The 141,774-nt window shown below is 47.5% G+C and overlaps 1 pseudogene; it reads left to right on the forward strand.

The window, feature by feature from the left end:
• The first annotated feature begins 948 nt into the window (after positions 1–948).
• On the forward strand, positions 949–60,051 carry LOC147092587 (NACHT, LRR and PYD domains-containing protein 3-like; annotated as a pseudogene).
• The last annotated feature ends 81,723 nt before the right edge of the window (positions 60,052–141,774 follow it).

The raw sequence follows: 141,774 nt of genomic DNA on the forward strand, positions 1-141,774 counted from the left end.
GTCAGCCAGATTTAATTTGCCTTTTAAAAAACTCATTTTGGCTGTCACTAATTAACCCATGTTCTTCCAAGTAACAGTTCATTTTGATTCGGATTTTTACCCCTAGAACTTCCTCAACACCGATGTTAAGCTGACATGCCTGTAGTTATTTAGTTCATCACTCTCTCCTTTGTTGAATAGGAAGTAACGTTTGCAACTCTCCAGTCCTCTGGCACCTTTCCCATATTCAAGAATTGGAAGATTGTGGCAGAGTGGGTGACATTTCTACTTTTATCCCTGTCAACCGATTTAGTACATCGTCCTAATCGATTTATATCCTGTCCAATTTCTCTATCACCTCCTCCTTTACTGTACGATTGGCAGCATCCTCTTCTTTAGTGAATACGGAGGCAAAGTGTTCATTGAGTACCTCAGCCATGTCCTCTGCTTCTACAAGATGATTGCCTTTTTGGTCCTTAATCGGCCCCAACATTCCTTGGACTATTCTTTCACGCTTTATATGTTTATAAAAGGCGATAGTGTTCCCGCTAATCATTTCACATACATTCTCCTTGCCCCTCTGTTGCTGTTGTGTGTTTAATATACTAGTGGCAGCGTTAGTGAAGCAGCAAAGTGCTGAATTTTACAAAGTCTCAAACTGTTTATAACTTAACTGAATCGCTTTTACATTTCCACAGTGGGGAAAGGAAAGGACGCTGATTGATAGTTTCAATGGACGCACGTGCGCGGGAACACACACAAATAGAGTAAATGATTATAACACAGCAGTCAAATCTACCACTTGTATATCTATGGTGTTTTCTGAAATCCCAGAGCTAACAGCTGGTGTACTGATGGGGGTGGAGGGACTTGATACCATGGTTAACAAGGCAACGTTCTCCTCCTCATTTTAGTATTAACATCTAACCCTCCTATTAAAATATTTATTACAGAGCATCTGTCATCACCATGGCTGAAGGTCCAAACAGGGGAGAAGATCCAACATCTTCAAAAAGAATGATAATGGACACAGGTAGGTTCACAAAATACTTTAAAATACAATTTCTGTCCAGACAGAACCTGCAGCACACACAGGAAGAAGGAACAGGACAGGGACTGAGTACAAAGAGGGAAGTGTGTGACCATCTAGAGGGGCATTGCAGTCACAGGTGGAAGGAGCCTCTGAGCACTGGAACTGTCCAATAGATACCTGGTATTGGGGACTGTAAGGTGGATAGAGACAGTGACTCAGAGGAGAGTCTTCCTGAGCAACAGTGTGGCACCAGGGAGCAGGGCGCCACCCAGAGTGGGGTGAGTGTGAGGGGCAGGTGGGGCACAGGAATAGGAGAGCAATACTGGTGGCAGATTGTATAGTCGGCGGAATAAACAACCTCTTCTGCAGCCCTGAGCAGGTCCCGAATTGATTGTTGCCTCCCTGGTGCCGGAGGGAATAACATTCTGGAACGGGTGGGGCCATCTTTGGGAAGGAAAGGAGAGCAGAAAATAGCCATGGTCAGAACCAGTAACACGGATAGAAATACGTTTATAGAGGGGCTATTAACACTTAGCCACTAAACTAAGAAACCAGGCCTCAAGCTGCTGATCTCCGGATTGTTTTACACTGGGCTGCTTAAGGAGGGAAATAGGAGGCTGGTCAATGTGCGGCTGCAGGGCTGGGGCAGGAGGGAAGGGTTCACGTTCTTGGGGCACTAGAGTGAGTTCAGGGAGACGGGATGGGGCGGCTGTGATCTGAACCCACCAACAACAATGGTTTTACAGAAAAGGTGAATGGAGCAGTGGGAAGGGTATCAGCTGATATCACTGTAGGGTGGGAATTATCCGCATCTGAGAATAGAGAGCGGAATTAATAAAAATGTGGGAGCTGGAACAGAAGATTTACCAAAGAGTGAAAAGTTATTGGCTGGAAAAAGGAAGGAGGATTTGAAGTAGTGAGAGATAAAGTCACTTGTTTTTAAAAAAAGAAACGGGGACAAGTCAACATTCCCAATGTTGGAGCTGGTATTGATTGTGGTGTATGTGAGTGTACAAATCATTCCAAACATTCAGAAGCATGAGAAATGTGATCTACTATCCATAAGACAGGCCCTGGGTTTTCACAGGATTCAGAGGGAAATGTTGTGCGAAGAGCAAAATGTTTGTTGGCGGCAGTATTAATAATGCATTCCATGACAGGTGAAGAAGAACAACAAGAACAAACTTGCGTTTATATAGCACCTTTAAGGTAGTAAAACGTCTCGAGGTGCTTCACAGGAGCGTTATCAATCAAAATTTGACACTGAGTCACATAAGGAGATATTAGGACAGGTGAGCAAAGGCTTGCTCAAAGGAGTAAGGGTTAAGGAACGTCTGAAAGGAGGAGAGAGGTGGAGAGGTTTAGAACCGAGACCGGAGAAGCAGCGGACCTGCGCGGGAGCAGCCCGAGGCGGGAGAGCTTAAAGGCTTGAGAGTAAGCAGTCAGAGGCACCGATGCCCACAGCCCCGAGACCGGAGAAGCAGCGGACCTGCGCAGGAGCAGCCCGAGGCGGGAGAGCTTAAAGGCTTGAGAGGGAGCAATCAGAGGCATACCAATCCAGGTTCCAGGAGAGAGGTAAAAAGTAGTCCAAGTGTGACGTCAGCAGGTAGCAGGTAAGTGATTGGTTGGTGAGTATTTTCTCTCTTTTCAATAAAAGCTTGAATTCTGTGGATAAATTTCTAGGGTCTCTGTGGTGCAGTGGGGACAGTTGGGCCTAGAAATTGGGTATAGCCCCGCCAGCACGTTTGCGCCGAAAATTTTGCGCCCGCCGTGGAGCCAGTTGTGCCCGCCCCATATTCACTTTCAGCGCCCCAAAGCGGAACCGGGCACTGGTACAGGGTGTGTCCGCCCCGCTTTGGGCGCTGAAAGTGAATTTCAGTGCTCCCGGTCCCGCTGCGCCACCCGATGCGGTGCGACAGGCTGCTGTACTGCAGGCCTCCCCCTTCTCTTAAGGGGGAGGTGCCTGCAACGGCCGGAGCCCCGATTGCAAGTGCCGGCAAAAGAGCCCGGCACAACGGAGAGGTGCCGGGCTCCACGGAAACCAGCCGGCAATGCCACGGGGGGGGGGTGGAGGAGGCCGGGGAAGGAGGTGCGGGCAGGCGGCCGCCAAAAAAGCGGCCACCCCGCACTTCCACCTTAACTTGCGCCGCTAAGGCTGCAGTAAGGACCCGGTCTCCCGATGTTGTTAGCGCCCGCCACGGAAGAGGCGGCCGCTACTGAAGATGGGGATCGGCGTGGTTTCGGGCGGTACCGGGGCACTGCGCACACCGATGACGTCATCGGTGCCGGCGCAGCGCTACCGGCTAACGCCGATGTTAGGGCCCACCTAATTTCGGGCGCGATGCAACTTCCGGCGCACCCCACTCTTTCGCCCCAAATTGGGCGCAAACGCAACTGAATTTCTAGGCCTTGGTAAATAAAGCGCCCTAGAGTATACCTGTAACTGGGGTATTGAATAAATTTTTTAATTAATTAAAGGAGTAAATCATGGCAGGAGAGTTCAGACCCGTGTTCTGCTCCTCTTGCTCCATGTGGGAAGTCAGGGATGCTGCCAATGTCCCTGGCGACCATGTGTGCGGGAAATGCATCCAGCTGCAGCTACTTGTAGACCGCATTGCGGCGCTCGAGCTGCGGGTGGATGAATTTTGGAGCATGCGCGATGCTGAGAGGGTCGTGGATAGCACGTTTAGCGAGTTGTTCGTGCCTCAGGGTAGGGCTGCACAGGGGGTGACCATCAGGCGGAGCAACAGAGGCAGGCAGGAAGTGCAGGGAACCCCTGTGGACATCCCCCTTTCAAACAGGTATACCAAGTTGGATTCTGTTGAAGGGGATGACTCACCAGGGGAAGGCAGCAGCAGCCAGTTTCCTGGCACCAGGGATGCTTCTGCTGCTCAGGAAGGGAGGAAAAAGAGTAGGAGAGCAATAGTGGTAGGGGATTCTATCGTAAGGGGAACAGATAGGCGTTTCTGTGGCCGCAAACGTGACTCCAGGATGGTTTGTTGCCTCCCTGGGGCCAGGGTCATGGATGTCACTGAGCGGCTACAGGGCATTCTTAAGGGGGAGGGTGAACAGGCAGAGGTCGTGGTCCACATTGGGACCAACGACATAGGTAGGAAGGGGGATGAGGTCCTGCATCAAGAATTTAGGGAGCTAGGTAACAGATTAAAGGGCAGGACCTCAAAGGTTGTAATCTCTGGATTACTCCCAGTGCCACGTGCTAGTGAGTATAGGAATAGGAGGAGAGTGCAGATGAATGCGTGGCTAAAGTGTTGGTGTAGGAGGGAGGGATTTAGTTTCCTGGATCACTGGGCCTGCTTCTGGGAAAGGTGGGACTTGTGCAAGTTGGACGGGTTGCACCTGAACCAGAGCGGGACAAATATCCTTGCGGGGAGGTTTGCTAGCACTGTTGGGGGGGGTTTAAACTAACTTGGCAGGGGGATGGGATACAGAGGGGAGCTGAAATAGGGGGTGATGTGCTGCCAATTATAGAGAAAAAAACAAGTCAGCTTGGTAGACAGGGCAAATTTATAAGGGCAAGGCTGGATGGCATCTATTTTAATGCAAGGAGTCTTGCAAATAAGGTGGATGAACTGAAGGTGTTGATAAACACATGGGAGTATGATATTGTTGCTATCACGGAGACATGGTTGAGGGAGGGGCAAGACTGGCAGCTCAATATTCCGGGGTACAGAATCTTCAGGCGAGACAGAGGGGGAGGTAAAAAAGGAGAGGGTGTCGCAATATTAATTATGGAGTCAATTACTGCAGTAAGGAGGGATGATATATTAGCAGGTTCCTCTAATGAGGCCATATGGGTGGAGCTTAAAAACAAAAAGGGGGCAAGCACTTTGCTGGGAGTGTACTATAGGCCTCCAAACAATCAGGGGGAGATAGAGGAACAGATATAGAGTCATAGAGTCATAGAGTTTTACAGCACAGAAAGAGGCCCTTCGGCCCATCGTGTCTGCGCCGCCCATCCATCCCTGTCCAGTCTAATCCCATTTTCCAGCATTTGGTCCATAGCCTTGTATGCAATGGCATTTCAAGTGCTCATCCAAATGCTTCTTGAATGTTGTGAGGGTTCCTGCCTCCACCACCCTTTCAGGCATTGAGTTCCACATTCCAACCACCCTCTGGGTGAAAAAGTTCCTCCTCAAATCCCCTCTAAATCTCCTGCCCCTTACCCTGAATCTATGCCCCCTTGTTATTGACCCCCCCACTAAGGGGAAAAGTTCCTCTTTATCTACCCTATCTATGCCCCTCATTATTTTGTACACCTCAATCAGGTCCCCCCTCAGCCTTCTCTGCTCCAAGGAAAACAACTCCAGCCTGTCCAGCCTCTCTTCATAGCTGAGGCGCTCCATCCCAGGTAACAGCCTGGTGAATCTTCTCTGCACCCTCTCCAAAGCAATCACATCCTTCCTATAGTGAGGCGACCAGAACTGCACACAGTACTCCAGCTGTGGCCTCACCAGCGTTTTGTACAGCTCCATCATAACCTCCCTGCTCTTATATTCTATGCCTCGGCTAATGAAGGCAAGTGTCCCATATGCCTTTTTAACCACCTTATCTACCTGCTCCGCTGCCTTCAGGGATCTATGTACATGTACACCAAGGTCCCTCTGACCCTCTGTACTTCCTAGGGTCCTACCACTCATTGTGTATTCCCTTGCCTTATTTGTCCGTCCAAAATGCATCACCTCGCACTTTTCAGGGTTAAATTCCATTTGCCACTTTTCCGCCCATCTGACCAACCCGTTTATATCTTCCTGTAGCCAGAGGCTTTCCTCCTCGCAATTTACCACCCCACCAATTTTCGTGTCATCTGCGAACTTACTGATCATACCTTTTACATTTTCATCCAAATCATTTATGTAGATCACAAACAATAAGGGACCCAGCACCGATCCCTGAGGCACCCCACTGGACACAGGCTTCCAGTCACAAAAGCAACCTTCGACCATCACCCTCTGCCTCCTGCCACTCAGCCAGTTTAGGATCTAATGCGCCAAGGCACCCTGGATCCCATGGGCTCTTACCTTCTTGACCAGTCTCCTATGCGGGACTTTGTCAAAAGCTTTACTGAAGTCCATGTACACCGCATCCACAGCATTTCCCTCATCCACCCCACGAGTCATCCCCTCGAAAAATTCGATCAGATTTGTTAGACATGATTTACCCTTAACAAAGCCATGCTGACTATCCCCGATTAATCCTTGCCTCTCCAAGTGGAGATATGTAGGCAAATCTCAGAGAAATGTGCAAATAATAGGGTAATAATAATGGGGGATTTCAACTTCCCCAATATTAACTGGGATAGTCAAAGTGTGAAAGGCTCAGAGGGTGTAAAATTCTTAAAGTGCATCCAGGAGAGCTTTTTGAGCCAGCATGTAGAAAGTCCTACAAGAGAGGGGGCAGTACTGGACCTAATTCTAGGGAATGTGGCCGGCCAAGTGGAAAAAGTGCTAGTAGGTGAGCACTTTGGTGACAGTGACCATAATATGGTGAGATTTAAGGTGGTCATGGAAAAGGACCGGGATGGGCCGGAAATACAGGTTCTAAATTGGGGGAAGGCCGATTTTAATAGGATAAGGCAGGATCTGGCCAAAATGGACTGGGATCAGCTACTTGTAGGAAAATCCGCATCGGAGCAATGGGAGGCTTTCAGAAGGGAGATTGAGATCATACAATGGCAACATGTTCCCGTAAAGGTCAAGGGTGGTTCCAAAAACCACAGGGAACCTTGGATGTCAGGGGATATACGAGAATGGATTAGGAAAAAAGGAGGGCTTTTGGCAGATACAAAAGGCTAAAGACAGAGGAAGCCTTAGAGTACAAAAAGTACAGGGGGATACTTAAAAAAGAAATTAGAAGATCAAGGAGGGGCCAGGAAATAACACTGGCGAGCAAAGTAAAGGAAAATCCTAAGATGTTTTATAAGTATATTAAGGGTAAGAGGATAACTAGGGAAAAAATAGGGCCCATTAGGGACAAAAGTGGCAATGTGTGTGTGGAGCCGGAAGATGTAGGAGGGGTTCTAAATGAATTTTTTGCATCTGTTTTCACTATGGAGGAGGACGATGTAGACATAGAAATAGAGCGGGGGGACTTTGATATGCTCGAACATATTAACATCGAGAGGGAGGAGGTATTGGCGGTTTTAGCAGGCCTAAAAATGGATAAATCCCCAGGCCCGGATGAAATGTATCCCAGGCTGCTGTGTGAGGCAAAGGAAGAGATTGCGGGGGCTCTAACACATATATTCAGGACCTCTCTGGCCACAGGGGATGTGCCAGAGGACTGGAGAACCGCTAATGTAGTACCATTATTCAAGAAGGGAAGTAGGGAAAAACCGGGGAACTACAGGCCAGCGAGCCTAACATCAGTGGTAGGAAAATTATTGGAAAAAATTCTGAGGGACAAAATTAGTCTCCACTTGGAGAGACAAGGATTAATCAGGGATAGTCTGCATGGCTTTGTCAAGGGAAGATCATGTCTGACTAATTTGATTGAATTTTTTGAGGGGGTGACCAGGTGTGTGGATGAGGGTAACGCAGTGGATGTGGTATACATGGATTTCAGTAAGGCCTTCGATAAAGTCCCGCACAGCAGACTGGTCAAGAAGGTAAGAGTCCATGGAATCCAGGGTGCCTTGGCACATTGGATACAAAACTGGCTTAGTGGCAGAAGGCAGAGGGTGATGGTCGAAGGTTGTTTTTGTGACTGGAAGCCTGTGGCCAGTGGGGTGCCAGAGGGATCGGTGCTGGGTCCCTTGCTGTTTGTGGTCTACATTAATGACTTGGATATGAAAGTAAAAGGTATGATCAGTAAGTTTGCGGATGATACAAAAATTGGTAGGGTTGTAAATAGCGAGGAGGGTAGCCTCAGTCTGCAGGACGATATAGATGGGTTGGTCAGATGGGCGGAACAGTGGCAAATGGAATTTAACCCGGAAAAGTGCGAGGTGATGCACTTTGGAGGGACTAACAAGGCAAGGGAATACACAATGAATGGTAAGACCCTAGGCAAGACGGAGGTGCAGAGGGGTCTGGGTGTGCAAGTACACAGATCCCTGAAGGTGGTGGAACAGGTGGATAAGGTGGTAAAAAAGGCATATGGGATACTTGCCTTCATTAGCCGAGGCATAGAATATAAGAGCAAGGAGGTTATGATGGAGCTGTATAAAACACTGGTTAGGCCACAGCTGGAATACTGTGTGCAGTTCTGGTCGCCACACTACAGGAAGGATGTGATCGCTTTGGAGAGGGTGCAGAGGAGATTCATCAGGATGTTACCAGGGCTGGAGCGCTTCAGCTATGAAGAAAGACTGGGCAGATTGGGTTTGTTTTCCTTGGAGCAGAGGAGGCTGAGGGGGGACATGATTGAGGTGTACAAAATTATGAGGGTCATAGATAGGATGGATACTGAGGAGCTTTTTCCCTTAGTAGAAGGGTCAATAACTAGGGGGCATAGATTCAAGGTAAAGGGCGGGAGGTTTAGAGGGGATTTGAGAAAGAACTTTTTCACCCAGAGGGTGGTTGGAGTCTGGAACTCACTGCCTGAAAGGGTTGTGGAGGCAGGAACCCTCACAACTTTGAAGAAGCATTTGGATGAGCACTTGAAATGCCATAACATACAAGGCTAAGGACCAAATGCTGGAATATGGGATTAGATTACACAGGGCTTGATGGCCGGCACGGACACGATGGGCCGAAGGGCCTCTATCCATGCTGTATGACTCTATGACTCTATGACATATGGGTGTTCCAGGGAGCTATGCTAAGATGGAATCTATATGTATGCAGTTCTGCAATGGGAAGGGAAATATCACAATTCTCAGTGGGTTTTGCAGGCCAGCAAGCAGTGGAGGGCAGATAGAGGTGGGGCTGGGGAAACTAGATGTGGAGGATGCAATTTTGGGGAGATGCAAAATATTTCCTGAACTTTCTAAAAATGATGGTGGAAGAGAGAATGTTGATATACTAGAGGAGGATGTGGGTCCATAGTTGGAGATCACTGTAGAGGAGGATTTGGATCTGAGTAAAATAGCTGAGGTGAAGAAGTCATTGGGCTCAGAAATAATGCATCCCAAACTGTTAAAGGAAGCCAGAGAGGAGATAGGAGAGACTGACCACAGCATTTCAACCCACGTTTGATATCAAAAATATACAGGTGGACTGAAGGAGCCCAAGCCATGTTTCTGTTATAATGCGGAAAGAGGATCAACCTGGTAACCAGAGACCATTGTGTAGAATCTCCTCAAATCTGTTAATCCAGGTCGAATTAGTGTGCATTTAGTGATAAAGAGGATGATGAGGGGAGGCTGGAATGGATTATCTGGAGAAAAGTCGTATATGACAATTGTACGAACAATGACGGACAGGTAAATATCCTTTGGTCCATCCAGCCTTCCCCAGGCAATTGCGATACTTTGTTCTAGTTATCCCAAACAAAACCTTGTGACCTCCTGGGGTGGTTGAAAAAAACAGGTCCAATCACAGGCCAATTTGGGGGATTAAAATACGAGAAATTGCTTTCCGACCCATCTAGGCGATTTAAACTAGTCCAGCAGATCAATCTTGCACTGAATTCCCGGAAGTGTCTTCCCGTTGTAAGAGGTGATGTCCGCCCCAAACAGGCACAGGTCCAGCTCTAGCCTGAAGGAATTCAGCGAGTCAGCATCCACCACCAGAGAAGGTATCCTGTTCCAGAGGTCGACTGTTCTCTGGGAAAAGAATCACCTCCTGACATCTAAGTTAAATCTGGCCTTCTACAACTTAAAATTGTCGCTCCTGGCCCTCCCTAACCTATTTAATTGAAACAAATTGTCAACTGGAACACAATCGATTCCCTTCATCATCGTATAAACCTCAATCAGATCACCACCAAGACTTTGCTTCTTGTGGTAAACCACTGTTATTGTATCCTACTGTTATCGTTATTGCATATTGTTACCTCTGGTTGGCGCTGTGTACCAATGCATGCCTCAGCTGGCTCCGCCCACATGACCAGGTATAAAGGTGGGTGTTTCGGCAACCCACTTCCTTCTTGGAACCAGTTGGCCACGAGAGGCATGCTCTGTTCTTTAGTTAATAAAAACCTCTTCATTACTTTCCTAATTCATCGCCTTTTATGGAGTAATTGATAAGCGTATCAATTTTATTAACTAAAAGTAAAATGTCGACACCTGAACAGCAACAACAGCAAGCATTGCTGCGAGCCCTCAGACCAGCATGCCTGGACCTCGACCCTCAAGCAGCGGGTTCATCGACCAATTTCGAACACTGGCTGAGCTGCTTTGCATCCTTCCTAGAAGCCTCCGCCGTGACATCGGAGGAGAACAAAGTAAAAGTTTTGACCGCCCAGGTGAGCCCTCAAGTATATACACTCATCCGGGACGCTACGATGTACACTGCGGCCCTCGAACTACTAAAAGGGCAATATACGTGCCCAGTGAACACGATTTACGCCAGACACCTCTTGGGATCCCGCAGGCAGCAACTGGGGGAATCGGTAGAGGCATTTTTACGGGCGTTACAGACACTCTGCAGGGACTGCGACTGTAAGGAGGTAACGACTGCGGGGCACGCGGAGGGACTTACCTGTGATGCCTTCGTTAGGGGCCTCCAGTCCGACTACTCCCGGCAGAGACTGCTCGAAAGCAATGAGCTCGACCTGAAGTCGGCCGTAGCCCTTGCGCTCTCATTAGATGCGGCCCAACGAAACCTCGAAGCCTACTCACATAACGGCGCCGCGCCATGGCCATCGCGACCTTGGGACATGGGACCACTGCCCCCGGTACCAACTGCTGCAGCGATGTCCCGAAATCAACCGGGACCGCCGCCCCCGGAACCAACTGCAGCGATGCCCCGTAACCAGGCCCAAAAATGCTATTTCTGTGGCCGGTTAAAACACCCTAGAGCGCGCTGCCCGGCTAAGACCGCTACCTGCTCAGGCTGCGGGAAGAAAGGCCATTACGCCAATGCCTGCAGGGGGAAACCCGCGAACGCCAGCAGTGCATCGTGCGAACCGTGGGGGCAGCCATCTTATCCGCCATTTTGTGCACCTCCGGCCGCGTGGGGACCTGAATCATGGCCGCCGCCATTTTGTCCGCCGCACTCAACCGCCATTTTGTCTCCGGACTCGACCACCGTCTCGTCGGACGACCATATCGACTCACTAAGCCATACACTGGCCTCTGTTACGCTGGATCAAGCCCTGCCTCATCATCTGTCCAGGTCCATGATGGACATCACGGTAAATGGCCGCGCCACCACTTGCCTATTTGACAGCGGGAGCACAGAGAGTTTTATTCACCCCGACACGGTATGTAGCCACTCCCTCACGGTCCTGCCAACGCGCCATCGGATTTCTATGGCGTCTAAGTCCCATTCAATGGACGTCGGCGGCTACTGTGTGGTGACCCTTTCGGTTAGGGGCACAGAATATAAAAATTTTAAACTTCTTGTCCTGCCCCGTCTTTGCGCTGCCGTGCTGCTAGGGTTGGATTTTCAGTGCCACCTTAAAAGTGTCACGTTAGCATACGGTGGACCCCTCCCCCCACTCACACTCTGCAACCAACACCTTTTTAAATCGCCCGCCGCACACCACTTGCAGCCTTTCCACACTCAAAGTCCCCCCCCTCCCTTGTTCACTAACCTCACCCGCGACTGTAAACCCATCGCTACTAAGAGCAGGTGGTACAGCGCCGGGGACAGAGCTTTTATTAGCTCTGAGGTGGAGCGGCTCCTGAAGGAGGGCATTATCGAAGGGAGCACCAGCCCCTGGCGAGTCCAGGTTGTAGTCATTAAAACCACCGATAAACGCCGCCTGGTCATTGACTACAGCCAAACCATAAACCGGTACACTCAGCTGGATGCATACCCCCTTCCTCGCATATCTGATATGGTCAATCAGATTGCGCAATACAGAGTATTCTCCACCATTGACCTTAAGTCAGCATACCACCAACTCTCGATCCGCCATGAGGACCGCCAGTATACTGCCTACGAGTCGAACGGCCGCCTTTACCACTTCCTTAGGGGTCCCTTCGGCGTCACCAACGGGGTTTCGGTCTTCCAAAGGGAGATGGACTGGATGGTTGACCAGAACGTGCCGCAGGCCACCTTTCCCTACCTGGATAACGTCACCATCTGCGGCCACGACCAGCAGGACCATGACGCTAATCTAGAAAAATTCCTCCGGACGGCCCAGCGGCTGAACCTAACGTACAATAAGGAGAAATGTATGTTTCACACCAAACGCCTTGCCATTCTCGGCTGCATAGTGGAGAACGGAGTCATCGGGCCCGACCCCGACAGAATGCGCCCCCTTATGGAGCTCCCCCTCCCCCACTGCCAAAAGCACTGAAGAGATGCCTGGGGTTTTTCTCTTACTATGCTCAGTGGGTGCCCCACTATGCGGACAAAGCCAGACCCCTCATCAAATCCACCTCCTTCCCCCTGACACCAGAGGCATGTGCAGCCTTCACTCTTATCAAGAGCGATATTGCGAAGGCCACAATGCACGCAGTGGATGAGTCCATCCCCTTCCAAGTGGAGAGCGATGCATCTGACTTCGCCCTAGCTGCGATCCTTAAACAGGCGGGGAGACCCGTGGCCTTTTTCTCAAGGACCCTCCAGGGCCCCGAGATTCGACACTCCTCTGTCGAAAAGGAGGCCCAGGCTATTGTGGAAGCGATGCGTCACTGGAGGCATTACCTGGCCGGAAAACGGTTTGCCCTTCTCACTGACCAGCGTTCAGTTGCTTTTATGTTCAATAATAAGCAGAGGGGCAAAATCAAGAACGACAAGATCTTGAGGTGGAGAATTGAACTCTCCACCTACAATTATGATATCTTGTACCGGCCCGGGAAACTCAATGAGCCCCCAGATGCCCTATCACGTGGTACATGCGACAACGCGCAGGTTAATAGACTGCAGTCCCTCCACAATGACCTCTGCCACCCGGGGGTCACCAGGTTCTTCCATTTCATCAAATCCCGTAACCTGCCCTACTCCATCGAGGAGGTCAGGACAATGACCGGGAACTGCCAAATCTGTGCCGAGTGCAAACCGCATTTTTATAGGCCAGACAGAGCAAGCCTGATCAAGGCCACTCGCCCCTTCGAGCGCCTGAGCGTCGATTTTAAAGGGCCCCTCCCCTCCTCTGACCACAACGTGTACTTCCTCAACATAATTGACGAGTACTCCCGTTTCCCGTTCGCCATCCCTTGCCCAGACATGACCAGTACCACGGTCATCAAATGTCTGAATGACCTCTTCGCCCTGTTCGGGTTCCCTAGCTATATACATAGCGACAGGGGCTCATCTTTCATGAGTGACGAACTTCATCAGTACCTGCTCGCGAGAGGTATTGCTATGAGCAGGACCACCAGCTACAGCCCCCGAAGGAACGGCCAGGTGGAAAGAGAGAAAGCGACGGTTTGGAAGGCCATCCTCTTAGCCTTAAAATCTAAGGGCCTTCCGACCTCTCGCTGGCAGGAGGTCCACCCTGCGGCGCTCCACTCCATCCGGTCACTGCTTTGTACTGCCACCAATGCCACCCCTCATGAGCAAATGTTGGTTTTCCCCAGGAAGTCCACATCGGGAACCTCGCTACCGACATGGCTGACTTCTCCTGGGCCCGTCCTACTGCGGAGGCACGTGAGGACCCATAAAATGGACCCCCTGGTCGAGAGGGTGAACCTCCTACACGCCAACCCCCGGTATGCCTACGTGGCGTACCCAGGCGGGCGGGAGGACACGGTCTCCATACGAGACCTCGCACCCTCGGGTGCCCCTGAATTACCAACGTTATCCCCCACCACTTCTCCCAACCCAACCCCAGTAGACGGCATGCCGGAGCCCCAGGACCCTTCGTTGACCACCCAGACACCAGATTCGACGTTGGATACTGCACCACCGCCGCCGCCACCACGATGATCAGGACGTCATACAAGGCCTCCTGATAGACTTACCTACACGAACTTGTAGTACACTTCACCCCGCCGGACTAAATTTTAAACAAGGGGTGAATGTGGTAAACCACTTTTATTGTATCCTACTGTTATCGTTATTGCACCTCTGGTTGGCGCTGTGTACCAATGCATGCCTCAGCTGGCTCCGCCCACATGACCAGGTATAAAGGTGGGTGTTTTGGCAACCCACTTCCTTCTTGGAACCAGTTGGCCACGAGAGGCATGCTCTGTTCCTTCGTTAATAAAAACCTCTTCATTACTTTCCTAATTCATCACCTTTTATGGAGTAATTGATAAGCGTATCACTTCTCTAATGTGTAGAGTCCAAATTATTGGCCTAACTTGATAACTGAGTTGCTTTATACTGGGAATTAGTCTAATGTCCCTGCTTTGCAACTGTTTCAAAGCCTCAATATCACCCATCATTTGAGGACACCAAAACTGGACACAGGATTCCAAATGAGGCCTTTACCAAGGTCCTGAACTAAGACAAAATCGGTCGTCTTATAGCCAACTGTCCTATGAATGCACCCCAATACCCTCTTTGTTCTAGCTATCGCTTCACAGCATTGATCCTGTACCTTTAGAAATATATGCACTGGAATGCCCGGATCTTCCTTTCTCCCCCTTATTTAATGCTTCTCCATGAAGGGTGTATGGATGTTGAGCATTCGCGCTGTCTACAGGCATAAAACTGCACTTATAGAAACATAGAAAATAGCAGCATTCAGTCCCTCGAGCCTGTTCCGCTATTTAATGAGATCATGGCTGATCATCCAAATTCAGTACCCTGTCCCTGCTTTCTCTCCATATCCCTTGATCCCTTTAGCCTTAAGAAATATATCTAACTCCTTCTTGAATATGTTTAATAAGTTGGTCTCAACTGCCTTCTGTGGTAGAGCATTCCAAAGGTTCACCACTCTCTGGGTGAAGAAATTCCTCTTCATCTCTGTCCTAAATGGCCTACCACTTATCCTTAGACTGTGACCCCTGGTTCTGGACTCCCCGACCATCGGGAACATCCTGCATCTATCTGTCCAGTCCTGTTAGAATGTTATAAGTTTCAATGAGATCCCCTCTCATTCTTCTAAACTCTAGCGAATATAAGCCTAATCGACCCAATCTCTGCTCATACGTCATTCCTGCCATCCCAGGTATCAGTCTGGTGAATCTTCGTTGCACTCCCTCCATGGCAAGAACATCCTTCCTCAGATAAGGCGACCAAAACTGCACACAATACTCAGATGTGGTCTCACCAAGGCCCTGTACAACTGCAGCAAGAAATCCTTGCTCCTGTACTCAAATCCTCTCGCTTTGAAGGCCAACATACCATTTGCCTTCTTAACTGCCTGCTGCACCTGCATGCTTACCCTCAGCGACTGGTGCACAAGGACACCCAGGTCTCATTGCACTTCCCCTTTTCCCAATCTATTGCCATTCAGATAATCTGTCTTCCTGTTTTTGCCACCAAAGTGGATAACCTCGCATTTATCCACATTATACTACATCTGCATCTGCAATGCATCTGCCCAATCAACTAATCTGTTCAAATCATCCTGGAGTTTCTCTGCTTCCTCCTCACAGCACACACGCCCACCCACCTTGTGTCGTCTGCAAACCTGGTGGCCTTCCCCCCCCAATAAGCCATCTCCCTCAACAACATACAAAGTGGTATATCTGTTTGAGAGGGGGATGGCCACAGGGGACCCCTGCACTACCTGCCTGTGCCTACTACTCTGCCTGGTGGTCACCCATTCCCTTCCTGCCTGTGCAGCCATTACCTGTGGTGTGACCAACTCCCTAAACGTGCTATCCACGATGTCCTCAGCATTGCAAATGCTCCAGTAGGTATCCATTTGCAGCTCCAGCGCCGCAATGCGGTCTGTCAGTAGCTGCAGCTGGATACACTTCCCGCACACATGGTCATCAGGGACGCAGGAAGTGCGCAGGAGGAGCATGCCACGAGGCTGAGTTGTCCTGCCATGGCTTACCCTTTAATTAACTTGAATTAAATTACATCAAATCAATACCACTAGTTACACTGCAATTAAATTATATACTCAATGGTCCTTGGTTACTAGCACACCCTGATACACAGCAGAGACCTTAAAAACTATAACCACAAAAATTAAGACCTTCTAAATTTTATAAACTATTAATCTTAACTGTCAAACTATAGAGTAGTATAAATACTCACCTGGCCGTACTCACCCAATCAGCTGCTGCCTCTTGCCCGCGTCACTTTTTGAATTGTGACGTGGCTCCGGAACGCCGCCGCCGGTCTGAGATTGGTAAGCCTTTTACCGGCGCTCTCTGCTCTTCCCGACACTGGCCCCTAATCCAAGTTAAACATCATTTGCCAGTCAGGAGCCCAATCTCACATCACATTAAGATGCAGTTTTATGGAGATGTGACAATACAGGTTGATGGAATGTTGTACATGCGCTGTATATCAGAAGGTGTTTGATATTGTGGCTCACAGGAAGCTTCAGCCGTTTGCTATACGATGAAATGTAGCTGCCTGGGCAGAAAGTGGATAATGTGGTCAGTTTTCTATATTTGTGTTCACAGATCCGAACTCTACAATCACTGAGTTCTTGACACAGTGCGACGATTACCAGCTGTTCCAGTTGACGAAATTCTACCGGGACAGACTGGAACAGGCGATTGAAGGTGGGGTGGACGGAGTCAGCTCATTGTTAACATACGAGAGGCATTTTAGTGGACAAGAACATCGGGTGAGTGGGAGGGACACAGAATGAGTTTGTATTATTTAAAGATCACAGAATTGACTGGACATCAGATCTTAGAATGTAACTGAAGAGAAACAGGCCAAATGGAAAAGAAATGGATAAAACTGAAAATATTGTGAATCTCAAACAATGATACGAAGAGGTGAAAATACTCAGCGGATCCATTAGTATCTGTACAAAGGACAGGGGAACGGTTCGGGTAAAACTCTTGTGTGGACTGAAAACAAAGGGAAACAGTTTTAGTGCGACTGGGAAAAGGAGAGACCAGAGGGAACAGACTGGGCTTAAAGGGAAGGTCATTAGTTTACTGTCCTGCAAACTGCTTAATGTAAATTAAGGTACTGAGAGACGAGAAAAATCATCTGCGAAGTAAATGAGAGGCATATCAAGAACAAAAACAAAATGGTTAAAATGTATGAGACCCAAACAGGAAAACTAACCCCCAAAATGAGAATTGAAAACCCGACGCTGTGCAGGTTTTTCCTCCCCCCTGCATCACCGGGGGTCAATTCCAACTTCGGCAGAGATTTAATACGGGCGGTAGAACCTGTCGGGGTGCATCACTCCCCGGGACAGCACTTCAGGAAATTACAGCAAGCAGCTTGTAATGATCTGTCAGTTACCTTTAATGGAATAGAACTAAATGGAAATGATAATCGGGCAGGGTGTATAATGGACGGTCAAACTGAAACCAACTTACTCACGTCCCAACCACCTGCTCACTACCCATTACTGTTAATATCCCACCTAGTCTAACCCCAACCTCCTGCTCACTACCCATTACCGTTAATATCCCACCTAGTCTAACCCCAGCCTCCTGCTGACCGTATTATGGTTAGTATTCCAATTAGTCCAGGTGTAATCTTCTGTTTACTCCCCATACTCCAGCATTCCTTTCTATCCACGCAGCAATAGAAATAGATTTTTTCAAAAAAATGTCAACTTGCTTCCACAATATTTTGTGGGATTGAATTCTGCTTTTGAACCACCTCGTGTGTAAATAAATGTATCAACCTTCACCGCAAATTCTTCGAATTAGCCTAAATATGTGCCCTCTGGCCAATCAGTGGAATGTAGCAGTAAAGATTTATTTGATCATAACTCTTCAGAATCTGCAGACTTGCAGCAACTCCTAACTTAATCTGCTCACCTCTAGTGGAATGAGCCCAACATTCTCAAATCGCGCTCTCTAACAGTAACTCCACATCCCTGGTAACATCCTAATGCAATTGCACGCCAGTTTATCTATTGCTTTTACATTCTATAAATGGAGTGTCCAAACCTGTACACAACTGGGTGAATTACCTGTCCCTTTGCTCTTGGCGTGGAACGTCACTCCCTAGCGGGGAACATGAGGAACTTGAGCTCATTCTGTCTGTAATTACCTGGACCTGTGCTCTTGGTGTGGAACGTCACTCCCCAGCGGGGAACATGAGGAAATTGAGATTTCTCAGCCTGTCTTTTTCCATCCGCTCACTTTAATGGTTTGTTTTCTGCACCATTTTGTTCACGGAGTGAGTGACTGGCGGATGAAATAGTGATAGTTTCATAGTTATGTAACAGGCCAGATTTAGGGTTAGAAATGACAGTGGGGCTAACAGCGCTCACTGTTATTAAAGTGTAAATTGGACAGCAACTTCCAATGACCGCACATGCGGAGTTAAACACGAAAATCAGGAAGTTGCTGTCCGAGTTGCCCTGTTGCTCCAAAAGCTGCGCAAGAATGGTATCTCGCCAAGAGATTCACCATTGAAATGCACGGAACGGCGTTAAATTACTGTATTTACCTGATAGATACAGAAAAAACTCACCAGGAGAAGTCAGGGCTTGCATATTTCAGTGTATTTATTTGTTTAAGGGCCTGATCAGTCTTATTCAATGTCAAACAACCCCTCTTGCACTGAAAATTAACTTTTATAAGTCTGGAGTCTCATTACTTTGGATTTTAATTATTGTTGGAGCTGTGCAAACCAAAATGAATTAATGTTTGTACCTTTTCTGTCTCTTTTTTTGCTCTGAACATAAGAACATAAGCAATAGGAGCAGGAGGAGGCCATTTGACACTTCGAACCTGCTCCGCCATTCAATAAGATCATGGCTGATCTTCTAACTCATCTCCACTTTCCTGCACTGTCCCCATATCCCTTGATTGCCTTAATATTCAAAAATCTATTGACCTCTGTCTTGAATATACCCAACAACTGAGCCTCCACAGTCTCCGAGGATAGAGAATTCCCAAATTCACCACACTCTGAGTGAAGAAATTCCTCCTCATCTCAGTCCTAAATGACAGGCCCCTTATTCTGGGACTGTGACCCCTGGGTCTAGACTCCCCAGCCAGGGGAAACATCCTCCCTGCATCTACCCTGTCAAGCCCTGTAATAATTTAATATGTTTCAATGAGATCCAATCTGATTCCAATCTTTCTTTCTCTCTCTTTATTTCACTTGCTGCACGTAATTTAACATTGAATTCTATATACGGGAACGCCCTGGTTCAGACTTTGCGTGCGTTAGTAAGGGTTCTTCAATCTGATTGGTTAAGGAAACATACAGTTTCTTTCCTGTTCCCTCTGTAGAGGGCGCTGGGCGTTTTAGCTCTAATTTACACTGACGATGAAAGAACGGCGATGTGTTCAAGTCAGGGTGGTGTGTGACTTGAAGGGGAACTTGGAGCTGATGGTGTTCCCATGCACATGCTGTTCTTGTCCTTCTAGGTGGCAGTGGCCGCGTGTTTGGGAGGCGCTGTCAAAGAAACCTCGGTGAACTGCTGCAGTTCTTTCTGTAAATAGCACACATTGCAGCTATGGTGCACCGTTGGTGGAGGTATTGGATGTTTAAGGTGGTGGGTGGGCTGCCGATCAAGCTTATCTCTCTGCCCGGAATTGCGTGGAGCATCTTGAGAGTTGTTGCAGCTGCACCTATCCAGGAGAGCTTTCCAGCACACGCTTGAGTTGTGCCTTGTAGGGGCAGGAGAGGCTTCTGGATTGTCAGGAGGTGAGTCAGTCGCCACAGAATACTCAGCCTCTGACCTGCTCTCAGAGCCACGAGATTTATGTGGCTGGTCAATGGTAGCGAATAGACGATGGTAATGCCACTGAATGACAAAGGGACATGGTTGGACTCTCTTGTGGGAGATGGGCATTGCCTGACACTTGTGTGGTGTGAATGTTACTTACCACTTGTCCGCCCAAGCCTAGATTTTGTCCAGTACTTGATAACGAATTAAAAATGGAGCTGAACACTGCAATCATCAGAGAGCATCCCCACTCCTGGCTTTATGATGGAGGAAAGGTAATTGATGAAGCAGCTGAAATGGTTATGCCGAGGACACTGCCCCGAGGAACACCTGCAGTGATGTCCTGGTGCTGAGTCGATTCGCCTCCAATATCCACACTCCTTGGCGTCACACACATCGAACACTGCCTTGATGTCAAACACAGTCACTCTCACCTCACAGCTGGAATTCAGCTCTTTGGTCCTTGTTTGGAGTCGATTGGCCCTGGTGGAACTCAAACTGAGCTTCAGTGAGCAGCTTATTTGTGAATAAGTGATGGTTGATAGCAGTGTTGATGACTCCTTGCAACACTTTGATGATTATTGAGAGTAGGTTGATAGGGCGGTATATGCCCAGGTTGGATTAATCTGCTCTGTGTGGACAGGACATACCTGGACAATTCTCTACATTGTCGGGTAGATACCAGTGTTGTGGATGTACTGGAACAACTTGACTAGAGGTGCTGTTAGTTCCAGAGCACAGATCTTCAACATTACAGCCAGAATGTTGTCGGGACCTAAAGCATTTGCTGTACTGATGCGCTATCAATTACTCATAAAAGACTGAGAGTTAAGAGAGTAACTAAAGGCTTTTATTAACAAAAGAATGAAGGTCTGCCTCGAGTGGTCGACCGGTCCAGAAATACAAAGGGCTGGGGAGCAGTCACCTTTATACTAGGACTTGTGGGAGGAGTCAGCCGAGGCATGTCCAGGCATGTACACAGTGGAATACAAACAGTGATTTACCACATTCACCCCTTGTTTAAAATTGAGTCCGGCGGGGTGAAGTGTATTAAAAGTTAGTGTATTGGAGTCTCTCCGGAGGTCTTGTCTGCCGCTGTGATCGGCGTGGCGACGGCAGGGGTAGTGGAGCATCCGGCGTCGAGTCCTGCGTAGGCTGTGGCACAGGCGTGTGGTCCTCGTAGATGTCGAGCGGGTCGCGGGGCCCAGGCCTGCCGTCTGCTGGGGCTGGATATCGGATCGTGGGGGGGCGTGGTGGTAGTGAGTAGTGGGTTACTGCGGCCCCCGAGGGTGCAAGGTCTCTTATGGAGACTGTGTCCTCCCGCCCATCCGGGTATGCAATGTAAGCATACTGGTGGTTGGCGTGGAGGAGGTCGACCCTCTCGACCAGGGGGTCCGTTTTATGGGTCCTCATGTGTCTTCACAGTAGGACCGGCCCTGGGGACGTCAGCCATGGTGGTAGCGAATTCCCCGATGTGGACTTCCTTGGGAAGACAAACATTTTCTCATGAGGGGTGGCGTTAGTGGCAGTGCAGAGCAGTGACCGAATAGAGTGGAGCGCATCGGGGAGCACATCCTGCCAGCGGGAGGTTGGAAGGCCCGTAGACTTTAAGGCTAGCAGGGCGGCCTTCCAAACTGTCGCATTTTCTCTTTCCACCTGTCCGTTCCCCCGGGGGTTGTAACTGGTGGTCCTGCTTGTGGCAATACCCCTAGTTAGCAGGTACTGACGGAGTTCGTCGCTCATAAACGATGAGCCCCGGTTGCTATGGATATAGCTGGGGAAACCGAACAGGGTGAAGAGGTCGTTCAGACATTTAATGACCGTGGCACTGGTCATGTCCGGGCAGGGGCTGGCGAACGGGAAACGGGAGTACTCATCAGTAATATTGAGGAAGTACACATTGCGGTCGGAGGAGGGGAGAGGCCCTTTAAAATCAACGCTCAGGCGCTCGAAGGGGCGAGTGGCTTTTATCAGGTGGGCCCTGTCTGGTCTATAAAAGTGCGGTTTGCACTCAGCGCAGACTTGGCAGTTCCTGGTCATGGTCCTGACCTCCTCAATAGAGTAAGGCAGGTTGCGGGCCTTGATGAAGTGGAAGAACCTGGTGACCCCCGGGTGGCAGAGGTCATTGTGGAGGGCCCGCAGTCTATCGATCTGCACGCTGGCGCAGGTGCCACGCGATAGCGCATCCGGGGGTTCATTGAGCTTCCCGGGCCGGTACAAGATCTCCTAATTGTAGGTGGAAAGTTCAATTCTCCACCTCAAGATCTTGTCATTTTTGATTTTGCCCCTCTGCTTGTTGTTAAACATGAAAGCAACTGAACGCTGGTCAGTGAGCAGAGTAAATCGTTTTCCGGCCAGGTAGTGCCTCCAATGACGCACAGCCTCCACAATCGCCTGGGCCTCCTTCTCAACAGCGGAGTGTCTGGTCTCCGGGCCTTGGAGGGTTCGTGAAAAGAAGGCCACGGGTCTCCCCGCCTGATTGAGGGTAGCGGCCAGGGCAAAGTCGGACGCATCGCTTTCCACCTGGAAGGGGAAGGATTCGTCCACTGCGTGCATGGTGGCTTTGGCAATGTCCTCCTTGATACGGTGGAAGGCTAAGCGGGCCTCTGCCGTCACGGGAAAAGAGGTGGACTTGATCAGCGGACGGGCCTTGTCCGCATAGTAAGGGACCCACTGGGCTTAACAGGAGAAAAACCCTAGGCACATCTTCAGGGCCTTGAGGCAGTGGGACAGTGGGAGTTACATAAGGGGACGCATCCGGTCGGGGTCGGGGCCGATGACTCCGTGTTCCACAACACAGGCAAGGATGGCGAGGCGGTTTGTGCGGAATATGCACTTCTCCTTGTTATATGTCAGGTTCAGGAGTTGGGCGGTGCGGAGGAATTTTTCGAGCTTTGCGTCATGGTCCTGCAAGTCACGGCCGCAGATGGTCACATTGTCCAGATATGGGAAAGTGGCCTGCAACGCATTTTGATCTACCATCCGGTCCATCTCCCTTTGGAAGACGGAGACCCCGTTGGTGACGCCAAAGGGAACCCTAAGGAAGTGATAGAGGCGGCCGTTTGCCTCAAAGGCGGTATAATGGCGGTCCTCAGGGCGGATAGGGAGCTGGTGGTACGCTGATCTCAGGTCAATGGTCGAGAAGACGTGGTACTGCGCGATCTGGTTGACCATATCAGCTATGCGGGGGAGTGGGTAGGCGTCCAGCAGGGTGTAGCGATTTATTGTCTGGCTGTAGTCGATGACCAGGCGCTGCTTCTCGCCGGTCTTAACGACCACAACCTGGGCTCGCCAGGGGCTGGTGCTGCCCTCAATAATCCCTTCCTTCAGGAGCCGCTCCACTTCGGTTTTAATGAAAACCCTGTCCCCGGCACTGTATCGCCTGCTCTTTGTGGCGATGGGCATAGAGTCGGGGGTGAGGTTCGCAAACAGTGGGGGGGGGTGACTCTGAGTGTGGAGAGGTAGCACCTGGTGTGCGGCGGCAATTTGGAAGCTGCTGGCTGCGGACTGTGAGTGGGGGTAGGGGTCCACCGTACGTCATCGTAACACTTTTAAGGTGGCACTGAAAATCTAACCCCAGCAGAACGGCAGCGCAGAGGTCGGGCAGGACCAGAAGTTTAAAATGATCATACACAGTCCCGTCTACTACGAGTGTCACCACGCAGTAGCCGCCGATGTCCGCCAACTGGGACTCGGAGGCCATAGAAATCCGCTGGTGCGCAGGCAGGACTGGGAGAGAGCAACACCGCACGGTGGCGGGGTGGATGAAGCTCTCTGTGCTCCCAGAGTCAAAAAGGCAGATTGTATCGTGACCATTTACCATAATGTCCATTGTGGAACTGGCCAGCTGGTGCGGTCTCGCTTGGTCCAGTGTAACGGATGCCAGCGTAGGGGTCGGTGTGTCGCTGCGGGTTTCAGATGAGGCGGTGTTGGGGGCCTGCTGCGTTCCGGCTGTCTTCCAAGATGACGGCGTCCATGATCCCCATGTGGCTGGAGGCGTCCAAAATGGCTGCTGTACCGGTGGTTCGCACATGGCCGGGGAGGCACAAGATGGCGGCCCACATGGCCCACACGCGGCGCTGCTGGGGTTCGGGGTGGCTTTGGCCCTGCAGATGCTAGCGTAGTGTCCCTTCTTCCCGCAGCCCGAGCAGATCGCATTTTTCGCCAGGCAGCGCGCTCTGGGGTGTTTTGCCTGGCCACAGAAGTAGCATTTCTGGCCTTGGGGCACTGCTGTCTGGCCTTGGGACACTGCTGCGGTAGTTGGGCCGTTGCTGGGGTGGCACGGCGCTATGAGGCGGTCCTACCGTGTCCCAGGCTGTCATTCCCCGCGGCATCCACGGTGCAGAGGAGTAGGCATCCATGCCCCGGTAGGCTGCATCCAATGATAGTGCGAGTTCAGAGGCCTTGTTGAGGTCGAGGTCACTCTGCTCCAACAGTCGCTGTCGGGTGTAATTGGATCTGTGGCCCGCTACAAAAGCGTCCCGGATAAGTTCCTCTGTGCACACGGCGGCCTTTACATCCTTACAACCGCAGGCCCGGCCAAGCACAGACAGTGCCTGAAGGTATTCCACGGTCGATTCCCCAGGTTGTTGTTTATGACTCTCCAGAAGGTGCCTGGCGTACACTTCGTTCAATGGGCGCGTGTACTGGTCCTTGAGGAGCTTGATAGCGTCCGCGTACGAGGTCGCGTCTTGGATGACCGAGTACACTCGGTGGTTCACTTTGGAGGTCAGGACATCCAGTTTGTCCTCGTCCGATTTGATTGCTGCGGAGGCGGTCAGGAATTTTTCGAAACACTTAAGCCAGTGAGTAAACTTGATGGATGAGTCCGCCTCCCGATGATCTAATTCCAGGCATGCTGGTGTGAGGATCTTCTCCATTATAAAAATGTTGTTATAAAAATTTTGTTAATAAAATTGATGCGCTATCAATTACTCATAAAAGACTGAGGCCTGGAAATTGAGTTTGCGCTGCGCCAGGGCTTTAGCGCCGGAACTTAACGCCGGCGCTAAGTCCCTTTGTGCGCGCCAAAAATTCAGTAGCGCCGCGCCCAAACGGCTGCCGGCGCTACTGAAGGGTTTTAGCGCCTGAAAACTGGCGCAACGCGCCGCATTGCGGCGCTATTCCGGCGCTGCGGCTCCCGCTGCGGTGCGGCAGGCTCGGGAAGTGCAGGCCTCCTCCTTCCGTTAAGGAGGAGCTGCCTGCACCCGGCCGCGGCCCGCGCAAATCTCTTCAAAAATGAGCCCGCATCTCGGACAAGTGCCGGGCTTGCATCTGTTCCGGCGGGGGGGGTGAAGTCCGGGGAGGGAGCTGCGGGCAGGCGGCCGGCGGGAAAGCGGCCGGCCGCCGCGGGGCCTTTAATGCGCCGGCGCAAACACATGTTGGACTCTGTTGCCAGAGTCTTAGTTGCGGCTGCCACTGGCGAGGCGGCCGCAACTGAATTTCGGCGCTGGGGCCCGTCGGCATGGCAACCGGGACGCTGCGCACACCGATGACGTCATCGGTGCCGGCGCAGCGCTACCGGTGCAACGCCGCTTTAGGGCCCCAGGGAATTTTTGAACTGGCCATAACTCTGGCGCTAGTCCCTCTAGCGCCTCAAAAGCGGCGCTAAGGCTATTGAATTTCTAGGCCTGAGAGTTAAGAGAGTAACTAAAGGCTTTTATTGACAAAAGAATGAAGGTCTGCCTCGAGTGGTCGACCGGTCCAGAAATACAAAGGGCTGGGGAGCAGTCACCTTTATACTAGGACTTGTGGGAGGAGTCAGCCGAGGCATGTCCAGGCATGTACACAGTGGAATACATACAGTGGTTTACCACATGTACCCAGTGCATTCATTTGTTTCTTGATATTGAATTGCCTTGGGATGAGGCTTTAAATCTCCCATCTACAGTACATTCTGCACTTTTTGGTACCTTTAGTGCTTCCTCCAAGTTGTGTTCAAAATGGAGGAGTACTGATTCATCGGCTGAGGGAGGGTGGTAGGTGGTAATCAGCAGGAGGTTTGCTTGCCCATGTTTGACCTGAAGCCATGAGACTTCATTGGCTCTGGAGTCAATATTAATGATTCCCATCTCCGGTGGGTCTGTTCTACTGGGACAGGAAATATCGATGACTGCTGATTGAGGAGCCTGGGCCGTTGGATAATAAATATGATTTTATAAGTATCATTACGTCAAAAAGTTGCTTGACTAATGTGTGGTCCACTTCTCCCTACTTTGGCACCAGTCCCCAGGTGTTAGTGAGGAGGGCTTTGCAGGGTTGCCTGGGCTGTGTGTTCCTTCGGCGTGTCCGAATCCAGTGCTGAAGCCGAGCGTTCCGCCCGGTTTTATTCTTCTTTATTTTCTTTCTTTCTAGAGGCTTTCTTCTTCATTTCAAAGGCCACCACATTGGTGAAGGACTAGAGTCACATATAGAGCAGATGAAAAGGACATTAGGTTTTCCGATAATCTTTACCAATATCCGTTTTATTTCGAAATGTTTCAAATTTGAATTTAAAATCATGAAACGTCCACGATGTGATTTGAACCGTTGTCTCTGGATTACTCATCCAGCAATATAACCAACAGGCTCTGATTCTCGACACGTCGCCAGCTCTATATCGTTACTGGTCCAGTAATATAAACAACACGCTCTCGTTCTCCCCTCGCCATCTCTATGTCGTTACTGGTCCAGTAACATAACCAACACACTCTCGTTCTCCCCTCGCCGTCTCTATATCGTTACTGGTCTAGTAATATAACCAACACGCTCTCGTTCTCCACTCGCTGTCTCTATATCGTTACTGGTCCAGTAATATAACCAACATGCTCTCGTTCCCGACCCCTCGCCATCTCTATATCGTTACTGGTCCAGTAATATATCCAACAAGCTCTCGTTCTCCCCTCGCCGTCTCTATATCGTTACTGGTCTAGTAATACAACCACACGCTCTCGTTCTCCACACCTCGCCATCTCTATATCGTTACTGGTCCAGTAATACAACCAACACACTCGTTCTCCACTCGCTGTCTCTATATCGTTACTGGTCCAGTAATATAACCAACATACTCGTTCTTCCCTCGCCATCTGTATATCGTTACAGGTCCAGCAATATAAACAACACGCTCTCGTTCTCTCCTCGCCGTCTCTATATCGTTACTGGCCTAGTAATATAACCAACACGCTCTCGTTCTCCCATCGCCGTCTCTATATCGTTACTAGTCCAGTAATATAAACAACACGCTCTTGTTCTCCCCTCGCCCTCTCTATATTACTGGACCAGTCACGATATAGAGAGGGCGAGGGGAGAACGAGAGCGCGCTGTTTATATTACTGGACCAGTAACGATATAGAGATGGCGAGGGGAGAACGAGAGCGTGTTGTTTATATTACTGGACCAGTCACGATATAACCAACAGGCTATCGTTCTCCCCTCGCCGTCTCTATATCGTTACTGGTCCAGTAATATAAACAACACGCTCTTGTACTCCCCTCACCTTCTCTATATCGTTACTGGTCCAGTAATATAATCAACACACTCTCGTTCTCCACACCTCGCCGTCTCTATATCGTTACTGGTCCAGTAATATAACCAACGCGCTCTCGTTCTCTCCTCGCCGTCTTGATATACCTATCAATTCATTCCATGAAAAGCGACGAGTTAAGATAGTAACTATAGGTTTTTATTGGCTAAATAACAGAGCCCACCCTCGTGGGTGATCGGTTCCAACAAGGAAGAATACTAGCCAAGCGGTCGCCGTTATTACTGGGCAAGCAGGCGGAGCCATGGGTGGAGTCAGATGAGTAATATGTCTAGGAATAACAGCGTGCGTGGCAAGGAGTAACCTTGTGTAGTGATAACAACAGTGCAAACAATGGTAACAACAGTGTAACAATAGTGAACGGTTGTGAACGATAACAGTGGTTTACCACACGTCTCTATATCGTAACTGGTCCAGTAATATAACCAACACGCTCTCGTTCTCCCCTCGCCGTCTCTATATCGTTACTGGTCCAGTAATATAACCAATGCGCTCTCGTTCTCCCCTCGCTGTCTCTATATCGTTACTGGTCCAGTAATATAACCAACACGTTCTCGTTCCCTCCTCGCTGTCTCTATATCGTTACTGCTCCAGTAATATCACCAACACACTCTCGTTCTCCACACGTCGCTGTCTCTCTATCATTACTGGTCCAGTAATATAACCAACACACTCTCGTTCTCCACACCTCGCCGTCTCTATATCGTTACTGGTCCAGTAATATAAACAACATGCTCTCGTTCTCCCCTCGCCGTCTCTATATCGTTACTGGTCCAGTAATATAACCAACATGCTCTCGTTCACGACCCCGCGCTATCTCTATCATTACTGGTCCAGTAATACAACCAACACACTCGTTCTCCACTCGCTGTCTCTATCGTTACTGGTCCAGTAATATAACCAACACGCTCTCGTTCTCCCCTCGCCGTCTCGAAATCGTTACTGGTGCAGTAATATAACCAACGCACTCTCGTTCTCCACACATCGCTGTCTCTATATCGTTTCTGGTCCTGTAATATAACCAACAGGCTCTCGTTCTCCTCTCGCCGTCTCTATATCGTTACTGGTCCAGTAATATAACCAACGCACTCTCGTTCTCCCCTCGCCTTCTCTATATCGTTACTGGTCCAGTAATATAACCAACACGCTCTCTTTCTCCCCTCGCCTTCTCTATATCGTTACTGGTCCAGTAATATAACCAACACACTCTCGTTCACGACCCCTCGCCGTCTCTATCATTACTGGTCCAGTAATACAACCAACACACTCGTTCTCCACTCGCTGTCTCTATCGTTACTGGTCCAGTAATATAACCAACACGCTCTCGTTCTCCCCTCGCCGTCTCAATATCATTACTGGTGCAGAAATATAACCAACACACTGTCGTTCTCCACACCTCGCCGTCTCTATATCGTTTCTGGTCCTGTAATATAACCAACACGCTCTCGTTCTCCCCTCGCTGTCTCTATATTGTTACTGGTGCAGTAATATAACCAACACGTCCTCGTTCTCCCCTCGCCGTCTCTATATCATTCCTGGTCCAGTAATACAACCACACGCTCTCGTTTTCCACACCTCGCCGTCTCTATATCGTTACTGGTCCAGTAATACAACCACACACTCTCGTTTTCCACACCTCGCCGCCTCTATATCGTTACTGGTCCAGTAATATAACCAACACGCTCTCGTTCTCACCTCGCCGTCTCTATCTCATTACTGGTCCAGTAATATAACCAACACGCTCGTTCTCCACTCTCCGTCTCTATATTGTTACTGGTCCAGTAATATAAACAACACACTCGCATTCTTCCCTCGCCTTCTCTATATCGTTACTGGTCCAGTAATATAACCAACACGCTCTCGTTCTGCACACCTCGCCGTCTCTATATCGTTACTGGTCCAGTAATATAAACAACACGCTCTCGTTCTCCCCTCGCCGTCTCTATATTGTTACTGGTCCAGTAATATAGCCAACACACTCTCGTTCTCCCCTTGCCGTCTCTATATTGTTACTGGTCCAGTAATATAACCAACACGCTCTCGTTCTCCCCTCGCCGTCTCTATATCATTCCTGGTCCAGTAATACAACCACACACTCTCGTTTTCCACACCTCGCCTTCTCTATATCGTTAATGGTCCAGTAATACAACCAACACACTCCTTCTCCACTCGCTGTCTCTACATCGTTACTGGTCCAGGAATACAAGCAACACACTCATTCTTCCCTCGCCTTCTCTATATCGTTACTGGTCCAGTAATATAACCAACATGCTCTCGTTCTCCCCTCGCCATCTCTATATCATTACTGGTCCAGTAATATAACCAACGCACTCCCGTTCGCCATACCTCGCTGTCTCTATATCGTTACTGGCCCAGTAATATAACCAACACGCTCTCGTTCTCCCCTCGCCATCTCTATGTCATCACTGGTCCAGTAACATAACCAACACGCTCTCCTTCCCGACCCCTCGCCATCTCTATATCGTCACTGGTCCAGTAATATATCCAACATGCTCTCCTTCTCCCCTCGCCGTCTCTGTATCGTTACTGGTCCAGTAATATAGCCAACACACTCTCGTTCTCCCCTCGCCTTCTCTATATAGTTACTGGTCCAGTAATATAACCAACACGCTCTCTTTCTCCCCTCGCCTTCTCTATATCGTTACTGGTCCAGTAATATAACCAACACACTTCCGTTCTCCCCTCGCCTTCTCTCTATCGTTACTGGTCCTGTAATATAACCAACACACTCTTGTTCTCCCCTCGCCGTCTCTATATTGTTACTGGTCCAGTAATATAACCAACACACTCTCGTTCTGCACACCTCGCCATCTCTCTATCGTTACTGGTCCAGTAATATAACCAACACACTCTCGTTCTCCACAGCTCACCGTCGCTATATCGTTACTGGTCCAGTAATATAATCAACACACTCTCGTTCTCCACAGCTCGCCGTCTCTATATCGTTACTGGTCCAGTAATATAACCAACACGCTCTCGTTCTCCCCTCGCCATCTCTGTCATTACTGGTCCAGTAACATCACCAGCATGCTCTCATTCCCGACCCCTCGCCATCTCTATATCGTCACTGGTCCAGTAATATATCCAACATGCTCTCCTTCTCCCCTCGCCGTCTCTATATCGTTACTGGTCCAGTGATATAAATAACTCGCTCTCGTTCTCCCCTCGCCGTCTCTATATCGTTACTGGTCCAGTAATATAACCAACACGCTCTGGTTCTCCCCTCGCCGTCTGTACCGTTCCTGGTCCAGTAATATAAACAACACGCTCTCGTTCTCCCCTCGCCGTCTGTATCGTTCCTGGTCCAGTAACATAAACAACACACTCTCGTTCTCCCTTTACAATCTCTATATCGTTACTGATCCAGTAATATAACCAACACGCTCTCGTTCTCCCCTTGCCGTCTCTATATCGTGACTGGTCCAGTAATATAAACAACACGCTCTCGTTCTCCCCTCACCGTCTCTATATCGTTACTGGTCCAGTAATATAAACAACACGCTCTCGTTCTCCCTTTACAATCTCTATATCGTTACTGATCCAGTAATATAACCAACACACTCTCGTTCTCCCTTCGCCATCTCTATATCGTTACTGATCCAGTAATATAAACAACACGCTCTCGTTCTCCCTTTACAATCTCTATATCGTTACTGGTCCAGTAATATAACCAACACACTCTCGTTCTCCACACCTCACCGTCTCTATATCGTTACTGTTCCAGTAATATAACCAACACGCTCTCGTTCTCGATAAATCCCCGTCTCTAACGTTACTTGTCCAGTAATATAACCAACACGCTCTCGTTCTCCACACCTCGCCGTCTCTCTATCGTTACTGGTCCAGTAATATAACCAACACGCTCTCGTTCTCCCCTCGCCATCTCTATGTCATTACTGGTCCCGTAACATAACCAACACGCTCTCGTTCCCGACCCCTCGCCATCTCTATATCGTTACTGGTCCAGTAATACAACCAACACACTCGTTCTCCACTCGCTGTCTCTATATCATTATTGGTCCAGTAATATAACCAACACACTCTCGTTCTCCCCTCGCCGTCTCTATATCGTTACTGGTCCAGTAATATATCCAACACGCTCTCGTTCTCCCCTCGCCGTCTCTATATCGTTACTGGTCCAGTAATACATCCAACACGCTCTCGTTCTCCCCTCGCCGTCTCTATATCGTTACTGGTCCAGTAATACAACCAACACACTCGTTCTCCACTCGCTGTCTCTATATCGTTATTGGTCCAGTAATATAACCAACACACTCTCGTTCTCCCCTCGCCGTCTCTGTATCGTAACTGGTCCAGTAATATAACCAACACACTCTCGTTCTCCCCTCGCCGTCTCTCTATCGTTACTGGTCCAGTAATATAACCAACACGCTCTCGTTCTCCCCTCGCCATCTCTATGTCATTACTGGTCCCGTAACATAACCAACACGCTCTCGTTCCCGACCCCTCACCATCTCTATATCGTTACTGGTCCAGTAATACAACCAACACACTCGTTCTCCACTCGCTGTCTCTATATCGTTATTGGTCCAGTAATATAACCAACACACTCTCGTTCTCCCCTCGCCGTCTCTATATCGTTACTGGTCCAGTAATATATCCAACACGCTCTCGTTCTCCCCTCGCCGTCTCTATATCGTTACTGGTCCAGTAATATATCCAACACGCTCTCGTTCTCCCCTCGCCGTCTCTATATCGTTACTGGTCCAGTAATACAACCAACACACTCGTTCTCCACTCGCTGTCTCTATATCGTTATTGGTCCAGTAATATAACCAACACACTCTCGTTCTCCCCTCGCCGTCTCTGTATCGTAACTGGTCCAGTAATATAACCATCACACTCTCGTTCTCCCCTCGCCGTCTCTATATCGTTACTGGTCTAGTAATATATCCAACACGCTCTCGTTCTCCCCTCGCCGTCACCATATCGTTACTGGTCCAGTAATATATCCAACACGCTCTCGTTCTCCCCTCGCCGTCTCTATATCGTTACTGGTCCAGTAATATAACCAAAACGCTCTCGTTCTCCCCTCGCCATCTCTATATCGTTACTGGTCCAGTAATATAACCAACACGCTCTCGTTCTCCCCTCGCCGTCTCAATATCGTTACTGGTGCAGTAATATAACCAACACACTCTCGTTCTCCACACCTCACCGTCTCTATATCGTTTCTGGTCCTGTAATATAACCAACACACTCTCGTTCTCCTCTCGCCATCTCTATATCGTTACTGGTCCAGTAATATAACCAACGCACACTCGTTCTCCCCTCGACTTCTCTATATCGTTGCTGGTCCAGTAATATAACCAACACGCTCTCTTTCTCCCCTCGCCTTCTCTATATCGTTACTGGTCCAGTAATATAACCAACACACTCTCGTTCACGACCCCTCGCCATCTCTATCATTACTGGTCCAGTAATACAACCAACACACTGGTTCTCCACTCGCTGTCTCTATCGTTACTGGTCCAGTAATATAACCAACACTCTCTCGTTCTCCCCTCGCCATCTCGATATCGTTACTGGTGCAGAAATATAACCAACACACTCTCGTTCTCCACACCTCGCCGTCTCTATATCGTTTCTGGTCCTGTAATATAACCAACACGCTCTCGTTCTCCCCTCGCTGTCTCTATATTGTTACTGGTGCAGTAATATAACCAACACGTTCTCGTTCCCCCCTCGCCGTCTCTATATCATTCCTGGTCCAGTCATACAACCACACGCTCTCTTTTTCCACACCTCGCCGTCTCTATATCATTCCTGGTCCAGTCATACAACCACACGCTCTCGTTTTCCACACCTCGCCATCTCTATATCGTTACTGGTCCAGTAATATAACCAACACGCTCTCGTTCTCACCTCGCCGTCTCTATATCGTTACTGGTCCAGTAATATAACCAACACGCTCGTTCTCCACTCTCCGTCTCTATATTGTTACTGGTCCAGTAATATAAACAACACGCTCTTGTTCTCCCCTCGCCATCTGTATCGTTCCTGGTCCAGTAACATAAACAACACACTCTCGTTCTCCCTTTACAATCTCTATATCGTTACTGATCCAGTAATATAACCAACACGCTCTCGTTCTCCCCTTGCCGTCACTATATCGTGACTGGTCCAGTAATATAAACAACACGCTCTCGTTCTCCCCTCACCGTCTCTATATCGTTACTGGTCCAGTAATATAAACAACACGCTCTCGTTCTCCCTTTACAATCTCTATATCGTTACTGGTCCAGTAATATATCCAACACGCTCTCGTTCTCCCCTCGCCGTCTCTATATCGTTACTGGTCCAGTAATACAACCAACACACTCGTTCTCCACTCGCTGTCACTATATCGTTATTGGTCCAGTAATATAACCAACACGCTCTCGTTCTCCCCTCGCCGTCTGTACCGTTCCTGGTCCAGTAATATAAGCAACACGCTCTCGTTCTCCCCTCGCCATCTCTATATCGTTACTGGTCCAGTAATATAACCAACACGCTCTCGTTCTCCCCTCGCCTTCTGTACCGTTCCTGGTCCAGTAACATAAACAACACACTCTCGCTCTCCCTTTACGATCTCTGTATCGTTACGGGTCCAGTAATATAACCAACACACTCTCGTTCTCCCCTCACCTTCTCTAAATCGTTACTGGTCCAGTAATATAACCAACACGCTCTCTTTCTCCCCTCGCCTTCTCTATATCGTTACTGGTCCAGTAATATAACCAACACTCTCTCGTTCTCCCCTCGCCTTCTCTCTATCGTTACTGGTCCAGTAATATAACCAACACGCTCTCGTTCTCCCCTCGTCGTCTCTATATTGTTACTGGTCCAGTAATATAATCAACACACTCTCGTTCTCCACACCTCGCCATCTCTCTGTCGTTACTGGTCCAGTAATATAACCAACACAATCCCGTTCGCCACAGCTCGCCGTCTCTATATCGTTACTGGTCCAGCAATATAATCAACACACTCTCGTTCTCCACAGCTCGCCGTCTCTATATCTTTACTGGTCCAGTAATATAACCAAAACGCTCTCGTTCTCCCCTCGCCATCTCTGTCATTACTGGTCCAGTAACATCACCAACATGCTCTCATTCCCGACCCCTCGCCATCTCTATATCGTCACTGGTCCAGTAATATATCCAACATGCTCTCCTTCTCCCCTCGCCGTCTCTATATCGTTACTGGTCCAGTAATATAAATAACTCGCTCTCGTTCTCCCCTCGCCGTCTCTATATCGTTACTGGTCCAGTAATATAACCAACACGCTCTGGTTCTCCCCTCGCCGTCTGTACCGTTCCTGGTCCAGTAATATAAACAACACGCTCTTGTTCTCCCCTCGCCATCTGTATCGTTCCTGGTCCAGTAACATAAACAACACACTCTCGTTCTCCCTTTACAATCTCTATATCGTTACTGATCCAGTAATATAACCAACACGCTCTCGTTCTCCCCTTGCCGTCACTATATCGTGACTGGTCCAGTAATATAAACAACACGCTCTCGTTCTCCCCTCACCGTCTCTATATCGTTACTGGTCCAGTAATATAAACAACACGCTCTCGTTCTCCCTTTACAATCTCTATATCGTTACTGATCCAGTAATATAACCAAAACACTCTCGTTCTCCCTTCGCCATCTCTATATCGTTACTGATCCAGTAATATAAACAACACGCTCTCGTTCTCCCTTTACAATCTCTATATCGTTACTGGTCCAGTAATATAACCAACACACTCTCGTTCTCCACAGCTCGCCTTCTCTATATCATTACTGTTCCAGTAATATAACCAACACGCTCTCGTTCTCGATACAACCCCGTCTCTAACATTACTTGTCCAGTAATATAACCAACAGGCTCTCGTTCTCCACACGCACCGTCTCTATATCGTTACTGGTCCAGTAATATAACCAACACACTCTCGTTCTCCCCTCGCCATCTCTATGTCATTACTGGTCCCGTAACATAACCAACACGCTCTCGTTCCCGACCCCTCGCCGTCTCTATATCGTTACTGGTCCAGTAATATATCCAACACGCTCTCGTTCTCCCCTCGCCGTCTCTATATCGTTACTGGTCCAGTAATATATCCAACACGCTCTCGTTCTCCCCTCGCCGTCTCTATATCGTTACTGGTCCAGTAATACAACCAACACACTCGTTCTCCACTCGCTGTCACTATATCGTTATTGGTCCAGTAATATAACCAACACACTCTCGTTCTCCCCTCGCCGTCTCTCTATCGTTACTGGTCCAGTAATATAACCAACACACTCTCGTTCTCCCCTCGCTGTCTCTATGTCGTTACTGGTCCAGTAATATATTCAACACGCTCTCGTTCTCCCCTCGCCGTCACCATATCGTTACTGGTCCAGTAATATAACCAACACGCTCTCGTTCTCCTCTCGCCGTCTCTATATCGTTACTGGTCCAGTAATATAAACAAAACGCTCTCGTTCTCCCCTCGCCGTCTCTATATCGTTACTGGTCCAGTAAAATAAGCAACACGCTCTCGTTCTCCACACCTCACCGTCTCTATATCGTTACTGGTCCAGTAATACAACCAACACACTCTCGTTCTCCACACCTCACTGTCTCTGTATCGTTACTGGTCCAGTAATATAACCAACACGCTCTCGTTCTCCCCTCGCTGTCTCTATATCGTTACTGGTCCAGTAATATAACCAACACACTCTCGTTCTCCCCTCGCTGTCTCTATATCGTTACTGGTCCAGTAAAATAACCAACATGCTCTCGTTCCCGACCCCTCGCCAGCTCTATATCGTTACTGGTCCAGTAATATATCCAACACGCTCTCGTTCTCCCCTCGCCATCTCTATATCGTTACTGGTCTAGTAATATACCCACACGCTCTCGTTCTCCACACCTCGCCGTCTCTATATCATTACTGGTCCAGCAATACAACCAACACACTCGTTCTCCACTCGCTGCCTCTATATTGTTACTGGTCCAGTAATATAACCAACACACTCGTTCTTCCCTCGCCTTCTCTATATCGTTACTGGTCCAGTAATATAATCAACACGCTCTCGTTCTCCCTTCGCCGTCTCTATATCGTTACTAGTCCAATAATTTAAACAACACGCTCTCGTTCTCCCCTCGCCCTCTCTATATTACTGGACCAGTCACGATATAGAGAGGGCGAGGGGAGAACGAGAGCGTGTTGTTTATATTACTGGACCAGTAACGATATAGAGACGGCGAGGGGAGAACGAGAGCGTGTTGTTTATATTACTGGACCAGTCACGATATAACCAACACGCTCTCGTTCTCCCCTCGCCGTCTCTATTTCGTTACTGGTCCAGTAATATAAACAACACGCTGTCATACTCCCCTCACATTCTCTATATCGTTACTGGTCCAGTAATATAATCAACACACTCTCGTTCTCCACACCTCGCCGTCTCTATATCGTTACTGGTCCAGTAATATAACCAACGCGCTCTCGTTCTCTTCTCGCCGTCTTGATATACCTATCAATTCATTCCATGAAAAGCGACGAGTTAAGAGAGTAACTATTGGTTTTTGTTGGCTAAATAACAGAACCCACCCTCGTGGGTGATCGGTTCCAACAAGGAAGAATACTAGCCAAGCGGTCACCTTTATACCTGGGCAAGCAGGCGGAGCCATGGGCGGAGTCAGATGAGGTATGCCTAGGTATAACAGCGTGCGTGGCAAGAGGTAACCTTGTGTCGTGATAATAACAGTGTAACAATAGTGAACGGTTGTGAACGATAACAGTGGTTTACCACATTCCCACCTTGTTTAAAATTTAGTCCGGCGGGGTGAAGTGTACTACCAGTTCGTGTATGTCAGTCTATCAGGAGGCCTCGTAAGCCTTTCTGATCGGCGCGGTGGCGGTGGTGCAGTATCCGATGTTAATGCTGGTGTCTGCGTGGTCGACGAAGGCTCCTGGGGTTCCGGCATGCCGCCTACAGGAGCTGGATTTGAGGGAGTGGTGGGGGGTAATGGTAGTATCTCAGGGGTGCCCGAGGGTGCGAGGTCTCACAAGGAAACTGTGTCCTCCCGCCCGTCTTGGTATGCCACATAGGCATACTGGGGGTTGGTGTGCAGGAGGTTCACCCTCTCGACCAGGGGGTCCGTTTTATGGGTCCTCACGTGCTTCCGCAGCAGGACCGGCCCGGAGAAGTCAGCCATGTTTGTAGCGAGGTTCCCGTAGTCGACTTCCTGGGGAAAACAAACATTTGCTCATGAGGGGTGGCGTTAATGGCGGTACAATGCAGTGACCGGATGGAATGGAGTGCTGCCAGGAGGACTTCCTGCCAGCGAGAGGTTGGGAGGCCCTTAGACTTTAGGGCTAAGAGGACGGCCTTCCAAACTGTCGCGTTCTCTCTTTCCACCTGGCCGTTCCCCCGGGGGTTGTAGCTGGTGGTCCTGCTCGCAGCAATACCTCTCGCGAGCAGGAACTGGCGAAGTTCCTCGCTCATGAAGGATGAGCCCCGGTCGCTATGTATATAGTTCGGGAACCCGAACAAGGCAAAGAGGTCGTTCAGGCATTTGATGACCGTGGTACTGGTCATGTCTGGGCAGGGGATGGCAAAGGGGAAACGGGAGTACTCGTCAATAATGTTGAGGAAGTACACATTACGGTCAGAGGACGGGAGGGGCCCCTTAAAATCGATGCTCAAGTGCTCGAAGGGGCGGGTGGCTTTGATCAGGCTTGCTCTGTCCGGCCTAAAGAAATGCGGTTTGCATTCGGCACAGGCTTGGCAGTTCCTGGTCATGGTCCTGACCTCCTCGATGTAGTAGGGCAGGTTGCGGGCCTTAATGAAGTGGTAAAGTCTAGTGACCCCGGGGTGGCAGAGGTCGTTGTGGAGGGTCCGCAGTCTATCAACTTGCGCGTTGGCGCATGTACCTCCTGATAGAGCATCTGGGGGCTCGTTGAGATTACCAGGCCGGTACAAGATATCGTACTCGTAGGTGAAGAGCTCAATTCTCCACCTCAAGATCTTGTCGTTCTTGATTTTGCCCCTCAGCTTGTTATTAAACATAAAAGCAACCGAACGCTGGTCGGTGAGGAGGGTAAATCGTTTGCCTGCCAGGTAATGCCTCCAGCATCGTACCGCTTCCACAATCGCCTGGGCCTCCTTCTCGACAGAAGCGTGTCAGATCTCAGGGCCCTGGAGGGTCCTTGAGAAGAAGGCCACAGGTCTCCCCACCTGGTTAAGGGCTGCAGCTAGGGCGAAGTCGGATGCATCGCTCTCCACTTGGAAAGGGATGGGCTCGTCCACTGCGTGCATTGTGGCCTTCGCAATGTCTCCTTTTATGAGGGAGAAGGCTGCGCATGCTTCTGCTGTCAGGGGGAAGGAGGTGGACTTCATGAGGGGTCTGGCTTTGTCCGCATAATTGGGCACCCATTGGGCATAGTAAGCGAAGAGCCCGAGGGTTCTCTTCAGTGCCTTTTGACAGTGGGGAAGGGGAAGCTCCATGAGGGGGTGCATTCTTTCGGGGTCGGGGCCGATGACTCCGTTCTCTACTACGCAGCCGAGGATGGCAAGGCACGAGGTCTTAAACATACATTTCTCCTTATTGTTTGTGAGATTCAGCCGTTGGGCCGTACGGAGGAATTTCTCCAGATTAACATCATGGTCCTGCTGGTCGTGGCCACAGATGGTGACGTTATCTAGATAAGGAAACGTGGCCTGCAGCGCGTTCTGGTCAACCATCCGGTCCATCTCCCTTTGGAAGACCGAAACCCCGTTGGTGACGCCGAAGGGAACCCTAAGGAAGTGGTACAGGCGGCCATTCGCCTCGAAGGCGGAATATTGGCGGTCCTCAGGGCAGATAGGGAGTCGGTGATAGGCCGACTTAAGATCGATGGTGGAGAATACCCGGTATTGTGCAATCTGGTTGACCATATCAGATATGTGGGGAAGGGGGTATGCGTCCAGCTGGGTGTACCGGTTTATAGTTTGGCTGTAGTCGATGACCAGGCGGTGTTTATTGCCGGTCTTAACGACTACGACCTGGGCACACCAGGGGCTGGTGCTCCCCTCGATGATGCCCTCCTTCAGGAGTCGCTGCACCTCAGAGCTAATAAAAGCTCTGTCCCCGGCGCTGTACCGCCTGCTCTTGGTAGCGATGGGTTTACAGTCGCGGGTGAGGTTAGCGAACAAGGAGGGGGGCAGGACTTTGAGAGTGGAGAGGCCGCAGGTGGTATGCGGCGGGCGGTTTAGAAACTGCTGGTTGTAGACTGTGAGTGGGGGGAGGGGTCCACCGTTTGCCAAAGTGACACTTCGAAGGTGGCATTGGAAATCCAGCCCTTGTAGGACGGCAGCGCAGAGCTGGGGCAGGACGAGAAGTTTAAAGTTTTTATATTCCGTGCCCCCATCCGACAGGGTCACAACACAGTAGCCGCTGACGCCTGTTGAATGGGACTTCAACGCCATCGAGATCCGATGGCGCGTTGGCCGGACAGTGAGGGAGTAGCAGCGCACCGTGTCTGGGTGAATTAAACTCTCCATGCTCCCGCTGTCGAACAGGCAGTTCGTGGTGTGGCCGTTTACTTCGATGTCCATCATGGACCTGGACAGATGATGCGGGAGAGCTTTGTCAAGCGTGACGGAGGCCAGTGTATGGCTGAGTGAGCTGCTGTAGTCGGCAGGTGAGGCGGTGGTCGGGTCTGGAGCCAACATGGCGGCCGAGCGCGGCGAACAAAATGGCGGCGCCCATGACGCGGGTCCCCACGAGGTCAAAGTAGAACAAAATGGCGGAGAAGATGGCTGCCCCCACGACTCACATGAGGCACTGCTGGCGTCTGTGGCCTTGATCAAAGATGGCCGCCCCCACGACTCACATGAGGCACTGCTGGCATCTGTGGCCTTGATCAAAGATGGCCGACCCCACGACTCACATGAGGCACTGCTGGCGTCTGTGGCCTTGATCAAAAATGGCCGACCCCACGACTCACATGAGGCACTGCTGGCGCCTGTGGCTTTCCCCCTGCAGGCGTTTGCGAAGTGGCCTTTTTTTTTTGCATCCGGAGCAGGTCGCGTTCCTTGCAGGGCAGCGCGCCCTTTGATGTCTCGCCTGGCCACAGAAATAACAGCTGGTGGCCCGATCGCGGGGCTCCGCTGCCGCAGTAGGTCCCAAGGGTGGCGGTCCCGATCGATTCCGGGACACCGACGCCGTTGTAGGTCCCAGGGGCGGCGGTGCGAGGGGTATTGCGGCCAGAATCGGGCCGGAGCCCCAGGGTCGCGCAGCACTGTACCCGGAGTATGTCTCTAGGTCCCGATGGGCCACTTCCAGGGAGCGAGCGAGGGCTGCAGCTGCTTTCAAGCCGAGGTCCTTTGATTCGAGCAGTCTTTGCTGTGAGCAGTCGGACCGAAGGACTTTCACGAAGGCATCACGGATATTTCCTTCAGCATGTTGTGCAGCCGATACAGCTTTAAAGTCACAGTCCCTGCCGAGTGTTTGTAGCGCCCGTAAAAATTCATCTACAGACTCTCCTGGCTGTTGCGAGCGGGATCTTAGGAGATGTCTGGCATACATTGAATTTACTGGGCTCCGGTACTGCTCTTTTAGCAGGTCGAGGGCCTCCTCGTATGTAGCAAGGTCCTGGATGAGTGCAAATACTTTAGGGCTCACCTGGGCGGTCAGAACTCTTAATCTGTCGGCTTCCGATGGCACGCCGGAGGCTACCAGGTAGGATTCAAAGCAGCTCAGCCAGTGATCGAAGTCGAGGGCTGAATTTGCTGCCTGTGGCTTTAGATCCAGGTACGGCGGTCGGAGGGCTCGCAGCCAAGTTGGCTGCTGTGGCTGTTGTAGCTGGCCGTTAGGCTGCTCCAGTCCAGTCATTTCAAAATTTAGCCAATAAAATTGATATACCTTTCAATTCATTCCATGAAAAGCGACGAGTTAAGATAGTAACTTTAGGTTTTTATTGGCTAAATAACAGAGCCCACCCTCGTGGGTGATCGGTTCCAACAAGGAAGAATACTAGCCAAGCAGTCACCTTTATACCTGGGCAAGCAGGCGGAGCCATGGGCGGAGTCAGCTGAGGTATGCCTAGGTATAACAGCGTGCGTGGCAAGAGGTAATCTTGTGTAGTGATAACAACAGTGTAAACAATGATAACAACAGTGTAACAATAGTGAACGGTTGTGAACGATAACAGTGGTTTACCACACGTCTCTATATCGTTACTGGTCCAGTAATATAACCAACACGCTCTTGTTCCCGACCCGTCGCCATCTCTATATCGTTACTGGTCCAGTAATATAACCAACACGCTCTCGTTCTCCCCTCGCCGTCTCTATATCGTCACTGGTCCAGTAATATAACCAACACACTCTCGTTCTCCCCTCACTGTCTCTATATCGTTACTGGTCCAGTAATATAAACAACACGCTCTCGTTCTGCACACCTCGCCGTCTCTATATCGTTACTGTTCCAGTAATATAACCAACACGCTCTCGTTCTCCCCTCGCCGTCTCTATATCGTCACTGGTCCAGTAATATATCCAACATGCTCTCGTTCTCCCCTCGCCGTCTCTATATCGTTACTGGTCCAATAATAGAACCAACACACTCTCGTTCTCCCCTCACTGTCTCTATATCGTTACTGGTCCAGTAATATAACCAACATGCTCTCGTTCTCCCCTCGCCATCTCTATCGTTACTGGTCCAGTAATATATCCAACACGGTCTCGTTCACCCTTCGCCGTCTCTGTATCGTTACTGGTGCAGTAATACAACCACACGCTCTCTTTCTCCACACCTCGCCGTCTCTATATCGTTACTGGTCCAGTAATATAACCAACACACTCATTCTTCTCTCGCCTTCTCTATATCGTTACTGGCCCAGTAATATAACCAACACGCTGTCGTTTTCCAGTCCTCGCCGTCTCTCTGTCCATTGTCTGATTGCACCACTGAGAAGTGCCTTTCGACGATTTCTTTTCTGCTTTAAAGGCGTTCTATAAATCTAACCTTTGATGAAGAATGTCCTGACTACACCGACCCCATTGCTGGATATCTGTTCCCAGTTACCGAGGTTTCATACTGGCAGTGGGTGTGTCAAATAATGGGTGTCAAACATTTCAATTAACGAGCGAACAAATGATTCGATTTTTCACCTTTATTTTAATTGGTCGATTCTCCGGCCCTATACATCAACAGTGATTGCTTCAATTAGTCAGCGATAATTTCTCGGGCAGTTTTCTAGCAGCTTCTCTCACTTCAGATTTGTCCCTTCCCTGTAACTGGAGTTCAGTCTCGCTGCTGCTTTATTTCTAATTAAATCACAAAGTGGGGCAGCAGGAAAACATGTGAGAAATGAGTGTATCATATCGTCAATCAGTAAGCTGATGTCATGTTGGACACGAATGGAGAGAGAAAAGTAATTGCATTAAAGCTGCTGCAGATTCTCAGTGATTCCTTTCTCCCCTAGAACTAAAAGTCATCACATTTATTTCCCGTTAATGGTGGATCGAGATGTTTACAGAATATTCTGCCCATGTTCAGAATGGGTCAATACCCGGCCCAGTGATTGTTTTCTCAGCTCAAAACAACTGGGAGATCCTATCACTGTGCACATCATTTCCTTCTCATTCTCAGTGTTTATCTTTCACTTCGCTCCTCAATATATTCATTATTATTCTTTACAGAAAGTCACTGATCTTGTGGGGAAGGGAAGCCGGGCGGACAGTTCCAAACTTCTCCTAAACCTGGTGATGGAGAAAAACTCTGGGGCCCGAAGGGTGATGTGGGAATCCTTTGTGAAAATGCGCCATGGGGTACCAAAGTTGGACAAAATAATGAGAGAAATGCTCGAACTTGGTATGGTAAAATCACACACTGGATTCAATTTCACATTGGAATAAAGCATGATTTGCTGTACTAATAATACACAGATCTGATTTCATGAACGCTCATTAATTTAAACAGGTTCTGATCCATTTGATTATATGAACATCGCACGAGGTTTATCCAAAGTACTCAGGCACCTGAAAGGTAAGTGACAACCTGGAGATTTCAAAACTTTTATTTAACAGCTGAGAATCAGAATGATTGACTGTACCCATTTGTTTAGAGTTTGTCAGAATGTGGGAATCAAAGGTTCAAAACCTGGAAACATATGATTGGAAGTCATTTAGATTTATTATCAATCCAAAGCTAGTCTTTATAGGTTCAAATTCAAATTCAAACAATTTCTGATGTTTCGTGTAAAATGCGGACGTTGCAGTATTTCATTAAATCCAGCTGCTGATCTCCATCACTTGTGAGGTATTCTAAATACCTGGCAGAATCCTGATACACTGTGAAACACCAAACACACCTGACAGGAGCCTGATACACTGTGAAACCCCAGACACACCTGACAGGAACGTGATACACTGTGAAACCCCATACACACCTGGCAGGAGCCTGATATACTGTGAAACCCCATACACACCTGGCAGGATCCTGATGCACTGTGAAACCCCATACACACCTGGCAGGATCTTGATACACAGTGAAACCCCATACACACCTGGCAGGATCCTGATGCACTGTGAAACCCCATACACACCTGGCAGGATCCTGATACACTGTGAAACCCCATACACATCTGGTAGTATTCTGATATACAGCGAATCTTAATACAAACCTCCATTGTGCCACGCAGACATTCTGGGATCAGAAAGTGCCTTGAGCCAGTTATTCAGCGGTTCCTGTGCCCCTGGAAATCTGTTCCACCATAAAGTGCAGGGAAAGTTCTGGAGACATGCGTTATAGTATAATGTTATCGCTTCTCAGCACACAATAAGATTTCGGAAAGTGCTATATCTGATCTGAGAAGATATACAGATGTTCACACAATAGAATATTATTCTGTGTAAAACTGTACAATGTTCAGGGTGACAAGGAAGTTATTGGCTATCTTTATAATGGTATTGAACGAGAGGCACTCATTCTACTCAAAGGATAGTCCTTAAATCACATGTATTTTTACCCAATGTAATGACTAACGGAAACACATTTGTAATTTCCCAAACCTACATTATAGGAAACTTATACCAAATTGAAAAAAAACGGAGTAAACTTATTGGTAGAACAGTTCAAATTGAAGGTGAATGTTTTCTGCTCTAACATTAAACTGGGTGAAGTAGGCGGCAGCTCTATTTCTAAATCTAAAGCAAAATACTGCGGATGCTGGAAACCTATTTCTAATTCTAATCGGTGATATAACCGGACTGTTATAGAAACATATTTAGTGTTTGTATGTGTAAAACTGCTGAAACAATGTTTGCAATTTCGGAGATACAATGTAACCGGAGAATGATTAGGGGCAGGAAAATACCATTCGGGTCAATCAAATCTGTCCATTAGAGAGATGAAGCCACCTAATACTCCTCTCAGAATATCCACAAAAATATCTCCAATTGTCTCTAAACCCCACCTACGCTGCCCTTTAGTTCCCTTCCCTGGTAACTGGTCCACCCGCTCTAATACCCCTTGGGTGAAAAATGTTCCCTGATTTCCATTCTTACGTCTGATTTTCAATTTTCTCCGTTACTATTTATTTTGTTACTTGTTTCCTGCACTAATGTTGTGAATTCCATTAAAACATTTCAATACCGATGTCTCTTGCCCAAAACAAAATATATAAAACACCCTCAACTTAAACTCCTGAAACCTTAAATCATCTTCCTGATTCCCTTCTGTACCATCAGAATGCCAGTAACATTTACCTGTGTTCAGGTAACTATGGCAGTGCAGGTAATACACCAGACAACTGTCAATTCACAGTCTGCTCCTCTCTCTATACGCAATACACCAGATAACCTGCCCGAGTCCTGATATAATACCAGTGGAACTTCTGTTAAGAGACAGAAAGGATAAGGGAGGGAATTCCAGAGCTTCGGGCCCCGGAAGCTGAAGGGGCGTCCGCCAATGGTGGAGTGATGAAAATCGGAGATGCACAAGAGGCCAGAATTGGAGTAAGGCAGAGGCCTCTGAGGATGCTAGTGCTGGAGGTTACAGAGATAGGGAGGGACAAGACCATGAAACAATTTAAAAATAAGAATGAGAAATTTAAAACCAAGGCGTTGTTGGATCAGGAGTAAATGTAGCTCAGTGACTGCAGGGGTAATGGGTGAACGGGACTTGGTGCAAGTTAGAATATGGGCAGTTGGGTTTTGTATTAGCTTAAGTTTACGGAGGGTACATCGTGGGAGGCCGACCAGGAGAGCATTGGAATAGTGAAGTCTGGAAATAACAAAGGCATTGATGAGAGTTTCAGCAGCAGATGAGTTGAGGCAGTGGCGGAGATGAGCAGTGTTTTGGAGGTTGAAGTAGGCGGTCTTGGTGATGGACAAGATATCGGGTCGGAAGGTCAGATAAGTGTCAAATAAGCCCTGATTAGAACTTCTGACCACTTAGTCTATTTCACACAGTTCACACAATACCCCAGCTAACATACAGGAACAGTGGACCTTCTGACCATTTAGAGTCTGTCCCTCTCCCATTACACACAATCCTACAGATAACCATCCCATGGTCAGATACAATGAGAGTGGGACTCCTGGCCATTCACAGTCTGTCCCTCTCTCAGTGCACACAATCCTCCAGATAACCAGCCCATGGTCTGATACAATTACAGTGGGACTAGTGGTCATTCACAGTCTGTCCCTATCCTCCTTCTCATGTCTTCTAGCTGCTCCCTTTGAAGATTGATCAGTGAGAGCCACTACTGTTGTATAACCAGGATCATGGGTGGATTTATAATGAGATGTCTGTAGTACAAGGCAGGGCTGATTGCATTAATCATCAGAGGGAAATATCACCTTCATAGAACTCTCCATGTTCAGTGAATATTAGAATCAAGTGAGAATTTGAAACATTTTATGGTCATTGTCCAATTTGCAGCGAGGTTTCCATTAACAGTTTTAATTTCTGCATGAACATCTATTGATGCTGTGAATTAAATCTTGCAATAATTTACTGAATAGTGCAAAAGGTATTGAGGAGTTTTTTTATGTCAATGCAATTAACATTGTGAACCACTTTCGATCTGTTCTCATTGAAGATGTTAAACAGAAACACAAGGAAACACTCCGGGTACAAACTGAAACACTGAGAGTGAACACTATCCTAATAAAGGAGAAGGTTAAGGTTTTCCATCCAGTTGATCGATACGCTGAGCTAACGGTCATTTCTACTGTTCGAGATCGGACACTTGTAGAACATGAACTGCTGGCAAGAGGCCGAGACCATGAAGAGTGGAGAGAGAAACATCTCCGGAGAGAACTGGAAAAAATCCGAACTGATCAATTGTTCCAGAGCAGTTTTTCCCGGAGAAAATCAAATTCTGGGAGTTCAGGAGCAGTGAGCGGAGTCGCAGGGATTGGATAAACAACAATGGTACAAAAGATTGTTCATGATTGGGCCACTGGCAAAATATTCCCACACTTTCAATTTGTTTTCAGTTTTAAATTCAGGGATTTGAACGCTATTAACTGTTGAATTAACCTGAGGAATCTGATACTGGATCTCTATCCTTACATTGGGAATATTCTGGGAGAGCTTTGGAAGAACCCAGAGGGATGGTTTGGATGAATTCAAGGACAGCATCGATTATGCTGACAGTCGGAGAAATACAGAACCTCAGCACATGTGCACTGATCCCGAAGACTGGTGTGAAGTGTCTGACATTGTGTACAGTTTAATGCAGCACAAGCTGCTCCCAAGATGTTCCGTGCTAGTGACCAGTCGCCCCACTGCATTACATTTATTGGAAAAGGCTGAGATCAATGTCTGGGCTGAAATCCTGGGATTTGCTGGTGAAGAACGGAAGGAATATTTCAACAAGTTTTTTGAAGATCAGACGGTGGCAGCAGCTGTTTTCAAACACGTGGAGGAGAACGAGATCCTGTACACCATGTGCTACAACCCTTCCTACTGCTGGATCCTCGGGCTGGCACTGGGTCCCTTCTTTACACAAAGGGAAAGCAATCAGCAGCGAGTTCCCAAGACCATCTCCCAGCTATATTCCTACTATATTTACAACATTCTGAAAAACCATGGCCGAGAGATTGAAAGCCCCCGTGATGTGTTACTGAAGCTTGGTGAGATGGCCTTCACAGGAGTCTCCGAGAAGAAGATTGTGTTTAGAAATGGAGATTTGATCAAGTACAATCTGCAACCTTCCCAGTTCCTGTCTGGGTTCATGATGGAACTTTTGGAGAGAGATGATTCTGCCCAGAGCGTGGTGTACACATTCCCACACCTCACCATCCAAGAGTTTGTAGCCGCACTCGCACAATTCCTGACTCCAAATCCCGGGGACATCCGGAAACTCCTCCATGAAGCCCACAGCAAAGAAGATGGGCGATTTCAGATATTTCTCCGTTTTGTTGCTGGTCTCTCCTCCCCACAGTCGGCTCGGCCCCTGGAGGAGTTTTTCGGTCCATTTTTTCATCAAACCACCTGCCGAGTGATTGACTGGGTGAAGGAGAATGTTAAAGGACAGATTGGGAACATAGCGAGTAAAACTGATAAAAGAGACCTCCTGAACACATTTCATTACCTGTTTGAATCTCAGAACCACGCACTCGTGCAGGTCACAGTGGGTTCCATGCAACAACATATATTTGGAGACTCTCATTCACACAAAGCATTGCGACTGACCCCGATTGACTGTGCGGTGTTGACTGGTATCATTGGACTCTGTGATACAATAAAACACCTCGATCTACAGCACTGCTACATTCAATGTGAAGGACTCCAGCGGCTGGGACCCGTACTGCACAAGTGTCAAGTGTTGAGGTAACTGCATGTTTGTTTCCATAGCTGTTATTTGAGTTGTTTAACAGCCACTTGTTAGGTGTACATTTTGTTATAAAAGCAGAAAAAAAAGCTTCCAGTTCAACCAAAGCCAGGCCGAGTAACAAGAACTTTACCAAGTAACAGAAGTACCAGGGTATAATTCTAACCAGGAAATGAGATTGGTGTGGTACCAACAAGTGGGCATGCTGTAAATCTTATCGGGAACTGAAAGAGTTTGATCATGAAATTATGATGTCAAATAGTGGCATATTTATTAACAATGGACAGCAGAAAACAGATATGCTGAACTTATCAAACATAATAATAATAATCAACTTTATTGTCATTGTTAGTGCACAAGTGCAGTACAACGAAATGTAGGCTTGCGGCTCCCGAGAGTGTACATTTTGATTAAGACATTTAACATTCAACATTCATTTGGCTTGTAATACATAAACATAAACATAATAAAGTGCATTGGCAGATGTGCAGGCTTTATTTGTAGAGTTCAGTAGGATGACGGCCCTGGGAAAGAAGCTGTTCCTAAATCTGGTCGTTCGGGTGCGAATGTTGTTCAGATAAAAATAATTTAAAATCTAACAGTTTTCCATATCAACTACAAACTGTACACAGAACAGTAGGAAAAATGCTTCCATTATGTCATGGTATATAGCCAAATGGCTTCTGGTGGGGAGGGAAAATGTCTTCGATTGACAATATAAGGTAAAGGCACTTTAGCACTGTAACTATGTAGAATTATTCCCAATTCTGTACATGAAATAAATAAAATGCCATTTTTAAAAAAGTCACCAAAATCTCCGGTTACCCGGTTATATCGCAGGGCATAGACTTACACCAGACAGCCGGGTGGGATTTTCCCAGAATTCGCACCAGCGCATGGGGTTCGCACACATTGGATGGTTTCTGGGCAAACTGCCGTTAGTGGACTCGGGATTTCCCGGTAACCCGAGGACCTGCCGGGAGCACGGCAATGGACTCTGAACTCCTGGAAATATCGTCAAAATAAACGGAATTTAAATAAATGTAGAGCCAGTTTAATGGGGAATAAAGTGAGAGACTCCCCTCCCCTGTAAACTAGGAGCACAAGGACATTTAAAATTGTAACGGGACAGAATAAACTCTCCTTGTTACATAAAACCCTGGGGGACGGATTTTACAGCAGCAGTTAGTACCGTTTCACAATATAACTCACCCCGAGTTATTATACAGATTAATATAATGCACAGAGTATAAATTGCAGGGAATCACCGCTTTATCGTTTAATTGAGAGAAAATCGCCTCATTCCCAAAAATCTGGGATTGAAGGAGCAGCAGAACTGGGACAGGTTTTCCCAAAAATGACCGGGCCAGTCACTGAGTTCCAGGAGGGTAATGCTGATCATCAGGGAATGAGATCAGACTGAGGGACATTTAAAGACTTCATACAGACAGCACATCATTTAATAAATACTGACAGGGGTGAAATCAGTCTTCATTAATAATGGGAAACGTGCAACAGTAAATAGTTAGCCAGCTTACACCGTGCCTAAATTAAATTTTCCATTGACTTCAACCAAAAGACAAATCGGGCGGGCGGTCGGTCTGATAGCACCCATTTTACACTGTCGCTAAAAGTTAAAGTGATCGGCATTGAGTTTAATGTTCAGTGACTGAAACCTCTGCAATCATTTCCTTATGTTGCTTTCAGGTTTCCTGTAATATCAGAGACACGTAATTTGTCTGTGAACTAATGTTTGATTCACTTCGTTTCTCGCACTTTTTCTACCTGTGTTTAGGATGAATAATAATAATCTGTGAGATTCAGGAGTGAAACTATTGTCTGCGGCTCTGAGTAACCCGGACTGTAAAATACAGGAACTGGGGTAAGTACCAGACTCTGTGAGATTGTGTTTATAATAACTGGATGTCTAACACTGAAGTTTATTATCAGTATCTGGAATAGTGTTATTAATATACACCCTTCTTGTTTTCAGTAATTGAGTTATTGAACACTTTTATTAGCAGCCATATTGTTATTAATAAACACAGCAAATTCATATTAGCCTCAGTAATTGTATAACATTATCAACATCCTTATTTTCCAAAATGCTGATCCTCAGGCTGGATAGTGTCGGTCTCACAGCTTCTTGTGCTGAGGATCTTGCCTCCGCGCTCAGTGCAAACCGGTCACTGACGGTTCTGAACCTGGGTTATAATAAACTGGGAGATTCAGGAGTGAAACTACTGTCTGTGGTTTTGAGGAACCCGGACTGTAAAATACAGGAACTGGGGTAAGTACCAGACTGTGAGAGATTGTGTTATAACAACTGGATGTCTAATACTGTACAATAATATTAGTATCTGCAGTACTGTTACAAATACTGTACAGTATATGTATTAATAGCAGAGTGGTCGCACAGGGTGGCCATAAAGGGAGTGCATCATAATCAGTGTCGAAGTTGGAAATTTAATGAGTGGTACTTAAAATTTTAAAAACTGTGAAATAAACTGCATGTTTGTCAACAATTAACAGAAAGTGCCTGTCAGTGGCTGTTAACAGTTAACAATCAATCAGCTGTAACTGGAGGGTAGCTAATGTTACCCCACCGTTCAACAAAGGTGGTAGAGAGAATACGGGGAATTATAGACTGGTAAGCCTTACATCGGTAGTGGGGAAAATGCTAGAGTCCATTATTATAAAATATGTAATAGCAGAGCACTTGGAAAACAGTGACAGGATCAGACAAATTCAACATGGATTTACAAAAGGTAAATCGTGCTTGCCTAATCTACTGGAATTTTTTGAGGATGTAACTGGTAGAATAGATAAGGGAGAACCAGTGGAGGTGGTGTATTTGGACTTTCAGAAGGCTTTCGATAAGGTCCTGCATAAGAGATTAGCGTGTAAAGTTAAGGCACATGGGATTGTGGGCAAGGTACTGACTTGGATAGAGAACTCGTTGGCAGACAGAAAGCAAAGAGTTGGAATAAATGGGTCTTTTTCCGAGTGGCAGACAGTGTCTTGTGGGGTGCCGCAGGGATCGGTCCTAAGACCCCAGCTATTCAGAATATATATTAATGATCTAGACGAGGGAACTAGATGTAATATCTCCAAGTTTGCAAACGACACAAAGCTGGGTGGGCGTGTGTGCAGTGAGGAGGATGCTGAGAAACTCCACTATGATTTGGACAGGTTGGGTGATTGGGCAGATGCATGGCAGATGCAATATAATGTGGATAAATGCGAAGTTATCCACTTTGGTGGCAAAAACAGGAAGGCAGATTATTATCTGAGTGGCAATAGATTGGGAGAAGGGGAAGTGCAACGAGACCTGGGTGTCCTTGTGCACCAGTCGCTGAAGGTAAGCATGCAGGTGCAGCAGGCGGTTAAGAAGGCAAATGGTATGTTGGCCTTCGTAGTGAGAGGATTCGAGTACAGGAACAAGGATGTCTTGCTGCAGTTGTACAGGGCCTTGGTGAGACCACACCTTGAGTATTGTGTGCAGTTTTGGTCGCCTTATCTGAGGAGGATGTTCTTGCCATGGAGGGAGTGCAGCGAAGATTCACCAGGCTGATACCTGGGATGGCAGGAATGACGTATGAGGAGAGATTGGGCCGATTGGGCTTATACTCGCTGGAGTTTAGAAGAATGACAGGGGATCTCATTGAAACTTATAAATTCTAACAGGACTAGACAGACTAGATGCAGGAAGGATGTTCCCGATGGCGGGGGAATCCAGAACCAGGGTCATAGTCTAAAGATAAGGGGTAAGCCATTTAGGACAGAGGTGAGGAGGAATTTCTTCACCCAGAGAGTGGTGAAACTGTGGAATTCTCTACCACAGAAAGCAGTTGAGGCCAATTCATTAAATATATTCAAGGAGGAGTTAGATATATTTCTTAAGGCTAAAGGGATCAAGGGATATGGGGTGAAGGCAGTGACAGGGTACTGAGTTTGGATGATCAGTCTTAATCTCATTGAATGGCGGAGCAGGCTCAAGGGGCCGAATGGCCTACTCCTGCTCCTATCTTCTATGTTTCTATGTTTCGATTGCCTGAATAGGTGTGTTGATTACTGTGAGCAGGAAGCTGAGTGAGCACTTCGAACTTTGATGTGCCTCCAAAAGTTGTATAAAAGTGCACCGAGTTGTCGCACAGAGAGGTCACACAGAGTGGCCCCACCATTAAGAGTGTCAAGTTGGGAATTTGGTGAGAGTGGGATTTCAGTGCAGAGGGGGAAGGAGGTGCTGCTTTTTGCCTCCAAAACTACTAGTGGTTCAATTTATAGCTAAGTGTTTTTAGTTTTCAAACCAATTACTTTATCTAGTTTAAATTATAGATAGATTAAAAAAAAACAACTACATTGATTAAATGCATAAACGTTAATTAATTAAATAAATAAAACTTCCTTCAGGAAGGATGTGAAGGCCCTTGAGCGGGTGCAGAGGAGATTTATCAGAATGGTACCGGGGATGCAGGATCTTGGCTGCAAGGACAGATTGGAGAACCTGGATTTGTTTTCATTAGACTAGAGCAAAGGAGGTTGAGGGGTGATTTGATAGAGGTGTACAAGATTTGGACATGTTCGGATAGACTGGACGGGGAAATGCTGTTCCCACTAGTTGATGGTACAAGGACTAGGCGGCACAGATTTAAGGTTTTGGGCAAGAGATTCAGCGAGTGGTGAGGAGCTGGAACTCGTTGCCGATGGAAGTGGTGGAAGCGGAGACACTCAATGTTTTCAAGGGGAGACTGGATAAGCACTGGAGTGAAATAAACTTGCAGGGCTACGGGGATAAAGCGGAGGAATGGGACTGACTGGATTTCTCCACAGAGAGCCGGCACGGACTTGATGGGCCGAACGGCCTCCTTCTGTGCCGTTATGACTCTATGACTCTCGGTTTAAATATGAATTGCAGTGGTGGTGTGCTGCAACTGATGAATGTGGGAGTGTGTGGACAGCATCGTGATCCCAGACAACCACATCTGCAATGCGTGTCTGCATTTCGATGAACCTTAGCTCAGAGTTGCTGAGCAGGAGTTTGTGGGGCGGACTTTATGGGATATCAGGGAGGGTGATAATTACCTGGAAACTTTTATCCAGAAGGCAGGCACACCCCTTGGGTTAAGAAATAGTACAAGTCTGGTTCGTGTGACTGCGAGTCAGGCCGGTAAGGGGACACCAGGAACATTGCTGCAGGAGCCTTGGCATTTGTCTTTATCCAACAGGTATGAGTTTGTTATGGCCTGTGTGGATAAGGGCAAATTCTGCAGGGCAGATGATCAAACTGACTGCAGTAACGTGGTCTAGGAAACTGTCTCAAATGCATTCCTTGACATAGTCCTCCAGACTATCTTTGATTTGTCCAGTCTTTATGAAGATTAAATTCCCCCAATACTACTGCATTGCCTTTGTTTCAAGCTCCTCTCACTTCTTGATTAATACTCTGTACCACAATATAGCTGTTAGTGGCCTATAAACTACTCCCACCAGTGTTTTCTGCCCCCTTTTATATATTATCTCCACCCATACTGATTCTACTCCCTGCTCTTCAAGGCCATTCAAGTGGAGGAGTGAAAATTAATGTGTTAGTGTAGGGCACAGTATAGTCAGGGCGATAGATGCTGCTCTCTGCAAACGCAACCAGGAGTTCTGAAGGTTGTGTTGCCTGCCCCGTGCCAGTGTTAAGGACATCATCTCTGGGCTGGAGAAGAGCTTGGAGTGGGAGGAGGATCCAGATGTTGTGGTCCATGTAGGAATCCAAGGCATAGCTAGAACTAGGCATGAGGTTCTGCTGAGGGAGCTTGAAGAGCTGGTATCCAAATTAATAAGCAGAAACTCAAAGGTAATAGTCTTTGGATTACTTCCTGAGCTACGTGCAAATTGGCATAGGGTCAAACAGATCAGAGAGTTAAATGTGTGGCTTAAAGTGTGGTGTGGGAAACCGGGGTTTAGATTCAAGGGATATTGACAGCCATACTGGGGAAAGAGGGAGCAGTTCCGTTGGTATGGACTCCTCATGAACCAGGCTGGGACCAGTGTCCTGGTGAATTGAAAAGCTAGGGCTATAGATAGAACTTTAACCTAAAAGGGGGAGTGTTCAGATGAGGGTAAATTTATGAAACTGAAGAGAAAAGTCAAGGCCATGGATCAGTGTAAAGATAAGCAGACTGTGACAGGATGGGACAGAGAGTTTAAATGTTATAGTGCAACAGTGAATAAGGTTAAATTAGGGAAAAATACCATAAAGTTAATATTAAAGGAGGTTTATCTGAATGCATGAAGCATTCGTAACAAGATAGGCGAATTAATGGCACAAAGAGAGATAAATGCGTTTGATCTAATAGCCATTACAAAGCAGTGGTTGCATGGTGACCAAGGGTTGTGAACTAAATATTCCATGGTACTTGACGTTTCGATGAGACAAAATGGTAAAGGGGGAGGGGTAGCCTGATACTAAAAGATGACGTAAGGACTGTAGAGTGGAAGGATCTTGGCTCGGAAGAGCAGGGAGCAGAATCAGTATGGGTCGAGATAAGATATAAAAGGGGGCAGAAAACACTGGTGGGAGTAGTTTATAGGCCACTAACAGCTATATTGTGGTACAGATTATTAATCAAGATGTGAGAGGAGCTTGAAACAAAGGCAATGCAATAGTATTGGGGGACTTTAATCTTCATAAAGACTGGACAAATCACAGGTAGTCTGGAGGACCACGTCAAGGAATGCATTTGAGACAGTTTCCTAGAATGATACGTCATAGATCTTGGCTTGTGTCATAATACATGGTAAATTAATAATCTCATAGTAAGGAATCCACTGGGGAAGAGCGATCATAATGTGATATAATTTCACATTGAGTTCCATAGTGACGTACTTTAACCCGAAACTAGAGTGTCAAAGAGTACTATGGTAGCATAGTGGTTATGATACTGGTAATGATCCGGAGACATGAGTTCAAATCCCACCATGGCAGCTGGGTAATTTAAATTCAGTTAATAAAGTAACCTGGAATATAAAGCTAGTATCAGTAATGGTGACCATGAAACTATTGGATTGTCGATAAAACCCATCTGGTTCACTAATGTCCTTTAGGGGAGGAAATCTGCCATTCTTACCTGGTCTGGCCTAAATGTGACTCCAGACCCACAGCAATGTGGTTGACACCTAACTGCCCTCTGAAATGGTAAGCCTCTCAGTTAATGGCAATTAGGGATGGACAATAAATGTTGGCCTGGCCTTGCCAGTGATGCCCACATCACATGAATGAATATAAAAAAAACTTACATAAAGACAATTACATGGATATTAGGGGCGACTTGGCTAAAGTAGAATGGGAAATTAGATTAAAAGGTATAATGGTAGATAAGCAATGGCGAACATTTAAAGAAACAATTCATAATTATCAACAAATATACATTCTATTGAGAAACAAAACCACCACGTAAAAAGTAATCTGTCCTCGGTTAACTTAAGAGGTTAAGGAAAGTATTAGCTCAAAAGAAGGGGCTTATAATGTTGGCAGGGAGATTAGTAGGCCTGCGGATTGGGAGAGTTTTAGAAGCCAACAAAGGATGAACATGCAAGTCATAGAGGCAGAAAATAGAAAAAAATATAAAACAGATTGTACGAGTTTCTAGGAGTATGTAAAAAGGAAGAGAGTAGCAAAAGTAAATGAGTCCCTTAGAGGCTGAGACAGGAAATATTATAAGGGGGAATAATGAAATAGCAGATACGTTAAATAAATATGTTGTATCTGTCTTCACTATAGAAGAAACAAGAAACATACCAGAAATAGTGGTGAGCCAAGGGTCTGAGTAGTCAACCTCCTTTCTCCTCTTGTTCACAACAATACGTTTCGAGTAGTGGAGTATAAGGACAGACTTTACTGATACACAGAATGGCGATCGGTCTGCAATTGCTTAGAGAGTGATTTTTCCCTGTTTCGAGCACACACTGAGATACTGTTGAATATCATGCTCCTTTTATATACCATATATTGTGACAACATCAAACAAAAATATCATAGAAAAGACTTTATGACGTATCTATTCCCAAACCCTTTGAAAATAGACTATTCATATAAACAGTTTGCAGACGTTTACTTCAAAACTACTTCCCCTACACGAGACTTCCTGACATAACAGTTGCTAACAGCTTTGAAGTAAAAACTTTAACAACTGCTATCTGTAGCGAATGGAGCCCTGCTATCGATGTGTATTACCCTGAAACTAAACTTTCACCATTCTTGGGTGACGTCACTACTACCACCTATCCCTTACTCAAGCACTTTACATTTCAGAAAACAAGAAATATATTCTTTTTATGACACTTCAAAGTCATTCTGTTTATATCAGAATGCCTCTAATCCAAGATACAAAGAAGTTCGACTGTTAAACATTTAACTTTCACGAATTCTAGCAGGGTCCAATGAGAGTTAGGAACTTAAAGCTATTAATATTAGTAAAGAAACAGTACTGGAGAAGTCAATGGGACATTTCTTCTTAGGCAGTCCCTCAGAACTGAGGATGACTTGCTTCCACATTAAAAATGAGTTCTCAGGTGACTGATGAGTCCAATGCGAGACCTACAGTCTCTGTCACAGGTGGGGCAGATGGTGGTTGAAGGGGCGGGTGGGTGGGGTGCTTGAGTTGACGTGCGCTGCTTGCGCCCGGCTTCCGCTTGCTCCCGGCGAAGAGACTCGAGGTATTTGGCGCCTTCACGGATGCTTCTCCTCCACTTTGTGTGGTCTTGGGCCAGGGATTCCCAGGTGTCACTGGGGATGTTGCACTTTTTCAAGGAGGATTTGAGGGTGTCCTTGAAGCATTTCCTCTGCCCACCTGGGGCTCTCTTGCCGTGTTCTTTTTCAGTAACGCTCATTTGAAGTGCCTTGTGACGTTTTATTATGTTAAAAGTGGTATATAAATAAGTTGTAGCAGATGTTGTTAATCTTCCAAAATTCGCTAAATTCTGCAACTGTCACAGTGGGTTGGAAGCAAGCAAATGTAGCTCAGCTATCCAAGAAAGGTGGCAGAGAAAACAGGGAACTGCAGGCCAGTTAGCCTGACATCAGTTGTTGGGAAATTGCGGGACTCATTATTAATGAAGTGGTAACGGGGCACTTTGAAAATCATAAGATAAGGCAGAGTCAACATTGTTTTTTTTGAAAGGGAAATCGTGTTTGACAAATTTATTAGAGCGTTTTGAAAATGTAATTAGTGGGATAGATAAAGGGGAAGCAGCTGATGTAGTATATTTGGATTTTCAAAATGCATTCGATAAGGTGCCACATGAAAGGTTGTTGTGGAAGATAGGAAATCACGGGATTAGGTCTAATGTATTGACAATAATAGAAGATTGGTTAAAGAAAATAAAACAGACAGTAGGAATACACGGGCCATTTTCAGGTTGGCCAGCTGTTACTAGTGGGGTGCCGCATGGATCAGTGCTGAGGCTCAGCTACTTACAAACTATATTGATGATTTAGATGAAGGGACTGAGTGTAATGTATCCAACGTTGCAGAAGATACAAAGTTGTGTGGCAAAATGAGCTGTGAGGAGGATATAAAAGAATCTCCAAAGTGATATAGACAGATTATGTAACTGGGCAAGAAGGTGGCAGATGGCATACAATGTGGGGTCATGTGAGGTTATTCACTTTGATAGGAAGAATAGAAAAAAGGAATATCTTAAATGGTGAAAACTATTAAATGTTCAGCGGACTTTGGGTGTCCTTGTACACGAAACACAAAAAGTTAACATGCAGGTACAGCAAGCAATTAGGAAGGCAAATGCTTTGTTGGCCTTTATTGCAATGTGGTCCAGCATAAGAGCAAGGAAGTCTTGCTGCAATTGCACAGAGCTTTGGTGTAACTGCACCTGGGGTATTATGGACAGTGTTGCTCTTCTTAGCTAAGGAAGGATATACTTGACTTAGAGGCGGTGCAGCAAAAGTTCACTAGAGAGATTCCTAGGATGAGATGGATGTCCTATGTGGAAATATTGAGTAGAAAGGGCCTAAACACTCGAGTTTAGAAGAATGAGTGGTGATCTCATTGAAACATATGAGATTCTAAGAGGGCTTGATAGGGTATATACTAAGAGGCTGTTTCCCCTGGCTCGAGAGTTTAGAACAATTGGGCATTATCTCAGGATTACGGGTCGGCCATTTAGGACTAAGATGAGAATTTTTTTTCCACTCAGAGCTTTGAGAATGTTTGGAATTCTCTAACCCAGAGGGCTGTGGATGCTGAGTTGTTGACAAAAGTCAATGCTGGGATCGATAGATTTTGGACTCTAAAGGAATCGAGGGATTTGGGATCGGGTGGGAAGGTGGAGTTGAGGTCGAATATCAGCAATGATTTTATTAAATGGTGTCGCAAGCTGGAGGGGCCAAATGGCTGACTCCTGCTCCTATTTCATATGTTCTTATCTCATCAGTAATAGTGTTATTGATCAAAGCTGGGCAGTATTATAATCAGTTATTGCGTTATTAGTAAACGATGCTGTTTTACTGAATCCTGTTATTTTTCTCTCTCTCTGATCTACAGGTTGGCTGTCGTCGGTCTTACAGATTCTTGTGCCGGGGATCTCGCCTCCATTCTCAGTACAAATCAGTCACTGATGGTTCTGAACCTGAGTTACAATAAACTGGGAGATTCTGGAGTTAAACAATTGTCTGCGGCTCTGAGGAATGTGGACTGTAAAATACAGAAACTGTGGTCAGTACCAGACTCTGTGAGGTTGTGTTTCTAATAACTGGATGTCTAATATTTTAAATTTTTGCTAGAATCAGTAATAGTGTTTACTGATACTACACATTGTTCATTAATATCAGTATTGTGTCATTAATCAACACTGTACATTTATTATAAGTATCAGCGACAGTTTTATTAATAAACACTGTACATTATTAGTATTATCAGTAATAGTTATTAATCAGCACTGTACATTATAAGTATCTGAAATAGTTTTTTTTAATAAACACTGTACGTTATCAGCATCGGTAATATTACTAAGAATAATAGACAGTGTTTATTAATATCAGTAGTAGTGTTACTAATAATAATGGACACTTATTAAGAAACACTACGGATTTTTTTTTTATTCGTTCATGGGATTTGGGCGTCGCTGGCAAGGCCAGTATTTATTCCCCATCCCTAATTGCACTTGAGAAGGTGGTGGTGAGCCGCCTTCTTGACCGCTGCAGTCCGTGTGGTGAACATGCTACCACAGTTCTTATAGGGAGGGAGTTCCAGGATTTTGACCCAATGACAATGATGAAACGGCGATATACTTCCAAGATTTACTCAAATTCCTGTATTTCTCTCTCTCTGATCCCAGCCTGGAAGAGAACACTCTCACAGATTCTTGTGTGGAGGATCTCGCCTCCGCTCTCGGCACAAACCGCTCACTGACGGTTCTGTACCTGGAATCAAACTTCTTCACAGACCAATCTGTCCCCGCTTTCTGCCGCCTCATACTGACGTGCAGAAGTCTGGAGCGTGTGGGGTGAGTGTTTGTGTTCCTTTTTATTGTATTAATGCTGTTATGGATAATATGTGTCTGTAACTCCTACTGATGTATTATCACCAGTCTCCCTGTTATTTACACTGTTGGCAATCTGTTTATTTCCTGTTTAACCTGTTTCAGGCTGTGGGGGAATCAGTTCAGTTCAAATGGAAAGAGACACCTGAAGTCGGTGCAGCAATCCAGACCCGGTCTAATGGTGGGAGTGGATATCTTCATTTCATAAACGTTACTGTGATCATTGAATGGACATTTTGGACCTATGTTCTGTCCCTCCCTTTGACCGGCCCCGCTCCAGCTTTAACTGCTGACGTTAGCGGAACTGTTCCCGGCTGGAGCTGAGCGAGCGTCATCTCCCATTGTGGCGTGAGAGGCCCATGCACAGGGTCAGAGACTCCACTGCCCAGACGCCAGGAAGAATCAGCACGAGAAGGAGAGAAATGGGAAAGTGTTTGAGCAGAATAATGTACACACTGCCCTGGACTTTGGTGTGACTCAGGACGGCAGTGTGCCTGCAGGAGATGGGGTTACTGGTGGGAGACAATTACAACATTGAATATAAACACTCTATACTTTTACTTGCGTGTAACATAATCCTGATTAAGATTCTCACTATTTTTCTACCTCCATTAAAGCAATAACAAAATCCCAAATATTGTCTTTAATTAAGAAAATGTACCATTGTGGCAGAACCACTGAATGACTCTCGCTAACTGTATATAATTCTCTTTAACGATGTTCTAACAAAAGCCTAAACCTGTACCATTGTGTTAGGCATTACTGTGTTTTGTATATAGAGTTTGCATGTACGGGGCGTGGCCCCTTTAAGAGCGTGGGCAAACGCGATGACGTCATGTCGTAAACCACGGGACTGCCCAGTCAGTCCTCGTGGCATCTCCGTTGAGTAAAGACCTGTTTGATTGTTCTCTTGTGTCGATCTCCGTTATTCGTAGGAATTCATTAATTCCTACATTGGTGACCACATTTTGTGAACGTTTTCACAAAAGAAGAGCACAGCATGGAAGCAAACGCCGTTTCGCTAAAGCTACCGCAGTTCTGGGAGCAGCAAGCGCCCTCGTGGTTTATTCAGGTCGAGGCCCAGTTCACCCTGAGGAACATCGATGCAGATCAGACCAAGTGTCTTTACATGGTCTCCGCACTCGACAGCTCTACTGCCTCTCGGATCGTCAGCCTCCTCGAAAACCCCCCAACGGAGCGCAAGTATGAAACCCTCAAAGCGCGGTTACTGCAGGTTATCGGGCTCACAAAATCGGAGCGTGCCCGTCGATTACTCGCTATCTGCCCGGCCTCGGGGACTCCAAGCCTTCACAGTTCATGAGCCAAATGCACACACTCCTGGGCTCAGAACGGGAATGTTTCCTCTTCCGCGAGATTTTCCTCAGCCAACTGCCTGAACAGGTACAAGCTGCCCTGGCCAGATCTGAAATGGAAGACTGCGCAACACTCGCTGCGGGGGCCGACAAAATTTTTGCTGTAACTCGCCAGTACTGCGCCGCCATGAGGCACCCATCCCGCACAGACGCCGCCCCAGCTCGTCAGCCTGCTGGGCAGTGTTTCTACCACGCACAGTTCGGCGCGAAGGCGAAGCGTTGCCGCCCTCCCTGCAGTTTCCCCCAAAAAAACAACAACTGACACTGCAACACCGAGGAACGGGTTTAACGGGCACCCCGCGGCCGCAATGGTGATCGGCAACACGGGAAATTTCTCTTCATCACTGATACTCTCTCCGGTCGTCGTTTTCTGTGTGACACTGGAGCGCAGTGCAGCATTTTACCTGCGTCCGCCCTCGATGTGCAGACGGGAAATCACGGCCCCGCCCTTGAAGCAGCCAATGGCGGAACAATTCGGACCTTCAGCAGACGGCGAGTGGAGTTGTGCCTTGGGGGGCAACGTTTTCACTGGGAGTTTGTTATGGCCAAAGTTTCCCAGCCCCTCCTCAGCATGGATGTCCTGTGCGCCAACAGCTTCCTGGTCGATGTTAGGAACCGACGGCTGATCAACGCAGCAACTTTTAATTCTCTTCCATGTTACCGCAGTAACACTACGTCACACACCATCTCCTGTGCGTTCCCAACTCCTGATGAGTTTGCTCGCCTGCTCAGCGAATTCCCCAACCTGGCAAGACCCACGTTCTCCTCCACAGCCACGAAACATGGTGTGGAACACCACATCACCACCAACGGCCCCCCGGTCTACGCGCGGGCCCGGCGCCTGGAACCTGGCAAGCTGGCGGTCACAAAGGCAAAGTTTGCAACCATGGAACGGTTTGGGATTAGTCACCGGTTGAATAGTCCCTGGTCTTCACCCCTTCCTAACGTCCCAAAGCCTGGCGGTGGATGGCGGCCCTGCGGCGATTATCGATGACTAAACGACGCCACCACTCCTGATCGGTACCCAACCCCCCATATCCAGGATTTCTCTGCACATTTGGCAGTGAACACTGTGTTCTCAAAAGTTGACCTCGTCTGGGGCTACCACCAGGTCCCAGTTCAGCCACAAGACGTCCAGAAGACCGCAGTCATCACCCCATTCGGACTCTTCGAGTTTTTACGGATGCCGTTTGGGTTAAAGAATGCCGCCCAGGCTTTCCAACGCCTGATGGACTCCGAGCTGCGGGACCTCAAGTTCCTCTTCGTCTACCTGGACGATATTCTAATTGCCAGTCCGACTAAGGAAGAACATACCTGTCATCTACGCACCCTTTTTTGAAGCCTCAGCCAACACGGCCTGATTATCAACCCGGCCAAGTGTCAGTTTGGCCTGCACCAAATTGACTTCCTGGGGCATTGCATCACATCAGAGGGAGCGGTTCCTTTACCTTCGAAGGTAGAGGCGGAGCCATCCTTTCCACGCCCGCAGAACATAAATGCCCTGCAGGAATTCCAAGGCATAGTAAACTTTTACCACCGTTTCGTGCCTAAGGCAGCACTACTCATGCAGCGCCTGTACGAGGCAAGACTGGCAAGAACCCGGTAGACTGGATGGATGACATGGCCCGAGCATTCGCCGGCACCAAAAGCACCTTAGCCAACGCTGCCAGGAGCCACCATTGCCCTCACCACTGATGCGTCGGACTACACAGTCAGTGCCGTGCAACAGCAGTGGGTGAAAGGGACGTGACAGCTGTTGGCATTCTTCAGCCTTCAACTACGGCAGAATGAGAGAGCATACAGCACCTTCGACCGGGAGTTGCTTGCCCTTTTCTGGCCATCCGCCATTTTCCGTTCCTACTTGAAGGACGTCCTTTCACCGCCTTTGTGGACCATAAGCCGCTGACCTTTGCAATGTCCAGTACCGCCGAACTGGGGTCAGCCCGACAGCAGCATCAACTGACGTACATATCCGAATTCACCATGGATATACAGCATGTGGCCGGTAAGGACAACTTGGTGGCAGACTGCCTCTCCCGTGCGATCGTCAATACGGTTCATGTGGGCATCGACTACGCCCTCATGGCAGCGGACCACAGATCCGGAAGTCCAAGCTTACAGAACAGCCATAACTGGCCTCCAGTTGGCCAACGTCAAGTTCCATTAGGCAGGCACCACGCTGTTGTGTGACGTCGCCGTACAAGATCCTCACCCTGTCATGCCGGTCGTCTGCCACCGCAAAGTGTTCAATGCCATACATAGGTTGTCACACCCTGGAATGAAGGCATCTCAGAAACTGATGTTAGCGAAATTTGTATGGCATGGCATGCATAAAGATGTCCGTGACTGGGCCAACACCTACGTGGTCTGCCAAAAGGCCAAGGCACAGTGCCACATCAAAGCTCGGTTGGCCGCCTTCACAGTTCCGGAGCGACGTTTTGACCACGTCAACATGGACCTGGTAGGACCACTCCCACCCTCCCATGGTTTTCCACACATCCTGACCATGGTTGACCGCACCACCATATGGCCAGAGGTAGTCACCCGGTCATCCACTGCTTCGGCGGACGTGGCCAGGGTGTTCATTTCCTCCTGGATCGCCCGTTTCGGAGTGCCCGCAGATATTTCATCAGAGAGGTGACCGCAGTTTTCCTCCGAACTCTGGAATGCAGTGGCCCAAAGACTCGGTGCCAAATTACATTGCACCACAGCCTACCACCCACAGGCGAATGGCCTCTGCGAACGCTTCCACCGGTCAATGAAAGCCGCCCTGAAGGCCAGCCTCCAGGATGCTGGATGGGCAGACAAGCTACCGTGGGTCCTGTTGGTCCTTTGCACGGCCCCCAAAGAAAACCTTCACTCTTCATCAGTGGAGCTTGTGTATGGTCAGCCTCTGCGAGTCGCAGGGGACTTCCTACCAACGTCAACGGAGCCATGGTCCGTGTCTGCCCAGCTTCCAATCACCAAGATGCGGTCGGTTGTTTCACACCGGTGCCCCCTTCACACCACGGGCCACAGAGTTCACACGTTCCCACGGAGCTTCACAAGGCTGAATACATTTTTATTCGCCATGATGCACATAGGGATCCGCTCAAGGCCCCATATACCAGTCCCATCCGCGTGTTGGAAGCAGGGGACAAAACCTTCACGGTAGATGTCGGTGGTAAACCGGACCACATTTTGGTCGACCGCTTAAAGCCAGCACATTTAGACCTCGACCGCCCTGTCGAGACAGCACAACGGCCAAGACGGGGTTGGCCACCCGTCGTCGTTACAGCAGGCCAAGTGCGACCGCCCACCAGACCGCCAGCCGCCCAGCAGCCTCCGCCTCGAGAGTACAGGAGTCATTCTGACAGGCTTGTTAGACGCTTCACCGTTTGACTTAGTCCGTTAAAGCGAATTCTGGGGGGGGCGCATGTGGCAGAACCACTGAATGACTCTGGCTAACTATATAATTCTCTTTAACGATGTTCTAACACCAGCCTAAACCTGTACCATTGTGTTAGGCGTTACTGAGTTTTGTATATAGAGTTTGCATGTACGGGGCGTGGCCCTTTTAAGAGCGCGGGCAAACGCGATGGCATCATGTCGTAAACCACGGGATTGCCCAGTCAGTCCTCATGGCATCTCCATTGAGTAAAGACCTGTTCTCTTGTGTCGATCTCCGTTATTCGTAGGAATTCGTTAATTCCTACACCATCATTGTTTCCGGCTTTTGCCCTCTGAAGGGTGAAATTTTCAATTATTTGTAACTGCTCCTTGGCTCAGCTGTGGCTCAGTTTATTGCAACCATGCCGCTGAGTCAGAAGGTTGTGGGTTTTCAAGTCCTGCTCCAGAGACTAGAACACAAAACTCTAAGCTGACACTCCAAAGTAGTTCTGAGGGAGGGCTGCACGGTCAGAGGAGCCGACTTTCGAATGAGTCTTTGAACCGAAGCCCCGTCTGCTCCCACGTGGGTGTAATACATCCCATGGCACTATTTTGAAGAGCAACGGAGTTATCCCCGGTGTCCAAGCCAATGTTTATCACTCATTCAACATCACCAAAAACAGTTTACCTGGTCATTATTACATTGTTATTTGTGGGAATTTGCTGTGCAGAAATTGGCTGCCGCGTTTCCTACACTACAACAGTGGCTATACTTCAAAAAAGCACTTCATTGGATGTAAAGCACTTTGGGACGTCCGGTGCTCGTGAAAGGTTCGATATTAATGCAAGTCTTTTTTTTTGCTCCTGGTGACTGGATCGGTCGTCTGTAAGAAAGTGATTGAACGCTCAACAAAATGCTTTTCTCAGCCCAAAGCGTGTGAACTAAGACAGATCCCAGCCCCTATCTCACCACCACATACTCTGTTTCTACCAATCTGAGGTTACAATCCTGCCCATTGCTCCGGGGAAAGGAGTGAATATTTCGTCCCCATCAGCACGAACATTTACTGAATGTTTACTGAAGTTGTGGCAACCCACTGTCCTGCAGCACAGGCAGACACTCTGCTCCAATCTGGCAGAAAATGCTGCAAATACACACTCGGTCCATGTGCAATCTGAGGGGAGAAATGATGGATTAATTATTTGAATCTGACGGGCCTGTTGCATGCTGCCCGTGCTTACTATTCTATCACAATAGCAATATACTGTGGATCCTGGAAATCTGAAATAACAAAAGAAAATGCTGGAAGCACTCAGCAGGCCAGGCACCATCCGTGGAGAGAGAAACAGAGTTAACGTGTCAGGTCTGGGACCACCCATCAGAACTGGAAACTGCTAGAGATGTAAAACATTTTAAGCAGGTACAGAGGCAGGGAAAGTGGGAGGGGAGGGGAGAAAGGAACTGAAGGACATTCTGTGTTGGGGTAGGAGGCAGGGGAGATTAAATGTTGCAAATGGAGATGGCAGAATCATAAACAACCTGATGATAGGGGCAGGGGTTATAGTCTGAAATTGTTGTACTCTATGTTGACTCCAGAAGGCTGTAAAGTGCCTAATTGAAAGATGAGGTGCTGTTCCTCGAGCTTACGTTGAGCATCATTGAAACAGTGTAAGAGGCCAAGGACGGAGAGGTCAGAGTGGGAGTGGAGTGGAGAATTAAAGTGACAGGCGCCCGGAAGCTTGGGGCCACTCTTAATGACTGAAAAGAGGTGTTCCACAAAACGGTCGCCCAATCTGCGGGAAGGGAGAAGGTAAAAGGGCAGGTGTTGCATCACCTGCGCTTGCAAGGGAAGGTGCTGGGCAAAGGGGAAGGTTGATGGAGGTGATTGAGGAGTGGACAACTTCCTCTTCTCCCTGCACCTCCCTTCCCATTGTCCAGAGCCCCAAGCACCCCTTCCAGATAAAACAGCGATTTGCTTGTACTTCTTGCAATTTAGTGTACTGTATTCGCAGCTCACGATGTGGTCTCCTCTACATTGGGGAGACCAAATGCAGATTGGACAACTGCTTTGTGGAACACTTCCACTCAGTCCATAAGGTTGACCCTGAGCTTCCAGTCGCTTGTCACTTTAATTATCTGCTCCACTCCCACTCTGATCTCTCTGTCCTCGGCCTCTTACACTGTTCCAATGAAGCTCAATGTAAGCTCGAGGAACAGAACCTCATCTTTCGAGTAGGCACTTTACAGCCTTCTGGACTCAACACTGAGTTCAACAATTTCACACTATAACCCCTGCCCCCATTTTTCATGCTGTTTATGATTCTGCCATCCCCATTTGCAATATTTAAGCTCTCCTGCCTCCAACCCTAACACAGAATGTCCTTCAGTTCCTCCCTCCCCTCCCCTCCCCTCCCCAACCCTGCCTCTGCACCTGCTAAAAATCTGTTATATTTCCAGCCTTTTCCAGTTGTGATGAAGAGTCCCAGGCCTGAAACATTAACTCTTTTCTGTTTCCACGGATGCTGCCTTGCCTGTTGTGTTCTTCCAGCATTTTCTGTAGTTATTTCCTACTACAGTATTCTATCACTGGTTCTTGCCAGAAGAATGTTGTTTCACTCTTCTCTGTCGCTGAAAAATGTAAAATTCATATTTTTGTGCTTGAGCCCATTCATGTCTCTGTAACATTCTCCTGCCCTACAACACATCGCCCTCTGCCATCAGCCACCGAGAGCTAACACTTTGCAACTGACATTTAAACCCCTTTGTATCTCCAACTCCCTCCCCTTCTTTAAAACCCTACTTAAAACCCACTTCTGCCCAAGTTATTCCAACCACTCAGTGTTAAGCTGCGAGTTTGGTGAGTGAGGGAGTGAATCTTAAAGGTTAATCTCTTTTTTTATATAAAATCTAGTCTTGTGTGCTTGCAATTAGTATTCAACTTAAATTTAAATTTAATGTTTTAAGTTTTAAGTTTCTTCCAGGCTTGGGCAGGTCTAAGCAAGCTCTGTGCTGTAGAGCAGGTGAGAGTAATTAATTAATTAACTAGTCTAATCTGGTTCTATAACTGCCAGAGAGCTCACTTGTTTCAATCAGGCAGGCAGACAAGCAGGCAGGCAGGTAGGTAGGTAAATAAATGAGGACTCATTAAAGATGGCAGGGCAGGTGATATGGATGAAAGCGGTGGCTGTAGGGTGGATGATCAAACTGACCACTGCACCGAGGTACAGGAAGCCATTCAAGTGGAGGGAGTTAATAGGAATGTAATGGTAATTGGGGACAGCATATTCAGAGGGATAGATACAGTTCTCTGCGGCCAAGAGCGAGAGTCCAGGCAGCCATGTTGCCTGCTTGGTGCCAGGGTTCTGGACATCTGCTCTGGGCTGGAGAGGAACTTGCAGTGGGAGGGGGAGAAGCCAGTGGTCGTGGTCCATGTAGGTACCAACGATATAGGTAGAACTAGGAAAGAGGTTCTGCTGAGAGAGTGTGAGCAGCTAGGAGCTAAATTGAAAAGCAGAACATCATTATTACCTGAACCACGAGCAGATTGGCATAGGGTAACTCAAATTAGAGAGATGAATGTGTGGCTTAAAGACTGGTGTGAGAGAAATGGGTTTCAATTTCTGGGGCAGTGGCACCAGTACTGGGGAAAGTGGGATCTGTATCATTGGGACAGCCTTCATCTTAACCGTGCTGGGACCAGTGTTCTGGCAAGTCATATAACTAGGGCGGTAGAGAGGGTTTTAACTAAATATTGGGGGCATGGGATCAAAATTGGGAAGATTTGGTCATTCAGTGGTTAGAGACAAGGCAATAGAGAAAGGTATTAATATGGGAAAAGTATAAACAACCGTGGCAGGAAGGGATAGAGAGTACAATCTAAGATGAAATGAACAGATAAGGCTAGAGGTGACAAAAATAATAAAAGGACAAAACTAAAGGCTCTGTATCTGAATGCACATAGCATTCAAAACAAAACAGATGAACTGATAGCGCAAATAGAAATAAATAAATAAATATGCTCTGATAGCCATTACAGAAACATGGCTGCAGGATGACTTAGATTGGGACCTGAATATTGCATGACTGGGACCTGAATATTGCATGACATGACATTTAGGAAGGACAGGAAGGTGGGAAAAGGTGGAGGGGTGGCTCTGTTATTTAATGATGATATTAGCACAATAGAGAGGGATGTACTAAGTTCAGGAAATCTGGATGCAGAAGCGGTTTGGGTAGAACTGAGCAATAATAAAGGCAAGAAGACACTTGTGGGAGTGGTATACAGGCCCCGTAACAGTAACCACATGGTAGGATGGAGTATAAAGGAATAAATAATGGGAGGTTGTCAGGAGGGTATGGCAATAATGATGGGGGATTTTAATCTGCATATAGACTGGAAAAATCAGATGGGCAAATGTAGCCAAGATGAAGAGTTCATGGAATGTTTTCAGGATAGTTTTTTACAGCAGCACGTTCTGGAGCCAACCAGAGAGCAGGCTATACTGGACCTGGTATTGTGCAACGAGATAGGATTAATTAATGACCTCATAGTGAAGGTGCCACTAGGTAGCAGCGATCATTAAATGATTGGATTTTACATTCAGTTTGAGAGAGTGGAGTGGGTCCAAGACTAGTATTTTAAACTTCAATAAGGGCAATTATGAGGGCATGAAAGCAGAGCTAGCTAAAGTGAAGTGGCAAATTAGGTTAAGGGATAGGTCAATGGACTAAGGGGATATTTCAAAATACACAGAATATATACATTCCAACAAGAAAGAAAAAATCCAATGGGAGGACCTACCATCCGTGGTTAACTAAAAAAGTTAAAGATAGTATTAAACTTAAATAAAAAGCATATAATTGTGCAAAGATGGGTGGCCGCTCAGAAGATTGGACAGAATATATAAAAAAGCAAAGAATGAGAGAAAAAAGAGAGTATGAGAGAAAGCTAGCTAGAAATATAAAAGCAGATAGTAAGAGTTTCTATAGATATTTTTAACAAAAAGATTTAACAAAATGAGCGGTGGTCCTATAAAAAAGTGAGCCTGGGGAATTAATAATGGAAAATAAGGAGATGGCAGTTGAAGTGAACAGGAATGTTGCATTGGTCTTCACTATAGAGGATACAAGTAACATCCCAGAAATAGCTGTAAATCAGGAAATGGATGGGAGGGGGGAACTCAAGAAAATTATAATCACCAGGGAAGTGGTACTGAACAAATTGTTGGAGCTGCGGGCTGAAAAGTCCCCGGGTCCTGATGGACTTCATCCTATGGTCTTAAAATAAGTGGCTAGTGAGATAGTTGATACGTTGGTTTCAATTTTCCAAAATTCCCTAGATTCGTGGAATGTTGCATTAGATTTGAAAATAGCAAATGTAACTTCTTTATTCAAAAAGGGAGGGAGACAAAAAGCGGGAAACTACAGGCCAGTTAGCTTAACATCTGTCATAGGGAAGATGTTAGAAGCTATTATTAAAGATGTTATACCAGGGCATTTAGAAAAGTTCAAAGTAATCAGGCAGAGTCAACATGGTTTTGTGCAAGGGAAATTATGTTTAACCAATTTATTGGAGTTCTTTGAGGAAGTAGCATGTGCTGTGGATAAAGGGCAACCGGTGGATGTATTGTACTTAGATTTCCTGAAGGCATTTGGTAAGGTGCCACCTCAAAGGTTATTGCGGAAAATAAAAGATGATGGTGTAGGGGGTATCATATTGGCATGGATAACATATTGGCTAGTTAACAGGAAGCAGGGAGTAGGCATAAATGGGTCATTTTCTGATTGGCAAGATGTAATGAGTGATGTGCCCCAGGGATCAGTGCTGGGGCCTCAACTTTTTACAATTTATATAAATGACTTGGATGAAGGGACCAAAGGCATGGTTGTTAAATTTGCTGATGACACAAAGATAGATAGGAAAGTAAATTGTGAAGAGGACATAAGAAGGCTACAGAGGATATAGATAAGTTAAGTGAGTGGGCAAATGTCTGGCAGATGGAGTATAATGTGGAAAAATGTGAGTTGTCCATTTTGGCAGGAAGAATAAAAAAGAAGCATATTATCTAAATGGTGAGAGATTGCAGAGCTCTGGGATGCAGAGGGATCTGGGTGTCCTAGTGCATGAATCACAAAAGGTTACTATGCAGGTACAGCAAGTAATTAGGAAAGCTAACAGAATGTTATCGTTTTTTGCGAGGGGAATTAAATACAAAAGTAGGAAGGTTATGCTTCAGTTGTACAGGGCATTGGTGAGACCACATCTGGAGTACTGTGTACAGTATTGGTCTCCTTATTTAAGGAAGGATGTAAATGCGTTGGAGGCAGTTCAGAGAAGGTTTATTAGACTTATACCTGGAATGGGCGGGTTGTCTTATGAGGAAAGGCTGGACAGGCTAGGCTTGTATCCGCTGGAGTTTAGAAGAATAAGAGGTGACTTGATTGAAATATATAAGGTCCTGAGGGGTCTGGATAGGGTGGATGTGGAGAGGATGTTTCCTCTTGTGGGAGAATCTAGAACGAGGGGTCACTGTTTAAAAATAAGGGGTCACCCATTTAAGACAGAGATGAGGAGAATTTTTTTCTCACAAATGTTCGTGAGTCTTTGGAACTCTCTTCCTCAGAGGGCACTGAAAGTAATGTCTTTGTATATTGTTAAGGCAGATGTAGATAGATTCTTGGTAAGCAAGGGGGTGAAAAGTTATGGAGGTAGGCGGGAATGTGGAGTAATCAGATCAGGCATGATCTTATTGAATGGTGGAGCAGGTTCGAAGTGCCGAGTGGCCTACTCCTGCTCCGAATTCGTATGTTTGTATGCATGTTCATATAACAAGTCTTTCTCAGTCTAGCTGTCCATTTTGAAAAAAGTAAGGCACTGTGAAACGCCTTGCGGTGGTTGCCTACATTAATGGGGCCATTTAAGTGCAAGCTTTTTCTTGTACAAAGCCCAGCAAAGTGCCAAATTCCTTTGTGACATTTTTCCAAGCTGCAGCATGTCAATCTCTCCTAAAATCAAAGAGCCCAGGCGAAAACCAAAACCCATCCTGCAGGGTAACAGCATCTTCCGGCTAGAACTTGCTTCTTTTGAAGCTGCACCTTGGTGGACTCAGCAGGCTCTTCCAGGTGACCTTCCTCAATCAGCAACCACAATGGTCAGCCGGTGAGCTGAATTTCACATGGCGGGGCCTCAGTGGCTGAAGGCACGGCTGTCAATAGTGGAGAAAAGGGAGGACAAAGCACAAAAGGTTAGGTACATAAAAACGGGTGATTTTACGGGTGATGGTTGTTGGGCCGGAAGAGGTTACAGCAATAGAAAGGGTGGAAAGTTATGAAGGGATTTAAAGACGAGCTTGGAAGTTACAATGGAGGCTTTGGGCGAAAGGGAGCGTTGTTAGAACAACAAGCATAAGGGTGATGATAGCAAAATACTGCAGATGTTGGAAATCCGAAATGACAACAGAAAATGCTGGAAAAACTCAGCAGGTCAGGCAACATCCGTGGAGAGAAATTTGAGTTGACGTTTCGGGTCGAACCCTTCTTCATACTGGAAAGAAAAGAAAATAGATGGAAGGCAGGGCTGCTATCGGACAAAAGAAGTGAAAGAGACAAAAGTAGTAGAAGAGACAATAAAAGGTATTCGAAACCAGACGAGATGGTAATAGGCTGAGATTAGGTGTGAAGTTCAATGGCAGGGCAAGAGATAGCTGCCAGGTGGGAAAGACAAACAAAAGGAAAGGGGGGGCGGGGGAAAAGAGTGGAAAAATTACAAGAAAAAAGTAATAGGGGCCGAGGTTATGATCTGAAATTGTTGAACTCGATATTGAGTCCATAAGGCTGCAAAGTGCCTAATCGGAAGATGAGGTGCTGTTCCTGGAGTTTACGTTGAGCTTCCATGGAACAATACAAGAGGCCAAGGACGGTGAGGTCCGAGTGGGAATGCAGCGGTGAATTAAAATGACAGGCGACCAGAAGCTCGGGGTCACCCTTACGGACTGAATGGAGGTGTTCCGCAAAGCGGTAACCCAATCTGCCGTCGTACCTCTCGCACACTCCTCAACCATCTCGTACACCAGCACTACAGCAGACGCCGCAACCTCAAAACCAAGATAGAATCCATGTTCTCAGCCTGTGCTCAGGACACAGCAGACCAGCTATGAGACACCGCCAAACAGATGAGGCAAAGGAACTACACTGCCTACATGCACACCAAGAACAGGAAGCTTGAGAAACTCGGCATCACCACCAGCAGCAACCAAGCCTCCCCCGGTACCACGGTTGAAACCACAGGGAAGTCCATCGTCAACTTGCCCGACCACATCCTTCAACCAGACGAAATCGAAGTTCTCAGCCGAGGGCTCAATTTCTGCCCCACCACCAAAATGGACCCCATTGGTCTCGCAGCAGACACAGAGGAATTCATCAGGAGAATGAGGCTCCGGGAATTCTTCCACAAATCCCAAGATGTCAGCAGCGAACCCAATGAGACAATCAATGATCTGGAACAGCAGACAGAGGGATCCGCAGTGCAGCAACCGAAGAAGAAAGAGTCAAATTGGACCCCTCCGGAGGGGCGCTGCCCTAAGCTTGACAGGTATGCTCAAGCTGTCAGGAGATGCATCAATGACAGATTCATCAGCCGCAGCCACAAGACAGTCCAGAATGTCACCCGAGCACAATGCAACGCCAACCACGCTCTCAAAACCAACCACAACATCGTCATCAAACCAGCAGACAAAGGAGGAGCCATCGTCATACAGAACAGAACGGACTATTGCAAAGAAGCATACCGACAACTGGACAACCAGGAACATTACAGACAGTTACCTGCAGATCCGACCAAAGAACACACCCGCCAACTCAACAGACTGATCAAAACCTTTGATCCAGACCTTCAAAGCATCCTATGCGCTCTCATCCCATGTACTCCATGCGTGGGAGACTTCTACTGCCTCCCAAAGATACACAAACCAACACACCCAGACGTCTTATCGTATCAGGCAATGCAACCCTCTGTGAGAACCTCTCTGGATACGTCGAGGGCATCCTGAAACCCATCGTACAGGGAACCACCAGCTTCTGTAGCGACACTACAGACATCTTACGGAAACTCAGCACCCACGGACCAGTTGAACCAGGAACACTTCTCGCCATGATGAACGTCTCAGCACTCTTCACCAGTATCCCCCACGATGACATCATTGCTGCGACAGACTCAGTATTCAACACCAACAAAACCAATCTCCAGACGCCATCCTACAACTCATCCGCTTCATCCTTGACCACAATGTCTTCACTTTCGACAACCAGTTCTTTACCCAAACACATGGAACAGCCATGGGGACCAGATTTGCACCCCAATACGCCAACATCGTCATGCACAAGTTCGGCCAATACTTCTTCGCTGCACAGGACCTCCAACCAACGCTATACACCAGATACATCGATGACAGATTCTTCCTATGGACCCACGGCGAAGAATCACTGAAAAGACTACACGATAACATCAACAAGTTCCATCCCACCAGCAAACTCACCATGGATTACTCCTCAGAATCGGTTTCATTCTTGGACACATGAATCTCCATCAAAGACGGACACCTCAGCACTTCACTCTACCACAAGCCCACGGACAACCTCACGATGCTTCACTTCTCCAGCTTCCAACCTAACTCCGTTAAAGAAGCCATCCCCTATGGACAAGCCCTGCGAATACACAGGATCTGCTCAGACGAGGAGGAAAACGATGGACACCTACAGACACTGAAAGACACCCTCGTAAGAATCGGATATGATGCTCGACTCGTCGATCGACAGTTCCAACGGGCCACAGCAAAAAATCGCATAGACCTCCTCAGAAGACAAACACGGGACACAACCAACAGAGTACCCTTCGTCGTCCAGTACTTCCCTGGAGCGGAGAAACTACGCCATGTTCTTCGCAGCCTTCAACATGTCATCGCTAAGGCCATCCACATGCTTCCACTACTCGACTTCAAACAGCTGCCTAACCTCCAACAGACCATCGTTCACAGCAAATTACCCAGCTTTCAGGAGAACAGCGACCACGACACCACACAACCCTGCCACGGCAACCTCTGCAAGACATGCCAGATCATCAACACAGATACCATCATCACACGTGAGGACACCACCCACCAGGTACATGGTACCTACTCATGTGACTCAGCCAACGTTGTCTACCTCATACGTTGCAAGAACGGATGCCACGGAGCATGGTACATCAGCGAAACCATGCAGACACTGCGACAACGGATGAACGGACACCACACAACAATCACCAGGCAGGACTTCAGGTAAGCATTCTCCAAGGCGGCCTTCGAGACACACGACAACGCAAATTCACCGACCAGAAACTGATAGCCAAGTTCCGCACTCATGAGGACGGCCTCAACCGGGTTCTTGGGTTCATGTCATGCTACATGTAACCCCACCTGACGTAGAGTCATCCAGACTCGAGTCGTCGTTGGTTTGTTATCTCTACACAGATGCGGCCAGACCTGCTGTGAATTCCAGCAAAAAAAAAGTTTTTTTGTCTTTTGCTTCATACAGACCCCAGCATCAGCAACATTTTACCACTTGCGACCCCATCTCATTGTTCTTTGATGTAATGTTTTCCTTACTGACCTGTTTGGACACCATTCACACCTTTGATTGCTACGATTATCTCTCTGCCGAGGTGTGATAAAGGGCAGTTAGAAAGATTACCTGTAATCATCTGGCATTATTCTCTGACTATATAAGGTGTGTCTTTATGCATCTCTCCACTTCACCTGACAAAGGAGCAGCACTCCGAAAGCTTGTAATTTCAAATAAAACTGTTGGACTATAACCTGGTGTTGTGTGACTTCTTACATTTGGCCACCCTAGTCCAACACCAGCATCTCCACAGAATGGGATTGAGGCAGAAGATCAGCCATGATCTCATTGAATGGCGGAGCAGGCTCGAAGGGCCGAATGGCCTACTCCTGCTCCTATTTCTTAAGTTCTTATGTTCTTTGATTTAGCTGGTCAAGAGTTCAAGACTTACTGCAGAGACTTGCGAATATAATCTCGCAGCTGAAGCCTTCGGTGGGATGTTAAACCGAGGTCCTGTCTCCCCTCTTGTGTGGAAGCAAATCAGGCAATGGCACTTATTCAAAGAAAGGCATGGGAGTTTCCTCCAGTGTCCGGCCAATTGTTACCTCTTAAACAACATTCACAGAAAACAGATTATCTGTTCATTATCTCGTTGCTATTAACTAAACTAAACTTAAAAAGTACATTATTGGCTACAAAGTGCAACGGGATGTCCTGAGATAGTGAACGGTGCTGTATAAATGCAAAGGTTTTCCTTTTTGATTATCCCTGATACTTATTGCCTGTGTCTCTAACATCTGCCATTACACCTGAAATTTCTTACAGCCAATACATTGCACCATGGAATTTATCATCAGCAATGGTGCAAATTCATTGCCTCTCCCTACAGTTGCGGTGATAGTAACAACACTGATGGGCGTTTTCGAAAATGGATTTTCACTCTATCGGATAACTGCTCTTTAGTGTGCTTGATTTCAGCCTTATATACTGTACCTGCGTTCACCTACTGCTGATGGAATTAACACTGTCCTGACTAGGTCTGGGTGTTGCCCGGAATGATGCCTGGCTCCTAATGGTCATCAGTCCCAAGCATTGATTCTACAGCTATTACTGGGTCTGTGCAGCTGAGGCCGTCAAAAGCCCTCTGTCGCTGGATACCAGCATGTGGGTGATTCAGTAATTGTGTAGAGTTAAAACACACAAGGGAGTTCAGAATCGCCGAAATCTCATTCCTGCTATGTTCAGATGGCAGCGCCTGTGGGATGCCAGTTTTTCATGGCTGGAGTTAAACACGGTGATGATACAATACTTGTTGGAAAGTAATTTACTTTGATAATGCACAGTCTCCAAAAGACAACCCATGTTACAAAGTGTCCTCGTTTGTTGCATCTAATCAGTGCTCATGATCATAAGCATGGTACCGGATTTCTACTGATGTCATGTTATCACAATCTTCTGTTAGAGGTAAATAAAAAGTTGCTGAAGCCCAAATCAGAGCAAACCTAACGCCTGACCCACTTTCAGCTGTGTTTGTGGTGCAATTATACAGCCCTCTCTAGCCTGGTCCTCCCAGTTAGAGCCGCTAATTAGTGCGGCTGAATCAGACCGAGACCCTGAAGACTCCTCCTGCTCTGCCCCAGCTGTGACTAAATTGTCACACTGTTCCTGCAACTGGAGAACAAAGATAACCACCGACTTCATGCCTTAACATTTCCACATCTAACCGCTGGCCTTTCTCTCACATTGCTACACACAATTCTCTTCCGCTTAGATTATAGTTTTATTTTCAGATTGTCGATAAACTATTTCGCAAGCAGTAAGTTTTTTCCAACTGCAAGAAAACAAGAAATAAATATTTCCATTCATATTGCGCCTTTCTTGACCTCAGGGTGTCACAAAGTGCGTTACAGCCAATGAAATACTTATTCAAGTGTTTTGACAGAGACTTTCTAGTAAAAGCTAACAGTTGTAATTAGGAATCTCGACAGACAATTTTACACACAACCAGGTCCCACAAACAACATATTGAAGAACCGATTCTCCCTCAGTTCGCATTTCTTTCATTCTGAAAACGAACGCTATCGGTTCATCAGCAGCGATTAAAACAATTCTTTACTCATATTGGATGCATGTAAGTAATTTAATAAAACCACTTAAAAGTCATAAAAAACCGTTGAATAAATAAAGTTATTCCGATGACTGGGAATCGAACTCGGGTCACTGGACGGTGCAGACACGATGGGTCGAAGGGCCTCTTTCTGTGCTGTATAACGCTATGACTCTATGACTCTATGACACTGTGGCGAGAGCTTCGAATTCTAAACATTAGGCTGGATGAATGAAAACGGTGCAAGAATTTTAAATACAATGAGGTCGATCCGTTTTGGCCACAAATTTATTTTTGACTTGTTTTATATGTAAATGCATTTCATGACTCTGCTGCTTACAAATGTATTTTCATGCATCTGTGATATTGATTCATTTATTGGGGGCAACTGCGTTTATTCCAAATATATTTGTAAGTATTTATTTCTCAATATGGTACATTTAAATTACACACACACAGACACACACAAATACAATGATAACTAAAAGACAGATACACACAAATATATGTATAAATTGTATACAGGTACACCCAAGTACATTTGGAAATATCACAGATGCAGTTACATATATTTATATTTTATGTAGGTTTATCATATTACAAAAATAAACTTTAAACTGACGCATATATAAAGCATCATACTCATCACATAAACACTAAATTTACATGTAAATATCACACTCACACAGGAGGCTTTTAAGAAGATGGAAGCCCATGGAATTAAGAGAAAAGGGGTTGGTATGAAAACGGAATTGGCTCAGTGAAAGGAAGCAAAGGGTAGTGTTGGACGGGTGATTATGAGATGGAGAGGAGTTTTGCAGAGGTGTTCCGCAAGGGACTGTTTTGGGTCCATTAATCTTTTCAATTTTTATAAACGAACTAGACTGGCGCAGCATTATATGGTTTGCAGATGTCACGAAACTTGGCAACATAACAGGTAAGGATGAGGATAGTTGTAGTCTTCAGGATGACACAGACAGGATGGTGAAATGGTCAGAAGCATGGCAAAGGGAAGTCAATGCGGAGAATTGTGAAGTGACACTCTTCAGGGGGACTAATATGGAAAAGCAATATACGATAAATGGCACGATTATGTAAAGTGTAGATGAACAGAGATACATTGGTGTCCATATACACACATCCTTAAAGGTGACAAGTCAAGATGGTAAGTTTGTCAATAAAGTATATGGTTTAATTGGGTTTATGAGCACAGGCCTCAGCTGGAGTATTGTGGACAATTCTGGGCACCTCACTTCAAGAAAGATGTAAGGGCTTTAGAAAGGATACAAAGGAGGTTTCCCAGGATGCTGCCAGAATGAGGGGCTTCAGTTACGAGGAGAGGTTGGAAAAGTTAGGACTGTTCTCCTTGGAACAGAGAAGGTAAAGAGGTGTCCTAATAAAAGTTTTGGTAGACTAGATAGAGAAAAACTACTCCCTCGGGCGAGTGGGTCAATAAACGGAGGTCATAGGATTATATTCACTGCCAAAAGATCTAGAGGGGGGATGTGGAGAATTTCTTCCCTCAGAGAGTTGTTGGGATCTGGAAAGCTCGACCTGAAATTGTGGAGGAAGCTGATTTTATAAAAAAATTGTAAAGGGAGTTGCACAGCTACTTGAGGATGAGGTCTTACAGGGTTAGGGACAAAAAGCGGGCGGGGGTGGCACTAAGCACAGCTGCTCTTTCAAAGCCAGCACAGGTATGATGGGCCTAATGGCCTCCTTCTGTGTTGTGAGTTGCTATGATTCTATATATACACCCACAGTTTATATTTTCACAAGGCCTTGATTGCAGCTCCAACTAGTTTCTGCACTCCGAAAGTTTAAGTGTCTTTCGGAATCTGTTCGACCTGTTATGTATTTTGAGCAGTTTCCTAGTTTATTTCTGTGTACTGTGGTGACCTCGTGGCGCAACGATCGCGCGTCTCTGTTTAGATTAGAAGGCTGCGTGTTTAGATTAGAATGCTGCGTGTTCAAATCACGGCGGGGTCAGAGCTGTTTTTAGCGCTGATTGAAGTCTGGATAATTACGGGAGAATTTTTTTTTTTGCTTTTTCACAATAAACAGAACCTTGCTATAAAGTCTGTCTCACTAGTCTCCCGGTGTCAGGGAGATAAGCGCCAGATGCCCTCATTTATTTAATACTAGCTGGAGTGCCCGGCGGTGCCGAGGCTTTTTCGAGGGCATGTTGTTGTTGGAAGAGAGAGAGCGACTAGGGGGGAAGAGAGAGAGCGACTAGGGGGGAAGAGAGAGAGAGACTGGGGGGGAAGAGAGAGAGCGACTGGGGGGGAAGAGAGGGAGCGACTGGGGGGGAAGAGAGAGAGCGACTGGGGGGGAAGAGAGAGCGCGACTGGGGGGGGAAGAGAGAGAGCGACTGGGGGGGAAGAGAGAGCGACTGGGGGGGAAGAGAGAGCGACTAGGGGGGAAGAGAGAGAGTGACTGGGGGGGAAGAGAGAGAGCAACTGGGGGGAAGAGAGAGCGTCTGGGGGGAAGAGAGAGAGCGACTGGGGGGGAACAGAGAGAGCGACTGGGGGGGAAGAGAGAGAGCGACTGGAGGGGAAGAGAGAGAGCGACTTGGGGGAAGAGAAAGAGCAACTGGGGGGAAGAGACAGAGTGACTGGGGTGAAGAGAGAGAGCGACTGGGGGGAAGAGAGAGAGCGACTGGGGGGAAGAGAGAGCGCGACTGGGGGGAAGAGAGAGCGCAACTGGGAGGAGGAGAGAGAGCGACTGGGGGGGAAGAGAGAGAGCGACTGGGGGGAAGAGAGAGAGCGACTGGGGGGGAAGAGATAGAGCAACTGGGGGGAAGAGACAGAGCGACCGGGGGGAAGAGAGAGAGCGACTGGGGGAAGAGAGAGAGCGACTGGGGGGAAGAGAGAGCGCAACTGGGGGGAAGAGAGAGCGCAACTGGGGGGAGGAGAGAGAGCGATGGGGGGGAGGAGAGAGAGCGATTGGGGGGAAGAGACAGAGTGACTGGGGGGAAGAGAGAGTGCGACTGGGGGGAAGAGGTAGAGCGACTGGGGGAAGAGGGAGAGCGACTGGGGGGAAGAGGGAGAGCGACTGGAGGGAAGAGGGAGAGCGACTTGGGGGGAAGAGGGAGAGCGACTGGTGGGAAGAGGGAGAGCGCGACTGGGGGGAAGGCGGGAAAGGGGATAGGGGGGAATGGGAGGGGGGAAAGGGGAGGTGGGAAAGGGGAGGGGAGGGGCGGAAAGGGGAGGGGATGGGAGAAAAGGGGAGGGGAAAGGGGAGGGGGGGAAGGGGAGTGGAGGGGAGGGGCGGAAAGGGGAGGGGAGGGGTGGAAGGGGGGAAAGGGAAGGGGAGGGGAGGGGTGGAAGGGGGGAAAGGGAAGGGGAGGGGGGGAAGGGGAGGGGAGGGGGAAAGGGGAGGGGAGGGGGTGAAGGGGGGAAAGGGGAGGGGGAAAGGGGATGGGAGGGGAGGGGGGAAAGGGGATGGTGGAAAGGGGAGGGGGGAAAGGGGAGGGGAGGGGGGAGGGAAAGGAGGGGAGGGGGAAGGAAAGGGGAGGGGGAAAGGGGAGGGGAGTGTGGGGAAAGGGGAGCGGGGGAAGGGGTGGAGGGGGAAATGGGAGCGGCTGGGGGGGAGGAAGGGGAGTGGGAGGGGGGGAAGAGAAGGTGAGGGGCAATGGGGGGCAGGGTGTGTGAGGGGGAGGGGGGAGAGAGGGGTGGAGAGAGGGGGGAGGAGGGGGTGGGAGAGGGGCGGAGGATTAGGGGGGAGAGAGGGGGGAGGAGGGGGGTGGGAGAGGGGCGGAGGAGAAGTGGGGAGAGAGGGGGGGAGGAGGGGGTGGGAGAGGGGATGAGGGTGTGGGAGGGGGAGGGGGGGAGAGAGGGGGAGGAGGGGGGCAGTGGAAAAGGGGGGATGGGAGGTGGAGGAGGGGGGAGGGAAGGGGGTGGGAGGGGGTGGGAGGGGAGGGGGAGAGGGGGGGGAGAGGAGGGGAGGGGAGGGGTGGGGGAGGTGGGGGAAGGAGGCAGGAGAAAGGGAGGGGGAGCCAACAGACCCTCTCCCCTCTGCCGGCGATGGCTCCGCTGAAATCCGTGCAGCCCCACGCACTGACATGCCGAGCGCAGTGCCCCGGTCAGCCCGAGCCGGGCTTGAGGCGGCTTGAGATGGCCGATTGCGGCTGGCCGGGCCCGGTTGCCTTGGTACCCCTCCTCCCCTCTCCGCCTCCTGATCTCCGGGACCGGGCCTGGGCCTGAGCGGCTTGAGACAGCCGATTGTGGCTGGCGAGCCCGGTTGCCAGGGTAACCCTCTCCGTTGTTGGAAGATAGAGAGAGAGCGACTGGGGGGAAGAGAGAGAGCAACTGGGGGAGCCTCACGTAGGAGCATGCGTGAGAGGAAGATATTGCACAAGTTGTCACAATGGTAGTCACTTGGTTGTAATGTTGTGTTTAACTTTGAAAAGCCATCAGTTGATTATTGTCATAAATATTCTGAAGGCAAACTGTTGCAGTTGTGGCGTGTGTCATTTCGCTAATGGGGCTTCCATAATAAGGGCTTAGGGCAACGTGCAATTGCCAGTATGGTGGTCAGAGTGTAATCAGTCCGCAGGTCCTTGGCCATTGTCGATGGCCTGATGAGAATGTGCGAGGCAAAAGTGTTTGATTGCGCAGGCTAAGCAAATATGGCCAAGATTAGTACATCCCTTGCATCCCGGGCAGCAATGTGGTCGCACACTGGCACCTTCTAGCTTGTGCAGCTTCAGCTGGGTGAGCAGCAGCTTGGCGCTCTTGTTGTTGCTGCTGCTGTTGGTGCCTCAGTTGAGGAAGCGCTCAGTCAAGGTGGCGAGAGGGGTTTCCGATGAGGTCACATTGGAGATGGGTGTCAGGCTCCAAACTTCCACAACAATGGGTATGCCTGCTAAAAGTTCCCCCAGACCTGAGACAACAAAGTTCTACCACCTGCAAATGATGATTGCAGAAAACTCCTTTTAAATGGTGGAGCTGCAGCTGTTATTAAGCAGTCCACTTGTGAGGCTGCCAGCATTCACTGGCGTATTCCAGAGGAGACGTGCAGGACATGGAAAAAGTGGTAAAATCAGAAAGGCCTCTCAAAATGGGATTATAGAGGAACTTAACTGGTTGTTAAGGGCCTTAAGGGCCTATTCCGCCTGTTAGAGGTGGTATGGAAATGGGGTCAGAAAAAACGCATTTGGGAAAATTGCACAGAGGTGTGACGGAGGCCTCCAATCCCGCCTCCTAGCACCTGGCAAAATCCAGCACTGAGTGTCTCCGCTTAAACTACTTGCATTGGTAGCGATTTCAAGGTCATCGCCACTCGCTGCGTAAAAAGGTTTTTCCTCAAGTCCCCCCTGTGTCTCTTGTCCAAAACCATAAATCTGTGTCCCCTACTCCTTGTACAATGAACTAGTGGAACTGCCTTTCCCTGTCTAGCCTATCCAAACCCGTTCCGCGTGGGGGAAGGTCAACATTAAAGCACATGCGATTGGGGGTAATATATTGGATGGATTGAAAATTGGTTAACAGATAGGAAACAGAGAGTCGGAATAACTGGGACTTTTTCGGGGTGGCAGGCATTGAATAGTTGGAAACTGCAGGAGTCAGTGCTTGGGCCCCAGCTATTGACAATATCTGTCAATGATTTGAATGAGGGAACCTAATATAGGCCTAGAAATTGGGTATAGCCCCGCTTGAGGCGTTAGAACTGGCGATGCCCAAAGTTTATAGCCAGACGAAACTTATCGCTGTCTGGCGCGATATTGGGTTGTATTGCCCCCAAAGGGAATTGAGGCGCTAAATCAGCTGTTGCACAGTGCTCTTAAGGCGCAAAAGGTCAGGCGCTACTCAATTTCGACGCGGACGGGCGCAGCACAGGTGAACTCAATTACGGGAAAGCAGGAGACATACAGGCGCCGGCCGGCTCTTAAAGGGATGGGTCAGTCAGACTGAGCTTCAACACCCAAGCCTCAGATTCGGCGCTCACCCTTGTCTGGCGTTAGAAACTTGTGCATTATGGAGAAGGTTAGGCAGAGAGCAGAGCGCTTCAGCACTGAGGCTCTGGGCCACTTGGTGGCTGCAGTTGAACACCGTCGAGAGGTCCTGTATCCGGATAATGGCAAGAGGCCAAATCAGAAGGCTTATCGACGATCTTGGAGGGAGGTTGCTGTGAGGGTGAATTCCAGCAGCATGGCGACCAGGACCCCTGTTCAGTGCAGGAAGAAATTCAACGACCTCACACGGATCGTTAGGGTGAGTGATGGTTTACCAAACTTGTGCTTCCCTCCATCTGCAGCTAACTTCGGGCACCCTGCTACAATGATGCACCAATGGCCATCTGTCAGTATGCACCCATGGACCTTTCTGGCCACAAACATGGACAGATGTCTCAAGGCCTCATGTAACGGCTCTTGCACCATGGGGGGCATGCGATGATGTCTCAAGGCCTCATGTAAGTGCTCTTGCACCATGGGGGGCATGTGATGAGGTCTCAAGGCCTCATGTAAGGGCTCTTGCATCATGGGGGCATGCGATGAGGTCTCAAGGCCTCATGTAACAGAACCTCCCCTTCTTTCCCCTGCAGTCCAAGATGGCGCAGATTAGAAAGGAGCAGCATCAAACCGGTGGCGGACCTGCACAAGTGGTCACTCTCACGGATCTGGAGGACAGAGTGCACCAGATACTTGGAGGACGTCTGTCTGGTCCAGTGACCACTGCATCTGCCGACCCCATTACCGACAGCGAGGGTAAGACTCTCACATTTTCCACCTGTTGCCTTCCACTTGGTCCCCCCACCAGCATGCATCCTCAGTGTGAAGCCATGTCAGAGCCTTGCCGTAATCTGGCATGCCTTTCAGCAAACCTGTCCATTTGCTAAAGCCACTCTTCCACCTCCCACATACAGATGAAGCAGCACCAACTCGGGCTCAACGCGCTGAAGCTGCCAGTGCCAGTGCCACCGGAGGCGAGGACAAGGAGGAATCCGCACCAGCCATTGCAGAATCCGAGGAGCGGAGACATCTGTAGACTGGGGATAGTAGTCCCCTGGAGAGGAGGGGGGTTGGCTCTGAGGATGAACCAGTTGCCGGACCAAGCGGCATGGAGCAACGCAGGGAGGATAGGCAAGTTCAGCCGCCGTCTCCCCGCAGGGCAAGGCCGTTCATCATGACTGCTGCACAGAGTGCAGATGAGGTCCGTCGCCTGGCAGAGATCAGCAAACAGTCCCGGGTCAGACACACGGAGCTGATGGCTGCAGTGGAGAAGATGCCTGAGTCAATAGATTCATTGGCTAGGAGTATGTTGGACTTCGGGGCAACAATGGAGAGGACTCTGCAGGGCTTTGGGGCAACAATGGAGATGACTCTCCAGGTGTTCGGGGAAACAATGGACAGGTCTATCCAGGGCTTCGGGGCCACAATGGACAGGACTATCCAGGGCTTCGGCCCAACAATGGAGAGGACTGTCCACGGCTTTGAGTCGGCAATGGAAAGGACCATTCAGGGCTTCGGACAATCCCTGGAAAGGTCTGTGCAGGGCTTGTCCGAGGCAGTGGAGCGGTCGGCTCCTGCCTTGTCCGAAGCCATGTGAAGAACTGTCCAGGCGTTCTCCCAGGCACTGGCACCTGGCACACAGGTCTTCACTGTTGTCACGCAGTCACTTGCTGGGCTCCTCCACAGCCAGATTGATGCAACGCGATCTCTCACTGCAACCACCCTCTCTGCATCAGATAGGATCACCCCGGGCCCTTCCACTCCCGTACAAGGCCAGGAATCCGTGGAGCCTGCGATTGTGGTGGATGAGCCGAGCCGCTCCCCTCAGATAGCCAGTGTGTCGTCCGACCATGGTGCAGGTGTTCTCTCTCGTCAGGAGACCATTGCATATGCCAGCGCTGGGACGCTTGCATTGCAGCTGCCACCACCTGCAGGCCACATTGCTTCCAGCCCTGCTCACAGCAAGCATCCTGCGTCTGCACCCTCCAAGCCCAGAGGTCGGCCAGGCAGTACCTCAGGGGCTTCTGCGCTTCCAGACAGTCAGCAAGCATCCCCCAGCCTTGAGCCCGCCACTGGGGTGCAATTATGTAGGAGCAGCAGGGAGGGAAGGGGCCGGGCGCGAAAGGGAAGTGGTTCTCCCTCAAGGGGCCATTTGTAGAGGGAGGTGCTGTGACGTTTGTTTGTCCAAATTCAAGGACACCCTCACCTGCTGTTATAGTTGCAGAAGGTTTGTTGAGTTTTGCGGCTTTGCCGAACAGGTCACAGTTATTTTGAAAGTTATGGTTTCTGCTCACATTACATTGTTTAGCTGTATTGAAAGACTTTTGTGTCAATAAACAGAAGTTTCAATGTTGCTTGGTGCATGTGACTACTTTCAGTGATGCTGGCATGCAGAGGCCCTCAAACATCCAAAGTGCGCATGAGTTAAGACTCTCATCATTCCATCACAGGGGTGTCGATACGAGTCCAGAGGAGCCTCTGACGTATGGACCTTCCACTTTCAGCAGCCCTTCCATCTTCCTCCTCCTCCTCCTCCTCCTCCTCCGCCTGCTTTTCCTCCTCTTCCTCCTCCTCCTCATACTCCTCCTCCTCCGCCTGCTTGTGCAGGGTCCGAGGCAAGGTAATGAATGGACGCGTTCGCCTATAAAGGGCATCTGTCACTTGCCGGATGCAACAGCGGACTGCAGCCTGAGCGACAGTCGCATTGTCCCCAATGGCTGACTGAAAGGATCCGTTGGCATAAAAATGGAGGCCATCAGTCAGTGTAGCCATCACGGACAGAGAGGTTCTGCAGCGTTCACGCGGCTGCAGATCCTGACCAAGCAGGTGGCACAGATCAGTAACAATGTCCCTCCAGATTCGGAGCTTTCCCAAACACTGCTCCTCCGACATGTCACGGCTTGGCACCTGCTGCCTAAAGACCCTCGCAGCATCTCGTCGGATTGGCCGACCTCCATTGCCCCTCCTCCTTCTGGCCAATCCCGGCCCTCTCTCCTGCCGTCTCTCTGCCCCTTCACAGTGTTGGGCGATGAGGCCATCGCCCTCCAAACAAGCTCCCATTCCGATGCCAGTTGTTCAAAAGGCTTTTAGATGTAGTGGTGCAAGTGTTTCAGACAGGGTTGAAGGCCCCAACTACTGTAAAGCTCAAATCCCAGAACTCTGCTCCACATTGTGCGCGCTGCTAGAGAGAGTTGGCAAGCTAATGAGCAGGCCAAGTGGCAGAAGATTCTGCACTGAAGCTGTCCCCTTTAAATAGCGCCCCCCTACTCCAAGAAGGGCCTGTTAGCCCTCCCTCGAACTGTCACTAATAGCGCTGGGCACTAAGGCCCCGGGCGCCACCCAAATGCGCTCAGGCGCTCCTAAAAGGCGTTGCACACTGAAATGACGTCATGAGCTGCTTGCGCTCGCGGGCGCGTGCAAACACTTAGCGTAGGCGCTAAATGTATAGTCAATTTCTGAGTCGGCGCTATCCTCATAGCGTTCGCCCCAACATAGGGCTTTGCCCCAACTCTAGGTCCCTTTAGGCGCTCAGCGCCAGCGCTACCAACCCAATTTCTAGGCCATAATATTTGCAAGTTTCTGACGACATGAAACTAGATGGGATTGTGAGTTGTGAGGAGGATGCAAAAAGGCTTCAAGGCAGTTTAGACAATTTGAGTGAGTGGGCAAATACATGGTAGATGCAGTATAACGTGTATAAATGTGAAGTTATCCACTTTGGTAGGAAAAACAGAAAGGCAGAGTATTATATCAATGGTGATAGATTGGGAAATGTTGATGTACAAAGGGACCAGGGTGTCCTTGTACACCATTCACTGTAAGCAAACATACAGGTGCAGCAAGCAGTTAGGAAGGCAAATAGTATATTGGCCTTCAGTGCAAGAGGATTTGCATACAGGAGCAACGATGTCTTACTACGGTTATACAGGGTCTTGGTGAGACCACACCTGGAGTACTGTGTGCAGTTTTGGTCACCTTACGTAAGAAAGGATATACTTGCCATAGAGGGAGTGCAGCGAAAGTTCACCAGACTGATTCCTGTGATAGCAAGACTGTCATTTGAGGTGAGATTGGGCCGACCACGCCTGTATTCACTTTAGAAGAATGTGAGGGGATATCATTGAAACGTATAACATTCTGACAGGGCTCGTCAGACTGGATGCAGGGAGGATGTTTTCCCTTGCTGGGCGGTCTAGAACAATGGGTCACAGTCTCAGGATACCAGGTATGACATTGATGAGTCAGATGAGGATAAATTTCTTCACTGAGAGGGTGGTTAACCTGTGGAATTCTCTACCACAGAAGGCTGTGGAGGCCAAGGCACTGAATATATTTAAGAAGCAGATAGATCAATTTCTAGACACAAAAGGCATCAAGGGATATGGGGAGAGAACGTGTATTGAGATAAAGAATCAGCCATGATCATATTGAATGGCGGAGCAGGCTCGAAGGGTCGAATGGCCTACTCCTGCTACTATTTTTTAATGCTTTCTATGTTTCTAATCGAATGAGTTAGGAATTCAGATATACAAACATTTTTGACGGGCCTCAGATTTCCTCAGAGCATACAACCTCCCCTGATTCGTTGCCCTTTGTGAGGCAGGTGCGACGTTACTGTCAAAACCTTGTCTGAATAAAATTGGCGACAGTCATAAAATTGGAATGGCCACTCCCTGTGGACTGAGAGCAGAAGGTCCATGTCCAGGAAGAACCAGAGGCGACATGAGAATTATTTTTTTACACAGCGGGTTGTGGTAATTGAGGGAACGCCCCACGAGTATAAGGCCACCTGCACATCATTAATTCATTGTTATTAAGGAAAAGACTGCGGACCAGATTAAGGAGGATGGAGTGTTTGGTTCTCGGGTGAGTATGTGAATGGGCAGTGTGGTGTGAGTCTGGCTGCGCTTGCATTATTGGAGGTTCAGGTCCTGCGCAATATTCAATATAGCTGTGGCACTCGATCTGCAGAATAAACAGGGCTGAAAGCGATGTTGACGATGTTTGAAGAAGGCACTCGGGAGAAGGAGTTGGTTATTTTTCTCGATTCAGATGATGTGTTTCGGGAATGTGTGCAGCTACTGCAATGGTGGCTGGATAACAATTTTAAGGACACAGCTGATGGTGCGATTCGATTCGGCCCCAAAGACAAGCTATACAGAATCGGACCCATCAGTCCACGCGGGTGTCGCTTGTGAAAAAAAGGCCCACAGGAACTTGGTTGATTGTACAGGATTAATGATACGCGTACATTTCTACTACTGCATGTGGTGAGGAGTATCTTTCGGTTGCTCTCGATGTATTCTCACGGCAGGCAGAGGCTTTTCCTGCCCGCAATCAGACGGCTGAAACTACCGCGACTATACTTTTATATGACGCATTTACTCATAAGGTCATACAGTCATACGGCACAGAGGAGGGCATTCGCCCCATTGGGACCATGCCGGCTCTCTGTAGAGCAATCCAGTCCGTCCCATTCCCTACTCTATCCCCAAGTTTCTTTTCCTCAAGTGCCTATCCAGTTTCCCCTTGAAAACATTGAACGTCTCCGCTTCTGCCACTTCCGTTGGCAGTGAGTTCTAGGTCCTCACCACTGGCTGCATAAAAACGATTTTCCTCACATCCTCCCTGTATCTCTAGCCGAACACCTTTAATCTGTGTCTCGTAGTCCTTGTACCATCAATTAGTTAGAACAGCCTTTCCCGTCTAGACTATCCACACCCATCATAATCTTGCACACCTCTATCAAATTACCCCTCAACCTCCTTTGCTCTAATGAAAACAATTCCAGCTTCTCCAACCTGTCAATGTAACTAAGATGCCCCATCCCCGGAACCATTCTGGTAAATCGCCTCTGCACCCTCTCATGGGCCTTCACATCCTTCCTAAATTGTGGTGACCAGAACTGGACGCAATATTCCAGTTGTGGCATAATCAGCGTTTTATAAAGGTTCAGCATTACTTCTCTACTTTTGTACATAATACATCTATTTATGAAGCCCAAGATCCCATATTTTTTGTTATACACTCCCTCAATATGTCTTGTCACCTTCAGGGACCTATGCACATTAACTCCCTGATCCCCCTGTCCCTGCACACTCTTTAAAATGTGTCATTAAGTGTACATTGCCTCTCACTGTTCCTTCTGTCAAAATGCATCACCACACACTTCTCTGTATTAAATTCCATCTGCCACGTGTCTGCCCTTTCTGCTAGCCTTTCTATATCATGTTGCAGTCGCCTGATATCATCATCACTGTTTGCCATACCGCCAAGTTTGGTGTCATCAGCAAATTTAGACATTTTACTCTGAATTCCAAAATCCAGGTCATTTATACACATATATATATAAAGCAAGTGGCCCCAGCACTGACCCTTTGAGGAACACCACTCTCTATAATCCCCCAGTCTGAACAACAGCCATTTACCACAAATGTTGTTTGTAAAGGATTGATGATATGAGCACTTGTCTACTTGCGCACGGGGTGAGGAGTATCTTTTGGTTGCTGTTGATGTATTCTCATGGTGGGCAGAGGCTTTTACTGCCCGCATCATTTTCTGTCCTTAAGCCAATTCCTTATCCAAGCTGCCACTGACCAATCACTTACACGAGCCTCCATTTTGTTACCCAGCCTTCTATGTGATACTTTATCAAAGGCCTTCCTAATATCCATGTAGACAACATTCTTTGCATTCCATTCATCGATCATCCCTGTTATTTCATGACAAAAATCAATTAGATTAGACAAACACGATCTGCGGGAGATCCCTCGAACAGTTGATTGTGACACTGCATCCTCAATTGTGGAGACTGTGGTCAAAGGTATCTTGAGGATTCTTGAGATTGATCAGAATTACTCTTTATTTTTTGCTTTTTCATATGAACTAGAATCTTACACTAAAGTCTGTCTCACTAGTTGCCCAGTGTCATGGAGAGAGGCGCAGGGTCCCATCAGTTATTTAATGTAACAGGCACTAACACATATAAACAAAGCCAGAGATACAGAGATTATTGGGAATCACCGGACAATAGACAAGAAGTATTGACAAGGGCAAAGCGTTTTGCTACCGGAAAATTACGTGAACCCAAGTGGTTAATTAATGGTTTGATGGTTGACGTCCTTATACCTTGGAATTCAGGAGAACTTAGTTCGCAGTTCATCGAATAAGTTGAACCACTGGAGCAGAGAAAACAACCGCCTCTCTGCAATAAGTGACAATTCTGCAAAGTTGAAACAGGCCTGGCTCGATCAGTCGGTTGAGCGTTAGATTCTCAATCTCAGAGATGTGTATATGAGCCCTACCTTAGGCGAATATTTTTCTTGCATTTTCTGTGAGTCAGGATGGCCAAGCGGTCTCCACTGGAGGTGTGGCTTCGAATCCAACTTCTGACATGCATATCCTTTCACTTCTCCATACAATTGTACTTTGTGGAATGAGCTGCAACTGTTTCATCGGCCCGGTTGATTTGTTTTTTTCAGAAAACAAAGCCTGGCATTGTTCTCCTTCGAGCACAGAGACCGAATAGAGTTATTCAAAATAATGAGGGTTTTGATTCAGCAAGTAGGGAGAAATGTTCCCTCGGGCGAGTGGATCGACAACCAGAGGTCATAGATTTAAATACATTGGCAAAAAAACTAGAGAAGGCATTAGGAGAATTCTTCTCTGTTAAGATCTGGAACGTGTTAACTGAAAGGATGTTGGAATCAGATTCCATAGAAATTTCAAGCGGCAATTGGACATGAATGTCAAGAGAACTGATTAGCAGGGTTATGGTGTAAAAGCTGGGGTTGGGACTAAATTGGAGAGTTCTTTCAAAGAGCCAGCACAGGCTGGACGAGCCGAACGGCCTCATTCTGTGCAGACAGACTGTATGATCCTAAGATTCAATGATTCTATGAATCCGGTCTCTTCACAATAGAAATAGTCTGCCAGAACCTGTCCTCACTCGCTGGAATTAACTTTCTAAACCCTTCCGTCTCCTCCTTTAAGACACTCCTTAAAATCGTTAGCTTTGAGGAGACTATTGGTCACATGTTTTATTAGCTCCTTCTTTGGTTTGGCTTCCATATTTTTGATCACACCTCTATGTAGCGCATTGGAAGACACCCTAAACGTGCGGAGGGGGCCAGGGTTTATCAAGCTGTGCTCCACACTTTACTGAATACATGTGTTTCTGTCTGTTTGTGACATTAAATAAATGAGGGCGTCTGGCGCTTCTCTCCCTGACACTGGGAAACCAGTGAGACAGACTTTATAGCTGGCTTCTGTTTATTGTCAAAATCAAAGAAATTATACTTCCAGAATTAAAGGAAGCTCAGATCCTGATGAGATTTGAACACGCAGCTTTAGTGATGTTGAGTCAGACATTCTTCCGTTACGCCACGAGGCCTCCATTTGGACAAATGTAGGAGATGTTTCTATATATCAATGTTTCTTAAACAAGGTTTCATTCTCCCGCAGAATCGCCACATCACAGGAAAATAAACCATGAATCTACTCAAAATACACAACAGGTCGAGTAGCTTCTGAAAAACGATTAAACTTTTGGCGTGTAAACAATAGTTAGAACTATAAACAAGGGCATGTGAAAATATGAACGGTGGGTGTGTAAATATAGAATCATAGAAACTCTCAGCACAGGAGGAGGACATTCGGCCCGTCATGCCTGTAATGGGTGAGAAAGGGCACCTTTGCTCAGTCCCACACTCCTGCTTTTTGTCCCTAACACTGTAAGTCCCTCATCCTCAAGAACCTGTGACGGGTGTGGGGAGCCACGGGGCCGTGTAGATACGGGGCCGTGCTCTCCGGGCAAGGTAGGTTCTGGACCCAAGTGCAGAAACCAGGCTAGAGGCAGGTATACAATCTTTAAGGTACTTTACTAGATTCACACATAACTAGATTCATACAAGGAACACAACACTATACATAGAACTCGAGACAAGTTACAAAACGGCTAGTCAAGAACAGGAACTCAGGACAGCTTCCATGAGGCAACCTACTTGTCCATACTGAGCTGGGATAAGCTTACCACAAGCGCAACCGGCTTGCTGAGACGAGACTCGAGACAAGCTATCACGAGGGGCTGCCACAGGGGTAACAGGCTTATCAATACAGAGCTCAAGGCAAGCGCCAACATGGCAACACGCTAGTCCAGCCCAGCACCTTATCAAGACTAAGAACAACAAGAACACAGACTTAGATACATCTTAAATACAGAGCTCGAGAACCATGGCAGCCAGCTCGTCAAAGCCAGCAGCCACAGAGCGAAGGCGAGTCCCCGGTTCCCCGGTTAGGACTGAGCACAGAGGAAAGCAACCACAGAACTTATATACCAAGAAAACCAGGTGAAACCCATGAACAGCTAACAGGCCGTTAAGAATTAACACAGGAGGCTAGGAACAATTAACAGAGGCTAGGAACAATTAACAAAGGGGTAGAAACAAACAAGTGAAAGAGCCATCGAGAGGTTACAGAAGGAACTGACTGGCACCCTCACAACCTCATTGCAGACCTTGCTCTCTGTAGAGCAGGTTGTGCTGCAGCTGAGCTGCTGAGTGGAGAGTGTGTGGTCGCCTTGGCCTGGGAGTGGAGGGGAAGGAGTGACCCCAGGCCACCACTACCAGCAACCTACCATCTACATTCAACCATCTTCATCTACCAAGTTGCCTGGGGAGAGAGGAGGTGAGGACAGAGGCCAGCATTACACCTGGAGAGGCCTTCCATCACTGCCTCCCAATTTGGCCTCCAGTCCAGGAGAGGGAGAGAGGGGAGAGGAACCCCACTCAGCTCCAACTTGGAAGGAGGGGAGGAGCTGCATCCTTCAACATCTGCAGGTGGGTGTCTTTTGTGCATTCCCCTAAATACTTTGTATTCTAGGCGGGGGGAGGAAAGAAGATGGGCCGGAAAGCCTGGCCTGGGTCGGCTGGAGCTGCCCAGGTGAAGCTTTCTCCCTTACAGTGAGAAGACCTGGTGTGGAGCTGAGCCTGGGCTTTCTCCAGCCTACCCAGGCAAAGACATCTTCTCCCCCTGCCCGAAGACCATCTGCATAAGACTTTGTTTTTCCATCGGGGAGTGCACCCTGCCGACACCCACCCACCAATACCACCTTGAGTGGGGACCCTGCCTTTGCGGCCCCCCTCCTTCCCTCCCCCCCTCTCTCTCTCTCTTTGTCCTCTCTTTGCCTCTCTGAAAAGGCACCTCCTTTTAAATCTATTAATTGCCACTTGAGCAGAGGGAAGGAAGGCCCCTCTCCCAATTAATTCCATCAAGTGGAGAGGCGGGCCAGTTACTTGAAACTCCCTCTGCTCAAGGGAAGACTTTTTACCTTACCAAGGCCATTAACACCGTTGGGCCTGTGACTTGGGGTGTGTGTAGCTCTTTAAAGAACCACCCCACTATGGCTTCCACATCTGCGGCGGTGACGGGGCCGGCAGGAACCTCTGCGGCGGTGGCGACCAAAGCCACGGCCGCTCCCGCTTCTGCTGCTGCCCCGTCGCCGTTCCGACTCATAACAAAGAAGCTTGGGGTGAAGAGCTACACCCACCCCAACATGACCATCGAGGCGTGCGTGAAGGCCATGGCTGGGGTTGTCGGCCCTCCAGCCATACTCGCTGCCTCGAAAATGTACGGGAAGGCTGTGTTCTTCCTGGAGTCGGAGCGGGCGGTGGCCCTGGCCATCACCAAGGGGCTCACCGTGGGCAGAACCTACCTGCCGGTGGACTCTCTAGAGGTTACCACGCAAAGAGTCGTATTATCGAACGTCCCGCACTACATCTCGAGTGAGCTCCTCCTCCCCCACTTGCTCCAACTTGGGGAGGTGAGGTCGGGGATCACGCCGATCCTGCTCGGATTCCGGGAAGCCAGCCTTCGCCATGTCTTCTCCTTCCGGCGCCAGGCCTTCGTTCAGCTGGCGTGGGAGGGGGAGACTGACGGGGCTTTTTCGGTCCTACATGAGGAGACCCTTCACCGCGTCTTCTGGACGACGGATGGCATGCGGTGCCACGCCTGCAAGGAGGTGGGGCATATACGAAAAAACTGCCCCGCCTCAAAGGCCGCCAGGTCGACTGGCGTGGCCGAGGCTGGCGCCGCCGCCGCTCCTCCCCCCGGGTCTGGCCGCGACACCCCCAAACAAATACTACCGAGGTGCGGTCGTCGTCGGAGGTCGATGCAATCCAGGCCTCCGGCGAGGGGGAGGAAGTGCGTCCGGTCGGGAAGAGGGCGCGGAAAAATAAACACCGTGGGCTGGGCCCCCCCAGGGAAGGTGTGCCCCTGGACTTGGAGCCTCTGACACCCGAGCACGTTACCGCGTTAATCAGGGAGGGCGAGAGTGGGAGGGACCTCGTGCCCGAGCCTGTGGCCACGACCGCCGAGGCGGGAGCGCCAGAACCTGCGGCCGGGCTCGGGCCCGAGGGACCCGACGAACCTGCTCCGTGGGTTCAGGACGCATTTTGTCGCACGGATCCGAATTCTGTACGCTGCCACGGAGTGTCTGATTAAAGTTAACGGGTCCTTGACGGCGCCCCTTCGCTTCGGGAGGGGGGTGCGTCAGGGATGCCCCATGTCCGGCCAGTTATATGCCGTTTGCGTAGAGCCTTTCCTGCACCTCTTCCGGAAGAGGATATCGGGACTGGCTCTGCAAGGGCCGGGCGTGGAGGTGGTCCTCTCGGCTTACGCCGATGACGTGCTCCTCATGGTCACGGATGCCGCTGACTTGCGGAGGATGCGGGAATGCCAGCAGATTTACTCGGACGCATCCTCCGACAAGATCAACTGGGAGAAATGTTCTGGACTCCTGATGGGTCAGTGGCGGGTGGACTCAACGCCGGAGGAGTTCAGGCCCTTCGCCTGGAGCACCACGCACCTCCTCTACTTGGGAGTCTACCTCAGCCCTGCCGAGGACGCCTGGCCGGCGAACTGGCAAGAGTTGGAGGCCAAAGTCACCACTCGCTTAGGACGCTGGACAGGATTGCTCCGAGTGTTTTCCTACAGGGGTCGAGCGACGGTCATAAACCAACTGGTGGCTGCCAAGTTGTGGTACCGGTTCGTCACTTTGATCCCTCCCCCTGCTTTTGTCGCCAAGATACAGAAGAAGCTCGTCGACGTCTTCTGGGACAAAAAGATGCACTGGGTCTCTGCCGCGGTTCTGAGTCTCCCGCTTAGGGAGGGCGGTCAGGCGTTGGTGTGCCTCCGCACCCAGGCTGCGACTTTCCATCTTCATACGCTGCAGAGATACCTGTACGTCGAGAATCCTCCGAGATGGTGTGTGCTGGCGACGTATTTTTTCCGCCAGCTGCATGGCCTCAATTACGGCATGCAGCTCCTGTTTTTGGAAGTGGGCGGCAGGCGTGCCAGCCTGCGGAAGCTGCCTGTCTTCTACCAGGAACTGCTATGGGCTTGGAACTATGTCGCCTCCAGGCGGAGCTCTCCCCCGTCAGGAATGGCGGCTGTCCTCCGGGAGCCACTGTTCAGGAATCCGCACCTCCACGTCCGCGAGTTCGGTTGGCTGGCGGAACGCAGGGCTGTGCCTGGCAGGGTGACTTGAGTCGGGGACCTACTCGATGGCGGAGGAGCGGGCTGGATGGCGCCGGAGGAGTTGGCGCGGCGCATGTCTTGGGACAATGTCCGGCTCGCGGTCGATGCCATCGAGGCGGTGAAAGCGACGCTGCTCCCCGGCGCCACGAGGTGTATCGAGGTGGCTCAAGCGCGTGGGGTGATACGTCCGAGCTTTCCCCCGTTCGGACGGAATTCCTTATCGGCGCCCTGCCCCGAAACCCCCCTCGGGGAACGGCGCCTCACAACTTGAGCCGTCTCGAGGAGATGCGCTCCGTGCCTTTTCATTCCGCACGGAGGGGTTTCCTGTACGGGCTGCTCCTGCACACCTTGCACTTTGTCATCTTCGCCTGCCGTCCGGACATGCCGTGGCGTGCCGTTTTGCCTTCCGGCGGAGGCGGAGGTCCCCAATGGAGGGCTCTCTATGCGGGAGTCCTCCCTTGTTCTATTGGGGACTTGGCCTGGAGGGCGTTGCACGGAGCAGTCCCGTGCAATATATTGTTAAATAGATTCACGGACACCCAGACCGCCTGTTTGTTTTGCGGTCTGGAGGAGTCCGTTTTCCATGTTTATGTTCAATGTGTGAGGTTGCAGCCCCTCTTCCATTATTTGAAGGGGCTGCTCCTTGATTTTTGGTTGCACTTCAGTCCCACGCTCTTGATCTACGGTCACCCGGTGGGGAGGGGAGCGGGCAGGCTGGAGGACCTCCTCGTGGGTCTGCTCCTGGGCCTGGCAAAAAAAGCCATTAATTGGTGCAGGCAGCGGGCGGTCGAGGGGGTCATCCAGCCAGATTGCCTCCCTCTCTTCCGCGGCCATGTTCGCGCCCGGGTGGCCCTGGAGATGGAGCACGCGGTGTCCGCCGGCGCACTCGAGCACTTCCGTGACCGGTGGGCGCCGCGGGGACTGGAGTGCATAATTGGATTGTGACCAAATTTTAATTTGATTTGTTAAGCTTTATTTAAAGTATTATTAGAATTTTAGTTACAGTTTATTTGTTCAATTTATTTTGGTCCTACAAAAGAGGAACAAACAAGTGAAGGTGCCATCTAGAGGTTACAGAAGGAACTGACTGGCACCCTTACAGAACCTGTGCAACTCCCTTTAAAATTATTGATGGATTCAGCTTCCACCACCTGTTCAGGTAGAGCGTTCCAGTTCCCAACAGCTTGCAAAATACATTTGGAATGAAGACAGATCCCCCCCCAATAAATGAATAAATGTTACAGATACATGTAAATACATTTGCAAGCAGCAGAATCATGAAAGCCATTTATGTTTAAAACAATTTAAAAATCAGTTTGCATCCAAGACAGATAGACTCAATAATATTTAGAATTATCCCAGTTATTCCTTGCACCATTCCCTGGTAGTCTAGCTGTTCGTCATTGGTGCTCTTACCGCTACAACTCCTGTTCAATTACTGGTGATGGGATTAATTCTTAAAACAGTTTTTGATTCAGAACCTTTGAAAATTAATTACGTGTCTCTGTGTGAAAAACAGTTTTAATCCCCATTAATTACCCAATAATGTTCTTTTGCAAAATGAAAGAAATGCTAACATGGTTATTAAGGGATAGTCCAAGCTTCAATAGCTTATTTTGCGCTTTGCATGTGATGAACATTAATCCTTATTGCCTTTCAATGCTATATTTTGGATCCTGGTTTGAAATGTTCTGTGCTTATGACTCCAGGAATATGGGGCAATTTTTGTTAAGTTTAACAGGATTGGCTATTTCTCAGAAAAACTCATTCTCTAACACAATGTTTTAGAAAATACATTGTATCTTTATATACTTTACTAGCTGAATTGCCCGGCGGTGCCGAGGGTTATTTGAGGGCATGTTGTTATGAAAAAAGTAGAAATAATTTTTATCTATATATGTCAATGAGTCTGTCCATCTGTCCGTCTGTCTGTCTGTCTGTGTGGGGGAAGCAGAGAGAGAGATTGGAAAGGAGAGAGAGAGAGAGAGAGAGAGAGTGAAGGAGAGAGAGAGAGGGGGAAGGAGAGAGAGAGGGAGAGGGGGAAGGAAAGAGAGAGAGGGAAGGCGAGTGAGAGAGAGAGAGAAAGAGAGGGAAGGAGAGAGAGAGAGGGAAGGAGAGAGAGAGAGGGAAGCAGAGAGAGATAGAGTGAAGGAGAGAGAGAGAGGGAAGGAGAGAGAGAGAGAAAAACGAGAGAGAGGGGGAAGAGAGAGAGAGAGGGGGAAGGAGAGGGAGAGAGGGGGAAGGAGAGAGAGAGGGGGGAAGGAGACAGAGAGAGGGGGAAGGAGAGAGAGAGAGGGGGGAAGGAGGGAGAGAGAGGGAGGGAAGGAGAGAGAGAGAGAGAGGGGGGAAGGAGAGAGAGAGAGAGAGAGGGGGGAAGGAGAGAGAGAGTGAGGGGGGAAGGAGAGAGAGAGAGGGGGGAAGGAGAGAGAGAGAGGGGGGAAGGAGAGAGAGAGAGAGGGAAGGAGAGAGAGAGGGGGGAAGGAGAGAGAGAGAGAGAGGGGGGAAGGAGAGAGAGAGAGAGAGAGGGGGAAGGAGAGAGAGAGAGGGGGAGGAGAGAGAGTCAGGGGGTGGAAAGGAGAGAGAGAGACAGGGGAGGAGAGAGAGAGAGAGGGGGGAAAGAGAGAGCGAGAGAGAGGGTGGAAGGAGAGAGAGAGAGAGAGAGAGAGAGGGGGGAGGGAGAGGGAGAGAGAGGGAAGGAGAGAGAGACAGAGGGGGAAGGAGAGAGAGAGAGGGGGAAGGAGAGAGAGAGAGGGGGAAGGAGAGAGAGAGGGAGAGGGGGAAGGAAAGAGAGAGAGGGAAGGCGAGTGAGAGAGAGAGAGAGAGAGGGAAGGAGAGAGAGAGAGGGAAGGAGAGAGAGAGAGAGGGAAGCAGAGAGAGATAGAGTGAAGGAGAGAGAGAGAGAGGGAAGGAGAGAGAGAGAGAAAAACGAGAGAGAGGGGGAAGGAGAGAGAGAGAGGGGGAGGAGAGAGAGTGAGGGGGTGGAAAGGAGAGAGAGAGACAGGGGAGGAGAGAGAGAGAGAGGGGGGAAAGAGAGAGCGAGAGACAGGGGGGAAGGAGAGAGAGAGAGAGAGAGAGAGGGGGGAAGGAGAGGGAGAGAGAGGGAAGGAGAGAGAGACAGAGGGGGAAGGAGAGAGAGAGAGGGGGGAAGGAGAGCGAGAGAGAGGGGGAAGGAGAGAGAGACAGAGAGAGAGGGGGGAAAGAGAGAGAGAGAGAAAGAGGGGGGAAGGTAGAGCAAGAGAGAGAGGGAAGGAGAGAGAGAGAGCGGGGAAGGAGAGAGAGAGCGAGAGGGGGTGGAAGGAGAGAGAGTGCTGCCGCTCCTCCGGTTGATGTGTTGCGGGCCGACCCCTGATGAGCGCACGATCCGCTGAGACGGAGCCCCCGCCGCTGCTCGCTGTTTCTCAGGCCGCGTGGTTCTCTGTTTTCCCGCGCAGCCAGCCAGAGAAAAGGAAAACAAAAGAGATGAAAAGAGATGCGACTGAGTGAATGATCTAATTTAAAGCAGCCTCTCCCCCGCTAAAAGATGAGAGCCGGACGGAGATTTTGCGGGTGAAGAAGGGCGGACCCCATTTAATTTCCCACCCGGGGAAGGGCTTGGAAAATTGAGCCCAGCCGTGGAGGCCATGCATGGCCTAGCGCTTCAGGCCTGGCCGGGCTCTCGGGCCGTGACTTACCTCAGCTGAGCTCTCACTTCGGGAGAGAGAGAGGGAGTGAGAGGGGGGGGAAGGAGAGAGAGAGAGAGAGAGGGGGGGAAGGAGAGAGAGAGAGAGAGAGAGAGGTGGGGAAGGAGAGAGAGAGGGAGGGGGCGAAGGACATCGAGGCAGGCCGCGATGGCCATGCGCAGCCTAGCACTTCAGGCCCGGCCGGGCTCTCGGGCCGTAACCTACCTCAGCTGTGCTCCCGCTTCGGGAGAGAGAGAGAGAGAGAGAGGAGGGGAAGGAGAGAGAGAGAGTGAGAGAGAGGGGGGAAGGAGAGAGACAGAGAGAGGGAGGGGGGAAAGAGAGAGAGAGAAAGAGAGGGGGGGAAGGAGAGAAAGAGAGAGGGGGAAAGTAGAGCAAGAGAGAGAGGGAAGGAGAGAGAGAGAGCGGGGGAAGGAGAGAGAGAGCGAGAGGGGGGTGGAAGGAGAGAGAGTGCCGCCGCTCCTCCGGTTGATGTGTTGTGGGCCGACCCCTGATGAGCACACGATCCGGTGAGACAGAGCCCCCGCCGCTGCTCGCTGTCTCTCAGGCCGTGTGGTTCTCTGTTTTCCCACGCAGCCAGCCAGAGAAAAGTAAAACAAAAGAGATGAAAAGAGACGCGACTGAGTGAATGATCTAATTTAAAGCAGCCTCTCCCCCGCTAAAAGGTGAGAGCCGGAGGGAGATTTTGCGAGTGTAGAAGGGCGGACCCCATTTAATTTCCCATCCGGGGAAGGGCTTGGAAAACTGAGCCCAGCCCTGGAGGCCATGCATGGCCTAGCGCTTCAGGCCTGGCCGGGCTCTCGGGCCGTGACCTACCTCAGCTGTGCTCCCGCTTCGGGAGAGAGAGAGAGAGAGAGAGGGGGGGAAAGAGAGAGTGAGAAAGAGGGGGGGAAGGAGAGAAAGAGAGAGGGGGGAAAGTAGAGCAAGAGAGAGAGGGAAGGGGAGAGAGAGAGAGTGGGGGAAGGAGAGAGAGAGTGAGAGGGGGTGGAAGGAGAGAGAGTGCCGCCGCTCCTCCTGTCAATGTGTTGCTGCCCGACCCCTGATGAGTGCATGATCCGCTGAGACGGAGCCCCCGCCGCTGCTCGCTGTCTCTCAGGCTGCGTGGTTCTCTGTTTTCCCACGCAGCCAGCCAGAGAAAAGAAAAAAAAAGAGATGAAAAGAGACGCGACTGAGTGAATGATCTAATTTAAAGCAGCCTCTCCCCCGCTGACAGTTGAGAGCTGGAGGGAGATTTTGCGGGTGTAGAAGGGCGGACCCCATTTAATTTCACACCCGGGGAAGGGCTTGGAAAATTGAGCCCAGCCGCAGAGGCCGTGCGTGGCCTAGCGCTTCAGGCCTGGCCGGGCTCTCGGGCCGTGACTTACCTCAGCTGACCTCTCACTTCGGGAGAGAGAGAGATGTGAGAGGGGGGGAAGGAGAGAGAGAGAGAGAGAGGGGGGTAGAAGGAGAGAGAGCGAGAGAGAGGTGGGGAATGAGAGAGAGAGAGAGAGAGAGGAGGGGAAGGACATAGAGGCAGGCCACGATGGCCATGCACAGCCTAGCACTTCAGGCATGGCCGGGCTCTCGGGCCGTAACCTACCTCAGCTGTGCTCCTGCTTCGGGAGAGAGAGAGAAAGAGAGAGAGAGGAGGGGAAGGAGAGAGAGAGAGAGAGAGAGGGGGAAGGAGAGAGAGAGAGAGAGAAATTCCTGAATCAATACAAATGAATCAACAATTTCCTCACCTCCATTACCTTTCTTTTAGCTTCAGGCCCGGCCGGTCTTTAATGGCCGCCACTCACCTCAGCTCAGCTCCCGCTCCCGCCTAACGGCAGTTTGAAGGATTAGGCCCCGCCCACAAATGCCATGAAACGCCCCCCATGCCCCCATAGGATTGGTCAACCATCACGTCATTCAACGCTAATGAGCGGTAGGATTTGTCAACCGCTAATGAGCGGATTTTGTCCGTTTTTTGAAAGTTTTTGTATACTGTCCGAACAATGTTTGTCTGACCAAAAAGTAAATATACCTATGACACTCCCCTAATCATAACCTTTCTTGTGATATAACATATGTGTAGTTACGCACTATAATCTTTGAGTGAAGCCCGGACATACACACAGTAAGACACACAGACAGACAGACACACAGACAGACACCAGGATTCTTTTATATATATAGCTACACTGTATCTCAATACACAATATCTTTCTGAGGTCCAAAGTGGATGATCAGACACTTCCCCACATTGATCTCCATTATTCACAGTTTTGCCCACTCACATAATCCATCAATGCCCTTTTACAATTCACTGCTCCCGGCTACACTGCTTACTGTACTCCCAACTTAGTGCCATCAGCAAACCTGGATATCCGGTTCTCTATCCCTTCATCTAAGTCATTTATCAATATAGTGAAAAGCTGACGCCCCAGTCCAGCTCCCAGGGTGACACCACTAGTCACATCCTGCCAATTGGAGAACATACCATTTATCCATACTCTGTGTCTCCTACCTCCTAACCAATTCCCTACCCGTGTCAATACGTTGCCTCAAATTCCATGCACTTTGGTTTTTGCTAACAGTCTCTTGTGAGGAACCTTGTCAAATGCCTGCAGGATGTCGTTGTATTAAATCTAGTAAATCCCTCTGTATGATTTAGTTTTCTTTTTCTCCTTGTCTCTATTAGTTTATCCTTGTCCTCTACTTTGAAGTCCGATACATTGTAATTGTTTAGCATGTCTGCCATTGCATTGTTTTCAATTACAATGTCGCCTGCGTAAGTCTTTAAGCATTATCGTGAGCCACTCTGTGAGACTGTGAATAATTATGTTAATATCCATCATTTTGTTGCTAACTGAACGAAATGCTCATATGTTTGACGAGTGACACTGAAAATGTAATGGCTTTTCTGCTCTGCATGTCCTGAACATTTAACCTCCCCGTTTTGTGCACTGTATTTTAAGAGTTTGGTTAAAAATGTTCAGTGCATATGAAACCTGGAATCTGCTGCAGCCGTTGTTAAATCTAAAAGGATTCTAACCCCTTTCACACGAGACGAAACGTTCATGTGGAGCATGTTCCCTCAAATGGTTTATGCCCGGGGTTTCCCCATTGAGGCCCCAAGAAAGTTTCCTCACTGCGGTATCTGTAAATGCTACTTAAAGGCTGAGTGACCTGGATATAATCTCCCCGTCTTTTTGGAAGCCTGAGCTGGGTGGACGGGGAGATTTGGTCATGGCCATGGCAGATTGCATTCTGGGGATGGGCAGTAACCCACTGCATTCGCCGCTTTCCACTGGCAGTGGGTGATTGGAGAGTGTGGGACCAGAATGTTGCTCTGTTTCCCGGCCTCACTCACTCTGGAGCTGGGGAAGAGCGAAACATTGATGCGGTTTTTCCCGGGTTTGAAATGCGGCTTAGAACGGCTGTTGTTGACTGAGGCAGCGCTGCAAGATCCTTGAATCATCTCTCACAATTCAACGGATATCAGCCGGAATATGCAACTTTGAGAGGGGCTTTCTGCACCATCAGTACTGGTGATGGGAGTGAGTGAGAGAGCATCGGAACATAGGAACAGGAGGAGGCCATTCAGCCCCTCGGGCCTGTTCCGTCATTCCAAGAGATCATGGCTGATCAGCGACCTTACTCAATATATCCGCTTTCATATCGCTTCATACATTTAGTTAACAAAAAACTATCAATCTCAGATTTAAACTTAACAATTGATCTAGCATCAATTTCCATTTGTGGAGTTCCAAAATTCTACCACCCTTTGTGTGTAGACGTGTTTCCTAATTTCACTCCTGAAATGTCTGTCTATATTTTTTAGACTATGCCCCCTACTCCTTGAATCCACAACCAGCAGAAATAGTTTCTCTCTATATACCCTGTTTGTTCCCCTTAATATCTTGAAAATTCGATCAGGTCACCCCTTAACCTTTTAAACTCTATTGAATACAACCCTAATTTGTGAAATCTCTGCTCTTAACTTAACCCTTGAAGTCCGGGTATAATTGTAGTAAACCTACGCTGCAATCCCTCCCATTCCAATATATCCTTCCTAAGATGCTGCGCCCAGAACTGCTCACAGTGCTCCGGGTCTATCAAGGGTTTTCTATAGTTGCAGCGACACTACATACAGAAATACAGACTCACGGTAGAGTTTGAATTTGTACAGAACCGAACTGAGAAACATCAAATGGAACACAGCTGTGAAATATTTTGTTGTGTCAATATCTAAACACAAATGTGAATTATTTTATGTTCCTAATATGTAATTAAACAAATTCTCAAAATAATTCTCTCCAGTTCCAAAATAGAGACTTTTCCTGTGTTAAGCAAATATGATAACCGCTGCACTATGGAAATAAGGCAGCAAGAATGATTTTAGGAACATAACTAGCCGTGCTGCACTTCAGGAATAATTTTTACAGAAACACCATTTCGGTGCCGAGAAACTCCAGTATGATTTGGACAGGTTGCGTGATTGGGCAGAAGCATGGCAGATGCAATATAACATGGATAAATGCGAGGTTATCCACTTTGATGTCAAAAACTGGTAGGCAGATTATTATCTAAATGGCAATAGATTGGGAGAAGGGGAAGTGCAAAGAGACCTGGGCGTCCTTGTGCACCAGTCGCTGAAAGTAAGCATGCAGGTGCAGCAGGCAGGTAAGAAGACAAATGGTATGTTGGCCTTCGTAGCGAGAGGGTTTGAGTACAGGAAAAAGGATGTCTTGCTGCAGTTGCACAGGGCCTTGGTGAGGCCACATCTTGAGTATTGTGTGCAGTTCTGGTCACCTTATCTGAGGAAGAATGTGCTTGCCATGGAAGGAGTGCAGCAATGATTCACCAGTCTGAAACTTGGGATGGCAGGAATGACGTATGAGGAGAGATTGTTTCGATTGGGCTAGTTCTCGCTGGAGTTTAGAAGAATGAGAGGGGATCTCGTCGAAACTTATAAAATTCTAACAGGACTAAACAGACTAGATGCAGAAAGGATGTTCCTGATGGTCGGGGAGTCCAAAGCCAGGGGTCACAGTCTAAAGATCAGGGGTAAGCCATTTAGGAGAGTGATGAGGAGGAATTTCTTCACCCAGAAGGTGGTGAACCTGTGGAATTCTCTACCAAAGAAGGCAGTAGAGGCCAGTTCATTAAATATACTCAAGAAGGAGTTGGATATATGTCTTAAGGCTAAAGGGATCAAGGGATATGGAGAGAAGGCAGGAACAGGGTACTGAATTTGGGTGATCAGCCATGATCGCATTGAATGGCAGAGCAGGCTCGAGGAGCCGAATGGCCTACTCCTGCTCCTATCTTCTATGTTTCTGTGTTTCTAAATGCTCTACTCAGGAAGGCTGTAGAGAATGTAGTAAAATCATAGAATGACACAGCACAGAAGGAGGCAATTCACAAATCCTGCCTGTGCCAGCTCTTTGAAAGAGCTCTCCAATTAATCCCACTCCCCTGCTCTTTCCCCACAGCCCAGCACTTTTTCCCCTTTCAAGTAATTATCAAATTCCATTTTGATAACTGAGAGTTTGGAAAAACAATATTGTCAGAGGTGCTGGAGCCTCTGCAGTGTCGATGCACAGTGTGTGGTGACTGACGAAGTTCCCTGATCCAATGACACTAAAACTGGATACCAAGATTCTTATACTATTTCTTAAAAAAATTAATTTGTGGAATTGATTCCAAATCGAAATTTTTAAACAGTTTATTCTGTTCAAACAAGTCCTTATATTGCCCTGTTGGTATAAACAATCCAATCAGACGAGCTGTATAATCTGTTACAGAGGCAGTTATACAAAGCGGAGAAAGTGTTGCTACAACTGTACAAAGTCCTTGTTAGACCACCTCTGGAGGACTCTGTACAGTTCTGGGCACGGCAGCTCAGAAAGGATAGACATTGGCCTCGGAAGCAGTGCAGCACAGATCCACCAGAATGTTTCCAGGGTCCAATGGTTAGATTATGAGGCGAGATTGCATAAACTGGCTTGTATTCCTTGGAATACAGGAGGTTAAGTGCGGATTTCATTGAGGTTTTTAGAATTATGAAATGAATTAATAGGGATAAAATGGATAAACTTTTTTTCACTTGATCATTGTGCACAGGACCCTTACTTAGAAAAATGATCGATAACTTTCAATGACGCTGGAGTATTTTTGTTGCCCAATTCTGCAAATTCTGTCATCAATCTACCCGCTGAAAGGCAATGAAAGGGTCTGCTAGCACAGGTGTTGGACAAATTACATGTGTCATTATACAATTCGCTAGCATTACACGTGGTGCATTGACCTCTCGTCTTGAAATGCGAGTCTCTTCCATATCCAATACAAAGTGAATTGCAAACTTGAAGGGAAGCATAGGAATACAAGTCACTAGTGAACACAAAACATATGGTGCTCATTTTCAAAGTCATAGCAGTCAGCTTTTATATAAAGTGAAAAAAAATATGCATTGATAAGATTTGAAAATAGATGTTACTTGTATTTGTGTCTTTTGTCGTACTTTTTATTAAACTTTCTGGTGTCTGACTCCTGTTGAGTCTCATCATCCTCTATTTACTGAGAAAGGAGGAGTTTAACCTTGACCAGACCCGTACTACACCTGATTTTTGTGAGCTCATCCTTATATTTAGTGTTTTATGCCACTTTGCTTGGCGTCAGCTTTAGCTCATTACATTATACAAATATGGAACTATTAAGAGAGGTGACCCAAACTGTTCAAAGCCTTTGGTTTTGAGGAGGGCCCGAAAGGAGGTGACGGATTGGTAAAGGTGGAAGGGTTTAGGCAGGGAGTTCCAGAGCATGATGCCTACACAAATATTGCATCATGCTCGCATGTACCTGCTTTCAGACCACAGTTTTACATTGAAAAAATACAGTTATTAGATGCAGCTAAATTATCACTAAAATGGCCCAGCCTGTTTTAAATTGTTTTCCCTAATATCAGCTACACAATTGCCACACATTCAATGTAGCCTCACATGGTGTGATGGCGTGTTCCAGTTCTATATATGTAGATACAGAATCCATTACCATCGGTTTATTTGTACCCAATAACTTAATATATAGCTAACGGGTTGGATGGAGGAACATGATCCATCTGCATGTTTTTATCATTTGATTTGAAATGAGTACTCATTAAAGTATTATTGTGGGGTTTACTGGATAACAGCGCAGCTGGCAATGTGCGGAATATTTTCCTCCAGCCAAAGCGCACATTGACAACATTGAACTGTAAAGCAATGAATCAGAATGGGGAAAAAAGGTGAAATTGCCATCCGTGGGTGGGGTCGAACCAAGGTACTGTGCAGAAATGATTTCACATTGTGAATTTTATTTTGAACTCAAAGCTAATCAAGAAAAGAAAGGTTCTGGTTACTGTTTTTTCATGTAGAGACTAAATCATACAGGCTCATATGAGTGCTAACCGATAGCGCCACAGAGACGACCGGACGCATTTTTCAAGATTCGCTAAACCAGGGTGTCAGCGGTTTAAAAGTTTTAGATTGCTGCGACCAGAATAGCGATTGCCCACTATCACTTTTACATTTCCAAATTAAAGAATGGGACATTCATTGTGGACACACAGAGACTGTCTGGTCCCGCACGCTGCAGACACACCCATGTCACCGCAAACCAGCTCTCCTGCAATGAGTGCAGTCTCCCTTCCAGCCTTTTGGTGCCTTGTTTGTTCCGAAGTACTCTGATTGTCCCAAACCCAATGTTGCATTTGATTTCCTGATCTGCAGTAACGAGCATCCTTTAAATGTCTCAGAGCAGTTAATGTCATCAGAGAAAATGTTCCAGCATCTGAAACCAGGGAACGGAGTGTTGACCGCCTCTGGTCAATCGAACGGTTCGCCCTTCATTCTCCTCTGATTCTATTTCCTGGAGCGGATCGAAAGATTCACAAAGCTGGCGACTGTGTTTTCTGTTTTGTGTCCTTTCGAAATTTAACACTCCCAACTAGCAATATTTTCCAATCCTCCACCTTGCATCATGTACAGGGATGAGGGAATTCAGTTATATGGAGAGACTATCGAAGCTGGGATTGTTCTCTTTAGAGTGAAGAAGGTTAAGCAGAGATTTAATAGAGGTGTTCAAAATTATGGGCGGTGTGGGGGTGGCGGGGTATTAGAGCAGAGAGGGTGAAACTGTTTCCACTGACAAGAGGGTCGGTAACAAAAGGACACTGATTTCAGATAATTGGTAAAGTGGTGAGAGGAGATTGTTCTTTACTCAGAGCGAGTTGTTACGATCTGGGGGAGAGAGCGTGCACTGCGTGAGAGGGCATTGAAAGCAGATTAAATAGTAAATTTGAGAAGGCAATTTAATATGGACTTTGAAAACGAGGATGAGAATTTTGATATCGAGGCATTGCTTAACCAGGAGACACTGTAGGTCAGCGAGCAGAGTCACGATAGGTGAACGGGGCTTGATGCGAGTTAGGGCGAAATTAATATCTACGCGAACTTCACGCACTTGAGTAATAATCCGTGGCTGAGTCACTCGACCCCCGCAGCCCAACAAAACACTTACACCAAATGCATGTGCCCAATATTACTGAAGTTTATGTGTTAAGTGTCAGTGCCACAAAAGCATAAATAATCTTCCTCACGCACAAGCCTTCAAAGAGATCATTGATATAGACCCACTTCACCTGGAATGTTATTCGATTAAGGATGAGAGAGTAACTTGGCTTATAATTACCATAAATATAAAAGTGGATTGAATATTTTCATGGCATTTAGAAAACTAATTGGAGAATGTGAGTTGAAAACTGAGAAAATGTTCATTGTTGGTCATTGAGGATTTGTGATCATTGTATTCAACAACCGAATTCATAACTTTCATAACTTTGAATTAAAAAAGTGGAAAAATACCAAACAACCCACAAGACAATACAACAACAGATGTTCGGTTAAGACTAGCTTTGACTTAGGTCCAGCACTCTCATCTCCATGGCAGAAGATCATTGAGTGAAATTGGTCTACGACAGCAGCGAACCGGCAGTAAATATGATCAATTGAAGTCCGGAACCACTTTAAAATCACTCAAGTAGATGAAGTGTGCAGGAGGGAGTATCTGTGCTGTATCACACAGTATTATACAGTATTTACAGCAGGGGAAAAGGCCATTCAACCCAACAGCTCCATGCCCGTGTTTTCAGTCTCCTCATAAGCCTCCTCCCACCCTACTTCATCTAACTCCTTCATCATATCCAGCAGGTCAGGCAGCATCTGTGGAGAGAGAAACAGAGTTAACATTCCAGCTCGTTGACAATCAGAATACTTTGGAACAATCAAGGCATGGAATGGCTGGAAGGGAGACCGCACCGCTAGCAGGAGAGCTGGTTCACGGTGACATGACTTAATTTAAAAGGGTTACTGATATAAATCTGAAAATTAGCACGCTGGGATTGTGAGTGCACTGGCGATGAATTTGCAGAAAGAGGAATTGAGCATCTCGCTGAACAGTGTGTGTGCGGTGAGGCATTGGTTTCCAGACTGGAGTGGTTATCATCTTCGCCTCCCTCGCGGAATGTCCTGGGCTCGGGCGGGAACCTCGTGTCAGAGAATATTATTGTCTGAGAAATTACCGTCCCGTTAAGTTTAACAAAAGTTGCACCAGATTCCTGGTGTCAGAAGCAATGAACATTTTAAACCAGATTCCTGTGTGTGAAATGAGATGTGCTTAGCAGTTCACCACAGAAAAATATTGAAGTATCGACTCTTGGTTAGTCATCATTTATTTCATTCTGCAAAAGAAGGTCATCTGTTAATTAATGGTGATTGAAACAATAGGCTTTTTTCTTTGATCAGAAGCATGCAAATAATAACAGGCCCCGACAATGAAAGCACAGAATACTAACTACTAGATCAGCAATGAAAACGGATTTAAATCATTGCAATAATTTTATATATAATTGGGTCTATCCATTTTGGATTCAAATTTATTCTGATTATTTTACATGTAAATGCTGGTTACAAATGTTTCAAAAGTTAGAAATGTTTTCCCATGTACCTGGAGTATTTATTCCTTTATTGGCGGACATCTGCCTTCATTCCAAATGTATTTTGCATATATTTATTTCTCAATATGGTACTTATAAATTACACACAAATATATTTATACATAACATAGGCAGACACACAAACAAAAACAATGATAAATAACAAAAAGATACACAGACATATATTTATAACCAGCACACAGATACACCCAAGTACAGTTAGATAAATCACAGATGCAATTATATATATTTATATTTTTATAACAAGATTTATCATTTTACAAAAATAAACTTGAAACTGGCCCACAGATAATGCATCATAGTCATCACATAAACACTAACTTTCTATATAAATATCACACACAGAGGGGATGCTTGTTAAGAAGATGGAAGCCAATGGAAGTAAGGGAAAAGTGATGGTATGGATACGGAATTGGCTCAGTGACAGGAAGTAAAGGGTGGTGATGGATGGGCGTTTTTCAGACGGGGAGGGGGTTTGCAATGGTGATCCCCACTCCTTGCAACTTTAATAAACGAAATTGACTCGAGCAGCATTATAAGGTTTGCAAATTTCACGAAATTGGCACCTTAATAGATGATGATGAGCATAGTTGTCGATTTCAGGATGACACAGACAGGATGTTGAAATGGGCAGAAGCATGGCAGATGGACTTCAATGTGGAGAAGTGTGAAGTGATGCACTTTGGGAGGACTACTATGGAAATACAGCACGGCTGCTCTTTCTAAGCCAGCACAGGCATGACAGGCCGAATGTCCTCCTTCTGTGCTGTGAGTTTCTAGGATTCTATATACAAACCCACAGTTTATATTTATAGTTCTAACTACTGTCTACACGCCAAAAGTTTAATTGTTTATCGGAAACTGGGCTACCCGTTGAGTATTCTAAGCAGTTTACTGCTTTATGTCTGCGCAGTGTTATGACCTCATGGCGCAACGGTAGCACGTATGATTCCAGATCGGAAGGCTGGGTGTTCAAATCACGTCAGGTCAGAATTTTTTTAGCATTGATTGGAATCTGGATAATTCCGTGACAATATTTTCTTTGCTTTTTCACAATAAACAGAACCTTGCTGTAAGGTCTTTCTCACTAGTTCCTCAGTGTCAGTGCTAAAGAGTGTGTCCTTTGTGGGAGAGATACTGATCGTGAATTGAAGCCGGTGGGGGTCAGTCAGTCTGCATTTGTGAGAGAAATGCGCTGTATAGGCGGGATTACTGGAGAAGCAAATGCAATTGGTTGAGTTTGTAATACAGTGTGCGAGCCAATGAAAGTCATTGTATGGGCGGTCGCAGGCAGAGCCCGGATAGCTCAGTCAGGAGAGCATCAGACTTTTAATCTACTGGTTTAGGGTTCAGGTCTCTTTTCTGGCGTTGCTTGTAAATCCCGATTCTCATCTCCAGTTGCGTGTAGCAACTTGAAACACGATCATTTCACACTCATCATAGGAACAGGAGAAAGCCATTTACCCGAGAGAGCCTGTTCCACTTTTTAGTTAGATCATGGCTGATCTGTGACCCAACTCCGTTTATATCCCTTATCCTTATGTCACTTAGGTTAATCCTTGAGTCACTCTCAGGATTTAAAATTCACAATTGACTCAGCATTCACTAATGTTTACGGAAGTGAGTTATAAAATTCTACCTCCCATTTCATGTAGAAATGTTTCCTAACTTCACTCCTGAAAGGACTGGCTCTATTTTTTAGACTCTACCCGCTCATCCTAGACTTGCCAACCATTGGAAATAGTTTTTCTCTATCTACCCTATCAGTTCCCCTTAATATCTTGAATAGTTCAATCAAATGAACCCTTATGCTTTGAAATTCCTGGGAAGACAACCCTAGTTTGCATAATCTCTCCTCATAATTTAAACCATGGAATCTATGTATCATTCTGGTAAATCTACGCTGCATGCCATCCAAGGCTAATGCATCCTTCCTAAGGTGTGATGACCAGAATTGAACACTTTTTAACTGGGGCTTTTTAAAGCTGTATCATAACTTCTGCCCTTTAGATGGTCGTGCTCCAGATATAAATTCCAGCATTCCATTAGGCTATTATGATTAAATGCTTTGGGAGGACTTAAATGGAAAGACAGTATCCTATACATGGCACAATTTTGAAAATTGTAAATGTTCAGAGAAACCTTGAGGTCTGTATACACAAACCCTTAAATGTGGCAGGATAAGTTGACAAGTCTGTTAAAAAATCAAATGATTTACTTGGGTTTATAAATAGACAGATGGAATAGAACAGCAAAGCGATAATGCTAGAACTTTATAAAGCACTGGTAAAGCATCAGCGGGAGCATTGTTGACAATTCCGAGCACCACCCTTCAGGAAATGTATAAAGGTCTTGGAAAGAGAACAGAGGAGTTTTAACAGGATGTTACCAGGGATGTGGATCTTCAGTTTTGAGGAGAAGTTGGTAAAGTCAGTACTGTTCTCCTTGGAACAGGGAAGTTAAGAGGTGACCTAATAGAGGTTTTCAAGATTATGTGAGGTTTGATAGAGTTGATACAGAAATACGATTCCCTCTAGCGAGTGGGTCAATAACTAGAGATGTTGGCTAGTTTTATGTACCAGAGAATTCCCAGTCAAATTAACGTATCAGAGGACAAATTTTATGCCAAATGCTAAACTTCTCCCAATAGCTTGTTAGACTCTCACCTCAGTAAAATCATCGACTGAAGAGATTCTCAGTAAAACTCTTACATTTCCAATTATTGTTGCAGCTTCCCGTTTGTTGTCTTCGACACTGGGGGTCTTGAACCCAACCTAACGACCTTTCTCCAGTCCCAGTTAGTGTAGTGATGATTCGAATTCATTCTCTCCACTTTTCTGGGATACTGAGCAATCAAAGAAACATTTAATATAAATATAATTCACCTTAATTATAGAACTTGTTAAAGGAAAACAGTGGGACTGTGTTGGTGATTATTAATATATTTAATTTGATCATATTTACAACGTGTTTGAATTACTTACTTTAATGTCAAATCATACTTTTGTTTTCGTATATTTCTAGTCATTACAATCACTCACAATATCTGCTGCCCAATCCAGCTCCGCCCGCAGGGGCATCCCAATGATGGTGTGCAACTAGGGTCAGAAACCTCCCTCTAGGTGACATTACAAAGGAGACAGTAGCCAATCACACTGCGGCCTGGAGTAAAGTCACAAAGCAGCCGGAGCCCCTCCCACTCGATGTGTTCCAGGATCACATGACCAGCCTCTGCTCCTGGTGTGACTTTCGTTTTAACAAGAAGCAGCAACAGAGGCAATAATTGGAGGGATCATCAGTGGTATCAAACGGTTGAATCATCAGGTTAGGAACAGCACGGTGTGGTAAACCATTGTTATACCTGTCTGTATGTGTATGTGTATTCCACTAGGTACAGGTCTGGACATGCCTCGGCTGACTCCTCCCACTATTCCAGGTATAAAAGTGACGACCTCCCAGTCCCTTAGTATTCTGGACAGGTCGACCACTCGAGACTAGACCTTCATTCTTTAGTTAATAAAAGCCTGGTTGTTACTCGCTTAACCTCAGTCTTTTGAGTAATTGGTGGCGCATCAATTTTATTAACTAAATTTTTTTATAATGGAGAAGATCCTCACACCAGCATGCCTGGACCTGGACAGTCGGGAAGTGGACGCTTCCACCAAGTTTGCTCACTGGCTCATGTGCTTCGAGGCATTCCTGACTGCCTCCACTGCGGTCGTAACGGATGCGAACAACCTGTCTGTCCTGATCTCCAAGGTGAACCACCGAGTGTACTCAGTCATCCGGGACGCGACATCATACACCGCCGCCCTCCATCTCCTCAAGACCCAGCACACGCGCCCTGTGAACGACGTTTACACCAGGCACCTCCTGGGGAGCCGCAAGCAACAACCTGGGAATCGACTGAGGAATACCTACAAGCACTGTCCGTGCTTCGGCGGGCCTGTGGGTGTAAGGCGGCAAAACCCACTCAGTACATGGAGGAACTGATCCGGGATGCCTTCGTAGCGGGAGCAGAGTGACTTCACCCTCGACAAAGCCTCCGAAATTGCACTAACGCTGGACGCAGCCTACCGGGGCATGGATGCCTACTCCTCTGCACCGTGGACGCCACGGGGAACGACAACCTGGGACATGGTAGGACAGACACATAGCACCGTGCCACCCCAGCCACAGCCCAACAATGGCCCAACCACCGCAGCAGTCTCCCAAAGCCAGACAGCAGTATCCCAAGGCCAGAAATGCTACTTCTGTGGCCAGGTCAAACACCCCAGAGCACGCTGCCCAGCGAAGAATGCGACCTGCTCGGGCTGCGGGAACTAGCATCTGCAAGGCCAAAGCCACCCCGAACGCCAGCAACGCTGCGTGTGGGCCATGCGAGCCGCCATCTTGGGCCCCCAACAGCGCCGCATGTGGGCCATGCGGGCCGCCATTTTGGGCCTCCCCAGCCATGTGCGAACCACCACAGCAGCAGCCATCTTGGCCGACTCCAGCCACATGGGAATCATGGATGCCGCCATCTTGGACACCAGCCGGGATGCAGCAGGCTGCCAACACCCCCCCATCTGATACCCGAAGCGACACACCGACCCCTACGCTAGCCTCTGTTACGCTGGACCAAACGAGACCGCGCCAACTAGCTCGGTCCAAAATGGACGTTAAGGTAAACGGCCATGCAATAAACTGCCTTTTTGACTCCGGGAGCACAGAAAGCTTCATCCGCCCTGACACAGTGCGGCGTTGCTCTCTCCCAGGCCTGCCTGTGCACCAGCGGATTTCTATGGCCGCCGAGTCCCAGTCAGCGGATATTGGCGGCTACTGCATGGTGAAACTAGTAGTAGACGGGACTGTGTTCAATAATTTTAACTCCTGGTCCTGCCCCAACTTTGTGCTGCCGTTCTACTGGGGTTGGATTTCCAGTGCCTCCTCAAAAGCGTTACGATGGCGTACGGTGGCCCCCTCCCCCCACTCACAGTCCGCAGCCAGCAGCCTCCAAATTGCCCGCCGTGCAACAGATGCAACCTCTCCACACTCAGAGTCCCACCCCCCCCCGACTGTTTGCTAACCTCACCCCCGACTGTAAGCCCATCGCCACAAAGAGCAGGCGATACAGTGCCGGGGACAGGGTTTTCATCAAAACCGAAGTGGAGCGGCTCCTGAAGCAGAGGATTATTGAGGGCAGCTCCAGCCCCTGGCGAGCCCAGGTTGTGGTCGCTAAGACCGGCGAGAAACAACGCCTGGTCATCGACTACAGCCAAACAATAAACCGCTACACCCTGCTGGACGCCTACCCACTCCCCCGCATAGCTGACATGGTCAACCAGATCGCACAGTACCGCGTCTTTTCGACCATTGACCTGAAATCAGCGTACCACCAGCTCCCCATCCGCCCCGAAGACCGCCAGTATACTGCTTTTGAGGCAAACGGCCGCCTCTATCACTTCCTTAGGGTTCCCTTTGGCGTTACCAACGGGGTCTCCGTCTTCCAAAGGGAGATGGACCGGATGGTCGATCAAAACGCGCTGCAGGCCACTTTCCCTTACCTCGACAATGTGACCATCTGCGGTCATGACTTGCAGGACCATGACACAAACCTCAAGAAATTCCTCCGCACCGCCCAACTCCTGAACCTGACATATAACAAGGAGAAGTGCGTATTCCGCACAGACTGCCTCGCCATCCTTGGCTGTGTTGTGGAACACGGGGTCATCGGTCCCGACCCGGACCGGATGCATCCCCTTATGGAACTCCCACTGCCCCACTGCCTAAAAGCTCTGAAGAGGTGCCTAGGGTTTTTTTCCTACTACGCCCAGTGGGTCACCTACTATGCAGACAAAGCCCGTCCGCTGATCAAATCCACCTCTTTTCCCCTGATGGCAGAGGCCCGCTCGGCCGTCCACCGTATCAAGGAGGACATTGCCAAAGCCACCATGCACGCAGTGGACGAATCCATCCCCTTCCAGGTGGAAAGCGATGCGTCCGACCTCGCTCTGGCCGCCACCCTTAATCAGCCGGGGAGAACTGTGGCATTCTTCTCATGAACCCTCCAGGGCCCGGAGACCAGACACTCCGCGGTCGAGAAGGAGGCCCAGGCTATTGTGGAGGCTGTGCGTCATTGGAGGCACTACCTGGCCGGAAAACGATTTACCCTGCTCACTGACCAGCGTTCAGTTGCTTTTATGTTCAACAACAAGCAGAGGGGCAAAATCAAAAATGACAAGATCTTGAGGTGGAGAATCGAACTTTCCACCTAAAATTACGAGATCTTGTACCGGCCTGGGAAGCTCAATGAACCCCCAGATGCCCTATCGCATGGCACCTGCACCAGCACGCAGATGGATAGGCTGAGAGCCCTCCACAATGACCTCTGCCACCCGGGGGTCACCAGGTTCTTCCATTTCATTAAGGCCCGCAACCGGCCTTACTCCATTGAGGAGGTCAGGACCATGACGAAGAACTGCCAAGTCTGCGCTGAGTGCAAACCGCACTTTTATAGACTAGACAGAGCCCACCTGATAAAAGCCACTCGCCCTTTCGAACGCCTGAGCGTCGATTTTAAAGGGCCTCTCCCCTCCTCCGACCGCAATGTGTACTTCCTCAACATCATTGATGAGTACTCCCGTTTCCCATTCGCTATCCCCTGCCCGGACATGACCAGTGCCACGGTCATTAAATGTCTGAACAGCCTCTTCACCCTGTTCGGTTTCCCCAGCTATATCCATAGCGACCGGGGCTCATCTTTATGAGCGACGAACTCCACCAGTACCTGCTCGCTAGGGGTATAGCCACAAGCAGGACCACCAGTTACAACCCCCGGGGGAACAGACAGGTGGAAAGAGAGAATGCAACAGTTTGGAAGGCCGCCCTACTAGCCTTAAAGTCTAGGGGCCTTCCGACCTCCCGCTGGCAGGAGGTGCTCCCCGATGCGCTCCACCCAATTCGGTCACTGCTCTGCACTGCCACCAATGCCACCCCTCACGAGAAAATGTTTGTCTTCCCAAGGAAGTCCACATCGGGGACAGCATTACCGCCATGGCTAACGTCCCCAGGGCCGGTACTACTGAGAAGACACATGAGGAACAAAAAAACGGACCCCCTGGTCGAGAGGGTCGACCTCCTCCATGCCAACCCCCAGTACGCTTACATTGCCTACCCGGACGGGCGGGAGGACACAGTCTCCATACGAGAACTCGCACCCTCGGGGACCACTGCAGCCCAATACCCATTACAACCTCCCCCATGACACCCTCGGGGACCACTGTAACCCACTGCCCGTTACCACACCCCCCCACCTCCCGATATCCAACCCCAGCAGCCGGCTCGCCTTGGACCGTCACCCACGAAGACTACACTCCAGTGACCCAGCCTACACGGGACGCGATGCCGGAAGCTCCACCACCCCTGCCCTCGCCACGTCGATCACAGCGGCAGACAAGACCTCCAGAGAGACTCCAATACACGAACTTTTAAATACACTTCACCCCGCCGGACTCATTTTTAAACAAGGGGTGAATGTGGTAAACCACTGTTATACCTGTCTGTATGTGTATGTGTATTCCACTAGGTACAGGTCTGGACATGCCTCGGCTGACTCCTCCCACTATTCCAGGTATGTAAGTGACTACCTCCCAGTCTCTTAGTATTCTGGACGGGTCGACCACTCGAGACTAGACCTTCATTCTTTAGTTAATAAAAGCCTGGTTGTTACTCGCTTAACCTCAGACTTTTGAGTAATTGATGGCGCATCACACGGGTAAGATATAGGGTAAAGTTCCCTGAACACTGTGGTGTGGCATGCGTTAGATACAGAGTAAATCTCCCTCTACACTGTTCCATCAAATACTCCCAGGGCAGGTACAGCACGGATGATATACTGAGTAAAGCTGCTGCTACAATGTCCAATCAAACACTCCCAGGGCACGTACAGCACGGGTTATATACTGAGCAATGCTCATGCTACAATGTCCAATCAAACACTCCCAGGGTAGGTACAGCACTGGTGAAATACACTGTATAGCTTCCGTTCTACTGTACCATCAAACATTCCCAGGGCATGTACGGTAGGGGTTAAATACAGTGTAAATCTCACTGTATTTTGGTTTATCAAGAACAGTCAACTCAGATACAGTTTTGAAAAAGGGTTAGACCCGAAACATCGACTCTATTTTCTCTCCACGGATGTTGCCTGGCCTGCTGAGTTTTTCCAGCATTTTCTGTTGTTAACTGAGGCACAGCATGTGCTCAATGCAGCGTAACATTTTCTGACGCTATCCATTGAAGCAAACCAACTCAGGTACAGCACGGTATGGTTACAGGATAAAATTCAGCGTACATGTAATTCTTAAGCGCTCCCAGGTGATTATGGACAAGTTTCGCACACGAGCAAATCCCAGTCAAATTTGCTGCATCAAAGGCTGAGCCTTATGGCAAAAGTTGAATAGCTGCCGATACCAGTTTCGATTCTCATCTTGGCAAAATCCTGTGGTTATTTGATTTTCAGGAAAGTTCCCCATCCTTCTATCATTGCTGAAGCTTTCTGTATTATCCGGTCTTTGAAGCTGGGGCTCATGATACCTCCAGTTCTGTCCTGTGAACCCAATGACGTTTGTCCAGTCCCAGGTAATGTTGTGATGATTCGACGTCTTTCTCTCTCTCTCCATCTTCCTGAGATACTGCTGACTGCAGGAAACCATCAATATAAACATGATTATTATTAATTCCATAAACTGTGATCGGAATAAAATGCGAGTAATTTTAGACTAAGAATATATTTAATTTGAATATATTTACAATTAACGACATTTGGTTGAATTATTTATTTGTTATTAAATTGTCCTTTTCTTTCCTTGTCCCTATTTATAGGGGCTAAACTCACTCACAATATCTGCTGCCAACTCCAGCTCCGCCCACAGTAATACAGACTGGTGGGTAACCAGGTGTGTAAACCTGTCGCCAGGTGACATCACAAAGGAGTCAGGAGCCAATCATAGAGCAGCCAGTAACAATGTCACAAAGCAGCCGGAGCTCCGCCCAGTCGATGTGTCACAGGGTCACATGACCATACCCTGCTCCTGATGTGCAGTCTCAATGGGAATTAACACATGTTATATATTAAGAACTGTCTCCGACCCTGTTCCCATGTACTAAGACCCCAGGCAAGGAGGAAAGCCTCGCAAAATTGCCTAAGCATTTCCCTCCCAATATCCATATAGAAAGATCCACTATTCACTGTTCACCTTTTGATTATTCCATGCCAAATTCTCCCTAGCATAATATCAGGCACTATGTCTCGACTTGCCTTAGCAGTAGAAGGCAGTTTGAGATAATGGTGCTTGGATGAAGATATAACAAGCAGCTCTGTGTTCTAAAACGACTCTATTACCTGTAACAGGAAGGGGCGTCAGAGGCAATGTGGAGGGATCATTAGTTCTATCAATGTTTTGGGCCGCTGGAGCAATAATAGAGGTGAAATCACGGGCATAACATTTAAAGCTCCGTCTACACGCTCCCATCAAACACTCGCAGTTAATATACAGCATAAGATACATGCAGAGTAAAACTACCTCCACACTGTCCCATCAAACACTCCCAGTTCAGGTGCAGCATAGATTACATACAGTGTAAAGCTCTCTCTACACTGTACCATGAAATACTCCCAGGTAAGGGACAGGATGGGTCAGATATAATATAAAGCTCCCTGGACACTGTTCCATCACCCATTGTCAGCGCAGGTACAACACGGTTTAGAAACAGAATAAAGCACCTTCAACACAGCCCCATCAAAAACTCACAGGCCACGTAGACAGGGGTTAGGCGCAATATAAATCTCAACGTACAGACATTAATCAAGCAGAGTGAACTGAGATACAGTATGTGTCTAAATCAGCGTACAGCTCCTATGAAACTACAGAACGAAGCACACCATCTCACGTAAAGCATGGTAGGAATACAGGACAGAAATCCTTAAGTGTGTAAGCATCAAGCACTCCTTGGCTGTTTCCCAAGGTTCATTGCTGTGCCACTGCTTTTTTTGATATATAAAAATGACCTGGATATCGTAATACAGAGTAAAATTTCTACATTTCCCGATGACACCAAACTTGTGGGTGTGAAAAACAGTGAGGATGATACCTATCGAATGCAATAGGACATAGAAAGTCTAGCAGAATGGGCAGACAAGAGGCCAAAGGAATTTAATACAGAGAAGTGTGAGATGATCCATTTAGGCAGACAGAACAGGGAGAGGCAATATACACTTAATGGCAATGTTTTAAAGAGTGTATGAGGACAGAGGGACCTGGAAGTTAATGTGAATAGGTCCCTGAAGGTGGCAGGGCATATTGAGAGAGTGGTTAACAAAGCATATCGGATCGTGGGCTTACTAAATAGATGTAATGAGTGCAAAAGTAGTGAAGTTATGTTGTACCATTGTAAAGGACTGGTTAGGTCACAACTGGAGTTTTGTATCCAGTTCCGGTCAGCACACGTTAGAAGGATGTGAAGGCACTTGAGAAAGTGCAGAGTAGATTTACCAGAATGGTTCCGGGGATGGGAGATCTTAGCTAGAATAACATTTTTTTCAGTAGAGCAAAGGAGGTTGAGGGATGATTTGATAGAGGTGCACAAGATTATAACGGGTTTGTATTGGCAAGATGGGGAAAGGCTGTTCCCATTAGTGGATGCTAACCGGGTTAGGGGAAACACATTTTATATACTGGAGCATTCACGATGCTGAGGTCGTCGGGCACAGCACATTTAATGAATTTGTCACACCGCAGGTAAAGTCTGAACAGGTAGGAAGGGAATAGGTGATCAACAGGCAGAGTAGTAGGCACAGGGAGGGAGTGCAGGGGTCCCCTGTGGCCAACCCCCTCTCAAACAGATATACCGCTTTGGATATTGTTGAGGGAGATTGCTTACTGGGGGAAGGCAGCAGTAGCCAACTTCTTGGCACCATGGGTGGTTCTGCTGCACAGGACGGGAGGAAAAAGAGCGGGAGAGCTATAGTGATAGGGGATTCTATTGTAAGTGGAATAGATAGGCCTTTCTGCGGCCGCAAACGAGACTCCAGGATGGTATGTTGCCTCCCTGGTTCATGAGTCAAGGATGTCTCGTAGCGGCTGCAGGGCATTATGGTGGGGGAGGGTGCATATAGGTACAAACGATATAGGTGAAAATACGCGATGAGGTCCTAAAAGCTGAATATAGGGAGTTAGGAGGTAAATTTAAAAATATGACCTCAAAGGTAGTAATCTCAGGACTGCTACCAGCGCCCCGAGCTAGTCACAGTAGAAATAGAAGGATATTTCAGATGAGTACGTGGCTAGAGGAATGGAGCAAGGGGGAGGGATTCAAATTCCTGGGATATTGGAAAAGGTTCAGGGGGAGATGGGACCAGTACAAACTGAACGGTTTGCACCTGGGCAGGACCAGAACCAATGTCCTAGGGGGAGTGTATGCTAGTGCTGTTGGGGAGGTTTTAAACTAAAATGGCAGAGGGTTGGGAACCTGTGCAAGGAGACAGAGGAAAGTGAAGCAAGGATAGAAGCAAAATTCAGGAAGGACAAAAGCAAAAGTGTCTGTCAGAGAAATCAAAGATCCAAATCAAACATGGCCACAGCAAATAATAATTCTAAAAGTTCAAAAAGTGCTAAAAAAAACAAGCCTGAAGGCTTTGTATCTTAATGCGAGGAGCATTCATACTAAGGTGGACGAATTACCTGCACAAATAGATGTAAACAGATATGATATAATTGGGATTACAGAGACATGGCTCCAGGGTGATCAAGGCTGGGTATACAACATCCAGGGGTATTCAATATTCAGGAAAGAGCGGCAAAAAGAAAGGGGGTGGTGTAGCGTTGCTGGTTAAAGAAGAAATTTAACCAATAGTATGGAAAGATAATAGCTCCGATGATATGGAATCTGTATGTTTAGAGCTGAGAAATACCAAGGGGCAGAAAATGTTAGTGGGAGTTGTATACAGACCCCCAAACAGTAATGCTGAGGTTGGAGATGGCATTAAACGGGAAATTAGAGAAGCGTGCAATAAGGGCACAGCAGTTATCATGGGTGACTTTAATCTACATATAGATTGGGCTAACCAAATTAGTAACAATACTGTGGAGGAGGAATTCATAGTGTGTATATGGAATGGTTTCCTGGACCAATATGCAGAGGAACCAACTAGAGATCAGGCCATCTTATACTGGGTATTATGTAATGAGAAATGATTAATTAACTGTCTTGTTGTGCGATGCCCCTTGGAGAGGAACGATCATAATATGATAGAATTCTTCATTAAGATGGCGAGTGTAGTTTTTGACTTGAAGACTAGGATTCTGAATTTAAATAAAGGAAACCACGATGGCACGAGGCGGGTGGCGGGTAGGGTGAATTGAGGAACGGTACTTAAATGGTTAAAGTTGGATAGACAATGGCAAGCATTTAGAGATCGCATGGATGAACTACAGAATTTGTTCGTCCCTGTTTGGCATAAAAGTAAACCAAAAAAGGTGACTCATCTGTGGATAACAAGGGAAATTAGGGATAGCATAAGATCCAAGGAGAGGACATAAAAATTGGCCAGAAAAAGCAACAAACCTGATGATTGTGTGCAGTTTAGGATTCAGCAAAAGAGGAAGAAGGGATTTATTAAGAGGGGGAAACTAGATTATGAGAGTAAGCTTGCAAGGAATATAAAAACTGACTGTAAACTCTTCTATAGATATGTGAATAGAAAAGGATTGCTGCAGTCAAGCACAGGTCCCTTGCAGTCAGAATCAGGGGAATTTATAATAGGGAACAAAGAAATGGCAGACAAATAAATACATACTTTGGCTCTGTCTTCAAAAAGGAGGACACAAATAACTTCCCAGAAATGTTGGGGAACATACGGTCCAATAAGAGGGCGGAACAGAATGAAATCAGTATATGTAGGGAAATGGTGTTAGGGAAATTAATGGGATTGAAGGCCAATAAATCCCCAAGGCCTGATAATCTATATCCTAGTGTACTTAAGGAATTTGCCCTAGAAATAGTAGATGCAGTGCTGGTCATCTTCTAAAATTCTATAGAATCTGGAACAGTTCCCATGGATTGGAGGGTAGCTAATGTAACCCCGCTACTTAAAAGAGGAGGTAGAGGAAAAATGGCAAATTATAGACTGGTACGCCTGACATCGGTAGTGGGAAAAATGCGAGTCCATCATAAAAGATGTAATAGCAGAGTACTTGGAACACAGTGACAGGATCGGACAAAGTCAACATCGAATTACAAAGGGTAAACCATGCTTGACTAATCTACTGGAATTTTTTGAGGATGCAACTGGTAGAATAGATAAGGGAGAACCAGTGGATGTGGTGTATTTGGACTTTTAGAAGGCTTTCGATAAGGTCCCGCATAAGAGATTAGCGTGCAAAGTTAAAGCACATGGGATTGGGTGTAAGGTACTGACGTGGATAGAGAACTGGTTGGCAGACAGGAAGCAAAGAGTTGGAATAAATGGGTCTTTTTCCGAGTGGCAGGCACGACAAGTGGGATAGCATAGGGATCGGTGTTAGGACCCCAGTTATTCACAATGTATATTAATGATCTAGACGAGGGAACAAGATGTAATATCTCGAAGTTTGCAGATGACACAAAGGTGGGTGGGCGTGTGTGCTGTGAGGAGGATGCAGAGAAACCTCCGTATGATTTGGACAGGTTGGGTGATTGGGCAGATGCATGGCAGATGCAGTATAATGCAAGGTTATCCACTTTGGTGGCAAAAACAGGAAGGCAGATTATTATCTGCCCGGGAGTAGATTGGGAAAAGGGTAAGTGCAACGTTACCTTGCTGCCCTTGTGCACCAGTTGCTGAAGGTAAGCATGCAGGTGCAGTATAGCAAAATACTGCAGATGTTGGAAATCCGAAATAACAACAGAAAATGCTGGAGAAACTCAGCAGCTCAGGCAACATCCGTGGAGAGAAATTTGAGTTGACGTTTCGGGTTGGACCCTTCTTCAAAACTGGAAAGAAAAGAAACTAGATCGAAGGCAGGGCTGCGATCGGACAAAAGAATAAAAGAAACAAAAAAAATGAAAGAGATTAGAAGCTAGACGAGATGGTAATAGGCTGGGATTGGATGTAAAGTGTACTGGCAGGGCAAAAGATAGCAGCCAGGTGTGAGAGAGAAACAAAAGGAAAAGGGGGGGGGGAAGGAGTGGAACAATTACAAGAGAAAAAGAAATGGGGGCCGTGCTTATGATCTGTAATTGTTGAACTCGATATTGAGTCCGGAAGGCTGCAGACTGCCTAATCGGAAGATGAGGTGCTGTTCCTTGAGTTTACGTTGAGCTTCCGTGGAACAATACAAGAGGCCAAGGACGGTGAGGTCCGAGTGGGATTGGAGCGGTGAATTAAAATGACAGGCGATCGGAAGCTCGGGTTCACCCTTACGGACTGAATGGAGGTGTTCCGCAAAGCTGTTACCCAATCTGCATTTGGTCTCCCCAGTGTAGAGGAGACCGCATCGTGAGCAGCGAATACAGTATACTTGATTGCAAGAAGTACAAGTAAATCGCTGTTTCACCTGGAAGGGGTGTTTGGGGCCCTGGACAGTGGGAAGGGGGGAGGTATAGGGGCAGGCTAACTGCCGCCGTGACATCGGCCGTCTCCATTTCTCTGCTCCCCTCGCTCACTCCAACCTCACTCACTCCAACCTACCTCCCTCTGAACTTGCAGCACTCCATTCCCTTAGATCCAACCCTGACATTGTCATTAAACCCGCTGACAAGGGTGGTGCCGTTGTTGTTTGGCGCACTGACCTCTACCTAGCGGAAGCTGAACGCCAACTCTCCGACACCTCCTCCTACCTCCACCTGGACCATGACCCCACTACCGAACATCAAACCACCGTTTCCAAGACTGTCACTGACCTCATCTCCTCTGGAGATCGTCCCCCTGCTGCCACCAACCTCATAGTTCCCCAACCCCGCACAGCCCGCTTCTACCTCCTTCCCAAGATCCACAAACAGAACTGCCCTGGTAGACCCATCGTTTCAGCCTGTTCTTGCCCTACGGAACTTATCTCTTCCTATCTTGACTCTATCTTTTCTCCTCTTGTCCAGTCTCTTCCCACCTACATCCGCGACTCTTCGGACACCCTCCGCCACTTTAACAGTTTCCAGTTTCCTGGCCCCAACCGCTTACTTTTCACCATGGACGTACAATCCCTCTACACCTCCATCCCCCACCTGGATGGCCTGAGGGCGCTCCGCCTCTTCCTTGAACAGTGGCCCGACCAGTCACCATCCACCACGACCCTCCTCCGCCTGGCTGAACTTGTTCTCACATTGAAAAACTTCTCCTTTAACTCCACTCATTTCCTCCAAATCAAAGGTGTTGCCATGGGTACCCACATGGGCCCTTGCTATGCCTGCCTTTTCGTGGGCTATGTGGAACAATCTTTGTTCCAGTCCTACTCGGGTCCCCTCCCTCACCTCTTTTTCTGATACATTGATGACTACCGGTGCCGTTTCCTGCTCTCACCCCGAACTTGACAATTTCATTCACTTTGCCTCCAATTTCCACCCTTCCCTCACCTTCACATGGTCCATCTCGACTCTTCCCTTCCCTTCCTCGACTTCTCCGTCTCCATCTCTGGGGATAGGTTATCGACCAATATTTACTACAAGCCCACTGACTCCCACAGCTACCTGGACTACACTTCCTCCCACCCCGCTTCCTGTAAGGACTCTATTCCATTCTCCCAGTTTCTCCGCCTCCGCCGTATCTGCTCCGACGACGCCACCTTCCACACCAGTGCTTCAGACATGTCTTCCCTTTTCCACAACCGAGGATTCCCCTCTACTGTGGTTGACACTGCCCTCGACCATGTCAGTTCTATCTTCCGCACTTCTGCCCTCACCCCTGCCCCTCCCTCCTGGAACCACGATAGGGTTCCCCTTGTCCTCACCTTTCACCCCACCAGCCTGCACATTCAACGGATCATCCTCCGGCATTTCCGCTACCTCCAAAGTGATCCCACCACCAAACTTATCTTCCCCTCCCCTCCACTTTCAGCATTCAGCAGGGACCGCTCCCTCCGAGACACCCTAGTCCACTCCTCTATCACCTCAAACAGCCCTTCCTCTTCGCCTGGCATCTTCCCGTGCAAGCGGAGGAGATGTAACAGCTGCCCCTATACCTCCCCCCTTCCCACTGTCCAGGGCCCCAAACACCCCTTCCAGGTGAAACAGCGATTTACTTGTACTTCTCGCAATCTAGTATACTGTATTCGCTGCTCATGATGTGGTCTCCTCTACATTGGGGAGACCAAACGCAGATTGGGTGACCGCTTTGCGGAACACCTCCGTTCAGTCCGTAAGGGTGACCCCGAGCTTCCGGTCGCCTGTCATTTTAATTCACCGCTCCATTCCCATTCGGACCTCACCATCCTTGGCCTCTTGTATTGTCCCACGGAAGCTCAACGTAAACTCGAGGAACAGCTCCTCATCTTCCGATTAGGCAGTCTGCAGCCTTCCGGACTCAATATCGAGTTCAACAATTTCAGATCATAAGCTCGGCCCCCATTTCATTTTCTCTTGTAATTGTTCCACTCCTTTTCCCACCCACCCTTTTCCTTTTGTTTCTCTCTCACACCTGGCAGCTATCTTTTGCCCTGCCAGTACACTTTACACCCAATCCCAGCCTATTACCATCTCGTCGAGCTTCTAATCTCTTTTACTTCTTTTGTTTCTTTTATTCTTTTGTCCGATCGCAGCCCTGCCTTCGATCTAGTTTCTTTTCTTTCCAGTTTTGAAGAAGGGTCCAACCCGAAACGTCAACTCAAATTTCTCTCCACGGATGTTGCCTGAACTGCTGAGTTTTTCCAGCATTTTCTGTTGTTATGCAGGTGCAGGAGGCGGTTAAGAATGCAAATGGTATGTTGGCCTTCAAAGCGAGAGGATTCAAGTACAGGAGCAATGATGTCTTGCTGCAGTTGTACAGGGCCTTGGTGAGCACACCTTGAGTATTGTCTGCAGTTTTGGTCGCCTTATCTGAGGAAAGATGTTCTTGCCATGGAGGGAGTGCAGCGAAGATTCCTCTGATTGATACTTGGTATGACGCATGAAGAGAAATTTCCTCAATTGGGCTGGTATTCGCTAGAGTTTAGAAGAATGAGAAGGGACCTCATTGAAACTTATAAAATTCTAACAGGACTAAACAGATTAGATGCAGAAAGGATGTACCCGATGGCGGGGAGTCCAGAAACAGGGGTCACAGTCTAAGGATAAGGGGTAAGCCATTTAAGACTGACATGAGGAGGAATTTCTTCACCTAGAGAGTGATGAACCTGTGGAATTCTCTACCACAGAAGGCAGTTGAGGACAATTCATTACATATATTCAAAAAGGAGTTAGATATATTTCTTAACGCTAAAGGGATCAAGGGATACGGGGAGAGAGCTGGAACAGGAAACTGAAATGGATGATCAGCCATGATCTCATTAAATGGCGGAACAGGCTCGAGGGGCTGAATGGCCTTCTCCTGCTCCTATTTTCTATGTTTCTATGTTTAACTTAAGGGTTTGGGTACGAGATATAGGGGGAATTTGAGGACATAAGAATATAAGAAATTGGAGCAGGAGTAGGCCAATCGGCCCCTCGAGCCTGCTCCGCCATTCAATAAGATCATGGCTGATCTGATCGTAACCGCCAATCCACTATCACAGAACCATCTCCTGAATCTAACAGAATTAGACACACGAAATAGGAGCAGGATCAGGCTACACAGCCCCTGGGCCCGCTCCGCTACCCACAGGGCCATGACCGATCCGAACCTAAACTCATGTCCAAATTCCTGCCCGCTCCCCGTAACCATTAATTCACTGTACTTCGAGGAAACTGTCTATTTCTGTTTTAAATTTATGTAATGATGTAGCTTCTACAGCTTTTTGGAGCAGCATATTCCATGGATCTACCACCCTCTGAGTGAAGTAGTTCCTCCTCATCTGAGTTTTGAAAGAGCAGTCCTTTATTCTAAGACTATGCCCACTAGTTCTAGTTTCACCCATCATCAGGAACATCTTCCCCGCTTCCACCAGATCCAACCCCTTCACAATCTTATATGTTTCATTAAGATCGCCTCTCATTCTTCTGAACTCCAATGAGTAGAGTCCCAATCTACTCAACCTCTCCTCATATGTCCATCCCCTCATCCCCGGGATTAACCGAGTGAACATTCTTTGTACTGACTCGAGAGCAAGTATGTCCTTTCTTAAGTATGGACACCAAAACTGTACGCAGTATTCCAGGTGCGGTCTCATCAATACCTTGTACAACTGAAGCAATACCTCCCGATTTTTATATTCTATCCACCTAGCAATGAAAGCCAACATTCCATTGGCCTTCTTAATCACTTGCTGCACCTGCATACTAACCTTTTGAGTTTCGTGCACCAGGACCCCCAGATCCCTTTGTACTTCAGTACTTTCCATTTTCTTGCCATTAAGATAATAACTTGATCGACGATTTTTCCTGCCAAAGTGCATAACCTCACACTTTCCAGTATTGCATTCCATCTGCCAAATCTCTGCCCACTTACTTAGCCTGTCTATGTACGCTTGCAGGTTTTTTATGTCCTCCTCACTCACTACTTTCCCTCCCATCTTAGTATCATCTGCAAACTTTGATATGTTACACTCGGTCCCCTCCTCCAAATCGTTAATATAGATTGTAAAGAGTTGGGGACCCAGCACTGACCCCTGCAGAACACCACTAGTTACTGATTGCCAGTCTGAGAATGAACCATTTATCCCAACTCTCTGCCAATTAGATAGCCAATCCTCTATCCATGCCAGAATATTACCCCCAATCCCGTGATTTTTATCTTAAGCAATAATCTTTTGTGTGGCACCTTGTCAAATGCCTTTTGGAAGTCTAAATGCACTACGTCCACTGCTTCCACTTTATCCACCCTATACGTTACTTCCTCAAAGAACTCCAGCAAATTTGTCAAACATGACTTCCCCTTCATAAAACCATGCTGACTTTGTCCTATTAAATTATGATTATCCAAATGTCCTGTTACTGTCTCCTTAATAATGGACTCCAAAATTTTACCTACCACAGATGTTAGGATAACCGGTCTACAGTTTCCAGCATTCTGTCTACTGCCCTTTTTAAATAAGGGTGTTACATTTGCAGTTTTCCAGTCTGCTGGGACCTTTGCCAAGTCCAGGGAGTTTTGGAAAATTATTACCAATGCATCCACAATCTCTACCGCCCCTTCCCTCAAGACCCTAGGATGTAAGCCATCAGGTCCAGGTGATTTATCCGCCTTGAGTCCCATTATTTTACCGAGTACCACTCCCTTAGTGATTTTGATCGTGTTTAGCTCCTCCCCCCCTTTAGCCCCCTGTTTGTCCAGTGTTGGGATATTCTTAGTGTCTTCTACTGTAAACACTGATGGAAAATATTCATTCAGTGTTTCTGCCATCTCCATATTTCCCACCATTAATTTCCCGGTCTCATCCTCTAAGGGACCAACATTTGCTTTAGCCACCCTTTTTCTTTTTATATAACTATAAAAACTCTTACTATCTGTTTTTATATTTTTTGCTAATTTACTTTCATAATCTATCTTCCCTTTCTTAATCAATCTTTTTGTTATTTTTTGCTGTCTTTTAAAGTTTTCCCAATCCTCTAACCTCCCACTAGATTTGGCTTTTTCACACAGCGAGTGGTAAGTAAATGGAATCCGCTGCCGACGGAACTGGTTGAAGTGGAGACACTCAATGTTTTGAAGGGGAGACTGGATAGGCACTTCAGCGAAACAAACGTGCCTGCTACGGGGATAGAGCGGGGGGAAATGGGACCGACTGGATTACTCTACAGAGAGTCATCACAGACTCGATGGGCGAATGGCCTCCTTCTGTGCCGTTATGACTCTATGACTATATGGGCCAAATTGATTTCTGTCCAAGAATTCAGTGTATGAGCATTTTACGAAGGAACTTCATTTGATATGGAACCTCTTGAGTCCGACACATGAACAGGCCTTTGCAGGGCCATCTGCGCCCCTCTCCACAGGAGCCTGTAAGCTAAATTATCACAGCGTGAATGGATCAAATAAAAATAATTCGAAGTCTGCCTCACGCACACAGTGACACTCTTGCTCTAACTTTTTCAATATATTTCAGTCTATTTCTGTCTCTCTGTCTGTTTCTCTCTCACTCCTTGTATCTCTCTCACTACCACCCCACTGCTCTGTCGCTCTGCTTCACAAAAGCAACAACAGCTTGCATTGATATACGAATTTAACGCAGTGAAACTTCACAAGGCGCCTCACAGGAGCGATCACAAACACAAGTCGATTCCGAGGCACATATGGAGATGTTAGAACAAGTGACCAAAATCTTGGTCAATGAGGTAGGTTTTAAGGCACGGCTTAAATGCGGCGAGAGAGGTGAAGCAGTGGTGAGGTTTAAGGACGGACTGCCAGAGCTTGGGGCCCAGATGGCTGAAGACACAGACGCCAAAGTTGCAGTGAAGGACATCGGGATTTGGAAGGTGGCAGAATCTGTGGAATGCAGAGTTCTGTGAAGATTTTTGGGCTGGAGGAGCTTACAGAGATAGTGATATACGATCCATGGATGGATTTAACACGATAAATTTAAATTGAGTTGTTGCTGGAACGTGAGCCAATGTAAGCCAGCGAGCACAGGGAGTGATGGTGAACCAAACCTGGTGCGAGTTAGGACACGGGCAGCAGAGTTTTGATAGAGCTGTATTTTATAGAGGGTGGAAGATGGGAGGACGACCAGGTGAGTATTGGAATCGTCGTGTCTGGAGGAGACTAAAGCAAAGGTGTAACAAAAAATCGATATCTGATCCCTCTCACTCTGTCCGTACAGTCGGAATCAAGCACCACCTGGGCGGAGCAGAGGCGGGAAACGCTGCCAGGGAAAAGACCTGAAAGAGAGGTGATCGAGAATATCTATCAACGGGAATCTTAAGAATGGGAAGAGGCGCTGTGTGAAGTGCCCGAAATGCGGGTGCTGAGGGTCTTGTTAGTTTTACACAGGCGAGTTGGTTGACGGTAACAACATATATTTATAGGGGGCAGCAAATAGAAGTCTGGGAATAATGGTGAATATAGCATCCAGAGAAGGGCTAGGTCGATCCAGGGAGCGAGCGCAGCAATGTGGGGCATGTTAAGATGGTGTAAGTGTCTTATGCCACACAATTTTGTCAAAGGCAGTGTGAGTGAGTGTGAAATGAATCCAGGATCTGTCTGTATTGCTCCACATATCAATGTAGTTGCTGGTGTGTTTGTTGATGGGATCTTAATAACAATGTGTGAGTTTTTCCAATTCACTTTTTTCACAGGCTGAGCAGAAACACTGGGTCTGAGAGGGACGGAAAATGGATCATTTAAAGCTGTGGGCTTTTGCCATTTTAAGGAGTTCCATTGGGGACCATTATCCCACAGTTTATTTGCTGTTAATAAGCCGGTCAGTATTGATCATTCTGGAGGCTGGTTCTTCTGAGCGGGCAGGAAGGGACCGAGTGGTTTTTTGATGCCCTTGCAGTGCGCCTGCTCTCTCTGAGCCCTGTTCAACAGTTATCGGATTGCCGGGTTAAACAATTGGTAACCTGGTAATCAATTAAAAGGCCGTGTTCTGCAATCCCTCCCATTTATACGGCCCAGGCCGGCACCACCTCCCCCAATACGGCGCACCCTTATGCAACACTGCCCAGTCGCGATTCCTGTCATGGCTGCAGCGCCGGCAGTAGGGGAGGAAAATTCAGGCGCAGTTCTCTACCTCACAGGCGATCGAGATCTTGTGGCTTCATTCCAACCTAACTTCACTCGCAGCATCAACCATTTCTTCAATATTTCCAGAGCTATCCCCTCCACTCATCTTAACTGGGAGTCTGCTCCAAGTGTCAGCATCAGTCATTTCATCAATGTTTCTAGAGCTTACCCCTCCAATGATCTCAAAGAGCCATAGAGGCATAGAGTTCTACAGAACAGAAAGAGGCACTTCCGCCCATCGTGTCCGCACTGGCCATCAAGCCCTGTCTAGTCGAATCCCATTTTCCAGCACTTGGTCCGTACCCTTGTATGCTATGGTGTTTCACGTGCTCATTTTAATGCTTCTTGAGTGTTATGAGGGTTACTGCCACGACCACCCTTTCAGGCAGTGATTTCCAAATTCCAATCACTCTCTGGGTGAAAGAGTTTTTCCTCAAATCTGCTCTAAACTTCTTGGCCCTTAACTTGAAAAAATGCCCCCCTGGTTATTGACCCCTCTACTAAGGGGAAAAAGTTCCTTTCTATCTACCCTATATATGACCCTCATAATTGTGTACACCTTAATCAGGTCCCCCCTCAGCCTTCTCTGCTTTAAGGGAAACAACCCCAGCCTGTTCAATCTCTCTTCATAGCTGAAGCGCTCCAGCTCAGGTAACATCCTGGTAAACCTCGTCTGCACCCTCACCAATGCAACAAAATCCTTCCTATTTTGTGGCGACCAGAACTGCAGACAATATTCCAGCTGTGCCCTAACTAGCGTTGTGTACAGCTCCATCATAAACTCCCTGCTCTTATGCCTCGGCTAATGAAGGCAATTCTCACATATGCCTTTTTAACCACCTTATCTACCCGTCCTGCTGCCTTCAGGGTTCTATGTACATGTACACCAAGGACCATCTGATCCTCTTCCCTTCCTACGGTCCTACCATTTATTGTGTATTCCCTTGCCTTGATCTATATGGGAGTCCGTTCCAAATGTCGGCAGGAATCATTTCTTCAATGTTTCTAGTGTTTTCCCCTCCAATGATATACTTGGGAGACCGTTCCCAGTTTCAGCATCAATCATTTCTTCAATGTTTCCAGAGTTTCACCTCCATGGATCTAACTGGGAGTCCACTCCAACTGTCAGCATCAATCATTTCTGCAATGTGTCCAGAGATTCCCCCATCCTCTGACATAACCGGGATTCCGCTCCCAGTGTTGGTCACTCTTTGTTTCAATGATGGTGGAGCCCAAAAGACAAGTGCAAAAGACAAGGCTGAAGAATTTGCTCCAATCATCAGCCAGACGTGCCGAGTGCATGATCCATCTCGGCCTCCTTCTGAGTTCCCCACCATCACAGAAACCAGTCTTCAGCCCATTCGATTCACTCCACGTGATATCATGAAACGGTTGAGCGCACTGGATACAGCAAAGGCTATGGGTCCCGACCACATCCCGGCTGCTGTGCTGAAGACTTGTGCGCCAGATCTAGCCACACCTCTAGCCAAGCTGTTCTAGAACAGCTGCAACACTGGAATCTATCTGACAATTTGGCAAACTACCAAGGTATTTCCTGTCCACAAAAAGCAGGACAAATTCATACCAGCCAAATACCGCCCCATCAGTCTACTCTCAATCATCAGCAAAGTGATGGAAGATGTCATTGACAGTGCTATCAAGTGTCACTTATTCTCTAATAACCTGCTCTCCGATGTCCAGTGTGGGTTCTGGGAGGACCACTCGGTTCCAGACCTCTGTACAGCATTGTTCCAAACATAGACAAAGCAGCTGAATTCCAGAGGTGAGGTGAGAGTGACTGCCCTTGACATCAAAACAGCATTTGCCCGAGTGTGGCATAAAGGGTGTCTAGCAAAATGGAGATCAATGGGAATCAGGGGTAAACTCTCCACTGTATGGAGTCGATCCCAGCACAAAGGAAGTTGGTTGTGTCTGTTGGAGGTCAATCATCTCAGCCCCAGAAAATCGCTGCAAGAGATCCTCAGGGTAGTGTCCTAGGCCAAACCATTTTCAGCTGCTTCATCAATGACCATCCCTCCATCATAACGTCAGAAGTGGGGCGTTCGCTGAAGATTTCGCAGTGCTTAGCTCCATTCACAACTCCTCAGATAATGAAGCATTCCATATCCGCATTCAGCAAGACCGGGACTACATTCCGTTTTGGGATGACACCTAGGAAGTAACATTCACGCCAACAAATGCCGGGCATTGACCATATTCAAAAAGAGAGAGTCTTACCACAGACCATTGACATTCAATGGCTTTACATAGAAACATAGAAATATAGAAGATAGGAGCAGGAGTACGCCATTCGGCCCCTCGAGACTGCTCTGCCACTCAATGAGATCATGGCTAATCATCCAAACTCAGTACCTTGTCCCTGCCTTCTCCTCATATTCCTTGATCCCTTTAGCCTGAAGAAATATATCTAACTCCTTCTTGAATATACCACCGCTGATTCCCTCACCATCAATATCATGGGGCTGTAAGATCTTATTGATCACTCAGAGTTCTTGGACAATTCACTAATATGTAGCAGCCAGTATGTCTGAGCAATTGATCAAGAATTATTAAGCTTGCAGCGTAATATACTTAACATCAGGCGATAGGGTTAATGAATATCTCGCAGCCCTTGATCTCTGGCGCCTCTCAGACACAGATGAGTTGCCTTAAGTCTGTTCCTTTGTTCTCGATGGTTGTTTTAGCCAGTGTCCATATATGGTCTTTAAAATAATCACCTTCTTCAATTGGTTCTAATGGTCAAAATACCATCGTCACTCAGACTAAGTGCAGCAACTTGGCAGTTCCTTTTTCCACTACTTTTCAACAAACCTAACCTGCTGTCTTGTTACCTTGTTTGTAGTTCTTCACCCCATTGGAATTTACCATATCTCTTGATTCCTGCCTCCCTGATACAGGCAGTACAATGCCTTGTACCAAGGGCCCAGCCCATGTCAGCGGTGTCTCCCTAGTCTAGACGGTATCGAGACTATCTTACTTCAATCTATCAGATGGATAGCTTAACTCCCATGACCTCGCCCATTTTATGTTCCTTATAATAATTTCCTTTTAGTTATCTTTACAATTAGGTTTCTTAAGCGAAATCTAATTCCTACTTAGCATTAGGACATGCCATTTAAAAATTTAAACTTCACTCACAGCCTGTGGCTGCTTATTATCAGAGCTTAGTCAAAGCTGCTTCTGAATGACGTTGCAGCTGCATTCTGAACAAGTCTTAGCAATTTATTTACACAGGAGTAATTATGGGTAATATTAGTTGATCAATGGCTACACTTGAACTTATACAAATATGATTCTCACCTACTAAATATCTCTAAATATCAGCCTTTCGTACAGGGATCACCATTGACCAAAAAGATAACTGAAACAGCCACATAAATACTGCAGCTGCAAGAGCAGGACAGATGCTGGGTATCCTGCGAATAGTGACTCAACTCTTGACTCCCAAAGCCTTTCCAGCATCTACAAGGCATAAGTCAGGAGTTCGATAGCATACCCTCCACTTGCCTGGATAAGTGTAGCTCTAACAACACTCAAGAAGCTCGACACCATATTGGACAAAGCAGCCAGCTTGATTTGCACCCCATTCACTCCCTCCACCAGTGTAGAAAAAGAAGAAATAAAGCAAAATGTACAACTAACTAATCAGTTTCATCTGAGCAGAAAGTTCTCAGAATAATGAGGACGCTTGTGCATCACATTGGCCTGGATTTTCTGGGGCCTCTGACTGTGGACGCACCCCGCACATTCTAGGTTTCCACAGACGATGTCAAGTTTAAGCTTGACAGATCATATGAATCCCTGGGAAATGGACATTCACTGGCGGAGAGCGGGATTTTTGTTTAGCGAATGTCCGTGAATCTCTTACACCTGGTAAAAGCGGGCATAAGCCCTTCTTTTAACAGCATAAGGAATAAAATACATATTTTAAAAAAGTTTTGAACAGAAAATACCTTAACAATTAGATTAGGTTATTTTTGGAACATTTAAAAATGTTTACATTTATTTTTCAAAAAAATAATTTTTGATTACATTTGTATTTTTTTTTAAGTTTGTATTTTTATTATGTTAAACATGTAATTTTTTTATTTCAGTTTTGTGAAAAATTATTTTTGGATGATTTCAGTTACGTTTATGGAGATTCCATATCTACATAGAATCACCATAAGCATAATGGGAATCCCCCTTTCTGATTGGTTGCACCGGCCCACGTGATCCCAGGGACCCTTGCGAAACATATGCTCTCCTGGGATACGTGGATCTTTATGCAGACGTACGTGTAGAGACCCAGGAGCGCAAGTGTTCGGAGGTACCGACGCAGCAGGTAGGTTCATATTTTACTTGTGGTTCAGAGGCTTTTACCCGCAGAAATCTCCGACCGCAATTTCAGGCCCAGAATATATTCTCTCTCCACCCTATCCAAAACCACGTGAGCTCTTGTGAGTAGCAAAAAACCAAATCAAAACCCAGGATACTAATTCAGCGAGAAGGCGTCCTGCACCAGTAATTCCTGTCCCAACGCGTGAGTACGGTTGGGGTACTCACGCGTCTGGCCGCAGGAAATGCCAGTTTTCAGCATGCACAGCGCATGCGGGGAAAACCAGCATTTCCTGTCCTCTGAACGAATGGGGTTCAGAGGCAGAATGCGTGCGACTGCACAGGCAGCACGTGCGCAGTAAGTTGTGCGTGTGTAAAGGCCTCCGGTCTTTACGCGTGGAAAAACAAGACGTAAATATTTAGTTTTTCAGGTAAGTGGGCTTTTAGTGCAATGTAAAAATTTTTTTTCCACAGATTTGTTATTTTAAAGAATTTACAGGATGGTAAGTTTAGTTTTAGACACTATTTTTTTAAAAATTATTTTTTTCAAAAAATTGATTAATTGTTTAAAACATTTTTTAAAACTTATTTATAGTTATTATAATCAGTGGGATGTTTTTCAAAATTTTATTTAAAGTTATAGTAGGGTTTTGTCAGCCCATACTTTTCATGAGTTTGACAGCTCTTTCTGTCAAACTCATGAATGAGTTTCCCCTCCCCTGATTGGCTGCACAGTGCTCACCTGATTCCAGCCGGCACATCGCACTAACTACACCACTGGATCAGGTTAGCACAGCGCGCCGACAGCTGAACCGGGCCTGTGACAGGACATGCAAGCAGGCCCGGGCTTCAGCTGTCGGCGCGCAGTGTAAGTGCAGATCGGGGGCTTGCACGCGCGGCAAGCCCCCGATCTAATTTCAGGGCCAATATGGTAAAGGTGCTTCCTCAGTGTTGATAGGGAGGGATTTCTAGGATTTCAACCCCGTGATGATGAAAGAATGGTGATATATGTTCCAGTCAGGATGATGTGTGACTTGAATTAAAAGCTGGGCGTTCCCACACGTCTGCTGTCCTTGTCCTACTCGGTGATAGTGATTGCTGGTTCGGGAGGTGCTGTCCAAGAAGCCTTTGCAAGTTTCTGCAGTTCCTCTTGTAATTAGTAGCCATTGCAGAAACGGTGCACCAGTGATGGCGGGAGAGTGTGTTTAACATAGGACCATTGGAACAGGAGTAGTCCAATCTGCCCCTTGAGCCTGTAACTTCATTCAATTAGATCAGCAATGATCTTTACCCTATCTATATCTATCCGCCTTCACTCCATGTGCTTTAACAACCTTGGCTAGCAAAAACCTATCGATTTCCGATTTAAAATGATTAATTTCGCTAGCTTATTGTGGGAGAGAGCTCCAAAGTTCCACCACCATTTTTGTGAAGAATTATTTCCTACCTTCTCTCCTGAAAGGCATTGCTCTGATTGAATGGTTATGTTCCCTGTCCTAGACTCGCCAGGGAGCGCAAAACATTTCTCTCCACTCTGTCACAGAATCATCTGATCGTTACAGCACAGTAGGAGGCCATTCGGCCCGTCGAGCCGGTGCCGGCTCTCTGCAAGAGCACTTCAGCTGGTCCCACTTCCCCGCCATTCCTCATAGCCCTTCAATCAGTTTCCCTTCGGGAACTTGTCAAATTCTCTTTTGAAAGCCACGATTGAGTCTTCATTCACCACCCATTCAGGCAGTGCATTACAGATCATAACCACTCGCCGAGTAGTACAGTTTCTCCTCATGTCGCCTTTGGTTCTGCTGCCAATCACCTTAAATCTGTGTCCTCTGGTTCTCGACCCTTCCGCTAAAGGGAACAGTTTCTCTCTATCTACTCTGTCTCGAACTTTCATGATTTTGAACACGAAATCTCCTCTCAATCTTCTCTGCTCTAACGAAAACAACCCCAGCTTCTCCAGTCTACCCACGTAGCTGAAGTCCTTCATCTCTGGATTCATCCCTGTAAATATTTTCTGAACCCTCTCTAAAGCCCTCACTTCCTTCCTAAAATTTGGGGCCCAGAATTGATCACAATGCTCCAGTTGTGGCCGAGGCAGTATTTTATAAAGCTTTATCATAACTTCCTTGCTTTTGTACTTTATACCTCTATTCATAAAGCACAGGAACCCGTCTGTACTTTCAACCGCTTCCTCAACCTGCTCTGCCACCTTCAACGATTTGAGTACATATATCGCCATGTCACAATGTTCCTGCAACCACATTAGAATTTTACTCTTTAGATCATATTGTATCTGCTCGTTCTTCCTACCAAAATATATCACTTCACACTTACTGTGTTAAACGTAATTTGCTATTGTATTCATCTGCCATGTATCTGCCCATTCCACCAGCCTGTCTAAGTCCTCTTGACGTCTATCCCTGTCCTCCTCACTGTTCACTATCATTCCAAGTATTATATCATCCACAAAATTTGAAATAATGCCAGTTACACCCAAGTCCAAATTATTAATATATATCCAGAAAGCACTGGTCATAGTAGCGACCCCTGTAGAACACCACTGTGCACCTTCCTCCAGTCAGAAAAACAACCATTCACCACTACTCTCTGTTTCTGTCACTTAGCCAATTTCGGATCCATGCTGCCACTGTCCCTATTATTCCATGGATTTCAACTTTGCTGGCAAGCCTATTATGTCGCACTTTATCAAACGCCTTTTGTAAATCCTTTTACACAACTTAAACCGCATTGCCTTAATCGAGTCTCACTGCTGCCACATCAAAAAAATTCAATCAAGTTAGTTAAACACGACATGCCTTTATAAATCCGTGCTGGCTTCCCTTAATTACGCCACGCTTGTTACTGGTAATTTTGTCCTTAAAAACGTTTTTTTTTTCACCTATTATCCATCTATATTTCAATATAAAAGGTTAATGTGTGAAAAATATAGTTCTTGTAATCTCTCCCAATAGTCTAACCCTTGGAGCCCTGGTAACATTATGATGAATCTGCGCTGTAATCCTTCCAAGGCCAATATATCCTTTCTGAGGTGCGGCTCGCAGAACTGTAAACAGTATTCCAGATGTGTTCTAAGCAGGATTTTGTATAGCTGTAGCAAAGCATTCTACCCTTTACCTGATAGCCCTCTAGTTATAAATGCTAATATACCATGAGCCGTTATGATTATTTTGTATTTGACTAATACATTTTAATGATCTGTGTACATGGATCCCTAAATCTGTTAGGACCTCCACTGTTCCTATCTTTCCACCATTCAAAATATTCAGATGTATCATTTTTTGGTCCAAGATATATATTCACACATTTACCTGTATTGAAGCACATCAGCCACAATTTTGCCATTCACTGAATCTATCAAAAGCTCTTCATAATGTTCTGTTCCTGTCTACATTACTTACTATACCACCAACCTTTGTTTCATCAGCAAACTTTGATATATGAATCTCTATTTTTTTATGAAAGACATTAATAAATGAAGTGAATTGTTTAAGACCAAGCACAGTTCGTTGTGGGACACCAACAGTCACTTTCTTCCAATGCAATATATACTCATTCTCCCGACTCTCTCTTCTACCGTCTAACCAGTATCCTAATGACGTCAATAATTTGCGTTTAACTCCATGAACTTTAATTTGAGGGAACAGTCTTATTTGTGGAACCCTAGCGAATGCCTTCTGTGATTCCATATGAACTATATCAATATACATTTTCTTCACTACCACTATAGTTATCTCCTCAGAATAATTCAAATAGGTTCGTTAGACATGACCTCCCATTTACAAAACCATGTTGGCTTTCTCTAATCAGCTCGATATCATCGAAATGCTCACTCACGCTGTCTTTAATTATAGATTCCAATAACTTCCCTACAGCAGATATTAGACTAAAGGGTCTATAATTACCTGGTTTCTCTCTGACACCTTTCTGTAGAATCTTAAAATTGTGTTACGTTCCTCCTTTTAGAAACTAACCTTGCATTCGATCGTATTTTGCTCACTGTTAGATAGTAGTTGTCTTACTGCTAGATTAATAATACGATTGGTTCATTATTCATTACTAAATCTACTATGGCCTGCCCTCCTGTTTGATCTTCAACATATTGCTCCAGAAAACTATCTTGAAAGGACTCAATAAATTCACTACCTTACCGACTTGAGCTACTTTTCTCTTCACATTCTATCTGACAGTTAAAGTCTCAAAATAAAACAACCCTCTTTTTGCTATAATCCTCTCTAATCTCTGAAATAACATATTCTGTATCATCATTCCTGCTATTGGGAAGCCTGTAGACAACTCCTGTTAAAGCTTTTCGTACAAGCTTATTCCTCAATTCCCACCACAGAGTCTCAGCTGATTATTTTCCCTTACGTGTATCCTATTTTACTAATGCTGTAATATACCTTTAATCATTAAGGCTACCTCTCCTCCTCTTACAGATTCCCTATCCTTTCTATGGAATAGATAACCTGGAATATTATCTCCCAAGCATTACCGGATTACTGCATGTCCCAGTAATAATACGATTAGTGCCCTCAAAGCTGTATTTAAGAATATAAGCAATGGGAGCAGGAGTTGGCCACACGGGCCCTAGAGCCTGCTCCGACACTCAATAGGACCATGGTTGATCTTCTACCTCAACTCCACCCTGCCACACCACCTTCGTATCCCTTGATTCCGTTAATATCCTAAAGAACTACTGATTTATATCTTGAAATGAGCACCCACAGTCTTCTGGTGTAGAGAATTCCAAAGATTCGCAAACATCTAAATGAAGAAATTCCTCCTCATCTCAGTCCTAAATGGCCGAACCCTTATTCTGAGACTGTGTTCCCTAGTTCTAGACTCCCCGGCCAGGTGAAACGTCTCCCAGCATCTACCCTGTCAAGCCTTGTAATGTTATATGTTTCATTGAGATCACCTCTCATTCTTCTAAATTCTAGGGAATATGGGCCCGGTCTCCTCAATCCCTCCTCATAGGACAATCCCCTCATCCCAAGCAATCAGCCTGTTGGACTTTCGTTGCACTCACTCCAAGGCAAGTATATCCCTCCTTAGGAGAGGAAACCAAAACTTTACATGGTGCTCCTGGTGAGGTCTCACGAAGGACTGATATAATTGCATTACGACTTAATTAGTCTTATACTCCAAACATTTAATTGAATTAAATCTAACATATCATTTGATTTCCTAATTGCTTGCTGCACCGACATGATAACTTGCAGTGTATAATGAGACCCAGTTCCCTCTCAATCACAACATTTCCCGTTCTTCCAACATTTAAATATTTTCTGTCTTTCTATTTTTCCTACAAAAGTGGATTACTTCACATTTATCCACGTTATATTCCATCTGCCATGTTATTTACCAATCCCTTAACCTGTCTATATCCCTTTGAATCATCTTTGCATTCTGCCTCACAACTTACTTTCACACCGAGTTCTCTATCTTCAGTAAACCCGGATACATTTGACAAATTTGAGCCTGCATTTCACTAAATGTATTTCTCATACAGCGTACCTTAGTGTATAAAACTCTTATTTGGGAAAGAGACCCTAAGCTGAACTTTTGACCGAATGCTATCTTCCTTACACCGTTGAACAACCGTTGGTTGTGATGTTTGAAGGTCAAACATCAAAGCCCCAGGACAACGTGGCATCGTGGTTAGCACTGTTGCCTCACAGCGCCAGAGACCCGCGTTCGAATCCGAACTCGGGCGACTGTCTGTGTGGAGTTTGTACATTCTCCCCGTGTTTGCGTGGTTTTCTCCGGGTGCTCCGGTTTCCTCCCACAGTCCAAAGATGTGCGGGTTAGGTTGATTGGCTATGATAAATTGACCCTTAGTGTTAGGGGGCTTAAATACTTGGGGTTACAGGGATTGGGTGGGATATGTGTTGGTATAGGGGTTACGGGGATCGGGTGGGATATGTGTCGTTGCAGGCTCGATGGGCCGAAATGGCCTCTATCTGCACTGTGGGGTTTCTGTGATTCTGTGATTCTGTGAATGTGGCAGGAGTTCCTCAGGGCAGTGTCCTAGGCCCAAATATCTTCAGCTGCTTCATTAATGACCTTCCCTCCAACATTCGGTCAGAAATTGGGATGTTCGCTGATGACTGCACAGTGTTCAGTGCCATTGTCAATTCCTCAGATAATGAAGAAGACCATGCCCACTGGCAACTAGAATTGGACGATATAACGTCTTGAGCTTATAAGTGGCAGATGACAATCGCCCCACACAAGTGTCAGGCAATGTCCATCTCCAACAAGCAAGAGACTCACCATGGCCCCTTGACATGCAACGGCATTACCATCGTCCA

The sequence above is a fragment of the Somniosus microcephalus genome, unplaced genomic scaffold (assembly GCF_052327205.1).
Source record: "Somniosus microcephalus isolate GS21.2 unplaced genomic scaffold, FLI_Smic_1.0 unresolved_chr2, whole genome shotgun sequence".
NCBI classification, from domain to species: domain Eukaryota; kingdom Metazoa; phylum Chordata; class Chondrichthyes; order Squaliformes; family Somniosidae; genus Somniosus; species Somniosus microcephalus.